We start from the raw sequence: 144,179 nt of genomic DNA on the forward strand, positions 1-144,179 counted from the left end.
CCACCTTCTTACCCCTCTACTCACAGACATCATAAACCTCTTCCTATCCACTGGTATTGTTCCCACCCTATTAAAACAGCCGTCATCACTCCTATCCTCAAAAAACCCTCCCTGGACCTAGCTGTGCTCTCAAACTACTTCCCCATCTCCAACCTTCTTTTCCTCTCCAAGGTCCTGGAATGAGTTGTTGCTTCCCAGCTTCACTCCTTCCTCTCCCGCCACTCCCTTCACGAGCCCCTCCAATCAGGTTTCCCTGCCGCCCACAGCACAGAAACAACCCTGATCAAAGTGACAAATGACATTCTGTCCATCTGCGACCAGGGCTCCCTCTGCTCCTTATCCTCACTGCTGTCTTTGACACCATTGACCACTCTATCCTCATCCGCCACCTCTCCTCTCCTCTCCTCTCAACCTTCGCGGCTCTGTCCTTGACTGGATCAGATCGTACTTCTCACACCGCCTCCACTTCATTTCCACAAACGGTTTCTCCTCTAGCTCCCGCAATGTCTAGTGTGGCGTTCCTCAGGGCTCTGTCCTTGGTCCTCTCCTCTTCAACATCTATACGCTCCCTCTTGGTGACATCATCTGCAGTCATGGGCTCAACTTCCACATGTATCGGATGACACCCAACTCTACCTCTCTACCTCCACCCTTGACTCCAGGACCACTGCTGTGCTGACAGAATGTCTGTCAGACATGAAGTCCTGGATGAGAGCTAACTTTCTTCAGTTGAATGTCAACAAGACTGAGGTGCTCCTGATTGGCTCCGACAGCGCCTCCACACATCAGGCCCTGACAGCATCACCATCCATGGATGCACACTCCACCTTGCTAAGCCAGTCTGGAACCTTGGTGTCTTGTTTGACCCTCAACTATTCTTTCTACCCCACATCTGTCCATGGCCTGCTCTGCCTTCCATCACCTCCACAACATCGCTTGACTCCACCAGTCTCACACCTCAAGCCGTCGAAACCCTCATACGTTACATCGAGGCTCGACTATGCAAACTCCTTGCTTGTTGGCCTCCCCAACTCTTTCCTCCATAGGCTGCAGGTCATCCAGAACTCTGCAGCCCGTGTCCTCTCCTGCACCAGGCTCCGCGACCCTATCAACCCCATCCTCGCCCAACTCCATTGGCTTCCCATCACGCAGAGGATACAGTTCAAGATCCTGGTCCTCACCTTCAAAGCTCTCCATGGTTTTGCTCCCCCCTACCTCTGCGACCTCCTAACCCCCAACCATCATGCCCACTCCCTTCGCTCAACAGATCGATTCACTGTATTCTCTGGATCAAACTTATATGTGATCAGAATCTCTTCTTCTGTGTTCTAACTCCCTCCAGCAATCGATTAAGCGATTCAAGGAATAACATGCAGATTAGACAATTAAAAAATCTGTTTAATGCAGGTCCATAGAATGGAACATAAGTATGTAAGTCATTGGCACCTCGATTATCTGTCTCCAAGTATCTACTTGCCAATTGTACCCTAATGCCATTCCCCAGGGATATCGTTGTTAATTTAGGGCATTATGATGTGGATGGAAATTACACACCAGGTGCAGCAATATTACCCATTGCAGGGAATCATGAAAATCAAGGTTGAAAATCTTAAATAAATCTAAATAAAAATGACCACAGTTCAACTGGATGCCTTTTATCAAATCTTCGCAGGTGACTTTTCTGCAATGACTTGCATTTATCTATAGCGCCTTCCAAGTAAAAATAAATGTTTTAAAACACTTTATGGAATGAAATTGATTAGAGATCAAATGAATGACTCGGCATCAAACTATGCCACTGTCCAGTGCTCAGAGATGTTATCCTATGCGAGGGTGTTGTATAATCATAATAATTCTTCCATTTGATATAGTGCCTTATCACGTCATTGAGACGTCTCAAAGCGCTTCGCAGAATATACTGTAAAGTGAACTGATTGTGTATTTTGTGGGCGAAACGTGGCGGCCAATTGGGCACAATTGCGTCTCACAAACACTGTGGATTGAGTGTTTGAGTGACCATTTTTTTTATTGGAGGGATTATTACCCGCAGAAAGAGACCCACCAATCGACTAACAACTGGGTTCCTACTTACTAGGTAAACAGCAATGTGTGGAGTAAGGAAACTCGCCTAAGGTTTCGCCCTGCCCGGCGAAACGAACCCAGGTCTTCTCATTAGCAAGGCAAGTCCGCTAACCATTACGCTACAGAACTCCGTAAATGCAAGTTGTTGAATGTTACGCAGGAAAATGTAGCAGCTAAATTCCACTGAGCTACAAAGAGCAATGAGACGATTTGCCAATTCACTTAAATTTTGCGTGAGTGTAAAATTGACAGACAACAATTGATCAGCCATTTCATGGCTGTTTTTCAGGCATTAAACTGCAGGGGGTGGATCAGGGTTAGGGTTTGGGCGAGGAATCGGGTTATCTGGAGTCAACATGTCATCGCTTTGACTTTAAGAATGTTGTGACTTTACACAAAAGCACTGTTTACACCTGTGACAAAAATAACGAAGAAACAGAGGTACTCTCTATGGCAACCAAGTTACTTCCCAGCTGTTTATACTGGAGCTTTGGGACCAACAGTGAAAGGGAAGAGATAATTGGCTTTAACTCTTAAAGTGCTGCTCAATGCATTTATTGTGTTCAACAACAGCAATAACAAGTTGCATTTATATAGCGCCCTTCACGTCCGGAGGATGTCCCGAGACGCTGGACAGTTGAGGGTTTGAGAGGGTTTGGGGCCATGGGGCGTGGGATTCTGTGTGTATGGTGGGGGGGGGAAATGTCCGATAGATGGTCAAAGAGGAAGGTCATGAGATGGTCCTTGAAGGAGGCGAGCGACAGAGCGAAGCAAAGGGACTTTGGGATGGAGTTCCAGAGAGCAGGGGCAGAGAGGCTGAAAGCTTCTCCGCCGATGGTAGGGCAGGCAAGGTGGGGTATGTGAAACAAGCCAGTGCCTGCCGAGCAGAGGGAGAGGGTGGAGCGGTGGGCTTGGAGTGTCTGAAAGTGGCTTGGCACAGTGAAAAGTTCATTCATTTCTTCTGCCCATCTGCGTCTTGAATTGATCATAAAACATCCCAAGGTTGGTGGCCCTGAAAATTGCTCTCCATGATTGAACGGCAGAGAAACAAATCACCCGGTGTCTCCAATCAGGATCATTGTCCCATCACTGTTGAAAAGTGCGTGCATGTGGACATGGAGTGTTAACCTTCAAAGCCCTACACAGTCTTGCTCTAACCTACCTCTGCGACCTATTAAAACATCACCAATCTGTCCGCTCTCACCGCTCTGCAGGCACTGGGCTGCTCCACATCCCATGCCTAGCCTGCTCCACTATCGGCGGTCGGTCCTTCAGCTTTTCTGTCCCCTCCCTCTGGAACTGCATCCCGGAGTCCCTCGGCCTCGCCTCCTCCCTTGTCTCCTTCAAGGCCTATCTCAAGACCTTCCTTTTCAACCATGCCTACTGTTATCTTCCCTCCCCCGTCCTTCCTTGCCCTCCATCCCTCTCTGATCCCAACCCCCTGCTCGGGTGCAAACTCATCATTTTCTAGCACCTTGGGACATCCTCCCGACGTCAAAGGCGCTATGTAAATGCAATTTGTTGCTGTTGGAGCAAGGTGCCATGATGCCTCTCCCATAATTTGATATCTCGTTGACACCCAACAGGCTGAGGTACCAAAGGACTCAAAGCAACAAAACTTTTTATTGTGGCAAAAAAGATTTAAATGCCGAAAGGAAAATTGAGAGGCGTGTATTAATTAATATACAGTAGTGTTGCAGAGTAGCAAAATTCACTGTCGTGTGGAGATTTTTGTTAAAGAAAAAGAAATAAGGTAAGGTTTCATTTTGCAGTGTCGGGATTGCGATAACATGATATTGCAACCCTAGCTGGAAAGGTTTGTATCAAAAAAAGAAGCAGGGAAATGTAGAATTGTTGCTGTCAGTTATTAGAGTTCAAGGCTATAACGTTCCTTTTTAATCTGAAGTTCATGCATTAATAATGAAAATAGATCCCACTGCTGAATAATGTTTTAGACCTTCATAATCAGAGGCAGGAGGACATTGAAACCCTCTGTATTCTGTTTATGTCAATGATTGGCCATCTTATCATCTCCTTTTCATCACCCTTCAATTAAATATTTCAGACCTCCGATTATTTCGGTCACAGTTATATCACCCGCTGCCTCCTTCCTTACCTCCCTCCCTCCCTCCCACACATGCTTCAGTCTTGTTCACATGACCTCCGTTTCTTTGTCTGATTAATAAACATGCAAATGTCGTTCTTCGGTGGCTTTGGCTGAGTATCTGGTCAGCCCTGTGACAATCGGCGTGAAACCTTAGGCAAGTTTCCTTACTCCACACGTCTCTGTTTACCTCGCAGTGAGTAGGAACCCGGTTGTTAGTCGATTGGCGGATCACTTTTCCGGGGGTAATAATCCATTCAAAAAAATAAAACATTAAAGAAATTTGGTCCCTCAATTCTCGACTGTTTGTGGGACTCTGTTGCATGCAATTGGCTGCCGCGTTTCGCCCACAAAATACACAGTCAATCCATTTTACAGTATATTCCGTGAAGTGCTTTGAGACGTCTCGAAGATGCGAGAAGGTGCTATATCAAATGCAAGGATTGTTATTATTAATGTTATTATTATCGAAGTCCAGAAATTTCTCATAGTCTAGGCCTGAAGACCATTCTCGTAACATTGTGGAAAACTCTTAAATTCAGTGTTAATTTGGAAGCCGCTTTTCTGCAGTGTGGAGGTCACTACATGTAGCACTTGGAAAAGGATCACGTCAATTGCAAAATACAACAGCTGGTCCTTCAAAGCCCCTTCTCCATTTGGGATACCAGGAGATATAGAACATCTCTGGAAGCAGGGTGTCTTGTGCTGTGAAAAGCGGTTTTAAGCAGCTTTAAGATATTTAATTTAATATCAATTTAAGATATTGACGCACGCTCAATAGGTGAGCTCGATAAGTAAAGTTAGCAGAACAAGTTGATTCCCATGTCTATCTGTTTCTGCTACCTCTTTCTCTGCCCCAGGCCACTCAGGAATACCGAGAGCCAAAGCACCGAAGGTGGGTATGAGTTTGGGAGAGTCTCAAGGATGGACAATGAACCACTTATCTCAGCTGTTCCTGGGCAGCGACCTTCTGATATTGGCTCTGCCTAAAGTTGACTTCAAAGTGGACCTTTGCAATCTCCTGCAACTTTACCGACTCCGCTCGGTATTATTATAAATAAATAATAATAAATCGGTCACTTCAATCCATGACTGTTTGTGGGTCATTCCTGTGTTGCATTTGGCTGCCATGTTTCCCCCACAAAATATACAGTCAATTCACTTTACAGTATATTCTGTGAAGCACTTTGAGACGTCTCGAAGACGTGATAAGGCGCTATATCAAATGCAAAATTATTATTATTATTGTTATTATTATCGATCCCTTCCCTCAGCCAACTCCAGCCTGCTTCACATCCCCCTGCTCTATCTGCCTCCCATCTCTCCATCCTGGAGACCCTCTGATTCCTCCCCCACACACTTTCAAACCTGCCTTAAGACTTACATCACAAGGAGTAAGCTTAAGTAATCAGCCAGTCTGGGGAGGGAGGAATTTCCCTGAACCTATCAACAGTCTCAGGATTAATTTTCATTCCATTCTATTCTGGGGAATCAGTGACCTGCAATATAAACATTAAACGTTGGTTCCGATCCAACCACAACATTTCTTTGGCAAACTGTATGCTTGCCAGATAAAACTGCTTCATAAATATAATAAACAGGACCATCCATTTGAAGAGGTTGCCCTTAATTTGAGTTTCATAATAATCACAAACATTAAAGAGAGAGATATGCATACACTTATTTTATGGTGCATCTCAGTTTTGCCTTCTTCCTGTGTTTGATGCTATTAAAGGGGACAGGTAAATGCAGAAAGCTTATTTAGTGGCAAATTCACTCACCCATGACATGATGCGTTACCTCAGTACACAACAATCTTAAGAAACACACCCATTATCTCTCAGAAAACACAGTTAATTTTTTGTCCATTAACCCCATTAACATCAACAAATGAAGCAGATAAAAGTGTAATAATCCTTGCATTTGATATACTGCCTTTCACATCAGGAGATCTTTCAAAGTGTTCAAAGTGTACTTTAAAGTGTAATAACTGTATTTTTATAGGCAAACCTAGATGAATGTCAGATGAATATCCGAGGTCTAAAACGTTGATTCAGAATTATGATTGTGCAAACATTTTGGAAAATTCTCAAATTTATCATCTTAAACATCTCAATCAAATTACCTCTCAACCTTCTAAACTTGAAGGAATACAGACCAATACCTCATCCGGGTGCTGTCCAGGGAAATTGGGGATGGATGGTCACCCTATCTTAAGACTGATAATTTCAGGCCTCAGGAAAGGGCAGGAGAGATATTGGTGGTGATGGTCATATAAAACATGGAATGCTATGTATGTCCACCTGATGAAGCCACTCCTGGAACCAACTCCGCTCAATAGGTGAGCTAGATAAGTAAAGTTAGCAGAACAAGTTGATTCCCATGTCTATCTGTTTCTGCTACCTCTTTCTCTGCCCCAGGCCACTCAGGAATACCGAGAGCCAAAGCACCAAAGGTGGGTATGAGTTTGGGAGAGTCTCAAGGATGGACAATGAACCACTTATCTCAGCTGTTCCTGGGCAGCGACCTTCTGATATTGGCTCTGCCTAAAGTTGACTTCAAAGTGGACCTTTGCAATCTCCTGCAACTTTACCGACTCCGCTCGGTATTATTATAAATAAATAATAATAAATCGGTCACTTCAATCCATGACTGTTTGTGGGTCATTCCTGTGTTGCATTTGGCTGCCATGTTTCCCCCACAAAATATACAGTCAATTCACTTTACAGTATATTCTGTGAAGCACTTTGAGACGTCTCGAAGACGTGATAAGGCGCTATATCAAATGCAAAATTATTATTATTATTGTTATTATTATCGATCCCTTCCCTCAGCCAACTCCAGCCTGCTTCACATCCCCCTGCTCTATCTGCCTCCCATCTCTCCATCCTGGAGACCCTCTGATTCCTCCCCCACACACTTTCAAACCTGCCTTAAGACTTACATCACAAGGAGTAAGCTTAAGTAATCAGCCAGTCTGGGGAGGGAGGAATTTCCCTGAACCTATCAACAGTCTCAGGATTAATTTTCATTCCATTCTATTCTGGGGAATCAGTGACCTGCAATATAAACATTAAACGTTGGTTCCGATCCAACCACAACATTTCTTTGGCAAACTGTATGCTTGCCAGATAAAACTGCTTCATAAATATAATAAACAGGACCATCCATTTGAAGAGGTTGCCCTTAATTTGAGTTTCATAATAATCACAAACATTAAAGAGAGAGATATGCATACACTTATTTTATGGTGCATCTCAGTTTTGCCTTTTTCCTGTGTTTGATGCTATTAAAAGGGACAGGTAAATGCAGAAAGCTTATTTAGTGGCAAATTCACTCACCCATGACATGATGCGTTACCTTAGTACACAACAATCTTAAGAAACACACCCATTATCTCTCAGAAAACGCAGTTAATTTTTTGTCCATTAACCCCATTAACATCAACAAATGAAGCAGATAAAAGTGTAATAATCCTTGCATTTGATATACTGCCTTTCACATCAGGAGATCTTTCAAAGTGTTCAAAGTGTACTTTAAAGTGTAATAACTGTATTTTTATAGGCAAACCTAGATGAATGTCAGATGAATATCCGAGGTCTAAAACGTTGATTCAGAATTATGATTGTGCAAACATTTTGGAAAATTCTCAAATTTATCATCTTAAACATCTCAATCAAATTACCTCTCAACCTTCTAAACTTGAAGGAATACAGACCAATACCTCATCCGGGTGCTGTCCAGGGAAATTGGGGATGGATGGTCACCCTATCTTAAGACTGATAATTTCAGGCCTCAGGAAAGGGCAGGAGAGATATTGGTGGTGATGGTCATATAAAACATGGAATGCTATGTATGTCCACCTGATGAAGCCACTCCTGGAACCAACTCCGTAAATTTAATGCCACCATTTGAAGGTTGAGGGGCAACCTGATTATGGACACAAAGATCTTAAAGGGACTAGATAATGTGCACCATGATAAGCTGGTTATCTTGTACTGAACAGTAGAACCAAACAACACCATTGAGGCTTGAAATTGAAGGTGAGGGAAATTCAGAACAAATCTGGGGAAACACTACTTCAGTGATCGGGTAGCAAAAGTATGGAACAGGCTCCCTTGGGAGACGGCGGAAGCAGAAAGTGTTGATTCTTTCAAGAACAAATTAGATAGATTTCTGTTAGGAAATAACATCTTGGGATACAGTATATAGTTTGGGACACAACATGTCGTGCGACTGCCAGGATTGTGGAAGGCGAACTGGATGGACCTTGGTGTTCTTTCGCCGAGCAATTCCTTATGCTCTTATTCAGAGATCTCTTCATATGGAACGCGTGAATCTGCAATATATCAAGCTGAGAAACTGAAAATGAAACAAACTCAACTTGTAAACGATGTGCGTTCTCAGTTTTCTTCCGCTCTGTGCACAAATGGTCAAACAAACAGGTGACATTATTAGAGAACTATGGAACTCTATCTCAGCCCTTCATGGGAGGATGGGGAGAAAACTCTGGGAGAGATAAAGAGACACACATCGATTGATAGCTAGGAACATACAGAGAAGTGAACAGGAAGCTGGATGGGTGAATGACTAGAGAAAATGGGCAATTAGGAGATATACAGATGGAAGAGTCAAGGTCCCAAAACAAGGGTCACCAACATATTGGAAAGATCAGGCGAGAAAAAGAAGTTAAGAAAAGCAGGAATGGCTAGATGATCTAAAGGCTGTGTTTAAAACTCCTGTAGGTACATAACTGATGGAGCCATAACATGGCAACTTCTCTACAAGTGTATGGTGCAATAACCTGTCAAATAGTAATAATAATAATCCTTGCATTTGATGTAGTGCCTTATCATGTCGCTGAGACATCTATGATAAGGCATTTATAATATCAAAATATACTGTAAAGTGGATTGACTGTGTACGTTGTGGGCGAAACATGGAGGTCAATTGCACACAGCAGTGTCTCCCACAAACAGTCGGGGATTGAGTGACTACATTTTTTTTCAGGGAGGGATTATTACGCCCGGAAAGTCGATTGGCAGATCACTTTCCAGAGGTAATAATCCCTTCCAAAAAAAATGTGGTCACTCAATCCACGACTGTTTGTGAGACACTGCTGTGTGCAATTGGCTGCCACGTTTCGCCCACAAAATATATAGTCAATTCACTTTACAGTATATTTTGTGAAACATCTTGAAAACGTGATAAGGCGCTTTATCAAATGCAAAGATAATTATTATTCTTACATATTGTAGAGTGGATTGCTTGTGCATTTTGTGAATGAAACCTAGTAATGATTGCTATTAAAAGAAGCAAAGAAAACAGGTCTAATAAACGGCAGCAGAAATAAAGGAAGCCTTTGCCTTATAAAATATGGAGCAGACTTTCCATGCTGTTTGTGAATCATCTACACGATGTACATTGGATCCTGTAACTGAAGACATGTTCCTTTGATACCTTTTGTTTTCAATGTACCCGTTTGCTGAGAATGTCTCTTTTCTTAACAGACGTGAAGTGGGTCAAATTTCATTGCAAAACTATCCCATCCACCGGTGGGACTAAACTTACCCATGTCCACCTCTGTGGGACTCCAGCATTCTATTCAATGATTTCTCATACGATCAACAGAGGCACAAGAGGATAGAAAGGTTCAAATGTACATACATACACACACACACACAAACACTAACACACACACACACTCACACAAGCAATGGGTAAGGGCAGAATGAGAAGCTAAGATGAAACAGAAGGGTGGGGGAAGGATAAACAGAATAGAAAAAGAAGTAGGGTGGGAACAAAGAAGTACATGCATACATACGTACATACACACACGTTCACGCACACATACAGGGAAAGAGAAAGATGGAACGACAGGCCTGAAAGACAAGGTGAAGAAGGGAATGAAAAGCAATACATTGAAATTGCAGAATCAAAAGTAGGCGGCTGTAAAAGTCAAAGGTATCAGTGAGAGAGATGGAGAGAAACAGCCCGAATGAGAGAGAGAAAGAGAGTGAGAGAGAGAGAGAGAGAGAGAGAGGAAGGAAAAGAGAGAGGGGGAAGGAAAGAAGCAGAGCAAAAAGAAAGAAAAAAAGAGAAACAGAAGATGCAAGACGGAGAGAGAAAGACAGAGAGAAAAAGCTAGAGCAACAGAGGGAGCAAGCGCAATTGGCTGCCACATTTCGATCACAAGATACATAGTCAATCTATTTTACACCCTACTTTGAGATGTCTCAATGACATGATAAGGTGCTCTATCAAATGCAAGGATCATTGTTATATATATATATATAGATATATAAAGATGGAGTGAGAAAGACAGAGCGATAGGGAGTAGAATTAGGGGTGAGATGACAGTGAAGAAAACAGAATGAACCAGAGAACTGAAGAGATCATCTGCCGTAGACAGTGGCATTCTGACCTTCGCATTAATGTTCTGAGCATCTTTATGCCTGTTCCCTATGGCATTGATCAGCAGGCTCAAATAACCAATTCCCTTCTTCTTTTCAACATCATTGATACACACAACCCTCAGTATTCCTGCTGAACAGGAGGAGCTTGACACTTTAACTTCTATTTTATTAACTGTTCTCCCCACTCCCCACCTCAAAAAACGAACAAACAGTGCACAGTTTGTTCTAACAATGAATAAAAAAAAATACTCCACAGATATAGGATACATCATCTCTGCTCTGTGTTCCTCAACACACTCTCAAAGAAAAACGTAGAGCTGGTAGTAAATGCCCCCAAAGACGTTCCAAGCCAGGAATTCTTTTGTAATCTTTGCATTTGGTATAGCGGCTTATTTGGTCAGAAGGACTCAAGGCGCCTCAGAGGATTTACTGTAAAATGGAGTGACCGTGCATCTGTAAGGAAAGGTGGCAGCGCAATTGCTCACATCAACTACCACAAACAAAACAGCCATGAAACACGTTAGGAATTTTATTTTTATTTAGAGAGTTCGTTGGCCAGGACACCGGGAAACTCTTTTCTTTTCGAAGTGGGACTTGAACCCATAACCTTCTGAGTTAGAGGCTGACAAACAACTCACACATTTTTCCGCTTCTCCTCCTTGGATCTTGGCCCTAATCACCAGGGCAACCAAATTGACAGAATGCCCCCCGCTCCCCCACCACCTCGAAACAACAGCAACAACAACAATTTGCAGTTACGTAGGAAAGTGTTTCAAAATACTTTATAGGGACAGAAAGAGAGCCTGAGCGGAGTGAGAAACTGAAGGTAACCACGAGGAAACGGCAGAAGAATGCGAAGGCTACGAAAGGGAAATGTGTTACAAATACAGTAGAAAATTACATTTGTATAGCGCCTCCAGGATGAGGATTTTGAACTCTGTCCTCTGTGTGATGGGAAGCCAGTGGAGCCGGGCGAGGGTGGTGGGGTCACGGGGCCTGGTGCAGGAGAGGACACGAGCTACAGAGTTCTAGATGATCTGCATTTTGTGGAGGGAAGAATCGGGAAGGCCAACGAACAGGGAGTTGGCGTAGTCGAGCCTCGATGTGATGAATGCGTGGATGTGGGTTTCTGCGGCCTAAAGGGTGAGGCAGTGTCGGAGCCGGGCGATGTTGCGGAGATGGGGGAAGGCAGAGCGGATCATGGCACGGATGTGGGGTAGGAAAGACAGTTGAGAGTCAAACAAGACCCCAGGGTTCTGGACTGGCTCAGTGAGGGTGGAGTGAGCAGCCATGGATGGCGATGCTGACAATGTCTAAAGTGTGGAGGCACTGACGGGAGCCCATCAGGAGAGCCTCGGTCTTGTTGACGTTCAACTGTAGAAAGTTGGCTCTCATCCAGAACTTGAAGTCTGGCAAACAATTTTGCAGCTAAATTCATAGCGCTCCACTGCACACTCATAATAATAATAATCCTTGCATTTGATATAGAGCTTTATCATGTCGTCGAGACGTCTAAAAGCCCCCTTTCCCTTATAAACCTCACTTGTAGAAAGGAATTTGCCATTTAAGTTTCAGACCAATTTCAATTGAAGGCCGCAGTTAGCATTGGAAAAAGAATGGAAGAATGGGGGGCATGGTGGGGGGAGTGTTGGGGGGGGGATGGTGGGCAGTCATTACAATTGACCTCAGCTGGGGTTTCATTTCCTCATCACTATTCAATGCTGGAAGGTGCACAAATGTATGTGGACTGGGTTGCAATGCTCCTACCTTCAAGGCTGAATGCTCCTGTCGTGTATTGGTTAGAGCACTCGCCTCGCAAGCGAGAGGACCTGAGTTTGATTCCTGGGCAGGACAAAATCTTAGATAAGTTTCCTTACTCCACGCGCCTCTGTTTATCTACCGGTAAGTAGGAACCCAGTTGTTAGTCGATTGGCGGATCGTTTTCCGGGGGTATTAATCCCTTCCAAAACAATCATAATTTGGTCACTGAATCTACAGCTGTTTGTGGGACCCGCTGTGTGCAATTGGCTGACACGTTTCACCCATAAAATATACAGCCAATTCACTTCACGGTGTATTCTGTGAAGTGCTAATGAGACGTCTCAATGACGTGATAAGGCGCTGTATCAAACGCAAGGATTATTATATTATAAGGAACCTGGTGATGCTTCCTCTTAAAGTGCCCACTCCAAGAGTAGTCACTAGGGGGTGAGAGACAGGAGCTTCGGTCACCATTTTCAGGAGGAACAACAAAAAAGGAACAATAGTGAATTGGCATTATACAACACCTTTCACATCGGAAAATGTCCCCAATTTTGAAGCCAGCAGCCGTCAAACTGGCTCAGATTTTCTCAAAGCCGCAAGAAGACTTTTAAAGAAAAAGGGAGCATTTTTTCCATACAACGGGTAACGGAAATCTGGAACTCTCTCCCTCAAAAGGCTGTGGATGCTGGATCCATTCAAATTTGCAAGACTGAGGTGGATAGGTTTTTGTTAGGTCAGGGTATCGAGGGATATGGGGCAATGGTGGGTAATTGGAGTTGAGGTACAGATCAGCCACAATCTAATAGATTAGCGCAACAGGCTCGAGGGGCTGAATGTCCTACTCCTATTTCTGTATTCCTATAAGACCCTTTTAGACAGCGATCAAAATCACTTTAAGAATTCAGCTATTCCAAAATCTGGACCCCGCCCTCACAATTCCAAATCGCATCATCATCTTATTTCAACGAAAGCCTCAAAAATGCAATCAATATTATTGACCAAATCTCTTCTTAATGTTGCTGGGGCAGCCATCTTCAAGTCATTGGAGGCAGATTGTCAGCAAATTCAGGAGGGAATTGGATAGCTATTTGAAGAGAGATCGATTAAGGTGTGTGAGAGATGGGATAGTGTTATTTTCTTTTATCTAGATAGGGTGCAATGCTCCTTTCCTGTCCAGCAAAACCCTATGCTTTGAAATCTCTAAGCATCTGAGACTATTTTAGCATGCAACTTCTTTATATATCATTAAACTAATTAAACTAATCAAGACTAAATGTCTGTGTGTCTGTTCGCCAGGAACACAATAACCGATTGACGTAGAGCATGATTTATACCTCACCGGAAAGGTCTTGCAAGGGGGAGTGTCATGGGCTTATTTGGGGGGGGGGGGGGATCTTCTATCATTGATGAACTATATTAAAAATGCTTTAATTAAGTCCGCAAAAAGGTATGGATGGCATTCTGCAACAAAGTAGTGACAGAGGAAATCACACACCCTTTTAGAGAGATACATCTATACTAATAAAGATGAAATGTCTGTCTGCCAATAACCGATTGACATAGAGAGATGATTTACACCTCATCGGAAAGGTCTTGACAGGGGAAGTGTCATGGGCATATTCTATTTTGGGGGGGATCTCCTATCGCGACCTAAACAAGCTCATCACACATGTATGGACTCCAACAAGGAGTCCTCCCAACAGGAGTTCTCCCACTGAGGCCTCCCACTAAGTCTTCCCAACTGGAGTCCTCCCACAGGAGTCCTCCCAAAAGGATATGTGTGCAAATATGTGAACAAGGGGTGCCAATGAGTTCAATAGCACATTTTCCTGATCTTAAGGTATAAAGATGCCTCAGAAGCAAAGATGAAGTCATTCAAGGACAAATAAAAATGCCAGACGAAAGAGAGAAAGCCAATTAAATGAAACTGGTTGCAAGCGTAGCTGCAATGGGTACAAATTGTGTTTTATAAATTGAGAAGCCAGATGAAAGGTCAAGGCTTACAGTGCAGGCCTTCATTATAATAATAATCTACGTCTTCTTTGATGTTGGCCTGGCTCAGGTGGTGGCACTCTCGCCTCTGAGTAGCACCACATGTCAGGACATGGAACCCATATCGTCTAAGTTGATGCTCCAATGCAGCGCTGGGAGTGTGTTGCACTGTTGTTAGGTGCCGTCCTTCGTCTGAGGCCCCGTCTGCCTATCCGGGTGACTGGCCAAAAAATCCCCCCCAAAAACTGGGCCCTCAATCCATGGCAGTTTGTGAGATATTGCAGTGTCCAAATTGGCTGCTGCATTCACCCACAAAAAACACACAATTTGCAGATAATTTGCGACTGGGTGTCAAGGCTTCAGCGTGAGCTCCTGCTGATCTGCACTAACACTCGGGTGAATATCCCCAAAGTGCAGTTGCTATTAAAATATTAATAATAATACTAATAATCCTTACATTTGATATAGCGCATTATCACGCCGTTGAGACGTCTCAAAGCGCTTCACAGAATATACTGTCAAGTGAATTGACTGTATTTTGTGGGTGAAAATATTTATCAATTTATCTTACAATTCATGTTCATTCATCTTATATCAGATATCCGACAGTGAGAGAGAGAGAGCTGGCACTTGCCACACACACAGACACACCGTTCTCGGCAGCCGTTTTATTTTTTTTTGGGTGCGGTGGGAGTGCGGAATGCGACACGAAACATTGGAATAAATGTTTAACAGCGGCGAGATGGAGTTTACTGCACCGGACAACAAACCGCGCGGCCTCACGGGGTTTTACTTCGTGGCGGGGGTGGAAATCGGATCCGACAACGGGGCGTGAAGGGGTTAATCCTGCAGATCATGCACTCAGCCTCCTCCGAGCCGCATTGCGATGAGCGGCCGGTTTGCAGGTGTTTTTGCTGCAGTGTGGGGGATGAGGTCATAGGCATCTGTTACTAATGGAACCGTCTCGCTCATAGGGCCCAGCGACACACAGCGGGAGATGAGGTTGCTTTTGTTTTTAAAGGGGAAAAGCACCGTTTACGCGCAAGAAAAAGTTTGGCCGCAGTTTCACTTTCGGAAATATTAACAGCCCATTACGACGTTAAGACGTCTCAAAGTGCTCCGCAGAATATACTGCGAAGTGAACTGATTGTATATTTTAATCATCATTTTTTTTGAAGGGATTATTACCCTCGCAAAAGCCAATTAACTAACGACCGGGTTCCTACTTACTGCTTGGTAAACAGAGGCGTGTGGAGTAAGGAAAGTTGCCTAAGGTTTCGCTCTGCCTGGGAATCGAACTCAAAATCTAACTGAATTGTGAGTTCGCACTAAGCGACTCACGTTGAGAAAAATACCAGTTCAGAGTTGATGGGCAAATGGTCTGTTGAGCAATTTAGTTGCTCAGCACTGCTAAGGTCTTCAAAGGCTCGAAATTCTTCCTAGTCTTAACTCAGGCTGCCGAGACCCTCATACACGCATTCATAACATTCAGGCTCGACTATTCCCTGCTTGTCGGCCTCCCCAAGTTCTCCCTCCACAGGCTACAGATCATCCAGAATTCTGCAGCCCGTGTCCTCTCCCGCACCAGGCTCTGTGATCCTATCACCCCCACCCTCGCCAGATTCCACTGGTTTCCCATCACACAGAGGATACAGTTCAAGATCCTGGTCCTCACCTTCAAAACCCTCCACGGTCTTGCTCCCCCCCTACTTCTGCGACCTTCTAACCCCCTACCAACTTGCCCTATCCCTCCGCTCAGTGGGCTCCGGCCTGCTTCACACCCTCCGCCCAGCCCACCCCGCCATTGGCAGGCAGGCCTTCTGCCACTTTGCCCCGACCCTCTGGAACTCCATCCCACAGTCCCTCCACCTCGCCACCTCCTTTGCCTCCTTCAAGACCTGTCTGAAGACCCCCCTCTTCTACTCTGCCTTCGGTCACCTTCTTTCCCCCCTGTCCTCCACCCTCCCCCACCCCGACCCCCAGCTCGGCTCCGAAACACTGACTGTCCAGCTCTTTGGGACGTCCTCCTGACGTGAAAGGCGCTTATACAAATGTAATTTTGTTGTTGTCATCTTATCGTAACATTTTGTCTTAAGATTTACAATTCTGCAGATTTGGTGGAAAATTCCTCAATTCGGAAGCGCTTTACCGCCAGTTATTAACGTGAACTCGTTTCCGATGGGCGATCCCAAATCTTACAACAAAATGGTCTTTAAAAGGCGACATAAATCCAGGTGGAAAATTGGGGCTTAGAAGTATTAGGGCTTGGGTACCATCTGCTGGGTGACCACTAGCATTGCACTAGCAAATGATGCTGATAGACGCAATAAAATCCTCTCTCTTTCCTCTTCACTGCTGTTCAGTACCTGGTAGCTGTTATGACGCATACGGTTTTTGCTCCAGTACGAAGCCAGGGTTAGGGCATTTACCCAACGGCACCAGTCATTTAGCAACAAAACACTGTCGATTGGCTTAGACTCCAGCAGTCACCCCAACACACACACACACACACACACACACACACACACTCTGGGGTCCCCAAGCCTTCGTTCTCGCCAACTGCGTCTAATACTTTCTGGAATTAAGTGAGCAGGATGTCTCCCTCCAACAACCTATCTCTGAGATTTTCATGTGTGGGCGGGACGCACAGGATTCTCAGCTTGGTTTGGAGACTCTTAAAAGCCTGGCGATGGGTTTCCGCACGTATCCATTTGACACCCGGCTGACCAAAGAAAAAAATTGATCGGGTGGCGGTTGTGTGCTAGAACCGTGGCCTTTGAGGCCTGGGATCAAAACCAACAACAGTGTGCACTTCTAAAGCACCATTCACATGGAATGAATGTCTCGAAACTCTTATCCGACTCACGCTGAAGAAATGGTCGTGGACACAAGGGTCTAAAGTGAGACAAGGGTCTGATCAAGTATTGCCCATGGAATGACAGCATTAAATGGCTAATTGTTTGGCAATAATAATAATAATAATCCTTGCATTTGATATAGCGCTTTTCACGTCAGGAGGATGTCCCAAAGCGCTTCACAGAACACACTGTAAAGTGAATTGACTGTATATTTGTGGGCGAACGCGGCAGCCAATTGCGCACAGCAATGTCCCACAAACAGTCGTAGATTGAAAATGACCAATTTATTATTGTTTTTGGTTTTGGAGGGATTATTATTAGGCTCTGTGTGGAGTAAGGAAACTTGCCCAAGTTTTCGCCCTCTGCCTGGAATTGAACTCAGGTCTCTCGCTTGCAAAGCGAGTGCTCTAACCACTGAGCTACAGGACTCCACATAATAACAATACTACTAATAATTACAAATAATCAGCTGCGGCCGAAGGCGACTTAAAATCGTTCGTTTAAAAAAATAAAATAAAATTCTTGCGCCAAGCTTAAGATTTGAACGAAATGGACTTAAGTCTCAACCCAAGTGGAATTTCAGCGATAGGATAGGAAAATGTGGGGCTTTTCCCTGTTTCCTCCTCCCCCCCCCCCCCACCCCCGTGCTCTGAGATGGGTGGGGATTGGTTGGAGGGTGTGTGTGGGGTGGGGGGGGCAGGGTAAGGGTGATTGAGAAAGAGAGAAAGGAGGAGGCAAAAAAGTTTTCATGTCTTTGGATGGTGGTGGGGGTGGGCATTTGAGCACCATTTACCCAGTCACCTACCCATGGGGGGCGCAGGGGTGGGTGGGATTCTGACCCAAAGCCACTCAGGTATGAATGCCTGTGAGCAATAGAAGATATAAATCGGTGCTATAGGCACTTTTGTTAAGTTAGGGCAGAATAAAGACTTTGCTCTGTCTCTGTGTTACAACTCTTCCCGCCACAAGCTGCAGATTATCCAGAGCTCTGCAGCCCGTGTCCGCTCCCGCACCAGGCTCTGCGACCCTATCACCCACATCCTCGCCCAGCTTCACTGGCTTCCCATTACACAGAGTATCCTCAAAATCCTCATCCTCGCTTTCAAAGACCTCCATGGCTTTGCTGCTCTCTATCTCCGTAACCTGCTGATTCCATATCAGCCTGTCCGTTCCCTCTGCTCCACGACCCCCGCCCGGCCCGACCCACATTTAGTTTCTCCACCCCCACCCTTTGGAACTCCATCCCACAGTCCCTTCGCTTCACTCCCTCCATTGCCCCATCAAGGTCTCCAGGAAGAAACATAAGTGACGTTCGAACACACAAAGTGTTCCATCTCACCCAACCTCAAACCTTCCAATGATGTATCACCTTCCCCTCTCAGGAGTAACGTGCCTGGGAGAGGATTGCACGGAAGAAAGAAAGGGAACTCAGAATTGCTACGGGCGTCCAACTTTAGTGATAACAGCCAAAGCCACCAGATGGTGGTGTAACACCACATTTTCTCCACTTTTCCTGCCAGTCAAGGGCCAATTTATCACTGACTGAGCACCGAAGAGGAAGTCTCGCATTCAGGAACCAATTCAGAATCGTCCTTTTTACTTTCAGCTTTCACGCTCTCTCTATTGCGATTCTTTTCTTTATTGACATCATGGCAATGACTTCACGAAACCTTCCTCTCCTGCTCCCGAGCTCGGAAATAATAAATAATCATCCTGGTGTTCGGTACAGCAACTATCGGGCCGGGAGGACGTTCCCAAAGCGCTTCACGGGATTTACGGTAAAGTGAAGTGACTGTGCGTTTTGAGGGCAAACAGCAGTTTCAAACTTTGGCTGAGTACACACCTCATTCGCAGTAATCCCAACCTGGGCATCAGTAGATGCACACATTCTCCAGGGAGAGAATGCACATTCCATTCCAGACACAGGGACATTGCCACGTGTAGGCGGCGTACATATGTGGAACTTTGCCTGGTTCGGATAATTACAAGCATAACGATGGGTTTCTACCTGCAGGTATCAGACACCAGGCTGGTGCTTATTTAGCTAACACCAGTGTATGGTAGAATCCTGTAGCGAATTGGTTGGAGCGCTCACCTCACAAGCGAGAGGACCCAGGTTCTTTTCCCGGACAGGACGAAACCTTAGGCAAGTTTCCTAACTCTACACGCCTATGCTTACCTTGCAGTAAGTAGGAACTCGGTTGTTAGTCAACTGTCGGATTGCTCTCCAGGGGTAATCATCCCTCCAAAATAAATAAATGTGCTCACTCAATCCACCACTGTTTGTGGGGACACTGCTGTGCATAATTGACTGCCACGTTTCGCCCACAAAACACACAAGTCAATTCACTTTATAATATAATCTGTGAAGCGCTTTGAGACCTCTCATTGTCGTGATAAGGTGCTGTATCAAATGCAAGGATTATGATTATTCCCCAAGCACAGATACAGACACACACACACACACACATTAGAATAAATTGTAAGCCCCATCCACACTGACATCCCAAGAATCAAATGGAGTCCAATGCTTTTATACACATTTATTTTTATTATAAAGGCATTAGTTTGCTTACACAGGCTGGTTCAATGCTGGATGCTGTTTCGATTTGAGAAAAGACATCTCGATTCACCCACAAAACACACAGTCAATCCACTTTACAGTAAATTGTGAGTAAACGCTTTGAGACATCTCGACGACATGATAAGGCGCTGTATCAAATGCAAGGATTATTATTGCCACGCTTTGCCGAGCACACCCATTACATGCTCACAATGCCAAATAATATAGTCTTTTAGACTTTAAAGATCAGCGAGACTGCCTCCAAGCTCAGGACACACTGGGCACCAAATACAATCACTAATAAAATGTTAGGCCATTTCTCATTCTGCACAAAAGCTTTGTGTATGTAATACACCCTGAAACAGAAGGGTACTGTATACAGCATGGTGCAGATTCTGTAATGATCTTGTTCACAAGCTTAAGAAACGAGGTGATCTATGCACATTAGTTACAAAAGTTCATTTTTTTAAAAAAAAACATTTGATCACTCAACCCACGACTGTTTGTGGGACGCTGCTGTGCGCAATTGGCTGCCACGTTTCGCCCACAAAATACACAGTCAATTTACTTTACGGTATATTCTGTGAAGCGCTTCGAGACGTCTCAACGACATGATAAGGCGATATATCAAATGTAACGATTAGATTGTCCCACATCAGGATTTTGAACTTATTCCCTAGGCTGATATTCCAGGGTAGTACTGGGGGAGAGTTGCAATTTAGGAGGCGTCATCTATCGGATGAAAAAATCAAACAGATGTTTAGTCAGGTGAATATTAAAGATCGTATTACTCTGTGCGCAAAAGGAGATGGGAGTTTCTCCTGGTGTCCTGGCCAATAATCCTCCAGATCATTTGATTTATACACATCGTGGTTATTGAATGTGACATTGCTGTGTGCAAAGTGGCTGCATGTTCATATACAAACACAGTCACTACACTTCGAAGCATTTAACGCTTCAACCTCATGAGCGCCACATCAAATATAAGGATCAATATAAGTGGGGGTCTTTTTTTTAAAAAAAAAGCTTTAAATGGACAAACTCTGTAACACTCTCCGGATCAGAGGTGAGACATTTTATGACGACAACAGAAGTGCCAACATATACTTCCACTCACGGACATGATCTGGAGTGAGGCGGGGCGAGGGCGGGGAAAGAAAGATAATAATAGGAAATACAAGTTAATGGAAAAAGTTAACCGTGTTGGGGGAAAAAAATATTTTCTTTCTTTTTGGAGGGATTATTCCCCCAGAAAGCGACTACCAACCGGGTTCCAACTTACTGCTAGGTAAACGGAGTAAGGAAACTTGCCTAAGGTTTCGCCCGATTGGGAATCAAACGTAGGTCCTCTCGCTTGAAAACGTCAAGGGTACCCATTCCTGATCACTGACCGTTGCTCGAGGGAGCACTCGTGCCTGACTGTGAATATTTTGCTCACCGTTGAGACTCACGTACGGATCACTGTGGGGTTTTTTTTTTTTTTTTTTGGCAGAGCATCAACAGTAACCATCCCGTCAGTCAAAGAAACAGAGGTCCGTCAGGGAGACGCAGAAGGAAGAATTGTGAGAAAAGGCCCGTTTGTTTTCAGGCAGGTTCTGAGCCAAGACGATTCCCAAAAAAGTGTACACGTACTTGGATGATGTGATCGAGTGGGTTTCGTATGACATCCAACACCAGGAGTGTAAACAGCAACACCAGTCAATGCAGCCACTCTTTACCTCTATTTCCCCCCCCGTTCCCCCCACCACCACCACCTCGATACTTCCCCCATTGCGCCAACAGGTGTGTATTTCTGTTGCAAGTTTCAGCTGCTATTGATAAATTCACGCAAGATCCATACACGATCTCTATCATTGCCGAACACGGTGGTAGCTATTTGCCTACTCTCCACCCGTGAACGCTTCCACTTCGTTTTGACGTGCTGACGAGTTTTACAAAAATTCAAAAGCAAACACTGCGGAAACCCATCGCTGTGCTTAAATAAATGTATCCAAACTAGATTGTGCGAGCAGCGGAAGATGATTAGCAGTTTCTTTTCACCCTCCCTCCCAACGAAAACCTTACCAAAGAAACCCACCAGCTCCCATGTTTAGTGCGTTCCTTGCGAGGCACGTGTCTAGAAACCTCTCCCTTTACCACTGGCGGTATCTCTCAATAACTTTGGGTTATTTTGTTCTACGTTTCAGAAGCTACTGCTGGGAGCAAACGTTTGAGCAAGACATCCTCTGATCAAAATCCGCCTACAATTTATTATAGACTCCATAACCGTTTCACCTTTATATGTATATTATTTTAAAAAAAAGTAATTTCTTCCCCTTCTCCCACATGAGTCTCTGCATGCAAGGTACCAGAGGACAAGGAAACCCACCCAGCCTGTGATCACTTTCGTCCGGTTACTAGAAAATACTTGCTGCCTGAGGTGGAAGGTTATAAACTTATAACTCATTCTTTGAACTCATCCCAGGCTGACACTCCAGCGCAGTGCTGGGTGTGTGCTACACTGCAGTAGACGCCGTCCGTCAGGTGAGACGTTTTAAAAGCGAGGTCCCATCTGCCTGTTCGGGTGGATGTTAAAACGATCCCGTGGCAGAATTGAGAAGAGAAAGGAGTTTATCCTGGTGTCCTGGCCAATAATCCCCCAGATACAATCGGTCAATCATTTCAAAGCTGCGAAGTATTATTAGATGTCCTCCTGATGTGAAAGGTGCTACATCGAAACCAAGGATTATTATATTTATTATTAATAATAATAGGAGAAAGTCTGTACTGGTTACCACATCTAGACAACCGCACAAAATAGTTGGTTGGTTCAATAGCAAAATTATGGATGCTAGAAATACAAAATGAAGCACAGAGACACTGGCAAGTTACAAGTTATTGAGCATCAGAAAGAGGCCTTGGGTGTGACCCATCGGTATAATCTAAAGCAGAAACCAGTACTTCAATCTTTAATTGATAAGGTATATACAGTAAATGTTTAGTTTCCGTAGCTATAAATATAACAAATATACAGGATGTAAACTGTGAATCATGATTACTGTACACAGGGATTTCTTTCAGTTTTGTTGAATGTGATGGGGAAGAGCAAGGCAGAAACACGAAACACTAGACACCGTCATCAATGGATCTTAAAATCAGAAGGCATATCAAAGTGGCTTTTGTAAATAGGTTGCAGTTCATACCGCCTCTGAGAAGCAGACGGGATATAATGAAAAAAATAATCTTCCAACAGTCTCCAATTCGGAAGTGTGCAAAAAGGAACCTGATTCACACTTATACTGAGACACACACACACACACACTGAATTCAACAAAAGGCCGTTTAGCAAAAGCAGCAAAAACAAGTAACCTCACTCCAATTTGAATCTTGTCGAACTTTTCTCTTTGAGTTGGATTGAAGCTGATTTAGCAATCCTGCCTCATCCTCACATAATCAGATTTCTGGCTTGGAAGCCAAGACAAATTTGCTCAAAATGGCTCTTCCGCATTTGTTATTTAAACAAAAAGCTGTGGCGCTGAACCAGGAAATGGTGTGAAGTTCCTCCAATCACCTCCCCCACAATCCATCCTCCACGACTGTGAACATCTAAAGCAGATGCATATGCGAATTGTCCATATTCTTATGTCCCAGACATGGCATTAGTCCCAAAGCTCCCCACAGACAAACCATCTTATTGATGGTACAAGAAAATCCATCAATCACCTCTCTACTGCAGGATTAGGTACTCATCCTAAACCAGCACCGACTCTCCCCCACTATCCATTTTCAGATTGAACAATTATACCTTATTTAAGGATGAAATATCTCCCATCTTTTCCACCCACTAACCTCATTAATTCAGACTGCTCTCAACTAACACTCAGCTCTGGAAATTTCAGCCCATTTGGAGTTTTCATAGAGACTGAGCTCAGCTGGCGTGCAGTTATTTTTAATCAGGGACATCCTAAACATGTCTGACCAATTAAGATTATCTTCCTCTCTCTCGCTCTCTATTGGTTATAGCACCATTTTATTGCAGAGTCTCTCTCTCCTCCGATTAATAATAATAATCCACCTTATCATGTCATTGTGACTTCTCAAAGCGCTTCACAGAATATATTGTAAAGTGGATTGACTGTGTATTTTGTAGGCAAAAACACGGCAGCCAATTGCTGCCAATTAAGCCCATCATCAGAAAACTATCCCTCCTGGGTGATTTCCACACTGGCTTCGTTGTAGCCAAGTGAAATTATTTTGTTTTGCCCCAACAATGTAGTCAATTCACCTTACAGTATATTCTGCCACTTGATAAGGCACTATATCAAATGCAAGGATTATATTGTAAATGCATCATCAAATTGGTCTTGTGCCACCCTTACTGCAGTGACTATGTGGAATGACTGCTCTGGGAGACAGACATTGGGAGGTGAATAGAGCAACTTCACATCATTTCCTGGTTCAGTGCCATAGTGATTTCCAACAGGATTCTTCAATGAGGCTCTAAGTGGGGACGTTTCCCCCATAACTGACCCAGAGGAACTCTCCTCCAAAAGTAGACCATGTCAGAGCAGAGTTCCTATGGACATGCACAAGAGTGTTGGGCTTTGCACAATGGACTCAAATGATCTCTTCCAGTTCTGCACATTCCTAGATTTTCCCGAAGCTGAACTGAAAACACCCAACTTATTTGACATAGCTTTTATTGGGAACATTTTATTTATTTTTTTTCTGGGCTGAATCGAAACTGAGGAACACATTCAAGTTTCCATTCAGTCCTTGTTGCCCGCAGTGCATAACGGTGAACGATTTACCAGTGTACATTGGCTCGTGTCAGGTTAACTTAAAATGTTAAATCGTTCGGAGAGAACGGAATCCAGAGAAACGGCTCACTTTTGTTCAGCTAAAGAAAATGGGAGTTGTCCTTTTCAAAATCAGTTTTTTTTACACCCAAACTGAAATTATCCCTTCACTTCAAATATTTTGCAAAAAACACAGGATGATGATGATGGACGCTGGGAGCAAGCAGCACACCAAGGTTTGTGGATGCTGTCGTTCCTTTAGAGTCAGGCATTTTGAACGGAGGGGGGGGGGGGGGGGGGGGGGCGGGAGGGTAGGAAACAAAGCTATTTGTGACAAGGTCCGTTCATTTGTCAACATCGAAGGTTTGCAGCTCAAGGCTGTGGCAGATGTTGTTGCGATGGGTCATTTGCGCAAGCGAGGAAAAGTCTCAAACAGTCTGCCGAGATTGCCAGTTTATACTCTCGATTTGCCCGACTTCTGAGAAAACAATGAGCTTCTTTTGGTGAAACCCAAGCACTCGATGCCCAGGGTGGAGTGGCTTCCGGGAAACTTGCTTTTTAAACACACGCCTGAAATACTGATCGCAGTGATTGGCAAAAGCACCAATTATCCAAGTTCAACATAACTCACACATGGATACAGAACACAAACCAAATGCATTTCAGAACTAAAATGTCCTCTTTAGTAACAGTTATACCCTGGGCTTATCACGTGTGATGGGTTCACAGATCAGGTCCCACCTCAGGCTTCTAAGTAAGTGTCACTGTTAGCGACATCTGATGCAAAGTACATGTACAAAACCGGCATCGATTAACTGAGTGGATGCATTCAGTCTATTCAGTCATGTATGTACACAGCGACTTTTTTTGTTGTTGAAAATACTGGGGTGCATCGAACAACAATAATTTAGTCGAACATTAACATTCAATCCGAATACTGCAAGATTTTCACATCAACTTTATATATTTTTTAAAAAAATGTTTAAACACCATTTATACAGGCACTTTCAATACCTGTGCACGACACCACATGAGTTATGACATCACGGTATTCTTAATTGACATCACGTTGCCCTTATTGGCACTCAACCTTCACAGCTCATTTGGATTTGCATTGACCTGTTCCCCAAACTTTCCCCCACTTCCTGCAGATATGAACTTGGGACTGCTATACCATAGACTGCCTCCAATACCTCACCCCAAATGGTCATAGTTGACGCGTGAGCCTCATCCATGAGAGTTGGAAGGCTATTAAGATTGGGGGGGGGGGGCAGTCACCAAAACCCAATCTGTCCTCACATTAAATCCAGCGATTTTTTTTTCGGGGGGGGAAAGGGGGAAAAAAACCCACTGTACATTAGGATTGCAATCCTGTGTGATTTTCACCCTCTCCCTAGCCTTGTTGCGTTGAAGCCAACACTAACAGCCTCACTGCTCTCTCAATCGAGCTAGAGACCTTTGGGATCCTTGGCTTGTGTCTACACTGGCTAGTGCGTTCACCAACCCAAAGTCTTTTCACAATGAAAAAAAATGACATCAATCCCAATTTGTAGGTATAGATGTGTTTCATGCAGATGTATAGTTGTTAGCCAACTTGGGGCTATTGTTCTGCGTCCACTCAAGGTATCCTAAGAAAAGGTGAGCTCACCTCTATTCAGTAGAGAACTACCAACTGCAGCAAGTCTATGGGAAAGTCTAGCTTTCTGAAAAATGCATCCATAACTACCCACAATCCGACACTTTCTCCCTCCCCTCTCATCAGCAATCTCCTGGGGAGAAAAAAATAGTGATGTAACATTAGAAGATTGTAACATTAGAACATTTGTTCTCTACAGTTTGCAGCATAAATGCAGATTGTTGCTTGCAATGCTGATTACTTGCACAACCGCTCCACTGAACGGAGTGGCTCATGTCTAAGACGAGATATACAGTACACAATGAGTCCTGGCAATCACAATGTCAGTTCGAGGTGCAACGACGCCAAGAATCAGGCATGCATTTTAGTTTAGGCAGCACGAGCACAACTAAAGGTACTGAAAACAAAACTCACAAAGCCCAGCTCCACCTTCACACGTGTAAAAGATCCTCCGTTAGCTCCGGTCACTGACAAGAAAAATATTCCAATTGCCAAGACTCCCACGTAATAATCCCTGAACATTCAACCTCTAGAGCACTGAGAGCCGCTGACACAGTTCTGTACTTACATTTCATCTGAATAACCACTGAACCATGGTATTGCCAATTCTTAAGACAATCTAAAGGAAGTATTTATTGACGGCTCTCACAAAATTAGATTATTACATTAAAATTTATATTTTCTTCCATCACTATCTGCATCCAAACTCAGTCCAAGTTTAAAGCCTCCCCATCTCAGGATCCAAGGGCCCCATGTGTAATGAGTGTGAGCTGTCCGCTCAAACATTCTCCCAACGAATGTGCGATCGCACTATAAAACTGTCCTCGTTTTGGCATTGATTGCTATCTCACCGGAGGCTGATGTGCAGAACATTACGGTGCTTCAGTAGGGGTTCAGCCTGTTGGGGGAGAGTAAAGGAAGCCTTGTCCTGCACCTATCTGTGCTACACCTGACCCAAGAGTGCTTGATGCTGATCTTGAATCTCTGAAAAGCAAAAGTGTTCCATTTTCTCAGCACTAACATATCGCTCGCCAGAAGGAAACAAAAATTCCCCTCAGATCACTTCCCCAGCCCTCAAAAAGTTTTGCATCTTCCGAGTTCTTAAGCATGTGTGTATGGGGTGAGAATGTCGCGCTTAGAGCACTCCCATGCACCTTCTGTTGGTTCGGAATAGCACCAATGGAAGCCTGGTAATATGTGTTCTGTCCTTTGACCAGGGCTTATGTACAGTCCTACCCCAGGGTAACAAGGACATGCAGAGGAGATTATACTGACTTGACTGTTGCTTGTATTTTGGTATTCGATGGCAATTCCTAAAGAGAGGTTTTTTTTTTTTGAAATGCGGAAGGTAAAAAAAAATGCAATGGAAGAGGGGGGGTGGGGTAAAAAAAAAAAAGCAGGAATCATCGTAAAAGTTTCTAGAGAAAATAAAGCAATCGGATAGTGACTGTGGCAATCTTATGGCCTGCGGAGACATTCAAAACAGTCTTTGACCCTGACAGCTACAGTACAGCATCAATTACGATTAAATGGTCATCATTTTGTTGGGAGAAGGAAGAATCCAATTTTGCTCTTTTTATAACTGCGTTTATCACAATCAAAGCCACAGAATCCAATCCCACCACAGAAAAAAAAGAGATTCCAATCAATTCCAATCGACTATTGTAACAATGAAAATATACATTTTTATTTTGAAATCACCAGCGAGCATACTAGCTACCCTAAATAAGTCAAACAGGTATAAGTCAGCACATAGTAATAGGCTATTTAAAAAAAAGGTAAGTCTATATAGCAAGATAGGGTGCCTGCAGTATTCCCCCAATAATACAACGTGCTAATTAGAATAATCAAGATCACCACTACCTAGTAATTACTTAACACTATCCTTCAGTTTTAAGCCACAAACACTAGGATTTTTAATATCTGAGTAAGAACCAAAGTCCTAAACAGGTTGTATTCTTCCATACCATGCCACAATAAAAAGGGGATGTAGAACCTGTACGTCCATTTTTATTCACGAGGAGAAAAAACAAAACAAAAAAAAAACATGCAGAGCAAATAATGTGTATAGTTTTCTTCTGCCTAATAACCTTTCGTTGTGCTTCGATTTTACTCAAACTTTTACTGGTTTCCTCTCAACAATAAACTTTTTTTTTTGCCAGTTGAAATCACTGCTCTGCAAAATGGTGCGTTCTTTTTCCTCTCCCTCCGTCTTTTTCCGTTTGGGTTCAACATGTAAGAGTTAGGTAGGTATACCAAGGTTATGTGATAACATGCATTTTGAGCCACACAGCTACAGTGGAATGTGGGATAAGATGCACCTCAGGTTGAGAAATGACCAAGAAATCTAGGGTGATAAAATACCAATGCTATCCATAAAAACCTGGTTTTAGTAATAAAAAAAACTTGCTTTTTTTAAATATGAATATTATAGTCTGCTTTCAATGGTTAGGAAATAATATAGTCTCTCTGAAAGAGGGTGATAAGCTACTATAATTCCATATCCTGAGCCTCATCCTCGGAGAAATCAGACATGGAGCTTTCTGATGAACTTTCACCGGCACCCTCCTCTTGTTCCTTTAGTGCCTCCTCTGTTGCGTATTTCTGGATGTATTCTATGAAGGAGGAAAGGAAAAAAAAAATAGCGGTAAGAATGGAGCAGAGACACCAAGTGAATGCAGAAAGTTCAGGAGTTGGGGAGGGCAGCAGTTTTTAGGAAGGAACATAGGAACAGGAGTAGGCCATTCAGCCCCTCAAACCTGTTTCACCATTCTATTAGACTGTGACTGATCTGTACCTCAACTCCAATACAAAACTCTGCCGCCCGCATTCTTACCCGCACCAAACTCCGCTCCCCGATTACCCCAGTCCTTGCCAGACTGCACTGGCTGTCTGTCCCAGAGAGGATCGACTTCAAGATCCTCACCCTTGTCTTCAAATCCCTCCACTCCTCTGCACCCCCCTACCTCTCTGACCTCCTCTCTCCTCTCTCCTCACAATAGTGCCCGTTGCCTTCGTTCCTCCGGGTCTGACCTCCTCCTCTTCCCCGGAGTCCTCCGCTCCACCCTCAGCAGCCGTGCTTTCAGCCACTATTCCCCGTAGCTCTGGAACTCTCTTCCTCACTCCCTTCGCCTCGCCCCCTCTCTTCCTATTTTCAGGTCTCGGCTGAAGACCTTTCTTTTCGACCGTGCCTTTGGTCACCTTCCTCCCCCTCCCCCGGCTCAGCCCCAGGATCCATCACTGTGAAGCGCTCTGTGATGCCGCCCAGCGTGGAGGACGCTATATAAATCCAAGTTGTTGCTGTTGTTACCCGCCTTTGCCTCATATCCCTTGATGCCCTGACCTAACAATATCTATCCACTTCAGTCTTGAAAATTTTAATGGATCCAGTATCTAGTGTTTTGGGGGAGAGGGTTCCAGATTTCCACTATCTTTTGTCTGTAAAAATTCCTGATTTCACTCCTAAATTTTAAGATGATGCCTCCGTGTTCTGGATTTCTCCCACTAGAGGAAATAGTTTCTCTGTGGCTACCCTATCAAATACCTTATCACTTCATTTTGGACCATCATTACACAACTATTTTGGATAATCATAACTAACGCAGGACATAGTCTATTAATATACATTTGAAATAAACCTCAGTTACACATTGTACATGCACATCAGCCTCCAGCAAAGAACTGAACAGAGCATGAGCTTCATTTGTATTTCTTCTATCAAGTACCAGATGCTTACACATCTTGGAATTCAGATGACAGATAAAAGTATGATCACTTCAATGGAACGTTGACCTATAATGCACTACTAGATTAGAGTTGATTTAATAAAGCTTGTTTCTAGGCTGCATCGTTACTGAAACATGCAAAACACTTTTACAATACAATATTATATTTGTATAGCGCCTTTCACGTCGGGAAGACATCCCAAAGCGCTTTTGGTTCCGTCAAGCACCTTTTATTTTCTGTTTGTATTCCTCTGGTCGATGGAGATACATGGCTGCAGCGTCACCATTCAGGGGGTCGATTGGGTTTGGGTAGGCCAGCAGCTGGGGCAAGAAAGACTCGAATATGTTGGTGAGATCTGCATACAAACACACAAGATTAGCGTTACTCCCACAGTGCAGCCAATACAAGTGAATTCACGCTATGGTGAAACACATAGCGGAGACGCCCTGTATTACTGTGACTTTCTGCAAGCTTTAGATTCTATAACTGGCCCAATGTGAGACTTCTGAAACCCTCAGTTTCTAATTTTATAACTGTCTGAGCTGAACAGGAGATTAAAGGCAAAATCAAAGTGTGCCTTATATTCTGGTTGGTATGTGTTTTAATCAAGTCTCCTATTTCACATAGTAAATTCTGGCAGCCTTGACAAAGCTACACTCAGGGAAAGGTTCGCAATTGATCCTTGTAAATCCAGCGGCTCCCTGGGGCTGTGTTGATTCTACAGGAAAGCAAGACTTGGATGTGAAGCCATCTCCAACACCCTCACAGGCAGACGGTTCCAACTGAACGAGTATTGTACGACAGCGACTTAAAGAGTAAACGTAGACCATTTTTGATTATTGATTTAGAGTCAATAATTGGCCAGGAGTGAATGCCAGGATTAATGAATGCAGGTCTACAGTTCGAACAATAGTGTTTTCCTACAACAGGATTCAGTTCTTTTGACACGACAGGTGTCCTGGATAAGTATAAAACACTTCACTGCATTGGTGTAAGATGATCACCGCAGACTGACAGTTAGACTTGTAATTCAAAGAATGTAGGCAAAGGTCAAAAACTTCGGGAAGTAGTGGTGGATTCCATGTGTTACAAAACTGTTCTGAACAACAGGCCAGCACTGGCAGGTTTCACAGACTTGGCTTCTTATAGTTTGCCGATCAGAACACAAAGCTGCCTTTCTTTAGCAATTTGAAAGGCCTTTTGAAAAGAGGCTCAATTAAAATGCGTTCAGGCCAGTTCCAGCCAGGACCACAGCCCAACCGAGGGATCATCTTCAGAGAAACAGGATTCCTGGGTTACTAAGAACTGCCAAGTGCTTCATGTAGAAGGGCAACTTTTCTGGGTTACCTAGATTAAAGCTAGGGCTATTCCACGTGAGCTGCTCGAGTCATTTTCATGGTTGAAACATCCCTCTCCCTAGAAAACCTCCACCCTATGTTATAAAACACAACATTCAACATCACAAATGATCACTGCGTTAAATTAAGTTATGCTGTTTTTCTGAACTGTATGCAATCCCTACATTTTACAGTAAATCCTCAATCAAACGAGTCTGTCCAGATCTATGATCATCAAAATGCCCTTCATATTGACCACAGTAGTTCAGCATTATCAGGAAATTAAAATTATAATCCATATGAATAGCAATTCTTCTGTTAAAAAGATCGACAGCTCCAATGAGCACAAACTCATCGTCTGTTTTCCTTTGAGAACATTTTAAAGCCCGGATTGAGCCCGAACAATCCATAAAAACGTGCCATAGAAACAAAGACCACAGCCACCGTGTTACACAACGCAAGCGGCATCAGTGAAGATCATTGTGTGAAAACAACAATCGCTTTCTGACACTGAATAATCCCTTCCCGGTTTGCAAGTCGTTTCTCGCCGATATCAGTTGAGGGCTGTACAGTCCTGTCCGTCAGCCATTCCTTTTAGCTTTCCCTTTGTCACACATGGTACCGTAACAGGATAGGACGCACGGGAAGCATTCACTTGACACTGTTGCAGCCCCAGTCATGCTCTGCTCATGCTGTCACGGTATGAATGAGCCAATCTCAATCAACATACAGCCGTGGTTTGTTCCACCCTTGCCTCCTTCAAGGCCCGTCTCAAGACTCTCCTCGTCGACCGCACCTTTGATCACCCTCCAACCCCCACCCTCCCTGCCCTCCACCCCTCGAATCCCAAGCCCCAGCTCGGGTCCAAGCTCCTGACTGTCCAGCAGCTTGGGACGCCCTCCCGACGTGAAATAGCTGTACGAATGTAATTTGTTGTTGGTCCTAAAATGGGTTTGTAGTGGACAGATCTTACCTCCAGGTGTGAAGGAACAAATGTTAACTTGAAAAAGACATAAGAACTCACCGTAAAGAGCTGTCCACGTTTGGTTAATTACATCTAGACACACAGTTCCTGACCTGCAATTAGAAATAAAAATTGGTTACAAAATATAAATTATCTAATATTAATTAGCTACTAATTTAAAGCTAGTTACATAGAACCAGAAAATTTACAGGAAAGAACTAGACTATTTAGCCTTTTAAATGCACTGTGTCTTCAGTGACTTGTAGTAATGAGTTCCACAGTTTAATAACTTTCTAAATAAGAACATTCTAATCTCCCCCTTCTTCTGATGTTAACCTCAATTTCTGAACTCTAGTTACTGATTTGCCGACCAGCAAAATCTTTATTTACTCTATAAAATCCATTCGTAATTTTATAACCTCGATTAGATTCTCTCTCCCCCACCCCACACACTTTTAGAAAAAGGCCCGACTTTTCAAGTCTCCACACAACTACAAAAAAATACATTTGTAAAGTGCCTTTCACGTCGGAAGGACTCCCCAAGGCGCTGAATAATAATGATCCTTGCATTTGATGTAGCGCTTTATCACGGCTTCGAGATATCTCAAAGTGCTTCACAGAATATATTGTAAAGTGAATCGACTGTATATTTTGTGGACGAAACGTGGCAGCCAATCGCGCACAGCAGTGCCCCACAAACAGTCGTGGATTGAAGTGACCAATTCATTATTATTATCACTATGTTGAAACCTCTCACCCTTAGTCTATCTCCGCAGTACCCATTTCAAAGCTGATGTACTTTACAAAAAATGTACAGCAATGTACAGACTGTGGCGCTCCAGTGCTAGACACAAACCCTGCAAGGCAGGCAGCTCTCTCAAACATGTTTTGTGATATGCCTAAGCTAGCCAGATTTCCAATCTTACGCATCCCTTGTATGTAGGAACCCAAATGGTACTGATCATCTCCCCAAAGCTGGATCTGTTTCATCTCGACATGGAGAATCAGACAATATTTGCCTCGCTAGGTTTTATTCCGACTACAGCTTTCATTTCATTCTGGGGTTTAGAAAAACTTTTATGAGACGCGATTGTTTCACGTGGTCTGTTTGCCAATAGAAAACATTGCAGAAAATATTCTTGCCTTGGCTAATCTTTGCTTACAAAAAAGGGACTGGGTGTCGTGAGCAGATAGATAACCGGTTCTGTGGTCAACATGACACACTGAGAACGCAGCCACCGTGTTACGTAATAGAAGCAGCATCAGTGAAGATCATCGTGTGAAAACGACAAATCATGTTATAATAATGTTATACAAAAGAGTCCACAGCAGGCAGACAGAACTGCAACCTTCAATGTCGTCAACTACTGTAATCACTATAATGACTGTAATCATAGAATCATACAGCACAGAAGGAAGCCATTCGGCCCATCGTGCCTGTGCCAGCTCTTTGAAAGAGATATCCAACTAGTCCAACTCCCCTGTTCATACCCCATAGTTCTGCAATTTTTTCCTTTTCAAGTACTTATCCGGTTCCCTTTTGAAACCTACTAGCGAATCTGCTTCCACCACCCTTTCAGGCGGTGCATTCCAGATGGTAACAACTCCCTGGGTTTTAAAAGAAAATTCTCCTCGTCCCCTCTCTGATTCTTTTGCCAATTATCTTAAATCTGTGTCCTCTGGTTACCGGCTCTCCCGCCAGAGGAAACAAGTTCCTCCTTATTTACTCTATCAAATTCCCTCATAGGTGTGAAAGGACAGATTACAAAATTAAAAAAAATACCCATTTCTTGTTATTTTTGTTCCTATTTTATGATCCTATTAGGCAATTGCCATTTTGCCTCATCTGTGCTACACTAACCAGCTGCTCGAAGTTATGAGGCAAATTGCTGTCTCTCCGTCTCAAGCTGTGCTCCGAGTCTCACCTTCCTACCCGAACAACCCAATGCCAAGATTCTGAACTTTCCATGTAGGAAAACACTGACTAGACCTCCAGTCACCGACAGAACCCACCCTTGTGCAGCAAACTAAACTAGCAGGTGCCATCTGGCTCCTCATCCCAGTGTTTAAGAATTGGCATTAAAAGCCAATCGCTTTGTCTTATCAGACACAGCATTTTGAAGCATGTTTTGCTAACACAATGGAAAAGAAAGAAATTTACCTCCCCCTTTTCCTATATCCATGCATTTAGCCCTTTAGATATTGGCCTAGTTCCTTTTTTGAAACCTAGTCAGGATTCTGCCGAAACAACCACTCCCGACAAACATTCCATATCCCTCTGTCCGTGAAAAAAAAATCTCTTTTAACCACCCCATTTGCTTGTTTGCTAACTATCTTAAATTGATGCCCTCTTGTGACTGACTCACCAGCTAGTAGAAACAAATTGTCCCTATTGACTATCAAAACCCCTCATAAACTGAATCGATCTTCATTCCATTAGGACATTCAGTCCATTAAAATTGTTCAAAAAAAACCACCAGTTTATTAAGCATTGGCACTTTTTTTTAAAATCCCATTGCCCTGTTATTGTGCGATACCCATCAGAATTAAAATAATAATCCTTGCATTTGATATAGTGCCTTATTACGTCTTTAATACATGTCAAAGTGCTTCACGGAATGTACTGTAAAGTGAATTGACTATATATAGTGCTGCAAATGGGATCTAGCTAGTACACTGAGTCCACTATAACACTGTCACCTCAGGAGACCTGCAGGCTGGTGAACTGCCTTCATAAGCTCAGAATTACATTTGCGTTTCAATAAATTATTTTTGTCAAACTGAAATCCAAGCTGAGTACTGATCTCTGCAGTACTGCCAATTACCTTCCCCGCCCTCACTGAATGCATCCTATCATGGATATTTCTGCCGATGTCTTTATGCAGTCCAATATTCTATTCTGTGGCTTTTATTTTTCTTCAAATCCTCAAGACGTGCTGTTATGATAATCCTTGTGTTTGATATGGCGCCTTATCACGTCGTTGAGACATCCCAAAGCACTTCACAGAATATATTGTAAAAAGTGGATTGATTGCGTGTATTGTGGGCAAAATTTGTATTTTTTTTAATTAAATTTTGTTTTCTTAGAATGACGTACAAAATATTTTCCCCGTAGGTTTGTGGTTCGGTTGTGTTGGGGAGATTAAGTAATAAACTGTGTTTAGGTCTTATCAGCTACCTTATCCAGTTACAGGATGCACTGGTAATATAATACCAACTTCAATCTACGTATCAATGTTGCTTCACCAAGATCTCTTCCGATGTATGAATTACGTCACTCACTCAACAGGTTTCCTAATCAGGTATAGAGAGCTTTTCTGCTTCCTAACCTAGTGCGATAGAAACAAATCATTACTTACGCTTCATCAATATTCGGATGGAAAATTTTATTCATGAATCCTGAAAAACAAAATAGCAGCCACATTAAATCTTTCACAAAGAAACAGCAACATCGAAAAGGTTGAAAGTCACTTAGAAGCAGAAATTGTTAACACAGAATGAGGTGGACATTTGACCCACCAAGTCTGTGTTATTGGTATCTATGGTACAAAATAATCTAGTTATTAATCCCATTTTCCAGCTCTTTCTCATTATCAACTAGTTTACTGTTTGTCCAGTTAATTTCTGAATGATTTCATTCAGGCTTTTAACTTCTGTTCTTTCGAATGAGAGATGATCAAGCACATTCCACAAGATAAAATCATCCCTAGTTACTGTGCAGCTTCACCACTACACCTGTGTCCACACATAGTCTAATAGTATTGGTTACTGTTAAATTCTCATAAGGAAGCCAAATTTGAAAGTAAATATTAGTCAGATTTTTTTGTACTAGACGACAATCTGACTTAGTTGACCTTTGTCTTCAAGGCATACCCATACACCTCCACAGGTGCCAAGATAGACATGCACACACAGAGATACACAACTATTCTTTCTTGTATATATGTAGGCCTGTCTTGGATCTCTTGGGAGTCTCCTGGGTTTCTTACACACTGCAATAAAACTAATGGCTGCACTCCTACTTACCTGCTGCATGGAAACACTCAAGCCCACAAGTCTTTGTCACATGTCAAATGTTTTAAACGTCAACAAAAAAGATTAGGAATTCAATTATTATTTTCAAACCTATAATATAATACGATAAGAATAAGTTGGTGGTTAAAGCTATTATTCATGTCAAGTTCTTCAGCTGTCATTTCCCGAATCAAGTTCAAGTAGTGTACGTACATGAGCAAAACCTCGGGACTGAATTAAAGCCATAAACTCCCTGCCAGCTGTTCATTAATCTGCAAAGTTGCACTGAGGGAGGAATCTGTTCTGAGGCAGGTGGCAGTGCTGTAATCGTGCAACGAGGCAAAATAATGCAGGCACAAGGGGCAAAAGCAGATCAGGATCCAGATGAAAGCACAGCACACGGCGTCATTTGACACATAATACAGTGCAATAGGCCCATTTGGATGATTTCCAGTTAAGAAACCATTAAAGACATTTTCAAAGAACATTTTTGTACACTTAAAAACATTAACATTCCTTTCTCTTTGGAAGTAGAATTCATGTGGTCAAGGGCCTTGATGAAAACCAGATTTCTCACACCGCATGCTCCATCCTTTTAACACCCTGATCCAGTCAACGTTTGCATTCTGTTTGTTAGCTTAAAAAAAATCTTTCGCGTCATGATCAAGAAGCAAATTCACTTAAAATTTTGTAATAATAATAATCATTGCATTTGATATAGTGCCTTATCACATCATTGAGACGTTTCAAAGTGCTTCACAGAATATATTGTAAAGTGGATTGACTGGGTATTTTGTGGTTAGTTAGCACTCAACTAACTAGTGACAATCCTCTGGGGTGGTGGGGGAGAGAGAAATAACCAGGCTGTCCTTGGAGCTGAGCTGGTTCTGAGGTGACGTGCTTGATAATAGAATACTTGATTGAAGCTAACTCGTTGCAATGAGTCTTGGCAATCCATTATTTGAGCCAGACGGGTCCACAGTACTTCAGGCCCAGCCCAGCCACACAGGCCCATTCGTAGCACTTGAAAGGGGCTGCAAATTCTTCCCGCTCCCATTAACCCTGCAAGCCAAAACTTTAATGGGTAGTTATCCTGGCGGGACATGCAGTGGGAGGCTTGCCAGACAGTAATTGGGTTCCACTGCGCAGATTACAACCCGTGCAAAACATTTGGCCAAATGACAGGCCAGTATGGCAAAGCTAAAACTGGCGAAATAATGAGTTTTCAAACTTTTTAAAAGCAGTTCTATAAGACACTGCGCATTTACAGACAAATCCTATCGCGACTGACATTACATTTGTACTCCGCAGCATCTGACTGATCGTCATCAGTTCACTTGACAAGCCAATAAATTGTGATGAAGGAGACTAACTATTGCTGCTTTTATACTGGGCTACTGGTTACACCAGGAGCGATGCTCAATACCACTGGAGTGATGATACTCACAAAATGCCTCAGCCTTTATACTCAAAACTCTTCAGCCTTTTAGTCAGTGCATGCAGACACATGAATTTTGGATTTGTAAGTAATTTCACATTATTTTGAACACTTCTAAATAATTATGTTAGGACACTGCAGACATATTTTAGGTTTATGCAGATAATGTGTTTTTCCTTAGAATCTCAGTGAAATTTCCAAACTGGGCTCCAGTGGGCTTTCAATATCCTGTTTCAGAATGGGGGAGGAGGTTACAAGATCAGAGAGATTTGGATCAAGGAGGTATTTTGTCTCAAGGCTCATTTGATCTCATCCTATGCTTGGATCACAGATTTAAGCAGTTTTCCTTTATATAGATTCAGTATCTGGGTCTCAAGCTCCTTTCTTTACAACTCATTTTAACTCATCTTATATGGTTTGGCCAAGCTAAGCATCGATAAAGTGGCCCTTTTCCACTTCATGGTTCTCCCCCCACTACCCCTAGTTTCTCTTTCAACTTCCCCAATATTTACCACATGGCACGTAAATGAAAAATGCAAATGAATGTCAAGTCTTGTACATCTGACAATGAATGAGGATAATATAGTAGTCTTGCTTTTCAATTTGGTGACTATTCATACCGCCTTCCTGATTATCCATCATAATTGAAGTAAATATAGAAAATTAAATGGTTAGGTAGTTTCCAAAATCCAAATGCGGCAAAATTTGAATCGATTTGCATTCAGTTAAACCGTTCAATCTCTATTTCAATGTAGAGCATACAATTCTTGATCTATATCACACAAAGTCGATCGGCTCATTTGTGAAGTAGTCCTCCCCAAATGCTTACAAGTACAAACTCTCAAACCCCAAATGTGCCTTGTGATGGGACTATTTAGTTCATTGCAGCTGAAGCTAAAGCCAGTTAGACCACCCTGATCTAGACTAACTGGGTAGGGCTGGAAATGAATTCAGATGAAGGAGAATTGAGTTTGATAACATGTTGGTGTTCTGTTTATTCTTTCGTAGAATTAAGGAATCAAAATGTTAATTATATTCATAACTCAAATAAGATACACAAGAAGACCAGAAGAGGTTTGCAAATTCAGGAGTTAATGCAATGGTCCTTTTGGGAGAGAAGAGCAATGTCTCAGCTGCAAACCATGTTACGTTTCTCAGTAAACCCCATTTGGAAATAAAACAATAGTGTTCACATCTTGCAGGGTTTGTTGAGTCACAATTCAGAACATTCGACCAATTGGCTGCCGCGTTTCGTCCACAAATATAAAGTCAATTCACTTTAGCGTGTTCTGTGAAGAGCTTTGAGACGTCTTGAAGATGTGAAAAGGACTATATCAAATGCAAGGATTATTATTATATATATTTTATTCCTGGCCAACAAATCCCCCAAATAAAATTGGTCACTCACTCCATGGCTGTTTATGGGACAATGCTATTTGCAAATTGGCTGCAGCGTGTTGCTCACAAAATATAGTCACTAAACTTTACAGTATATCCTGTGAAGCACTTTGTGAAGTCTCGATGATGTGGTAATGGACCATATCAAATGCAAGGATTATTAATCAAACTGGACATTACATTTGCAGAAGGTCACAGCCACTAGCCATTTGGATATACCAATGCACAAGATAATGAAAATAAGCAGAACCAACCTATGGAAGGAGATTTGAATGGGTATTTGTCTGGAAGGTCCACTCTAACTTTCCACACACCACCTTCGTAAGGAGCTAGAGAGAGAAAAAAAAGTGAAATTAGCATTTGAATTAATGTTGACATGTGCAGACTGGTTTTATTTCAGCAGATCATCTCCAAAACACAAGAGTTTACTCACCAACTAAGAGAACCAGTAAAGGATGTTAAGTTCCAAGTAGTTCAGAACCAATCTGCCTATTCTCAGTTCCCTGATGCAGTGCAAGCAGATGCATTCTTGTTATTTGAGAACCGATTGAGAAGGTCNTTTTTACTTTCAATCCTCAACTTCCACCTGCTGGCGGTGCAGTTGAGTCACAGTTCACTCTTTAGTGAGGCGGTGGCACATCTTGCACAGATCATGAAATGCGACCCAAGACTTAGCTGGGATAAAATAACCTTAGATCACATTGCATTTCTCCCAGAAGACCTGAATGGGATCACTTGCATGGTATCCTCTAATCTGCGTTGCTGCTGCAATAAGAGCTTGTCGCGCTCAGTTGTGTACGTGAACCGATTTTGTGCACTCACAAAGAGGTGAAGAGGCTGAACAAATCAAAATGCCATAGATTTAGAGTTTGCATGGAAGTAATTGCTGAGGCAACACACTACTGAAACAACAACTTGCATTTATACAGCGGCCTTCACGAGGGGTGGCGCCTGAGCGCTTAACAGTGGCGGAAGCCCAACGCCGAACCGGTGGGGATGGGGGAACAGAGGAGGTGACCATAAGCACAGTCGAAGAGGAAGGTCTTCAGTTGTGATCTAAAAGAGGGGAAGGAGAGGGGGCATGGTGGAGGGAGAGAGTTCCAAAGCTTTGAGGCGTAGTGGCTGAAATCGCATTAGCATCAGATGATGTCCCAAGATTATTCCCAATCATCTTAAACCTCGTCTCCCACTTTCAATGAATACATTTTGGGCTTCTTCGCAACACATCATTCAAGGCCATGCATTTTTAAGAGCAACGTTTACATTTCATCCGTAATATTTAAGAGAAGGCATTGGGCCACTTTCTAAACAACAACAGTACATTTGTACAGCTCCTTTCATGTCGGGAGGACGTCCCAACTAGACCTACTGGTCCAACAAGGACTCACGGGTCAGGGACGTTTCTGCACCTTTAGTATAGCAAACAATACCTGCAATCTACAAAAGCACTTTTGGGGACACGCTTCATCTTTTATTTCCACACTAGTTGTTCATGCTGCTCATGGGGGTGAACAGAACAGTGGGAAATGGCCTACTATGTAATCTACAGCATCTTAAAATTGGAACGGAACTTGCCTACTTTAGATCTACAACATCCAGACAGTTAAATATATTTGATTCTGATTTGATTCTTTGGATAGGCATATCTAAATTGAGTAGACTTTTAATAGAGTCCTATTAAAGGGCGCTATATAAATGAAAGTTGCTGTTGTTGTAGCCCTGGTGCTGGACGCAGGGAGATCACATTACACGGCAACACAAATCGTTTCTGCACTCAGGCTCGTCAACCCAAATTGAAATTAGTCGAGTCTGCTTAATACTATACACTGTTGGACTAGACTAATTTTTACTAACAACAGAGGATCTACCCTAATACACTTGCAAACACTTGTTCTGAATTTCTTTACAATTTCAAGGATAAGAAAAAAACGTAAGAAGTTAAATATTTTACTTTAATTTCACTGAAAAGTTTTTTTAAAAAAAAAATACATTTTTTTTAATGTTTTCTCTTCAAAATTGAATTACAAAAATAGTCACTATATCTCTCGATTCCAGATTTCAGCGCAACACCACTGGGTATAACAATATTCAATCATTGGGACCACATATTTACATACTATTAGACAAATTATAACATTATAAGGCTATAACAATACACAAATTTAAAATTTGTACAAAACATACCAAGCAGGGCCAGGACTGGCTGCCAGTAGTATAACATTATGCAGATTCTAACAATAGGCGACTGCAAACTCGACTAACTTCCTATTTTCCACGCCTGGCAAAGTTAAACCTCTCACTTTACAAGTCAGGCCCAAACTAGTCATCATTGAATCATTCAATTAATTTCTTCTCATTGGATATTTCTTTGGAACAAAGCAGATCAGATTAGAAACAGTAGGAAAGTTAGTGCAAAAATAGTTTGTTGCTAATCCAGGAAGGATCTACAAAGAATTTCCAATTCTCATTGGAGCTTGGAAGCCTGATATTTAAATTAAATGTCAGAAGCTTAAATAAGCTACAATTTAGTGATACCGTGTTAAGTTAAAATAAACTCAAAAATAATTGATCCCTAAATTTCCAATGCCACAATTTAGAATCAGGTCGTCAGTTTATCCCAGGCTGTATTAGCGCACATTATTAACCCCTGTTATTAAAGAAAAATATGAAATTGCTGAAAATGCTAAAGGTGAGATTGCAGGAAAAATTTCAATCATAAAACTCTGTTAAAAGTAATCCTGGGGAGATTGCATATCGCTTAGTCACTGGGTACAGGGAATCATCTTACTCAGCTCCTGTTAACCCTGCAAGCCAAAGCTCTAACGGGTAGGGTGGATCCAGCTGGACAAGCAGTGGGAAAGTTTGGCAGGGAGTGATATCAATGGCAAGCTATGGTGTTTTAGCTGGTTAGACGCCAGCAGTTACCCCAACACACACACACACACTCTGGGATCCCTAAGCATCAGCTCTTGCCAACCTGCACCTAATACTTTCGGAATTGGATGCGTCCCTCCAGGGAGAGAGTTCGCATTCCATTCCAGCAATCAATCTCTGGGATTTCCATGTGTAGGTGGGATGCATACAATTCTCAGCTTGTTTTGGACATTCTTAAGCACGGTCATAGGTTTCCACATGTGTTAAGACATCCGACTGACTAAAAACAAAAACGCAGCAAATGACTTCCTTCCTCTTTTCAGTGTTGCCCCATTTTACAGAGGACTTTGAGAATAGCCCATTGAAATCATTAAAGTAAGCAGTGCTGGACAGAGTTGTACTCAATAATAAAATAGCAGTAACCCAGCCAGGACAAACAAGCTCAGTGAAAAACCCAGAACAACCGTAGGCTTGGGCTATATGATCACTAAGTGATTCTTGCGGGAACCCATCAAGACTTTGAGGAGGAAGGTGCCTTTGCCAGTCATTGATTTGCCCTAAATGTAGCCGTTAGCGAATCACTATAACTTCTGCTCGTAAACAGTACTCAAAGTGTATTTAGGTAAACCGATAGATTAGAACTTTTAAGAGACTATTTAAACACTATGTTTGGGGGTGTCTCCTCACATCCGCTTTAGTTGCGCTTGCGCAGACTTGCTTCAGCTCCTGGGAGAGAGAGAGAAAAAACATGAATTCGGCTTTGAATTGCCCGACTTCTAGAAACACTACGACTCAGATCATCACTTTGGGCTACTTTTCCAGGTTTGACCTTCTGTTGCCGATTCCCATGACCCTCTTTTTTTTAAGAATCTTTCTTCCATTACGTCAGTCAGGTGCCTGCAGCTACATACAGCACTGCACTCGACAGCAATACCACTGGCGTATGAGCAAACGGCACACAAGTTACCCATGTCCTTTTATGCTCCAATTTCACATCTGTCCAGTAGTGTCAACTTGGGAGCAGATGCAGCACATTTTAAAAACAATCTCGTCAGTGCCCTACTATCGTGGAAGCAGTTCAAAAATAGCTGGTGTCGTCACAGGAAAAAAAAACCTAATTAGTTTCAATTCAATCCAACTTCTCTTTGTCAGATAACATGGCAAGGAACAGCAGTCTGCTGTTTAATAGAAGCTTAATTACAATAATCTCCAGTTAGAGCATCAGACAAGGATTTAAGATTCCAAAGCAAAACTGTGACGTGTTCTCAAAGATGAAGTTAGTTTGATGTGCACCACAAAGAAGCCTTGCATCCATTTCACATCTTCTGGCCTCAAATGGAGTGATTTTTATGGTGCTTTACTGCTGCATCATTTTCCAGCTTCAGGAAAAAAAAGTGAACGCAAGTAAGGACTTCAATCACGATCAAACATCTGGAATTCCATGCACGATTTCTTGAGTGTCAATTTGTGGTTGCAAGATAGATAACAAAAGTCACGTTGCTATTCACAACCGTGAACTGAAACCAGGCAAACCAGTATCATTTCACAACAAAACATTACCCCATGTTAAGTCGTGGCCAACTTCCCTTACAATAATCTAATCAAAACACAGACAAAGGATTTGGGAATAAGGTCATTTTAGTAGACATTTGGTACACATTTATTTTCAAATCAAAAGGAATGTCAAAATTATACGTTTAAGATTAGTTTCCTTCCGAGGACTGTGGACACCAGAGAACAACACAGCATCAATAGTATAGAAAGTTTTTTAAAAAAAAGTTTATCTACTTACTGCCTTGTGGTCCGTAAAACTTCACTACGAATTCATTAAGCCCCCCCAATATGGTAACTTCATGTTTGCTTTCGATACTGGAAGAGGGGTCAAGGAAAGCAATGCAATATATAGTTTTTTTTTAAAATAACATTGACAGTTAGTTGTCCAAGGCCTGCAAATGAACTCTTTAAAAATACAACATGATATATTAAATTTCAAATAGTTATCCAGATTAATGAATAGCACAGAATAAATGCAACGCAAGTGTTGAAAGAGCTCTTTAACACAACACAGCGAAGGAAATGCCTGAAAGTCTACCAATTACTGAAAAAGAAAGCAATGTTATGGTTTCAGGCGTGTGAACCTACAACCGGAAAATAAATTCAGTGCATGCTCTTTTAAAAATAGGTACGTCGTAACCCATGTAGTAATGAAACTAAATGGCAGCACAGAAGCCACAGGTGAACAGGGAGAAACTATTTCCACTAGTAGAGGAGTTAATGACTAGGAAACAGATTTAAGATAGCCACAAGAAAAGCTTAGGAGATTTTTTTCCCCCACAGAGCTGCTGGGATGTGGAATGGCCAGGCAAGTAAAGAGTTAGAGGCAAAATCCATTGTGGGGTTTAAGAGGCAAGTAGATGGGTTTATAAAAGTTAGAGGCTTAAAAGGGTATAGGGATAAGGCAGACAGTGGGATTGAAAGTGGATCTTGCTCTGAGAGCTGGTGCAGAATTGATAGGCCGAATGGCCTCCTCCTGCGCTGTAAATTTCTATGATTTATGAAGAGGCCACAGTGACAATTGTATCATCGCCTTCTCCTATTATGACAATTGGGATTTGCCAAAGAAGTCCATTAGGAAAAGTCTAAATCAGACAAAATACATGCAAAGGAAGGGTATAGAGGACAGAGGGAAAGAGCAAGGAATTGGATCTAACAAACATTGACCCAAAAGAAAGGACTGCATTTCCCATGTTGTACATTCCAATGTTCTATGTTTGTGCTGTTCAAGTCAATTTGGGGGAAACAAATGTCACATTTCATTGGCTGAGGTCAATAGGACTACTCAGTCAGCCTGACAAGAGGTAAACTGAAACAGTACCTGAAATCTCACAAACTAGTTATAATTGACCAAAATTACCTGTAACGTGCAAGTGAATCTTGCGGCTCAGTGAATTGTAGGCAGTGTGTTAGGCCATGTCATTTTCAATGTAAAGGGTGATCAAAAAGGCTTATATGTTTTTTTCAGATAGTAGGGTAGATAAAAAAATATCATCATTTATTTAAAACTTCATTAAGTTTTAAAGAAATTGAGATCATAATGGTATCACGACTTTTTGGTCACCCTGTATTTTGAGAACTACAATCACCAAGAATAATCTTCACAAAAGAGATGATGAATTTCAAACCAATTCTCAACAAGACTGTTAGCCTCGTGGTTAACTGCCCGTTGAGCATTTCTGTCCAGTGCATTCAAGGTCACCACAAAAAAACAGAGCTCTAAATATTCACAGAATAGTTTAAATAAGCATCAGAACTTTAAGTATAAAAATAACTGGCTGGCACGCATCTGTGTGCAAACCACAAGCCCGCTTTACAAACGCTTTTTTCCCCCCAACCACCAACTAGTAGAAAAGGCCTTGAAGACAGGAACGTCTTTTGTGTCCTAGTTTAATGCTTTCAGAACTACAGTTTGCACAGAAACAAATCAATGTGCCAACATTCCAATATAAAATCATGCCACTCATGCCGTGGTCACAACTACAGGAATTTAATTTAACCCAATGCCAACAGAGCATCTCCTGGTACATAGGAATAAAATGTGTACACAGTGCAATTTTTCCTTCCCTGTTTGGCTCTCCTTCCCCCCCCATCCCTTAAGAAAGAAGATGTATATTAATATGCAGAACTCAACGAAAACTTCTGAGATCTTATCTGAATCAACACTAAACTGAACAATTCAACACTTTTTCCTGCCTTGAGAGTTTAATTGTAATAATGACCCTTGCATTTGGAATAGCGCCTTTCACGTCGGAAGGACATCCCAAAGTGCTTTAAGGGATTTACCATAAAGTGGAGTGACTATTTGTGGGTGAATGCGGCAGTCAATTTTCACACAGCAATGTCCCAAGAAAAGCAATGAAGTGACTGACCAATTTTCTCTACCGTGGTCACTAATACAGGAATTAAATCTCATCCACAAACAGCATGAAGTGACTGACCAATTTTATCCGGTGGTGTGTTGGCGAGGTCACTGGGAGAAACTCCCTTCTCTTTTCCAATAGTGCCATGGGATCTTTAACATCCACCTGAACAGGCGGGGCTTGACATCACAACCTTTTGATTCAGAGGCGAGAGTACTACCACCAAGCCAGACTGACTCACTAATTTCCTTGGTTTTAATAAACTACCATTTACTATCACAGACATGCCACAAGACCATCGTACAAAAGTCTACAAACATCTTTTGCAGTAACACAGAAGCCAAACATTTATTTTTATTCGTGATAATAATAATAATAATAATAATCCTTGCATTTGATATAGCGCTTTTCACGTCGGGAGGACGTCCCAAAGCGCTTCACAGAACACACTGTAAAGTGAATTGACTGAATATTTGTTGTGATACTTTTTAATGTGGGTCCCAAGCACAGCAACGCAACAGAACTTGCTGTATTGCCTTGATCTTGGAGAACCACTTCCTTTATGGTTCACCAATTCTGCCCGCATCTCTCACTGCTGCATAAAAAGGCGCCCTTTAAATTGCAGGGTGGTTTCTGCAACAGATGAATGCACTATTCACGTGGATACTCGTCACGTACAAAGCAGCTGCATGTGTGCACATTTGAAGTCCCAGAATAACTATTTTGCTGGAGTCTGTGCCTTTATCAATGACTAGGGAAGGGTATAAAGGCCAGTGAATAGTACTTTAGTGGCCACTACAGAAGTGGTAAATAAATAAATCTCAAAACTCTCATCTATTTTCGAATTCGGACACAGGCTGCAGAGTTCTGGATGATCTGCAGCTTGTGGACGGAAGAGTTGGGGAGGCCAACAAACAGGGAGTTGACGTAGTCGAGCCTCAATGTGATGAATGCGTGGATGAGGGTTTCAGTAGCCTGAGGGGTGAGGCAGTGGCAGAGCCGGGCAATGTTGCAGGGGTGGGGAAGGCAGAGCGAGTCACGGCACAGGTGTGGGGTAGAAAGGACAGTTGAGGGTAAAACCAGACGCCAAGGTTCCGGACTGCCTTCGTGCACCCGAACAAAATGACAGGACCTGGATTTAGTCTCATCCGAAGGACGGCAACTCTGACAATCTGACATCTAAGAGGAGAGCAGTTTCCAGATTCACAAACTGCTTTCAGAAGTAGAGCTGATACGTTTGAAGTAACAATCCAGGTCCTCTCGCTTGCGAGGCGAGTGCTCTAACCACTGAGCTGCAGAACCACACGAAAGTGAAACGCTTCCATTTCATGTTCAACACTTTTCAAGAGCGGGAAAACTTGAACCACTGAAATCCAAAGACACAGTGTAGTTTATCTTTCTATCAAATTACCTGTACCAGAAAAAAAACTAGCCAGTTACATCAAGATTGCAACAGAAGCTTTCTATTTTCACAGTGAAAGAAATGTTAAGACACTAGTAATGGGCTACACGCTCCACCCTCTTTTACAACGTCTTCAAATCTATAAACCTAAAAGTTATGTTGTGCAAGTTCATAAAATCTTAGCATTCCAACAATAACTACCACAAGTCAGCAGGAAGTTGCTCACTTTGGTGGATTATAGATTCTCAGCAATTCAATTCTCAAGATTAGGGATTCGGTGGAGTCCTGTAGAGTTTTGGTTAGAGCACTCGCTGGCGAACAAGAGGACCCAGGTTGAATCCTGGGAGGGCGAAACCTTAGGCCTGTTTTCTGACTCCACTCACCTCTGCTTACCTAGCAGTAATTGGGAACCCGGTTGTTAATCAATTGGGGGATTGCTTTCTGGTAATAATCCTTTTTAAAAAATTGGTTATCCGATCCACGACTGTTTGTGGGACACTCCTGTGCAATTGGCTACTGCGTTTCACCCACAAAATAGTCAATTTACTTTACAGTTTATTCTGTGAAGCGCTTTGGAATGTCTCAATGACGTGATAAGGCGCTATATTAAATGCAAGGATCATTATTATGAACGTGAACACTTTGGAACATTCAGAACATTTTTATGGCGTGAAAGGCGCCGTAAAAATGCAATTTGCTATTGTTTAGTGGAATGTTTGAAGTGTAGTTATCCTAATATAAACATAATAAAAAATTACAATAATAATGCAAGCACGAACTTAGTAATTAGTTCAAAATATCACAGAGACCTCAGCTTGCTTCTTTAGTATTCTCCAATTTGAATTTATATTTGCACATCCCTAATCATCTGGACTGAAGGTACTGCCCCAGATGACATAACCCATTCGGCTGCCCATTCAGGTCACGTTCCACCTAAAATGCAAGTTACAAGGCATAATTTCCACTGCACAGGAACCAGCGGAGTATTTGATCACAGTCTACACTTTCCAACAGATATTTATCCAGCTCCTTTTCAAAAGAATTAATCAACTGCTTTTCCTCAAGAGTGCATTCCACATATCCACCACTCTAGGGGTAATTTTTTCTAATCTCTACTCACTCGAGGCTAGTTAATTTCAGAGCAATATCTTCCAGTTCTGCGCTTAGGTGGTTTACATCTGCAGATTAATTTCTGCTTTTACATCTGCAGCATTTTTGCTCTTGACATTTTCAGGATCAGAGTTATGGCTCGGGTTTTCTCCAATTAAAGTGGAGTCCTGGAGCTCATTGGTTGGGAGCGCTCGCTTCGTAAGCGGGAAACCTGGACTTGATTCCCGGCAGGGTGAAACGTTGGGCAAGTTTCCCTACTCCACACACTGGTTTACCTCGCAGTAAGTTTGAACCCGGTTGTTAGTAGACTGGCCGATCGCTTTTCTGGGGGGAATAATTCCTTCAAAAACAAATTGTCTACTCAATCCACGACTGGTTGTGGGACGCTGCTGTGCATAATTGGCTGCCGCGTTTCGTCCACAAAATATACAGTCAATTCACTTTACAGTGTATTCCGTGAAGCGCTTAGCGGCGTCTCGAAGACGTGATAAGGCAATGTATCAAACGTACTATTATTAAAGTAAATTCGGCTCTACTAGCCTCTCACCATGTAACTTGCTTACAAAGGAAGACCTCTTCTCCAAACTCTCTCTAACATATCACATAGTGAACTTTGAAAGATTCTTGCTAAGGAATGGTGAAGATGGCGAGATCAATTTCATTGATCACTTGCCTGGCCATTTTTATGCAGTGTGGACTTAAAAAAAAAAGGCATAAACAGTTAACTGTAGTCGCCTCAGATCATACATCTTAACGCTGGCCTCAATGAGGCAGCAGGAATGCTAATGTAAATTGTTAATATATGCAAGATGGTGAGTGGTAGAATTGCAATATTAAGCATTCTAAAATCTTCAATTTAGGTAATCACGTATTTAAACTCAACCATAATTCAACCTAAAAGCCTGTGCTTTGTTTCTCTATTATTCACCCTTCAGAGCATTATTAATGATGATGATCCTTGTATATTTTATATAGCAATTTCACATCAGGAGGACATCGCAAAGTGCTTTTCTATTGATTTCTCATTTTCACTCATGAAAGAAATTAGTGAGCATCTTTAATGAATGCCCCTCTCACGCTATTGTACACAAACCAACAATATATCCTGCCAAATAATTCTGCATTTGATGGAACTTCAATTCCTCTTCGCTGCTATCAGTAACTGAGCCCATGTGGCATCATCTCTTAATACACTCTACAATTTACACCACAACCAGACACCTCACATCAGCAGAATAGATTCCATCCAAATATACACATCCTTCTCGATCAGGCTGGGGAATGACCAAATATTATGTTGGTGACTTGTGGCAAACTGTGTGTAATCCCCTAGGGCAGTTAGCCACTTCCCCAAGAGCTTAAAGAGCATCAGCTCTAACACCGCATACCCACAAGCAAGCTCTCGTTGCTATCCAGCGCGAGTCCAGATTCTGACAAATCTGCAGGGATCTCAATGAGATTGAATAACTTTACAAAAAAGGCTGAGGGAAGACTACAACACGTGACAAAAGAAACTCCACCAAAGCCTTCACAAATGTGGATAAGTAATTCTAAATCCCCCATAAAGAATAGATGCTATGAAATAAGAAAATGGTTGTTGTGCTTTAACCCGTGTTCAGATATTTCAGAACATTATAGGTTATACAAAGCACTACCACAACTATAACTTGAACTTCATTGTCTTTTACATAATGATAATAACATTTGATATAGCACCTTATCACAACATTGAGAAGTCTCAAAGCACATCACAGAATATACAGTATTGTAGAGTAGGAGGGAGGTGCGTGGGGAGGAGAGGGGGAGAAAGGGGAAAAAAAAGAAAATCAATACTACACAATAATAATCCTTGCATTTGATACAGCACCTTATCACATCTTTGAGGCGTCTCAAAGCACTTCACAGAAACATACTGCAAAGTGAATTGACTGTATATTTTGTTGGCAAAAGGTGGGCAATTATCTTTATGTTATGCCTTTTACATCAGGGGGACGTCTCAAAGCAGATAGGACACCTGCTCCCAATAACTGCACAGTGATCCCTTATGCCTATATATGTGGATGTCAGTCAAGATAAGGATCAGGTTTTGCAGCTCACTGCCCACCCCCCACCCCAACACCAATTTAACCTAGACTCGTATGTCATACAAAGACCACACTATTTACTGGAAGTACTAGAGAGTGTTAGGCACACAAACTCCAAATGAAAGTCAACATCATCCCGAGGAAGAAGCGGAAAAAAGATTGGAATAAAGCGATTTTTTAAAAAAACAATAAAAGCTATCATGATAATTTGGTACTCAATCCACGACTGTTTGCGGGGACTCTGCTGTGCGCAATTGGCTGCTGCGTTTCGCCCACAAAACGTACAGTCGATTCGCTTTACAGAATATTCGGTGAAGTGCTTTGAGACGTCTCGAAGGTCTGATAAGGCGCCATATCAAATCCAAACAATATGAATATCACCATTCCATTCCGTGCTATTTAAGCGTCATGACTTAATACTCCTCATCTCCAGTTTGCACGGTGAAGGCAGGCACACGAGTCAGGTGGCTAACCTGTGCTTAGCAACCACCCAGTACAGACACACTGGTAACTCAAGTGTGCAGGGAATTCCAGAAGCAGTTCCTTGACCTGCCACGGTACGGCACTGCATTCTAATTGACGACCCATCGCTTGCCAAGGCAAGTCACACGCGACGTTTCTGTGGAGCAACAGAATAATATGCAGCTGTTCTGTTCCTGCGACAAAGAGCACCTACTGAAACACTGCGTGCGGGTTGTTCCGATTTCAACAAAGGGCAATGCCGATGACACCCCAGGGCATTACTCGCAGAAGAAAAAGTACGCAAGCAAAAAAGGAATGTTGAATCAACATTACACTTTTTTGCAGTTCAAATACAGGATAACACCATTGTAGCTTCGTTAGAAAGATATGGAGGTCAGTTTTCATGAATATTGTATTATATAGCACCTCTGGAGGCAGCACGGAGAGTGACAGGAAGAGACCTGGAGCGGGTGGGTGGGGGATCCACAGGGTGAGAGTGGTATTATTCGAGGTGCTGTCTTTGCTTTGGTTGACAAACTTTTAAAAAAAAACACTAGATCCTGTCTGCCTGTTCAGGTGAGCATTAAAGGTCCCAGGGCGCTATTCGAAAAGAGAAGGGAGTTTCTCTCTCGGTGTTTTGGCCAACAATCTCCAATAAAATTGATGATTCACTTCATGGCTGTTTGTGGGACATTGTTTTTACACAAATGGACTGCCACATTCACCTACAAATATAGTGGCTACAATTTACAGTACACCTTGTGCAGCATTTTGAGACGTCCCCTGACGCGAAGGCACTATATCAAATGCAAGAATTATTTTGGACGGTAAAATGAAAGAGACGGTTAATATTCATTTCACTTCGAGCTTTGCCTTCAGAATGCAGCACTGAGTTCAGGGAGAGCGCTGTAAAATAAATTAAGGCAGTGCTGGAAGTGATTCCAAACACCCAATGAGCTAACTCTTCACCCCACCCTCAGAGGTATCTCTGGCAAAATAGGGGTATGGTCGTCATAGGTTACAAAGGCTGTACAGCACGGAAACAAGCCACTTGGCCTAACCAGGCCGCGCCAGTGTTTATACTCCACATGAGATGTGTCACATTTTAACCGGGACAGATGGGACTGAAGTCATTTCTCACCTTAACCAGCTAACAACGTTGGCATTTCTGGCTTTCCAGACCTGCCTTAGACAATGAGAGTTCAGAGCTGCAGCTGCCTCCGGTTACCCGAGAAATCGTTCTATTTGAACAGATTAAGTAGTTTAGATGCGAGGCATATGGTTTCAAATTGTTGAGTCAATATTTACCGGGGGAGGGAAGTGTTCAAGGAGTTAAAAAGCTATTCCTGAAACTTCCGTTCAAACTGGCTGGAGCGGTCTAGTAAACTAAAGATAGAAAGATGAGCATCAGAGGAGTGAAAGGAGTGAGCCACTGGAGTTCTGTAGCATAGTGGTTAGAGCACTCACCTCGCAAGCGAAAAACCACAAGAATTAGTTTGGTAGCACTCTCGCCTCTGATTACCAACTCAAGAACATGTTGGATTTGAGTCTCACTTCATGGCTGTTTGGGGGACATTGCTACGCGTACATTAGCTGCCACGTTTGCCTACAAAACAGTCACTACACTTTACAGCAAAATCCTGTGTGAAGTGCTTCGAGATGGCCTCCTGATGTGAAAGGCACTTATCAAACGCAATAATTATTATGCGATCGTGGTCTTTGTTGACACTGTGGAACACGACTGGGGGAGCACTGCATTGCGTGGTTGTCATCCTTCAGACAAGATATTAAACTGAGGTACCATCTGTCTGTTCAGATGGATAAATAAAGATGCCACAACACTATACAGATAGTGTTTCTACTGGTGTCCTCGCTAACAATCTTCAAGATAAATTGGTAGTTCACTTCATGGCTGCTTGTACCCAAAACTGACAACCAAATTTGCTTAAATACACACTCTATGCTTGATATCAATTAATTATGAAGCATTTTCAGACACTGATAAAACAGGAACGATTCACCTGGCTGACCAAAATAAGATTCAGTAAAACAATTTTATTAGGATCTAGCTTGTTTCCTTGATTTTGAAGTTCACAAATAAATCTTAATTTTTAAAGAGTTTACTTTTTTTTCAAAAAAGCGTAAAATTTCCTCCTCCCCTGATTTTCTCATGTTTAACACCAAAAATAGATCCCTAAAAAGTCCAGGTTTTTATTCTGTGGATACAAAATAAATCTTTACACACGATTCTGGTTACCATTAAGCTTCACAGCAGAACCGTGATAGACAAGAATGAAATTGATCAGGCAACCCAATTAAGTTCCCATAAGTAGAAGGAAAGTTAAATGGCAAAGACATTAAGTGGTTAAGTGGTCATCCCAGGTCAGTCTGGCACAGCCCCAATGTTTGGTTTAATAAGTGCTATTCAGAGATGTGTGAATACTTTACCTGTCTGCCCTCTCAGATAAGAAAATGTGAGCAGGACCAGGGGCAGAAAAAGTTTTTTTTTAAATAAAGTCATAAACAGATCAAAACCCATCATAGTCATTCATAGTCTTTGTGAATGCTCCCAATCCCAAAAAGTTTGGGGTAGGCATCAAGCTATAACAACTTGCATTTATACAGCACCTTTCGCAGTATAATGTATAGAATCCTCATCCTCATCCTCACCTATAAGGCCATTCACGGCCTTGCTCCCTCCTACCTCTCCGACCTACTATCCCCCTACCTACCTGCCCGTACCCTCCGTTCCTCTGGCTCCGGTCTGCTCCACGTCCCCCGCCCCAACCGCCCTACCATCGGTGGTCGGGCCTTCAGCCTCTCAGCCCCGAGGCTCTGGAACTCCATCCCCCAGTGCCTTCGCCGCCTCCTCCCTTTCCTCCTTCAAGGCCGGTCTCAAAGCCTTTCTCTTTGACCGTGCCTTCAGCTCCCCTCTCGACTCTCTTCCCCCTCCTCGCTCCCTCCCTTCCCTCCCCTCACCCTGACCATTTCCCCCCTCCTCTCTCCCTCCCTTCCCTCCCCTCACCCTGACCATTTCCCCCCCAATGCTCGGGTCATGACCCAACTGTGCAGCGCCTTGGGACGTCCTCCTGACGTGAAAGGCGCTTTATAAATGGAATCTTGTTGTTGTTGTTGTAGAAGATGAACTAGGAGGTATAGTGAATAGTGAGAGGAAGACGGGAGACTACATGAGGGTTAGTACAATGGGCAGGTAGATCAGAGGCAGCTGAAGTTTAATAATATGAAATATGAGATTCATTTAGGCAAAGAAAATCGAGGGAGGAGTATAAATATATAGAAAGTGGTAGTATCTTGCAAGGAGCAGAGAGAGTGCAAGTCTACAAGTCCTTGAAAGTGCCAGGGCAAGTGGAAAATCCCACCTTAAAATCTATCAGTTCAACTGCGCATATTGTCACCTCAATCTCTCTCTCTTGTAGATCCACCCCGGTCACTGCAAACACTGAGATGTTATCCTATGTGAAGATGATTATATAAATGTACATTGATTTACCAACAACAACAAATTACTTTTGTATAGCGCCTTTCACATCAGGAGGATGTCCCACAAATAATCTTTTTAAAAAGTTACTAAATGTATAAAAAGCTTACTTAAGATACATTTCACAACAGAGGTTTATATCCATAGGTTTTCCAACATAGTTAAAAAAGGTAAGGAATCCTATGAGTTAATTGAAGACTTTCAGCTAATTACTCCAGCGATTTGACAATGACCTTCATTTAAATATACCACTTGTGAAACCCCTTCAAAAAGAACTTACTGTTATTCTAAGGGGAATACGCACAGCTCAAAGAAAATTTAATACAAATATCCTGAAACACTCAACTCCCTCGATGGTTCAGGGATGAATGCATCATCGAGCCATACTAATACTAAGTCCCAGGTTTAAGCTCAGTTCTGTGATGAGTTAGCTGATCTCTCTGCAATTGGTCTCAATATCTTCCGGCAAAGTAGAGAAATGAGGATAACAGTACCAGCAAGCATTCTTGTTCTTAATACCAATTCAGTCACTCTTCGTCTTAGTTGGCTTGTAGATGTCAATTAAGAACATTATCCAGCTCAGTGTTTTTCCTTCCACTCTCCGACCAGATCAAACACCTCGTCAGTATTGTTATTACTCAGACAACAATGCCCTTTTAACCCAGGGTTGCTGGACAAAGCAATGGCAGCTAACATTAATAAGCATCATCTTCAGGAGAGATGGGATAACAGAATTAAGTTCAACTCTGATCTGTGTGGCCTAGGGTGCACTTGCTTACTTATGCCTTTACCAACAGGAAGTTGGCTCGTTTTTTTTTTAAAAAATGAGACGAGAAAAATAAGTTATTTGGAGGGGAAATGACAGATGGTGGATTAACTGCAACAACTTTCATTTCTATACTTAAAAAAATGATCATTCAATCCATGACTGTTTTGGGGCAGTTGGCTGCCATGTTTCACCCACAAAAATTGTAGTCAATTCACTTTGCAGTATATTCTGTGAAGCGCTTTACGACATTGAGACGTGATAAGGCCCTATATCAATGTAAGGACTATTAGTATTATATCGCACCTTTCATGAAACAGAATCTTTCAAATATATATCGTGGAGCACAAAGAGCCGGGAAATGGCAGATTTAAGAATATTAACCAAAAGCATGACTGAAAGTTCTTTATAAAGAGTTTTTTATATAAAAGGCAGAGGGGCAGAGAGAGAGAGAGAGACTAATGAAGTTGTATGCTTGCTAGTGATCAGTTCCACTATACATTTGGGAATTAAGGTAATTGGATCAGCACTCCACAGAACATCTTCAGGTTCTTGGCTGCCACAGCCTTTTGACACCACTGCCCCATTGGTGAATAGCAACACTGCTGATAGTTGGGTGAAGTTACCACTTCTTTGAGTAAACTGAGTAAAATGCCTTTCCTGAAACTGCAGTTTTGTCGACAGTTCTAAGCTTTGGCAGTGGAAGTTCCCTCTGGGGAGTTATGAAAGCCAAGATCGTCAACAAGCCAAAGCGAGGAGATCAGAATCAAAAGGGTAAAGATCTCATTTTCCTAATCACAAGTACATCCTGGCAGATTGACTGTTTTGGGGCAGTTGGCTGCCATGTATCTGGAAAGCAGCACTGAATGTTCCCCCTCCACCTGGTTAAGTACATTGTACAGTACGCACAATGATAAGAGGTGCATACGAAAAGGGTCAGGTCAACCCAATCACTAGCGATGTCACTACAAAAGTAGGTGCATAACACATCTTTGTCCAATCATTAAACATAAACGTTGATCAATATCCAAGCAGAATTCTAATTTTAAAAAGTGTAAATTAGATCTTCTGAAATAGGAGATTCTCCCTCACCTCAAGAAGGCATGTGAAAGTAGAGTAACGCTAATTCAAAAGGGACTGGAAAGTGCTGAAATTGGCAGAGACAGATCAGAGATAAGAATGATCAGTGGTACAATAAAAAAAAAGGTAGAAAGGCAAACAACAAACTACATTTACAAATGAAAATGAAACCCACTGGATGACGTTTGTGAAATCAATAGAACAGACATACATTCGTCATAACTATTTGTCCAGGGCCAAGATAAACATGTACTTTTGCATCCATAGTGGAAGTCCATACGTAGAAGTTTCAAAACGCTTCACAGAATATACTGTAAAGTGATTAAATAGCTGGTATCCTTTTTGTGGGCGAAACGCGGCAGTCAATTGTGCTCACAAACTGTCATGGATTGGGTGAGCATCAATAATAAAAAAAAGTTTTGAAAGGTTTAGCCCCGGAGAGCAACCCGCCAATCAACTACAAAACGGGTTGCTACTTACTGCTTGGTAAAAAGAGGTGTGTGTCGTAAAGAAACTTGCCTAGGGTTTTGGCCTGCTCAATCCAGAGTCCTTGATACGAGTGCTCCAACCAATATGCTACAGGACTCCACGTGATTAATTTAATCTGAAATTAATCAGGATACTGGCATTGCAGCACAGAGCAGAATTCAGGATAATTTTAATTCTAAAACCATACAGAATATCAGGCTGGTCGTGCCAGGAGACTTCTGACACCCACGCAACTGTACTGCAGTACAAGTGATGAGACGCATTGCAACGTAATTAGCAAATATCTCGTAGATGGAAAGCAACAAGTAATGGTGCATGCACATCATTCTGTTGGGAGCCAACTCAGTGAATCGTAGTGTGCCACAGGGATTGGTATCGTAGATGGTAATATTGTTTTTAATAAATGATTTGGAAACTGGCAGCACATCAAAGAGAAAATGGCTCCCAATGAATGTACTTTAATTTAAATTTACTGAAGTAAAGCAACAACAGATCTGGCTCAAGTTAACCCTGAACTGAAGCTAAACAAATTTCAGTGTAACTGCTCTAGAAACGAGGAGCACTTGAGGAAGTAAAAATGCAATAAATAATAATAATAATCCTTGCATTTGATATAGCGCCTTATCAAATCTTCGCTTCACAGGATATAATGCAAAGTGAATCGACTGCATGTTTTGTGGGTGAAACATGGCAGCCAATTGCGCACAGCAGTGTCCCACAAACAGTCGTGGATTGAGTGATCAAATTATTTTTTGGAAAAATTATTACCCCCGAAAAAGCGACTAACAACCTGGTTCCTACTTACTGCTGCTAGGTAAATAGAGGTGTGTGGAATAAGGAAATTGCTCAACGTTTAACCCTGACCGCGAATCAAACCCAGGTATTCTCGCTTGTGCTCTAACCACTGAGCTACAGGACTCCACAATAAAGCAGATTGCAAACTGCAGCGGGGGGGGGGGGGGGTAAACAATTTTTGAGCTATGGATATTAATACACTGCACATTTCAGATCAGACAGATGCTTCAAGTTTAAGCTGGAAAGCAATAATATAAATCAAACGAGGAAAAACACATTAGCTTTTAGTTAGAGCTGGATTTAGACTTGACCTGAGGCTTGATCTGTGAATAGTCATTCTCCCCAGAGCCTTCAGAACCAGATAATCAGTATGAAGCAACACAAATAATTAAATGTCTACAAGGCAAACAGGTCAGACGGGATGGGATACAGCCCAAGATCTTCAAAGATCTCAGTGAGGCTCTAGCTATGTTTTTTTTTTAAAAAATCCTTTTTATTTCATGAATTCACGAGCATAACATAAAAAATTGGCAGATGAAAGAAGACCAAAGTCTATCCAGTTCGCTTTCCACCAGCCTGGCAGTCGCATGACACATCATGTCCAAAACTATCCATTGTATGCTGAGATATTATTTCCTAACATAAATCTATCTAATTTGTTCTTGAAAGAATCAACACTTTCTGTTTCCATTGCCTCTCTAGCGAGCCTGTTCCATACATTTACTTCTCGCTCACGAACAGTGCAGTTTTCCCAAAGGCAGTTAGTTGAGACTAAGTTGCTCTACTGGGAAATACTAAAACTTTGATTCAGTCAATTTGATATAGTCTTATCAATAATCATCAGGAATGATCTGAGATTTCTGTAAAAGATAGTTCTGAAAAATATTCACCTGAAAATGGTTTTAAAAAAAATTAGAAATTAGTGGGGTTGTTTTTTAAAAAAAGAGCAAAGTCCTCAAGTCTTTCCCCCAAATTAAAAGCAAAATCCTACAAGCCCCAACTGTAAAGGATTCAACTAAATACATTGCCACAAAGCGAAGATCATTCTCAGCAAAAGTAAATTTATCCACCAACATCATATCAAAAAACATCTACACCTCCAAAAATACCCTTATATAACCTGCAGCGTGGCGCGCACACACTTTACGACTTGTATTCATTATTATGTGCACTTTGCCCCTGGCCCACCAAACACCCGCCCACCCTCAGCTCAGGTTCCCAGTCAGTTGTGTGAAGTGCTCGGAGATGTCTGCCTGAAGTGAAAGTGCCTATAATAAATGTAAATCGTTAAAAATTCTATATGGCTCTCAAAATAATCTTGCAAGCCAGCTCACCTGTTGAACTTGCTTAACCATCATGGCCGAAGTGCCTCAGTGTTTAGCAAGATTTAATAGTTAATGTTAATATTTTAAGATCTTAATTATTATTATTAATAATAGTAATATAAAAGCAACATTATATTCTGTCACTACAATACTAGAGGTTTGGCACCTCCCACAAAACTCTTGTGTGGAAAAATCTCGGTCTCAATTTAGGCTCAGGAGTAGGTTTTACAGAAAGGATAGTTTTAATCACAGGTTATCCAAGAAGATAAAAAGAAAATGCTTAACCATCTGTATGCGAGTATGTTATTTCTAGGTTCCATTTTAAAGAGCCAAAAATCAGGCAAGAAGAATATCCTCAATGAAGGTAACCAATTAGTTCCAACTGAATCTGAATCCGCAAAGTGTCAGGCGCTGTATCAAGCTTTCCTTTTGTAATAAAACATTTCCATTAACAGGCAGACACAATGGAATTTTCAAACAGCAAATAAATGACGCTTTCTGTTACAGTGCATTTATATTGCAGAACATCACGAAGCTGATTGCCCTCCACTACCTCTTCCAAGAGGCCGGAATTTATCGTGTTAGCCCAGGTAATAATAATCCTAGCATTTGATATAGCACCTTATCAAGTCTTCGAGACGTCTCGACGCACTTCACAGAAGATACTGAAAAGTGAATTGACTGGATATTTTGTGGACAAAACACGCGCACAGCAGTGTCCCACAAATAATCGTGAATTGATCAATTTTTTTGAAGGAATTATTACCCCCCGAAAAAGTGATCTGCCAATCGACTAACAACCGGGTTCCTACTTACTGCTAGGTAAACAGAGGCGTGTGGAGTAAGGAAATTTGGCCAACATTTCACCCTGCTGGGAATCAAACCCAGGTCTCTCGCTTGCGAGGCAAGTGCTCTAACCACTGAGCTACAGGCCTACAAGTAGCAAGTTTTTGGCAGGCGACTGAATGGGGAGGCCACAGAGTCAGATCCTGTCCTTACCCATGGTCTAGACATAAGTCCCTTCCAGCTATGACAAACAGAAATGCTGGCAAAGGTCAATTGTATCCCAAATGCCAAGACCAACTGCCAGTACAGACCTTGGCTTGAACTTGTGATTTCCTGGTCTGCGTGGCCTTCTCCTACCCTCAGTGTCTATATCCCGAGTACTTGGTGGTAAGGTCACCTCCTCTAGGTAGATGTTATCACAGATGCCGCTCTGATGTGTTTCGAGATACCCAAATCCCCATCCACACAACAAGAGTTGCTGGATAAGTTCTATTTCCTGCACAGTGCCCAGAATGTTTCAAGTAAAACATGGGGTGTCCTTCTGCTAGGCATATAAGGCGAGGTAAGTGTAGAAGTCCTGCCATGGCAGGAACATCTCTATCAGTTGGTTATGGAGGCGCTGGTGGAGTATTTTGGCAACCCATTAGCAACAAAGGCACAAATCCAAGTCACCCAAAGAAATTCTGTAAAACAAGTTCAGCATTTGCTGGAGATGCTTTGTAGCATTTTATAGAACTAAAACAACAACTTCCATTTATATAGCGCTCCTCACACGTTGAAAACGAGTCTGAGGATCTTGAAATCAATCAGTTTGGCGATAGGGAGCCAGTGGAGCCTGGCTGGAGCTGGTGTGATGCTGGTGTGTCTTTAGTGCGGGTGAGTATACGGGTGGCGGAGTTTAGGATCAGCCGGATCCTGTGTATGGTGGAGCTGGGAGACCGGTAAAGGCGGCATTTGAAAAGTCGAGCCGGCAGGTGATGAGCGCATGGACAAGTGTTTTGGCTGCGCCTGGGGTAAGGTATGGTCGGCAGCAGGCAATGTGGCAAAACACTCCAGATTCCGCTTTCAAGTGTCAAGCAGGAAGATCGGAGTGTAATTTTGCTCTGGGCTCCAACCTTGGTCACCCTCCAGAAAGAAACATTTCCTAACTCAGTCCAGTCCAGAGCAAAGCCTGAACTAGGCCAGGCTTGAATGCCAATGCTAGCATTATTCCCCAGAAGTGCCAACGATAGGCTTCCTGACCTTTCTGAATGTCACACATCATTTATTTCTCTCCAATATTTAACCAGGATAATCCTCAAATATATAACTATGTTTACAAAGGGCCTCCATAGCAACAGCACAACTGGTTTGTTTAGTGCAGTGCATCATGCACAAGGGACAGTGGGTTTTTAAATTGCTTCAGCAGAAAATCTCAGCAGTGTGACGTTTAACAAGTCTACCTCAGATGGGTCTAGATTGAGAATGTTTCAGCACAGAAACAGGCTATTTGCCAACTATATCTATGCTGGTGTTAACTACCATTTGAGCCACCTAATCCTTTTTCACTCTCCTGCTCACTCCCAATATCTTTTAATATTCCTCCTTTGTAACCATCCTTCTAATCCTCTTTAAAATGAATTTATGGACCTTGCATCAACTACGGGTGACAGCTGAGAACTCCATGTTCCAACTACCCTGTGTGTAAAGAAATGTTTTCCAACCGCTCTGCCTTTTATTCTATTAATAATGAATTTATGTTTACAGCTTCACCAGTGAAAATAATCTATTACTACAGACACTCACCTTTCATAATTTTGAAGGCCTCCACTGTGGAGTCCTGTAGCTTAGTGGTTAGAGCACTCGCCTCGCAAGCGAGAGGAACTGGGTTCGATTCCCAGGCAAGTTTCCTTACTCCACACGCCTCTGTTTACCTAGCAGTAATGCAGGAACTCGGTTGTTAGTTGCGATTGGCGGATTGCTTTTCCGGGAGTAATAATCGATTCAAAAAGAAAAAAATGGTCACTCAATCCACGACTGTTTGTGGGACACTGCTGTGCACAATTAGCTGCCAGTTTTCGCCCACAAAATATACAGTCAATCGATTTTACAGAATATTCTGTGATGGGCTTTGAGACGTCTTGAAGATAGGGAGCTATATCAAATGCAAGGATTATTATCACATGCAAGGATTAATATCTAAGAGATTACACAAAGTAAAATACTGATAGAATTTGAGGGCAATAAAAATAGATAGAAGCAAATCCACCCTCCAGGGACGATTTCAACCTCCCCACCTGACCCAAGATTCCAATCCAAACTCAGCTGCAAATACAATGATCTTATCCCTTTCAAAGGCAGAGACAGTATATGTCAATTAGTTGATGCGAGTTAACAATCCTAAAGTCCAGTGTCGCTCAGGAAAGTGAGAGGTTTCATAGGCGAGAGCCTGAAAAGAACCAAGCATCACCCACCTGAGCCTGGGCTAAGGATATTAGAGCATGTTTTTGTAAACTGCTGGAAAAACTAAATCAGCAACACAGAGTCGGTTAATCTCTCATTTTACACAGTTTGTAGCATCACGATAAGACATAGCAGCCTCGATGGGAAGTGATAAAGCACAGCTGAAGCTAGCAAATTGCAAACAGGAGTCAGCCACCTGACACAAAACAGACACTTCAAGACAACTCACTGCCCACAAAAACACCTTGTTTTTGCTCTGTGTAGTAGATTTATTCAGCAGATGCACTCTGGAACCTCTGTGCTCCACCCCTCACCTATTATGAGGAACATTTTTTTTCCAGTTTGTTTTTCCAAAACCTGCCCTATTTTACAATAAACCATGGCTTTAGTTAAGCATCCGGCTTGAAACCAGCTGGCATAAACCTTGCTTTTGTTTGATCCAAATATATATTTGGTAGTTTAGAAAACCATTTGTAAAAGGCCATCTTAATTATCTTAATAGGTATATGAGGGGGAAAAAAAGAGCAAGAATTTTACACAATTAGTGCTCGGTTAACCCCAACACTAATTTATGAAACGGCCATCTGTCTGTGACAATTTACCTGGTTAAAGATGTGTATCTTTAAATGTCACTTTTTCATCTAAATTGAAATTCAATACTTGTAGAATTGAGTTAATTGTAGAGGATTATCAGGTGTTCGTGCACAGTATATTCTGCAAAGAGACATCTAGAAAACGTGATAAGGCGCTATATCAAATGCAAGGATTATTATTATCTTTATGACGTGAAAAGCACTGTATAAATATAAACTGCATTTTTAGTAAAACTTTTAGAGCGCTTGCTCTTTAAAGTCAAAATGAAGGAGACATGGCATCCTCATAGTAGGTGAGGGGTAGAGCAGAGGTTCCAGAGCGCATCTGCTGAATAAATCTTACTGCACGGAGGAAGTATGAACTGGACCAACTTAGCCCGAAGTGGCAAATTTTGTGAAGACAGAAAGCTACTGTGCAATTTACTCAGCACAAAATGCTTACCATCCCTATTCTATAGTAAATCAGAGGGGGTAAGGTGTTCCATTACAACAACAACAACAAGATTCCATTTATTGAGCGCCTTTCACGTCGGGAGGACATCCCAATGCGCTGTACAGTTGGGTCAGGACCCGAGCAAACCTGGGGGGAAACCTGGCTCACCCCAGGCGACACCCTCCCCCTCACGGAGGCCACACCACCCGGCTACACCTCCCACCACATTCCCTCGCCCCAACCGCCGTGGCGGTGGTGTTGCCCTTATCTCAAGGACACCACTTGCCCTATCCCCCTACTCCTCTGGCTCTTTCCCCTCTTTTGAGCACCTCACCCTCTCCCACCCCTCCTTCCTCTCACTTAAAATCCTCCTCCTCTACCGGCCCCCTAAAACCTCTCCCACCTTCATCTCTGATATCTCAACACTGCTCACATCTCTCTGCCTCTGCTCTGATCGCCTCATCATCCTGGGCGACTTTAACCTGCACTTCACCCCCTCCTGCTCCATCTCCACAGACTTCTCTTCCCTGCTCTCCTCGCTCAACCTCTCCCTCCACATCAACTCCCCCACTCACAGTCACGGCCACCCACTCGACTTGGTGATCACCCGGGGCCTCAGTGTCTCGGATGTCACCATCACCGATAAGGCCATCTCCGACCACCACTTCATCTCCTTCACCACCTCCACCAGACCCACCACCATCTTCTACCGCCCCTGGAAGAAGTTACCCCCTCAATCCCTAACCGCTGCCTTGGAGTCCTCTGAACTCCTCTCCCTCTGGCCTTCAACCCTCACCGACCCCTCTTCTGCTCTCACCCTCCTCCACAACACCCTCTCCTCCACACTTGACACTCTTGCCCCATCACCTCCCGTACTGTCTCCTACTCTCGCTCCTCCCCCTGGTTCACCACCCACCTCCGCTCACTGAAGAGCCAGGTGCGGGCCGCTGAACGCACCTGGGTCAAATCTGGCCTAACGGTCCACCGACAAATCTGGCTGGACCTCCTCAAAATCTACCGCTCCACTCTAGCCTCGGCCAAATCGTCCTTCTACTCCAGGATAATCCTGGAGGCGAAGGACAACCCCAGGCTACTGTTCTCTACCACATCCCAACTCCTCCGTCCCCCCGCCACCCCGCGCAGGTCATCTCCTCCAACCTTCACTGCGAGGAGATGCTGGATTTCCTTGAATCCAAGATCAAGGGAATCCGCTCCGCGGTCACTTCCCCTCCAACATCCACCCACCCCCACCCCTTCCCTCCCACACTCCGACTCCTACCCATCCTCCCCTACACACCTTCGTACCCGTTTCCCCACCCTCTGTCACCAAACTCATCCTCTCCCTGAAACCACCACCTGCTCCCTTGACCCCATCCCCACTCCACTCCTTATCTCCCAGCTCCACCTCCTTGCCCCACATATCACAGACATCGTCAACCTGTCCCTCTCCTCTGGCTCTATTCCCATTCCCTTAAAAACTGCCACCATCACTCCCACCTTAAAAAAACCCTCCCTTGATGCGTCGCAGCTATCAAGCTACCGGCCCATCTCCAACCTCCCCTTCCTATCCAAGGTCCTGGAACGAGTTGTCGCCTCCCAGCTGCGCTCTTTCCTCTCCAACCATTCACTATTCGAACCCCTTCAATCGGGTTTCCGTGCTGCCCATAGCACAGAAACTGCCCTGGTCAAGGTCACCAATGACATCCTGACCATCTGTGACCAGGGCTCCCTCTGCCTCCTCGTCCTCCTCGACCTATCGGCAGCATTCGATACGGTCGACCACGCTATCCTCCTCCACCGCTTGTCCTCCCACCTAAACCTTCAAGGCCCTGTCCTTGAGTGGTTTAGGTCGTACCTCTCCCACCGTCTTCACTTTGTCTCCACAAATGGTTTTTCCTCCGGCCCCCGCACTGTCTCGTGCGGTGTCCCTCAAGGCTCTGTCCTCGGTCCCCTCCTCTTCACCCTCTATATGCTCCCCCTTGGTGACATCATCCGCAGACATGGGGTTAACTTCCACATGTATGCGGATGACACCCAACTCTACCTTTCCTCCTCTACCCTCAACTCCACGACCACCGATGTCCTGACAGCTGCCTGTCCGACATCGAGTCCTGGACGAGAGATAACTTTCTTCAGCTCAACGTGCGCAAAACTGAGGCCCTCCTGATTGGCTCACGTCAGCGCCTCCGCACCTCAGGCGCTGACAGCATCAGCATCCAAGGCTGCACTCTCCACCTCTCAAAGCCAGTCAGGAACCTTGGGGTTCTGTTCGACCCTGAGCTGTCCTTTCTCCCTCATATCCGCACCACAACTGGCACCGCCTTCCATCACCTCCGGAATGTCGCCAGACTACGGCACTACCTCACCCCTCACGCTGCTGAAACTCTGGTCCACGCCTTTATCACCTCAAGGCTGGACTATGGGAACTCTCTCCTCGCCGGCCTTCCCGGCCCTCCCTCCACAAGCTGCAGGTCATTCAGAACTCTGCAGCTCGTGTACTGTCCCGCACCAGGCACCGCGACCACATCACTCCCACCCTCGCTCGCCTCCACTGGCTCCCCATCCCCCAGAGGATCGAATTCAAGATCCTCATCCTCACCTACAAGGCCATTCACGGCCTTGCTCCCCCCTACCTCTCCGACCTACTATCCCCCTACCTACCTGCCCGTACCCTCCGTTCCTCTGGCTCCGGTCTGCTCCACATCCCCCGCCCCAACCGCCCTACCATCGGTGGCCGGGCCTTCAGCCTCTCAGCCCCGAGGCTCTGGAACTCTATCCCCCAGTGCCTTCGCCGCTTCCTCCCTTTCCTCCTTCAAGGCCGGTCTCAAGACCTTTCTCTTTGACCGAGCCTTCAGCTCCCCTCTCGACTCTCTACTCCCTCCTCGCTCCCTCCCTTCCCTCCCCTCACCCTGACCATTTCCCCCCAGGAAATTTAAGTTCATATTTAAGGCATGATATCAAATGCAAGGATTATTATTATTGTAGCTGAGTGTATCCAGCAAGCACTGAAATCTGAAGGTGGGGGAAAGAGCTAAAAAGCTGAAAGAAAATACTTAATTTGAATCTCACCAGCTCCTCCTGACACGAATGCAGCAGAAAGCTCACTATTCATAACTGTGCAGATCCACTTTGAAATGGTTGATGTTTTACATTTGTCCAAACAGACTGGTCTCAACTATAGTACCTACCACGTGGCTGGGGAAGGTCCATGTAGGCTATAAGGTTCATAAACCTATATTACTGGTGTGTAGGGAAAGATTCAATAATAAGGGAGTGATTTAATCCAGCCCACCTGCAGGTTAAAAAAAATCACAGCTACCTCAGACTTCAAAAGCAAGTTACTTCTTTTATTTATATGGTTATAGGAGGCTGGTTGAAATTATCTTTTAGTACTGTGCGCTGCTTTCGGCGGTTATATTGCTGGTTTGTGCTGATGCCACAGGTAGTAAAAATACAGTTCATTTTAAGACAAGTATTAAATGCTATTAATCAGTCTTTGATCATCTTGTTGTGTGTGAATCAGTCAAATCTGCCCCCTCAGTTCCAGTAACAAAACAGAAAACTCTCAAACGTACACAGCTGCACGAGATTGGAACAGAAAAACACACCACAATGATATTTGCCTCATTCTGAATGCTTTAAGGCATCCACTAGAATTCAATTGAAGGGGCTCAGATGAGATCATGGGCCAGGAGAACAAAGCTCAAGTGGTTTGCAGACTAAAATTGAACAGTTGAATGCCGACAGCTAAATATAGGACCAAAAAGACAATGAACACAAACTTGTGGTGGTCTTACTGCTAACTACACAACATTTTTCAATCAGCTGAGTATCTGAGAAACGCAGAAACTCGTCATTTTGCTCGAGTATTCAAACCAGAAATTCGCATATGTATGCCACCTACATATAGAAATCTCTTGGTTTGGAATGCACACTCTCCCTGGTGTGTAGGATGGAGGGCCCCATCCTACTTTATATTATTAATATTATTATTAATTACTTTCACAATTCTGGAGAACATTAGACTCAAGGTTATATTATTATTGTAGCAGAGCCAGATTATAGTGATATTATTATAGTATAAGATAATATTATTGATAGTATCATATATTTATTAATTACTTTTGGAATTCTGGAGAGTATTAGGCACAGGTCGGCAAGACAAGATTTGGGGAACCCAGAGCATGCTTTCAGGTACTGCTGGAGGGGTTTGTTCAGGTACAACCATTTAGCTTGCCATTTTTAAGTACCACCTGACAAGCTTCCCACTGCTTTGGGACGCCTTGGGACGTCCTCCCGACGTGAAAGGCGCTCTATAAATGGAATCTTGTTGTTTTTGCTTATCCATATAGGACCACCCTAGCTGTTAGCACTTTGGCTTGCTGCATTGACTGGAATCAAATGGGAAAAATCCCTGCTCCCAGTGACTAGTCTGCCCTCCGAGTTCTGCTGTTTTGTTATGTCATCAACAGTGCCCTGGAGTACTGTGAACACTCGTGGCTCAGAAGCCAGACTGCAAAGACCACCACAAACGATCATGCGACTCACAGCCATGATAGTGCTGGCCAGGCGCTATGTCAAAGGTAACTATTACAATATTAAAAACTTTCCTTCTTCCTGTTTTATTAATACAGTAACTCCACTTTAGTGTATTATGTAAAGCGCGTTTGAGATGTCTCAACAATGTTATAAGGCACTATATCAAATACAAGGATTTATTATTAATTATAGTTGGACATAGCCTTTTGTACAGTTCTATAGAAAATAATGAATACCGAAAGGGATTGCAAGGCATCAGCATAAAATTGATGCTCACGACAGTTTAACCATCTGGACCCTAAGAAATTGCTGACTTATCACTACAAGCTATGCTATGTCGTTTTCTGTACAGTGGTATTTGAGTGGCCGTGTGAGTGCTTCCAGTTTTTACAGGTGTCAAAGGAGGTGGGTGGACTGTGCCTTTGACACCACTGCTGTGCAATGCCCAGACTGAAGAGTTAAGGTATATCAAATGGGAGCTTCCAGTTATGACCGGGAATCACCATATTAGAATTTAAAAGAATTATTGTTTAGGAGTGGGGTGAATTCAGACACTTTCCAGTAATTAGCTAAATGAAATATGAACAGGTTGCTTTCTACATGTACGACAACAACGACAAATTACATTTGTATAGCTTCTTTCACATCGGGAGGACATCCCAAGGCGTTGGACAGTCAGGGATTTGGACCCGAGCAGGTTGGGATTAGGAGAGGTGGAGAGCAGGGAAGGTTTGGGTAGGAGGTGATCGAAGGCTGTAGTCAACAACATCCCTTGATGTAGCGCCCCTCACGTACAGTAGTATCCCAGAGCACTTGGAGCGCATGTAGCACAAATTATTGAAATACGATTGCTGAAGCAGTCATTTGCTGAACGTTTTACTTTATTGGACTGTAGAGAATGATCTAGCACTCGCTCTGGTACTGTGCACCTGTCAAACCATAAAAGCAAATACAAACCAAAAAGGTTTGCCCACGTGGCACTTTTTAAAATTCAGAAAATGCACTCCAACCAACCTTTTATTGCTACCCTAGCCAGCTGAGCAGCAGGATTCCAGCCCTCTCCCTCTTCCAACAATGAACGCTTAGGCTACTAGCCTTTTCTACTAGTTTATACTGAGTTTTTGTCATGCCCATTTTGCGGAGATTTACGATGAAAGCTTTGCCACTACTTTCTACCAGGTCACCCTGTCCACCTGTAATTCCGCCTCTCCATGCGCTTCCAGCACTCATTTCACTGTCAAAGAACAGCCACCATCAGCGTTCTGCACAGTGGGAAAAAAAGCTATAAAAATAACCCTTTTTAAAAAAAAGCACAATCGACATAACTTACGTTTACACTAAAATAACTCACTGAGTCAGGTCTGAGGCATCAGTTCTCTATATTTCAGTTAATCCACTTTACAGTATAATCTGTGAAGCGCTTTGAAACATCTCGACGACGTGATAAGGCGCTATATCAAATGCAAAGATTATTATAATTATTATGATTATACATCAGGGAGTTTGGAGAAGCAGTTTCATTCAGTCTTTTTTTTTTGACAGATCAGACAAGACGGGGAAATCAATGTAAAAGTTCTAATGCCTTAATAAAATGATTAATGATACAGATTCCAATAAATCAGCCAATTACACAGAAATGTCAACACATTACAACCGTTCAGCCAAAAATCGGTCAATCCACTTTACAACATATGCTTCGAGATGTCTTCGAGATGTCTTCCTGACTTGAAAGGTGTCATATCAAATGTAAGAACTATTACAAACCAGTTTGTAATATTCAAACGAGTTACCAAAGATAATTGGACAATGGGGTCCAATCGCTTTTGGAGTAAAACCCTGGGTTAAAGAGTTTCATTAAAAAGCTCACAGATTTTCTCTTCCCATTCTCCAGCACCACCCCCAGAAGGGTAGAGGAAATGACACAATGTCCAGGAAATGTTCTACGGATGTGTAACTTCCTAATATTATTCTTGACCTACAGCAAAGCTTGAAGAGACTAAAATTATTTAAAAGACATCGCAAGGATCCAGTTCATGTTACATCACCTCACTGTGCAGATTCCATGTAACATTTCCCATCACCCGTTACTTGTGCAACCCACGTATAAATATCACCATTCAGACCATCAAGTAAATCCTCTACTTCTACACCAGCAACTTGCATTTACACAGCGCCCCTAACGCAGGGTAGCGTCCCAGAGCTCTTGACAGTCCTGGAGCATGACTCTGAGCCAGGTGGAGAGGGAGCTGACCATGGTCGAACATGAGGAAGGAGGGGGCAAAGCGGTGGGATAGGTGTAGATTTCCAGCGTTTCGTGGCGTAGTGCCCGACGATGGTGGAACGAAGGGCACCAGGGACAAGCATGACGCCAGAGCCAGTCAAGCGAAGGTAGCGTATAGTGGGCTAAGGAGTAAACAGGTAGGAGAGGTAGGAAAGTGCCAGGGCATGAAGGGATTTGAAGACGAGCTTGAGGATCCCGAAATCTTCTAGCGGCTAGGAAACATCGACTTCCCCCACACCATTAAAAAAACATTTTTGAATATCTATCGCATCTTACACCTTGTAATCTTACAGATTATTCAGAACTCATCTTAATATTCTGACTTTGTAAAACACAAGTGTGGTGCAAACTCTTCAAAGCTCTCCACAATCACAATCGAAAGGCTAAGAATGTAATGGGGAGACTTAGATAATCGCTTCGAAATTCTACAGTTTAATGCACACTGGCAATTGTCAACTGAACATATTCCATTGTATATGCGAGGACATTACAAAGATCCACAATAATTCTTTTGCAAACAGTCAGTGCAATCGTAACAAATCTAATTTGAGCTACAACGATAAAATCTTCCATTCATACATATAATATATTATATTAATACAGTTCTTTCAACTTGACCATAATACTGCAATTGAATGAATTTGTGGGTGCTGAACTTTGCAACACACACACACACACACACACACACAGTTCAGCATGGAGAAGAGAGCACTCAATGTCAAGTTAATATTTAAATACAGCACCCTTTCAAAAAAAGTTGGAGTTACCCCAAAACAAGCAGCAGATTGAATCACCACCCCAGAATAAGTTGAAGGTTGAAACCTGATCTGCAGGTTCGGACAGACATTCACAAGCCACTCAAGCTCAACACTCCTGGTTAAAAATTGAAGCACGTTTATCAGCAGCCTGCATTCACAGTCAGCAATTGTTTTAAAACCGCTTCAATTTGGGGAATCTGAACTCGACAATGAACAGTTATTGCTCTCAAGCTGTGCAAGACCATTTCATTCCATGCACATTGGCATTTGGGCTAATTCCAGCCCAGTCACTCCCCACCTGCATTCATTTATGTCGTTAAAGAACACTACTGACGCATGCCAATTCCAATTGGAGTTCAATTGTGCACCCTCGGATGAAGATCAATGGTACACATTTGCATGTCTCACTACTATTAGGAGGGATAGGGAGAAAAAAGATTTGTCATTATAGAAATCCTATCTTGGCTGAACCCACAGAGAAGATCAAATGGTAGAAAAGGGAAATATGTTTTATATAATAATCCTTCCATTTGGTATATGCCTTATCACATCGTTGAGACTTCTCAAAGTGCTTCATGGAATAAACTGTAAAGTGAAATGACTATATTTTGTGGGCGAAATGTAGGAGCCAATTGTGCACAGCAGTGTCCCACAAATAGTCGTGGATTGAGTGACTAAATTGTTTTTTAAAAAAATGATCATTGCCATTGGAAAGTAATCTGCAAATCCACTAACAACCAGCTTCCTACTTGCCCAAGGTTTTGCTCTGCTCGGGAATCGAACCTGTGTCCTCTCGCTTGAGAGACAAGTGTTCTAACCACTACAGGATTCTACTTTTTAAGACACTTAATTAGCTCAATGCAGTTTTAATTTATATTCTCTTCCCTTTCACTGAGTTTCTAAGATTCATCTCTTCTCCACCCCCCACCTTTTTAAAAAAATTGTGAGTGAAGAAAAGCAGTGCATCATTACGTAGCAGAAATTCACTCGCATTGAAAAGCCGTAGAACTTGCCAAAGCCGAAAAGAGACTATTTATGTCAGAAGCGTTCACATAATTTATGATTGCTTTTTGAAGTCCAATCCCCTGATGACAAATTCCCAACTTGGAAATAAAGGCACCAGCTCAAAGCCTTGGATTAACGCCTGCAAAGTCTACCAGAAACACTATTTTAAGATTTATTTGAATGCTAGTCTTGGCCTATCTTTCCTGGGATCAAGTAGTTAATGCTGCAGTTGATTAGAAGAATTTCCATATCAGTTCAGTTGTGTAGCAGTTGTGTAGTCTAAAGCAAGCGATGAGGGGGTTGTCGAGGTCAGTCACTTTCAACTGGGGACAAATCGAGTGGCTGAAGGACATGGCCACAGGTTCAGTGAGCAAGGCAAGCTGACACCCCAATGATCATGCACTCATTTTACAAACCGCAGATTCAAAGTCACAACAACAAATTACATTTAATTAGCATCTTTCACGTCAGGAGGTCATCCCAAGGCGCTAGACAGTCAGGGGTTTGGACCTGAGCTTGGGGTTGGGATCAGGAGGGGCGGAGGGCAGGGAGGGTAAGGGTAGGAGAGTGACCGAAGGCGCGGTCGAAGAGAGGCTCTTGAGACAACCTGGAATACAGAGCAACAGTAAGACAGGAANTTTTACTGCACTGAAGTTTTCACTGAATAATGTGAATTACTTGATTTGAACACTCTACAAAGCATAGTACAAAGCGCTCTGAGATGCTACTCATGTGAAGAGCACTACATAATATGTAAGCTGTTATATTATAAACAGTGCTCTTTCTTTCAACTTTTTTCACAGCAGACAATGCATCCCTTTAGACTCCCAATAAAACATTTTCTCAGAAACTTTCCAGATCAGGTAAAAAAAAAGAGATTTTACGACAAATTCCATGTGTTAATTCACATCCATTGCAGTTTTTTCATCTAAATAAGGTTCATTTTCATTTGAAATGTCTTCGCTACAGACCCACTAACTATCAAACAAATCTCATTTCATAATTGAAACACTGTAGATTAGCAACCAGAAAAAAACAATTTATCATTCTTCGTTAGATAATAGACATAAATCTAGTGGTTTTGCTTCCACTATGATTTACACTTTCGGAAAGTCTCCAAGGATACAATGCAAGTTCTCAACTGCAATGTGCTATTTTCTTTTATGAGTAATAATGTGAGTTGATAAAAGTCCCTCAGAAATTAATTGTAGAATTCCACTCGGTATACCTATTCAATAATTTGGCCACTCAATCCACAACTATTTGTGGAACTCTGATGTGTGTAATTGGCTACCACATTTTGCCCACAAAATATACAGTCAATTGACTTTACATTATATTCCGTGAAGCCCTTTGAGAAGTCTCAATGGTGTAATAATGCGCTATATAAAATGCAAGTATTATTATGCCTCAGACAGTGGTTCTCAATAACATTTTTTGGGTGGCCACAGTGTGCAGCCACCAAAATTTATTGGTGGCCGCAATGCTAGTTTTCCCTAAAAAATACTTAAATCATATGAAAAATAAAACAAGACATATGCACATCTCAAATGTTTTACATTTATTCCTCTACATTTATATTTGACAAGCCACATTTGAGAAAAAACGTTTTTTCACAAAGCCTTGGCACAGACAGCAACAAGAACAGCACAATGCATGAAAAACATTTTGAGATGTGCGGTAAAAAAAATATTAGGGACCAGAATTGTCAGTACAGTTGCAATCGGCTTAGCAGTTAAGAGCGATTATACGAACGAAACTGTGACTTTTAATGAAATCAGGCGACATTCTGGTGACTTTCTGTAATCTGCGTAACTTCTCCCTTCCTCCCCCACCCCCTTTTTGAGCCAGAACTGCCATTCAGTGAAAGTTAGCAGATGGACCTTGAAAAGTCAAGGCCAAAAAAAAATTGCTAAACTCCAGCGAAAGCCAGTATAATCAGAGCGTAGAAGGGGGAGGAAGAGTGCGAGAGAGAGCGTGCGAGAGAGAGCACCTGCCTGAAACAGACTCCCCACGCCCCCTAATAACTCAAAAATAGAGAAAGGAGTTGGCTGCTGCATTTCGCTTAAAAATGCAGTCACTACACTTCACAACAAAAGTCAGAAGACCTTGATGTGTAAGGCACTATAATCAAATGGAAGGATTATTGTTCAAAAGTGATGACACATGTTCTCTCGAATGACACCCATCTCCATAAAGTCTCAAACATATAGGGCAACAGCAATGAATTGTACGGCAACAAATTAATGTGCACTATTAAAGGCCGTGGGGTCCCAGTATCGCAGTCCTTCAACAACAACAACTTGCACTTATATAGCACCCTTCACGCAGGGTAGCGTCTCAGAGCGCTTAACAGTGGCAAAGCCTGACTCCGGGGGAGTCAAAGAGGATGGTTTTCAGGCGGGGCTTGAAAGGGGGGCAAGGTGGAAGGATTGAGGGAGAGCGTTCCAGAGTTTTGGGGCGTGGTGGTTGAAAACGCGACCACCAATGGTGGGGAAGAGGGTGCGAGGGACGAGTAGGAGGCCCGTTCCAATCGAGCGGAGGCGCTGGGGCGTGGATTGGGAGTGAGGAGGTCGGAGAGGAAGGGAGGTGCCAGAGAGTGAAGGGATTTGAACACAAGTGTGAGGATCTTGAAGTCGATCCGTTCGGTGATGAGGAGCCAGTGGAGCCTGGGCCAGAACTGGTGAGATGTGGGTACGGAGTTTGGTCCAGGTCAGTATGCGGGCGGCAGAGTTTTGAATGAGCTGGATCTTTTGAATGGTGGAGCTGGGGAGACCGGCGAGGCGTGTGTTGGGAGTAATTCAAGCGGGAGGTGACAAACCCACGCACGAGGTTTCGATTGCATTTGGTGTAAGGCAAGGTCGGAAGTGCCTAAGACTAACAACCAATAGCATGGACCATTATTAAGACAAGTCACTGTAAATTTTGTCCTAAAGTACATTCTGTTACAAATCCAAAATAGTTTCTTCTGAATTGCACAAAACAGCCCTTCATTACCTGGACCATGGAACTATTATTACTGGTTAACAGTACTTATCTGATGTTGAATTGGCCAAACTCGCAAACAGCAGCAGCTAACATTTGTATAGCACCTCTCGGGTGAGGAGGACATCCCAAGGCGTTGGACAGTCAAGGATTTGCATCTGATCTGGGCGTTGGAATCAGTAGGGGTGGAGGGAGGGGAGGATAGGGGTAGGAGGATGACTGAAAGCGCAGTTGAAGAGACGGGTCTTGGAGGAAGCAAGAGAGGGGACGAGACTGTGAGATGGAGTTCCAAAGGGTGGGGGCAGAAGTGTTGAAGGCCTGACTGCTCAAGGTGGGGTAGGCGGTGGCAGGCCAGAGCCTGCTGAGCGAAGGGAGCAAACAAACCAATACGTTCATTTTGGATGCACGTTTTGGTAATGTGTTTTCAGACTTCGTTAAAAATTTTTCGGAGTCAGTCTTAGATAACCTCTCACATGCCACCTGCTCAAATAATCCATTTATATTCAGAGATCAACCATCAGTCTCTCAGCGACTGTAACTGGAATGAAAACAAATGAATTACACATCTGTTAAAACTACCCAAAGCACCAAGCATGAGATTGGTCAGCAGGTTTGAGTTCATCATTTTACAGCTTCGTCACTGAAATACTGATCTTGTTGAAAGCCCTCGTGAAATACAAAAGGGTTAGAACTGATGTAATCCAGGTCGATTATTCAAGTTCAAGGTCACTGGTTTAGCCCTCCTAGAGGACTGACCCAAGATCCCCAAATACACTCATTCGATACTCTCATATAGTCCTCCAAATATGTACTCTTTTTCCTGTTTTCCTCTTTTTTATATGAATACTTAGTTACACAACCTTCCCTCTTGTCTGTTCCTCGTCAGATTAACTTGCAGGATTCATTTACTAAGTGATCATCTGGTAAACGCATTACCTGCCTCAACTAATACAAACAAACTCCATTAGTGTTCTGCAGTTAAATGGGTTCAGGAGTGAATTAAAAGCTTAGGGACATATTGCATTCTCAGCTTCTTTGGATTGTGAACCCAATGTGAAAGTGTACTTTGTACCGTGCAGATTTTGAGCCAATGCTGGCTGAGCTAGAATGAGCACAGAGATTCAGGGGACAAAGAGTTATAGCAGCTTAGCTAAAGGCAACATTTCTGTTGGTTTATCAGTATCCATAGCACTTTACGGACCAAGGTAGCACACAGATTTACAGCAAGACATAACAGGAGTATCTCTCTCTTCTAGTGCATTGTCGGTAGCTAGAAACAGGATTCATTACAAAATTGTTGTAAACACCGCACCTCCCCCCCCCCACACATACACACACAGTTATTTCAATCTTACTCATGCTAGAATTCCTACAAGTTTCTTTATTCGCTCAGAATTCATTCAGGCAAAAAAAAAAATTGGCCTTGATAGTTTACAAAGGGATCAAAATGTGCTAAAATGCTTCTGTATGTGAAAGGTGCTACATCAATGCAAGTTGTATATTAGAGTAAACCATGCGTCAATAAAGGTGTATTAGGCATCACATAAAAAAGGGAAATAAAGTGACCTTCGTTATGTAGTTTATGAGCAATGAAGATTTATTACATTAATGGTTAATTACATATTTAAGAACACTTGCACTTCCTTCCGTATACATGGTTTGCACGTGGTACAGAGACTTCAAAGTGAAGTTTGTTCAATTTACAATTTGTATTCAAGCAATTATAGGTGACGGTAATGTTAAAGGAGCACCAAGACATCAGAAACCTTCTCAACAGTGACTTCAAGATTTTTTTTGGGGGGTGGAGGGGAGGGTGGGGGATAAAAAAGGATGTTCATTTCAGATAGTCAATAAGTCAGATGAGACCTTCGGGGTAGCAAAAAGAAGCGACATTTCATATAATGGAATCGTGTAGCTTAGTGATTAGAGCACTCGCCTCGCAAGCAAGACTGCATTTGATTCCTGGAAAGGGGGAAACGTTGGGCAAGTTTCCTTACTCCGCATGCCACTGACTCGCCCCCTCCCTTGCCTTCTTCAAAACACGTCTCAAGACCCTCCTCTTCAGCCGTGCCTTTGGTCATCCTCCTTTCCCACCCACTGCCATCTACCCTCCCCAACCTCCAGCTCAGGTCAGAAACACTGACTGTCCAGCGCCTTAGGTGGTCCTCCCAATGTGAAAGGCGCTATACAAATGTAATTTTGTTATTGTTGTTGTTTATCTAGCAGTAAGTAGGAACCTGGTTGTTAGTCGATTGACAGATCGATTTCTGGGAGTATTAATCCCTTTGGCCTATTAATCCCTTTGCCTATATGGTTGTGTCAGTGAGAACAGTGAGCAAACGTTTGGGGTTGAAAATTGCTCTGGTTTTAGAATCTTTAAATATAGACTATTTGACACAACATTGAGGATAATCGATGGCAAGCTATTGAATACATATTTACCCTTGAATCCGGTTGCTTCCTGGCTATGTGCAACAAATGAGTTCAATGGCTTACCATTCTGAGAATTTTGTTAATGCTCAGTTTTTAAAGATTATTTCACTAGATTAATTTGTGTTTGGGTCAGCCGAGTATCTGACACATATGGAAACCCATCACCATGCTTAAGAGTGTCCAAACCAAACTGAGATCTATGCATGCCACTTACACAAGGAAATTTCCAAATATGGATTGCGCACTTTGTCCCTGACATATCCTCGTCACCTAATTCTCTAATGAGAGCTAGGGCTTGGGGACTCTAAAATGTGTGTTGGGATCCTGCCGGAGTCTAACCAGTTTCCCTAGCAGTGAGTAGGAACCCGGTTGTTAGTCGATTGGTGGATCGCTTTCCAGGGGTTATAAAAAAAAATTGGCCGCTCAATCCACAACTGTTTGTGGGACACTGCTGTGCCCAATTGGCTACCGCGTTTTGTCCACAAAATATACAATCAATTCACCTTACAGTATATTGTGCGAAGTGCTTCGAGACGTCTCAATGACGTGATATGGCGCTATATCAAATGCAAGGATTATTATTATACATTCCCTATTCAGAATCATTTTTAAATTGTTATTAAGAAGCTCCTGATTAGGGTATATCGGCTGAAAGAAAGCTAAGGAAAATTTACTTATACAACTTATAAGGCACTGTCCAAGTGAAATGTGGTAACATGACCAGTGTTCACTTGAAAGAAGAAATCAAGTCTCCCTTGATCAACCAGTGAGTAAAGTGCAAGGAAATTTGAGGTCACTTAACGGTCTACCTCAGGCCTCACCAACCAAGGCAGTGATGAAAAGCATTTGGATGGATAATTTTAAGTTAACCAGGCACATTAACATTTAATATTAATGGGGGAAACTGACTATAAATCCATTTTTAACTCATGATTGAGCAAAGGGTCAGGACATGCTAACTTTCAAGCAAAAATAGACAACTTCTCCTGATCAGGCTATAAACAGTAAACTGCATTAAAGATAATACTGGCAGATATTCACACTCCACAAGGAGCATGACAAGTCCCTGCTGGACTTCAGATTCCATCCAACAACATGTACTTATATAGTGTCCCTCACGCAGTGTAGCGTCCCAGAGCGCTTGACAGTGGCAGTGTACAACGCTGAGCCGGGGGGGGAGGTGACCATAGGCACGGTCGAAGAGGAAGGTCTTTCAAGCACGATCTGAAGATATGGAAGGAAAGGGTAAGACGAAGGGATAGAGGAAGAGTGCTCGAGAGTTTTGGGGTGTAGTGGCTGAAATCGCGTTTCAATGAAATTCATTTTTGTTCTGGGGCTGTATGGAGGAGTCAAATAAAAATAATAATCCTTGTGTTTGATAAAGCATCTCATAACGTTGTCGAAATGTCTCGAAGCAATTCACAGGATTAACTGGAAAGTCTAATGACTTATTTGTACGTGAATGAATAAACCATAAGAATAAACCGAAAAAAAACAATAAAGCTATTTGGAATATAAAGTCGCTGGTATTCACCATTGCAGAAACTTCTTCACAGTCACCTTCAATAATGGATTTGTTCAGAAATCCACCTGTTCTCAACAGAAATACTGCCTACCGATGCCAGCCAGCAAACCGTACAAAACAAAAAGAATAAAATCCTGCATTTCTCTGCTTACTGAAGTTCTATATTAAATTATCCTGGCCATATGCCTCCACCATGTTCAGAGTTACTGTTACCAAGCAATCCTCTCTGATCAGAATGGTGAGCAGTCAGTTGATTTCTTAACAGCTTATTTCCTAACTCTACATTTTGGATTGCCCAGGGGAATTCAGTGAATTGATTGGATTTCTATGGGCTGTTATCACTGAAGGACAAGTCCAGTGTCCTTCCCAACACACACACACAACCATATTCTCAGGTGCTGCACAGTTAAAAATAATCATCCTTGTTCTTGATTTTAAAATATCTACAAAGAATGTACAACAAGGAAACAGGCCATTGAGGCCAACCAGTCCGTGCTGGTGTTTATACCACACGTGATACAACGCCTTATATTAAAATGTCTCAAGCACTTTAGAGTTTCTGTAAAGTGTAATGACTATTTGTGGGTGGATGTGGCAGGCAATCTGCATACAGCAATGTCCCACACACATCTACAAAGTGAATGACCAAGGTTTTTTTCCTTGGGACTATTGACCGAAACACCAGGAGAAACTCCCTTCCTTTGTCAAATAGAGCCATGGGATCTTTAAACTCCAACTGAAGAGGCAGGGACAGAATTAATTTGACATTTTCTAGTAAAAAAAACAATCTTGAGCTCACCATTAAAATTTAGTGTGGTGGGTGGAGCCCTTTCCTTTAAATTTACATTAATGGGAATCACAGGTTTGATTCTGTATCTCAGTTAATAACAATAAGCCTTGCGTTTGATGTAGCACCTAATCACATTGTTGAGACGTTCCAACGCACTTCATAAAATATACTGTAAAGTGGATTGACTAATGTTATTCCTTAAATAAGGAGAAACCAAACAATCCATGAATGAAGTCAGGATTGAGTTGCATAGGTTTCCTTGCATATCAGAGACATTTTGAAATTGATCCAAACATAATGCCATGCAACAGAACGATTCAAGGAATTGCAGATAAACCCAGAACAAATTAGTATCAACTTTCAGAGTAACGGGACCAGATAATTGAAATAACCACTGCAGTATTCACCGTGGCAATGAACCCTGGCCACCATTGCTGCAACTGTCATGCTAAATTGCCGATATACGCAGAATCATCACTATGGACATGCCAGCATTTGATCTTCCAGAAACTATGATTTCATTATAGCTGTGCATTAAGTAGCTAAGTAAACAATGAGTCTGACTGAGCAAAACCATCCGTAAGCCTGCAAAAGTCTTCTGGTTTTAAAATCTGGGTTAAGTTGGTCTTATCCTCAGTCTATTGATCATGAATAGCATAGAAGATTCATGTGTTGTGACTATACGTCTGTGGTCAATATCCCCATTTATTAGAAGTTGTACAGTTGGTAGGGAGACAATTACAACACGCGAGTTGTACCTTCTTTCCCCCCTTGTTGCTTGTATTCATATCCTTATTTATTAAATATACTACAGTAACGGCTATTGAGTTTCTCATCTTTCTCCCCCACCCCAACTCAGAACTTGCATAATCAGCAAATCAGCTCAGCGGCAATTAACCACACACTCCAGTCAGTCTTAAAAGATGCACAATTAGGCACTCACGCTGAGCTCAAACCAGCCCCACAGACAATCCCATTGTATTCAGGTACTGATGCAGCTCGGTTCAATTTCATCACCCAGAGCAAGACAAATGAGACAGTTCTGCACAGACTTTAACCTGTGCTGCAATTATCTCTAAGCTGCCACCTGAATGCTTTTGCCTGAAATTGCATTTACCCAGTTTGCTCACACAGGGCTTTTTGGGTGTCAGGCAAGGTATGCTGCAAGGAAGAAAAATAAAACAGGTACACAATCTCCATAAAGGAACTTTCACTGGTCAAAACGACTGGTTGAAAGAACACATCAAGTCAATGCTAGGCTCTTCGATAAAAAGGGGACCACCCCATCCCCCTTCCCGGATACTAATTATCTCCTAGCAGATGGTTCCGCAGCGACATATAAACAATATAAACAGGTCCAAGAGATTGCCCAGTCTAACAGTGAACAACATCAGTCACTGACATACAAAAGATTTTACCAGAATAGTGTAAGTTGGGTTCTATTTACCAGACATTGCGTCAGACACAATCCTGATATTGGATCAATATGAACCGACACACAATTGTGTTCTTAAAGGCCCCAGGGCCATTTGGAAACATTTGAACCTTTAAAACGCAAGCCACAAATTAATTCCAGCTTCAAACCTCTAAATTAATAATAATAATCCTTGCATTTGATATAGCACCTTATCACGTCGTTGAGACATCTCAAAGCGCTTCGCAGAATAGACTGTAAAGTGAATTGACTGTGTATTTTATATACTGACTATGTGACTAGTGTGGAACCCTGTTGTAAAGTGTTTCATAAGAATGAAAGTTCACTTATACAGCTGGGATTTGGATCTCACTTCATCACATGCACGCAGAAACAGAAAACTCTGTGCAAGAATTGATATCGGCACTAATCCAATGGCCCAAAAGTTGGTCATAGTTATTACTGTCTAAATTCACTTTAATAATAATACTTGCATTTGATATAGCGCCTTATCATGTCTTTGAGACGTCTCAAAGCGTTTACAGAATATACTGTAAAGTGAATTAACTGTATTTTGTAGGCGAAACTGCCTGAAAAGGTGGTGGAAACAGAGTCATTAACAACTTTCAAAAGGGAATTAGATAGGTACTTGAAAAGGAAAAAAATGCAAGAATATGAGGAAAGAGCAGGGGAGTTGGACTGATTGGGTAGCTCTTCCAAAGAGCCAGCACAGTTACGATGGGTCGAATGGTTTCCTTCTGTGCTGTAATATTCTATGATTCTATTTTGGTTTTCTCCAGGTCAGACGTTTTTAATATTGACTGGACCAAAGATTCGGGTGGGGGGGTGGGGTGAGAGAGAGAAAGAAAGATGAGAAACTTGATATCCGTTACTGTAGAATATTTAATAAACAGGGATATGAATGGCCTCAATTTGTACAATGAATGCAAAAACACTGACCAGAAGTTGCACCCTCGTTAAAAGATGTCGGCCCTGTAGACTTAAGTTAATACTTTCTCGTATTAGTACAATTTGTATTAGTTAACGTCACTAACCCTCATTCCAATTAAATTGGCACAGTTGTCATTTTATGAGATTCATTCGTTATTTATTATTGAACAGGAAAAAATCCCCCCAAAACATAAAAGATTTCAAACTTCAATTCACTCAAGTACATTTCTCCTTTCCTTCCTCACCAATTTCCCCGACAGGCCCTCCTCACAAACCAGGGTATTGAGAGGTACACATACATGGCAAGAGGTAGCCAGCAATAACATCATACGTCTGCCCATTCTCACCATTCCTTAATGGAGAAAATGTATACAGTGCAAATCCCTTGATCTACATCCATGTACAAAACACTAAATGTTATAGTTAAAATACTAATCCAATTGACAAGTGGAACAGAGTGTGGCACAGATACCACTCTTTCTGGCAGTTACACCAAAGGTGCTTCCCTGTAGAACCCTCAAAATTATTTCCCTAAAAACCTATCCTGAAAAATTGAAAAAAAGTTTAAAAAGACCTTAAACCTTTTAAACTGTTCGCAAGTCCAGATCCCTGACTATCCAGGGCCTTGGGACGTCCTCTCGGTGTGAAAGGTGCTATACAAATGTTATTTGTTGTTGAACTGAAAGTTAAGGGACAAATAGTGAATTACAAAAAGCTTCCATGACTGTTTCAAACACCACTGACCCAGACAGATCCTTCTGTAATAGATCCAGCTTGGGAGATGGGCTCAAATGTCAGTCTGAAGTGTTGCCTTAAAATAAATATTATTAACTGTTTATTACATACTGCTTATTTTCTGCAGGAGAGGAAGTGTCCACACAGAACTTTTTTTTTAAAAAAACAATATTACAATTGAACTTGCCCTACTCTGGTCACCCCTTCACACACAATAAAGCTGGCAATACTTCAATCCAGGGGAAAACCCCCCAAAATAATCAACAAAATGGGTCTGAATTCTCAAGAGTTAAACTCCCTCAAGCCACTTAAGCAGAAAATATAATTAAAATATAGTTCCTGGAACTTCTGACGCCATCGTTCTCCGGATTCTCACAAACATATGTGAAAGTGTGAATAGATTTAGCTGATTTGCTGAAAGACACTTCGTATTATTTCAAGATATGTAGTGGGTTCACTAAACTATGGCGATGGGGGTGTGGAAGAGGAGGGAAAAAGTAATTCACCAACAACTATCCCTTGGCTTTTTGTGGGATATCGCTATGTGAATAATGGCTGTTACGTTCACCTACACAATACAAATATTACACTTTACAGTATATTCTGCAAAGCGCTTTGGGTTGTCCTCCCAACAGGAAAGGCACTAGACCAAATCTACCCACTCTTCTTATAAAAGTGCCCCTTTATCAAACGACACAAAACTCCTCTCACCCAAACAGACCCTCAACCACATCTTCTGGTTAACCAAAAGTGGTTCATTCTCTTTAATCCCTGAACATTCTATACATCAGAAGAAACAGCATATTAACGCATTATGAAAAAGCTACATTCTTCAGGAAGATTAATGAATAATTGATCTATTAATCTATTCAGCTACAATTGAAGCTGAACTATATCCAAGGTGACATGCTTGGCAACAGAATGTTGGAATAGAGTCAATCTTCTCTGGCATTCTCGCTAGTCCAGTTCCTATTCCAGGGCACTGCTGATGATAGATCAGCCAGCCTTGGCTCATCGGTAGGACTTGGAAGAGCAGTCTAGTCATTGGAGGCAGGGATTCTTCTAACTCAGCTTTGGTTAATCCTGCAAGCCAAAAACCCTGACAGCTAGCACGGTATCAGCTGGACAAGCAGCATGAAACTTGCTCCCCTCGATGGCAAGCTATGTAGTTCTAGCTGTTTAGACTTCAGCAGTACTCCAATACACATTTTAGGGTCCCCAAGCCCTAGCTCTCGCCAACCTGCACCAAATACTCTCCGGAAACAGGAAGCAGGAAGCAGGATACGTTCAATATTTGGAAATTTCCATGTGTAAGTGGCATGTATAGAGCATGCATAGAACTCAGTTTGGTTTGGATACTCTTAAGCATGGTGATGGGTTTCCACATTTGTCAGATACCAGGCTGACCCAAACTAAAATTAATCTAGCAAAATAATCTTAAAAACTGAGCATAAACAAAATTCTCAGAATGGTAAGCCGTTGAACTCATTTATTACAAATGAGCCAGGAAGCAACCGGATTCAAGGGTAAATTTGTATTCAATAGCTTGCCATCGAGTATCCTCAATGTTGTCTCAAATAGTCTATACTTAAAGATTATAAAGCCCGAGTAATTTTTAACCCTAAACAACAACAAAATTACATTTGTATAGCCCTTTCACGTCGGGGGGATGGCACTGGACAGTCAACCTTTTGGAATCAAGCTGGGGGAGAGTGGAGAATCAGGGTGATCGAAAGCACAGTCGAAGGAGGGTCTTGAGATGGGTCTTGAAGGAGGCAAGGGAGGGAGCAAGGCGGAGGGACCGCGGGATAGAGTTCTAGAGTGTAGGGGCAGAATGGTAGAAGGTCCACCTGCCAATCATGGTGCATGCGAGGCGGGGGATGTAAAGCAGGTTGGAGCCCGCTGAGCGGAGGGAGCGGACAGGATGGTAGGGGGTTAGGAGATCGCAGATGTAGGGGGCAGCAAAGGGATTAATACCCCTAGAAAGCAATCAGTCAATCGACTAACAACCAGGTCCCTACTTACTGCTAGGTAAACCGAGGCACGTGGAGTAAGGAAACTTGCCTAAGGTTTCGCCCTGCCCGGGAATCGAACCCTGGTCCTCTCGCTTGCGAGGCGAGTGCTCTAACCAATACACTCTGGAATATTCAGAGGGTGTGTTTACTTCCAGATTAGGGATAGAAGTATGAGAAGAAATCAAATTGAGGCACATACATGTTTAATATTGTCAGCAAACTCCGGCTACTATATTTCACTCATACAATAAGGTCACTCATATATTCCACATGTCAGACAGGATGCACCACTCATCTCTAAGAGTGGGGAAATAAAACTGCAAAACAATTCAACCAAACACTGTTGAAGCTACACCAGGTATCGTGACATCACACCACATGCATGTTACAGCTGAAAATACTCACTTAACCCCCCAAAATGCTACAGCTTACTAAATATTATCCATTGCCTTTTAATTACTAACAACTACATTACAGGGTCCATTTTTTTAAAAATAATTTATGACCTAAACAGATTTCGTCCACAAAATACACAGTCAATTCACTTTTCTGTGAAGTGCGTTGAGGCGTCTCGAAGCCGTGATAAGTCGCTACGTCAAATGCAAGGATTACCATTATTATTGTAATATCTGGAACATTTCTCAAATGCTGATTACAAGGCAGACCGACGTGTACAAACCCATTATTTTAAACTGCTCTTATTTTTGGAACAAAGAGCAAACGTATTAGATTTTCCAGCCATGTCAGCCATGGTGCCGAAAGAGTTAATTTTGAGTAATGCACACTCCTTTGTGGCAGCAAGCTCCACTGCTCCAGGTTTGAAATGTTAAATACAGGATACAGAAGCCTATTTGCACTGGGCCTCTCAAAGGAAACCAAACCCCAACTCGTCTCTCGCCTTTCACCAATATTTACCAATGAAGGAAAAAAATTAAACTATAACCGTATGATTTTCAGACCAAGTCATCTTGACAGCACTAGATAATGCAATTACTTTCAGTAAATGAGGACTGTTTATCCAACAGATTAAGGGTGAACGCATACAAAACAATGTCAATCGCTGAATATGGTTTCATATTTTATATAAATCAAATAAAGCGGGCTGGGATGATACCCTGTGTGAGGCGCGCTGCATAAATGGGCCCTTCGTGCAAGGTAGGCAATAGGAAGTTATTGTTCTATTTTATAGTCCAGAGATTGCAATTTCACACTAATACACTGAATACAGTGAGACATTACAGAGAGTCCCATGGTCTGATCAATCTGATAAAATTGGATGTTTATATAATACCATATCACCAAATTTAGAGTCTCTAGAACTTAATTTAAAAGTGCAATTGAATACCCAGTTCCATCCCTCTCCTACAATGATTATTAATTACAATTCTAGTTATTTCCTGTTGGATATCACTTTACTATTTCTTCTATCATTGTTTTGTGAAATCGCCAAACCTGGCTCAGCAGCAAAGGAGAATCACTTACAGGGGGAGGGGGTTGGAGGGAGAAATGTTTTTATTATTACTAATTTTTCTCCTCTCCTGCAGGGAATCTGGGTCTGTGTGGTTTCACAGGCACTGGGCATGTAACTCACTTAAGTGACCATTATTGGTGCGAGCAAGTCTGCAGAGTTGGCAGGCTGTTTGATGGCAGGGCTTCACAGCTGAGCCTCCAAGCACCTGTCAACAGAGTTCTCTGGACAACGAGCAGAAACCCTGGCTGGTTTTTCTCTCCGTAATCCAAGGACTCTTACATTGACTGCTACCCTGGCTGAGATTACCCATTTCAGTAAAGGCTGCAACCAACTTATATGTATGGTCTGGCTTCAAATTCTGTCAACGTTTTCTGTAGATAATAATAATAATCCTTGCATTTGAAATAGCACCTTATCAAGTCTTCTCGAAGTCTCAAAGCGCTTCACAGACTATAATGTAAAGTGAATTGACTGTATATTTGTGGTCGAAATGCATGTATATAACAGTAACTGAATTATCCTTGCCCACCACCTCAGCCATATATTCAAAACTTTCCAGGCAGGTTCCCTTTCTTCAAGCCATGTGTACAGTCACTAACAAGTTATGCTCCTGCAATGTGTGCTATTCTAAGCGTTGACCAACTGGATCTCAAAGTTGTTTGAAAAATGTTGTGTAAAACTATTCCGGTCCTCAGTGTCAAGGAATGGCCTTTGACCCTTCTAAAGAAGACCCTTGGTAACTTTTCATCTTAAGGAGCATCTCCAAAATTTAGCAAACCAACAGAAATATTAAAACAGCCCTGTTTTAGTTAACTCATTGGTGCTGCTTTTCTCAGACAGTTGCTTTGTATAATAAAATCGCTTGTACTCATACAATCAAGCTCTTCCTCCAGGAAATCTGGATTTCTGACTTGGGCAACCTTTCTCTCCGCCCTGTGCTTCAATAAAGATTGATGCAAAGTAACTATTTAATAACTATTTCCTGTGCCGCAAATTTGAAGTGCTTTCAGTGGATCAATACTTTCTTTCACCTAGGTTTCAAAAACCTCCATTACCACTGGATATGATAGACAATCTTACATTCAGTTGATTCTTCTGGTGTCTCAGATTATCGTCTTTGCGCTCCCTCTCATTTTAATTTTCCTTCACGATTACGAGATTCTTTGGATGTCCAACAAAAACTTAGTATATCCCTGCACAGTCACTACATTTACAGTACATCCTGCAAAGAGCTTTGAGAGTTTGATGACCCGAGTTTGAAAGTGCTACATTAAGTGCAAGGATTTTTATTTATTATTGTCAGTAATACATTTAACTGTAGCACCTATGTTGTCCCTTAATTGTCTTATTTGATTATTAAAAGCAGTTATGATAAACACCTAGCTAAGAACAAACCTGGAGGTTATAGTAATGTAATAATCCTTGCACTTGATATATATTGAGCCTTATCACATCGTTGGGACATCAGAGCGCTTCACAGAATACACTGCAAGATATATTTTATGGCCGAAACGCGGCAGCCAATTACGCACAGCAGGGTCCCACAAACTGTTGTGTACTGAGTGACCAATCCCTTTTTTGTGAGGGATTATTAGCCCCAACAAACAACCGGGTTTCTACTTACTGCTAGGTAAACAGGCGTGTGGAGTAAGGAAACTTGTCTAAGGTATCGCCCTACCCAGGAATCGAACCCGGGTCCTCTCGCTAGTGAGGCGAGCACACTAACTAACCACTACACTACGGGACTCTACATCCCAATACGGAGGAAGTAATTTAATTGGGAAATTAACCTATATTCTGGTTTTGGTTATTCTGTAGCTGGGTTAATCCCTCATGTGAAAATACAATCCCTCTAAACCAACCGCTTAATATTGGGACAAACTGTCAAATATCCTCCCATGTCACTTAACCTCCCAAGAGCCAGTAAGGTCATGCATGGGGCCTGATGTTACAAATAGAAGAGACACTAAATTCATCTTTTTTTTAGGCATTAGTGTCACTATGTTTCTCAAGTCTTTTGGGTCAGCCTTGAGTTGGCTGATTGCACAGCCAAAGAATGTGATTAAAGGGCAACAGCGTAGAAAACTAAATGGTGAAATCTAATGCAAACAAGGAGAGTAAATTGGTACCTACAGCTAAGCAAGTCATGTGCATATACGTCAAGACCAAGAAACTCTAATCTGCTCCGGTTTCCGTAAAATGGAAGAGAATTACTCTAGTTTCCAGCAGATTACTAGTTTTGCATGTTGAGGTATGATACCACAAGAATTGCGGCTTGCAGTGGTAACAAAGGCTAGAATTGTTCTGAGTTACCTTAATAGTATGTCGCAATCTTCCTTACGTCAATATTGTTAGTAGTAGGCCAAATCTACTCTTTTTAAAAAAATGTGCAATGTGCTTTGGATATTTTAGACTATATAGTTACTATAACCGGTTAAGGTGGCAGAAACTTTCCTTTAGAACTAAACTGTATCAAGAGTGAAAAATAGCAGCAAACAATTCATCAACTAAAATGTCGGATTAGAAGCACTGAGTTTAATCACGGGGCTCATCAGTCTAGGATGCCCCTTACTTTAGGGTTTGGCTCAAAGGGTTAAAGACATTGAAGTCTCCTTGAAAGCCAGCAGGTTGGTTAACTATCAACAATTGTTGCCTGTTTCAGGAATGCATTCCACCCAAGACTGCTGTGTACAATTGGCTGCCGTGTGTGGCCCACAAAATACAGTCACTCCACTTTACAATATATTATGTGAAGCACTTTGAGACGTCTCAACAGCCTGACAAGACACTATATCAAATGCATGGATTATTATTAATAAGACACCCCATTGTCAACCATCACCCAAATCGCCACAAGAAAATTAATACACACAGCTCTCATCTCATACAAGTTGTCATGTTGGAAGGTAAGTGGACCCAAATGACCTCAAAAACTTCAAACTTTTCGTTTGGAAAAATTCAATCAGCAAAGAGTTGAACCTGGGGTCTTAATTTGGTTTCCATTAAAGAAGGAACAGACAGAGGAAAGGAAATCCTCAACTGGGCAACCTTAAATCCCTTCCCTACACAAACTGCAGATTATCCAGAACTGTGGGGCCGGTCGGTGTCCTTTCCTGCACTACTCTCCGCAAGCCACTGACTCTCGTCCTCACCTTCAAATCTCTCCATGGTCTTGCTGACCTCCTTTATCCGTACCAACCTGACCACTCCCTTTGCTCAGCAGACAAGGCCTCATCACTCCCTAACCATACCATTTCAGTCTATCTGCCCCCACTCTCTGGAACTCCATCACAGAATCCCTCTGACTCACCACATCCCTCCTCTTTTGCAGTCCATCTCAAGTCCCTCCTCTTTGACTGAGCCTTTGGTTATCTTTCCTTCCCCACAACCCATATGCCCCACCCCCAGCTCAGGTAGAAAGCCAGGACTGTCAAGTGCCTTGGGACCCCCTCGATATGAAAAGCATTGTATAAATGTAAATTCACTGCTGTGGCCAATGGATTCACACAGAATGCTTAGAGCACTGAACTAATCTTAACCTTTGTACAGGGGGAACAAAAAGTTGTGAAACCATTAACAATGTCTAATAAGTCTCAAATGATTTTTTTAGATAAAAGGGTAACTGAAAAAAACTGTAGATGAGTAGAATACAGTTGACTAGTTGGTTCCTCAGCAGGTAAATAGTGTGGAAATAATCAGATTGATTTTAAACACCTCCATCATTCTGTCTTCTGTGAAAGATTCTATTTCATATCCTCTTTCGACCAGAAAGGCAAGTCTAGGTTGCAAATCTTAAAACACCATCAATGGTGCTTCTTGACCAGTCAACAAGAGTTGTACATAATACAGCCAAATAAAACAGTTACACATCTCTCCAGAGAGCAGTTCTTGACAGTATCTGACTGAACAATTGAAAAAAAACTTGGCCCGTGAAAGGAATCGTTAGATTTCTGCTTAAAGCACTATTTCAAAGTGACGCTGCAACCCCCCATGTGAATACTCAGGAACCACCTACATAGAAGTGAATTTCTCAACCGTGCTATATTGCTGGAAAAGGAAATTAGGTGAACATGCAAAACCCAATCATGACATGAACACAAATTAAAACTCATGTACCTCTCTCTAATAGGGAAGGGAGAGAAGAGAAGACAAAAAGTTCCTTCGAGTGCGCACTCTAAATATTATAATACTACGTGCATTTGATATAGCGCCTTATCATGTCGTTGAGAATCTAAAGTACTTTACAGAATATACTGTAAAGTTGACTTGACTGTATATTTTGTGGCAGCAAATTGCATACAGCAGTGTACCACAAACAGTCATGGATTGAATGACCAAATTATTATTTTTTTGAGGGATTATTATCCTCAGAAAGCGATCAGCCAACCAACTAACAATTGGGTTCCTACTTACTGCTAGGTAAACAGAGGCATGTGGAGTAAGAAAACTTGCCTTGGGTTTCTCGATCATGATAACATCTGTAATAATCAAGCAGGAAGAATGCCCCTTGCTCAAGATACTCCTCAATCTTTTTCAAGCTGTGACCCAAAGAGGAGTGCTAGTTCCATGTAAACCGAACAGTGTTAGGTATTTAGGACAAAGGTTTTTAATCTGAATACAATACAACTACAAGTCAATGTTTAGTTAATAGTTAACCCTTTGGGCAGCCAGCTGATGTAGAAAACTTCCAGTTTTTAATAGGACAATCAGTTTGAGATTTTCAGACAATAATTTACATTTATGCAGTTAGGGCGCTTCATGTAGGGTAATGTCTTGGATACTTAATAAAGATGGGGTAGAACACTGAGCAAGAGAGGGAAGGAGAGGCGGCCATAGGTGCGGTCAAAGAGGTAGGTTTTAAGGCAAGACGTAGGGAGGGGGTGGAGCAGAGGAAGAGAGCCCAGAGCTTAGGTTGTAGAATCTCAAACACAGTGAAACAAACAGTAATAAAAACTATTTCATTGTCAGTCGGTAAGTTTTATTACTGTACTATTAGTCCCAATCGACACAAGCAACACTGAAAATCATTACTTTTAATAAGCTTTTATTCCACTTTATTCCTTTTCCTCACTCCTCCCATTCACGAGCGAAATTTTTTTGTTTACCCAACCAATCCAATCTATTCTCTTTTACCTCTAAATTATGATTAACAACCTATTATCTTCCTGGCTCCCAAACCTAAAATGTGAAGATAGGAACAACTTTCAATCAATAGTTTTCAGGGGCTTTAAAACCTCCAGGCCAGTTACCAGCCTACCATAACAACAACAACAAGATTCCATTTATAGAGCGCCTTTCACGTCCGGAGGAAGTCCCAAGGTGCTGGACAGTTGGGTCAGGACCCGAGCATTGGGGGGAAATGGTCAGGGTGAGGGGAGGGAAGGGAGGGAGCGAGCGAGGAGTTAGAGAGTCGAGCTGAAGGCACGGTCAAAGAGAAGGTCAGACATTGACATTGTTGCATCACAGATACAATCAAGTCACTTTTACCAGGACAGCAATTGACAAGCAAGCGAGAAACAAACTCCTCCTTGAACGCTTAAAATTTATGTCAGGGGTTCCCTTTGTCCATCCTGCATTAAGTAGCTTAAATTTCAAAAATAAATGCAGCGTATTCAATAAATTAGTTACTTGACATAGTGATGATAAGCGAACTAGTACCTGATGTTTCGATTTCTAAAGCCAATGCCCAAAGCAAACCTATGCCTTTTAAGGGCCCAAAAGATCCCAGGTGCTATTCACAGCCTGGTGGTATATATTAGCTTGTCTCAATCGAATCGGACATACAATTGGCCCCAGTGTTAAGAAGGGAAAATACTGCATCAGCCAGGGCTCCAATAACTAACCAGTGACCAGTAATCAGAAGGTGCACCTGTGGATAAGGACAGTATTGGTCTCACCTGTCCATCCTTCACTGTTCAGGCTCACCCGTGAGGGACAGACAGTTGGGTGAAGTATTGGGGGGGGGGGGCAGGCACCTGTAGAACCTTACTTGAGTTAGTACCTCTGCATGAGTTAATACCGTTTAAAAAGGGGGGAGAATATTGCAAGGCAAAAACAGCTAAAGAATGCAATCAAGTGTTTCCGATGACACCATCCATCCAACATGCAAAACTTGGGACTATTTATAGAATCACACAGACCCATAGATAGTATTGAACCCTACCTCTAGAAAAACTTTCTTGTTAAATGAACTGAAACACATAGGGTATTTTGCATTCACCAATGGCAAACTGTGCTACACAACTTTGTATCACTTTACAAGGAAACAGTACTTGATCTTCTCAAATCAACATCCTACTTGTTCTTCCTGCTCTCAGAGTTGCAATCCAGACTACAGAGTACAAGATGGCAAGGAGACTTAACCTTGACATCACTTACCCATGAAACTTTTAGCAGCTCAAATGCTTAATATTTTGAACCACTCAACCACACGCAGCACAAGGCACTACCAAACTCATGGAAAAAGTGGCAAGTCATCATGCTTCCACGCTACGCCAACTTCAGTCAGCAATCTTCATAAACCACTGGTCTTAATTATAGATGTCATGGGCGCCAAAATATCTTTACTGCTGGAAATGATTGATGATTCCAAAACTTTGATCAGTCACTGTAGAGTTCCTAGTCCAAAACCCATAGAACTGATAGAATAACTGGACTTGAACATAGATTGACGAACAACAACTTGCATTTATACAGCACCTTTCACGTGTCTCGGAGGGCTTAACGGTGGCCGAGTCTGATGCCAAGTTGTGGAGACCATAAGCACAGCCGAAGAAGAAAGTCTTCAGTCATAAGGGGAAGGAGGGGACAAGGCGCTGTAGCTCTTGTGGAGTCCTGTAGCTCAGTGGTTAGAGCACTCGCTTTGCAAGTGAGAGACCTGAGTTCAATTCCAGGCAGAGGGCGAAACCTTGGGCAAGTTTCCTTACTCCACACAGAGCCTAATAATAATCCCTCCAAAACCAAAAACAATAATAAATGAATCATTTTCAATCTACGACTGTTTGTGGGACATTGCTGTGCGCAATTGGCTGCCGCGTTTGCCCACAAATATACAGTCAATTCACTTTACAGTGTGTTCTGTGAAGCGCTTTGGGACGTCCTCCTGACGTGAAAAGCGCTATATCAAATGCAAGGATTATTATTATTATTATTAAGGCGGAGAGATTGGGGGAGAGTTCCAAAGCTTCAGGGCCTAGTAGCTGAAAGTATGGCCATCGATGGTGGAACGGAGGGGACGAGGGCCAAGCAGGAGGCCAGTGCCAGCCTAACACTCAGAAGGTCAAAGGAGAACAGAATTGACTTGCTCCGGCAACATGCAAGCAAAACAACTGCTAATTCCTCCCCATCTGATCACATCCAGTTAAAATCTGACACAGTTTCAAAGGTGTACTGCTTCAGGGATAACGTGTTCTCTGAACGCTGGAGAAGATTAACTGAATTAATTAATCACAACTTGATTCAATCTTCCCATTTGGCCTGCATACAAGACAACATACCTAGCAATTCATGCAAATTGCCTGTGTGGAGGTAAGGAAGCTAGCGGGGACAAACATACATTCCATAGGAACGAAGCAAGCTGCCAACTAACCCACAAGATACTGCTGCAGTCTTGTAACCACTCAAAGGCATTTATTACTTGCAATACACTGTGGATTTCAAGCGATTTTACAATGTCTTAAATCCTTTTTGCTGCTGATGTCTACGAATGCAAACCCTACCGGGCAGAGTGCTTTGACACGAATATATGATGAACACACCCAAAAGATTAATATTTATAATACAAAACAGAAGCAAAGATAGTTATTTTCACACCTTTTCACGAGGATGAGTCACGTCGGGGTACACTTCCACAGGGGCTGGAAGCTCTCCAATATCTGTTCAAGTAATCATCTTCATGTGCGAGCTGAAGTTGTGATTGTCAGCAAACTATTCAACCGTGAGGATGACACACCAATGGCTGATCCCGTCCTCAATCATCACACGCCATATTTTCCAGCAGTGAGGGAAATCAGAGGACAGAGACCAGGTTTAGAACACTAGCTAATTCTTTCCACCTCCCCCACCTCCACCCCCCCCACAAACCCCTCCTTGCCTGAACGTGGTAAACTAAACACAGCACAATGCACAAACTGAACTCAGGGGTGTTCCAATTTGTATGCCACAGCTCAAAGCATATTCAAATAGTCTAAACTGTGAAACTCTGCGTGATGCTGAGACCAGCATATATCTGAAAAATATCTGCGCGCAATTGGCTGCCACTTGTCGCCCACGAAATATACAGTCAATTCACTTTAGAATATATCCTGTGCTTTGAGATGTGATAAGGCGCTATATCACATGCAAGGAGTATTATTAATATAGTTATAGCTCATAAGACATTACTGAACCTTTTAACCAGACTGGAGTATAGACAACTCTAATTCTGTACGCACTCCACCACCATAGCTGAGCAAAGTAAAACAGCAGAGTTGTCATTCTTCCAAACACAGAAATATGTCGGTAATAAACTCAAAAGTGGCAAGGCAAAGTTTAAAACAATGCAATCACCTATTCAAAAAGTACTCGAGAGCGAAGACGAAACGTAGGTAAACTTTCAATTATACTATTCCTCTGAAATCAATTAAATTTGTAGGGAGAAACACAGAAAAGTAAGCCTCCGACTGCTACAATCCTAGAGGACTGAATTAATTGCCTTCCGAATACAGTGCACGCCATTGGGATGCTACCCTTGAAAACATATCCCATCATTTCATTTCAATTTAAATTCATTTCGACATTTTTATTGTGGGGGGGAATGGGGGTGGGGGAAGAATTATTCTAAGAAAAAAAGTGATGCCCAGCTCAATTAAGGGAAGCTCGATTCAGGGAAGTTCATTCACTGATGTGTGTGTGTGTACCCTCTCACCCTCAACTAGAGATCTAAACGTGTGTGTGTGTGTGTGTGTATGTACCCTCTCACCCCCAACTAGAGATCCAGACGTGTGTGTGTGTACCCTCTCACCCTCAACTAGAGATCCAGACGTGTGTGTGTGTGTATGTGTGTGTGTGTACCCTCTCACCCTCAACAAGAGATCCAGACGTGTGTGTGTGTGTGTGTGTATGTGTATGTACCCTCTCACCCTCAACTAGAGATCCAGACGTGTGTGTGTGTGTGTGTGTATGTGTACCCTCTCACCCTCAACGAGAGATCCAGATGTGTGTGTGTGTATGTATGTGTGTGTGTGTATGTGTACCCTCTCACCCTCAACGAGAGATCCAGACGTGTGTGTGTGTGTGTGTACCCTCTCACCCTCAACAAGAGATCCAGACGTGTGTGTGTGTGTACCCTCTCACCCTCAACTAGAGATCCAGACGTGTGTGTGTATGTGTGTGTGTGTACCCTCTCACCCCCAACTAGAGATCCAGACGTTTTGTGTGTGTGTGTGTACCCTCTCACCCTCAACTAGAGATCCAGACGTGTGTGTGTGTGTATGTACCCTCTCACCCTCAACTAGAGATCCAGACGTGTTGTGTGTGTGTGTGTGTATGTACCTTCTCACCCTCAACTAGAGATCCAGACGTGTTGTGTGTGTGTGTGTGTACCCTCTCACCCCCAACTAGAGATCCAGACGTGTGTGTGTGTGTGTGTACCCTCTCACCCTCAACTAGAGATCCAGACGTGTTGTGTGTGTGTGTGTGTACCCTCTCACCCCCAACTAGAGATCCAGACGTGTTGTGTGAGTGTGTACCCTCTCACCCCCAACTAGAGATCCAGACGTGTTGTGTGTGTGTGTGTGTGTGTACCCTCTCACCCCCAACTAGAGATCCAGACGTGTGTGTGTGTGTGTGTGTGTGTGTGTGTACCCTCTCACCCCCAACTAGAGATCCAGACGTGTTGTGTGTGTGTGTGTGTGTGTGTGTAGGCTTTCCTTTGTGGTGTCAGCTGGTTTCTGTGTATGTGTGTCAGTAAGCTCCACCTCAGCCCAATTCCGGCTGGTAACAACACAGCCAATCGCAATCCTACAGTTTTCTTTAGGACCAACAGTTGCTGTCCAACGAGTTCCAGCAGGTAGCAGAAAAACAAGTCAAGAATGGGTGAGGGGGGTGAAAAAAAATACATGCAGTATTTTGCAATCCACTCTCTCTCTCTCTCTCTCTATATATATATATATATATCCCAATCTGATCCCCCCCCCCCCTCCCACCATACAAAAAAATATGCAACACACACACACACACACACACACACAACGAACACCCTTTACAATCTGACACTTGTGTGTAAAGTAAAATCCTCCCCCAGTGTGATCTCCACCCCCAAAAGAAAAATGTCGAATTAAAATCGAAAAGGACACACACACACACACACACACACAGAGAATCAATTTCCGTTCAAATCAAAAACCTTCAGCCACAAACAAAGTCATTGGGACCTGACAACAGAAAGCAGTCCATTAAAATGTCACCCAATTAAAAGACTTGAATGGACATCGACCCTCAAATTCCTTCAGTTCTTGTTCCTCCCACCCCCCCACCCCCCGACATAACTGAGAGGCATCAACAGGCCTGTAAAAAAACACCAGTGAAAAGGTTATAGAACAGGACCAGAAAAAAAACCATAAATACCCTGCCTCCTTACACCTCACATTTCAGAAAGATTTTCCTAACAAGGTTTGATGAGATTGTGTCTCTGGTTGGAAACGTTGGGTCTGAAACAACATACAACAAATTATATACAACCACCAACCACCACCACCAAAAAAAAACATACACACACACAGACACACACATACAAAGGTTTCTCCACCACCCCCACTCCAAAAAAAACTAGATAGAGGCCTTAAAAACACACACACACACACAATCAGGGCAGCAAAAACTCTGAACGACTAAGAAACCATCCGAATCAAATCCAGAAAGGATTTGGAGATGCCAAAGGTGTTTATTTTTCTCCCCCCAACCAAACAACAAAAAGGCCTGACAATATCCACAGAGCAACTAAATTGTACAAATAATCCCGGATACAGTCAACTCATCAACTCTTTCAATCCCACCCCCGTATATATTAACATATAGACTGTATGTATAATCCCTTTAAACAGGGTATTTATCAAAATGTGTTATTAAAATAAACCATTTGCAACGTCCACATCATGTACAAAAAACAAGCCAAATAACACTGAAACATCTCAAAAAGGGTAAAACGATCCAGTCGATTATCACTGGTTGTTGGTCTATTAAAAGACCAAAAATAAAAGCTTATCTACTTATTAAGTATGTGTGTGTGGGGGGGGTTTCCTCCCCCCCAAAAATAACAATAATAATTAAATGTCCCTTTTCTTTTTTTAAAAAAAAGACTCACCGTCCAGGCAAAACCTCTTCTTTCTTTTGAAGACCCCCACACCCACCACCAACCCCACACCCCAAATAAATGAAAAGGTAAAATTAAAAAGACAAAGAGAGAAGAGAGGCCTGGCTGATGTCGAGATCTCTCTCAGACACACACACAGAGAGACAGACACATACACACAGAGACAGACACAGACACACACAGAGACAGACACACACAGAGACAGAGACACACAGAGAGACAGACACAGACACACACACAGAGACAGACACATAGACACACACACACACACAGAGACAGACAGTCCAACATACACACAGGGAGACACACACACATATAGAGGGACACACACACACAGAGACACACAGACACACACACACACACATCTAGTGGGACACACACATAGAGACACACACAGAGACAGACACACACCCACACGTACAGACAGACAAGAGAGTTGTTTTCTTTTTTTGTCTGAAGGATACAGTTTCACCACATCGGTGTCCATTCGCCTTTTCCCTGGACTTGGAGAGGACATGTTGAGGCTGTGACTGAGAGCTGCTGTTTGTTGGCTGGAGAGGCTTTCAGCCGCTTGTCTGTCTGTCTGTGTCTGTCTGGGTATCTGTCTGCCTCTCTCTCCCTCTCTCTCTCTGGGTGTCTGTGTCTCTCTCCCTCTCTCTGGGTGGGTGGGTGGGTGGGTGGGTGTCGAGGCCCTGTGGATGCTCACACACTCTCCCTTCTCCGTTGCCCCCCACAACAGACCGTTGGTGTGTCTGCTGCTCAATATGGAGGAGGAGGAGGAGGAGGAGGGGTTTTTGTGTGTGTGTGTGTGTGTGGGGGGGTGGGGGGGTGGGGGGGAGGGATGAAGGTGGTAAATAGCGATGTCAACAAAAGGAGAAAACAGTCTTGAGGACAAGTCGCTCTCTCTCTCTCTCTCTTCCTCTCTCACACTCTCTCTCTCTCTCTCTCTCCCCCCCTCCTCTATCACTCTCTCTCTCTCCCCCCCTCCTCTCTCACTCACTCTCTCTCTCCCTCTCTTCCTCTCACACTCTCTCTCTCTCTCTCTCACTCAGGCGACGCCACTTTGTCGTCGTCGTCTTCTTCTTCTTCTTCTTCTCGTCGAGATTAATCTCTCTCTCTCTGTGTGTGTGTGTGTGTCTTTCCCTTTGAGGGGAATTTACCCCTTTTTTTTCTCTCTCTCTCTCTCTCTCCTTCCCCTCTTCTCTTTCGACACCTACAAATACAATCAACGTCTTTCTTCTTTTTCTCTCTCTCTTCTTTTTTCTCTCTCTCTCTCTCTCTCTCTGTGTTTTCTTGGCACAGTGCTGTCCCTCCTTCTTTCTCTCCTTCTCCCAATCTCTCTCTCTCTCTCCTCCTTCTCCACTCACACACTCACTCTCTCTCTCTCTCTGACTCGCCGCTTATCTTGAACCTTCTCTTCAACCCCCCCCCCCCACCAGTGACGTCGCGGCAGCCTCAGTGACGTCGCGCGTGCTCACGTCATCACGCCAGCACGCCCGCCCGCCCTAAGCGCGCATGCGCCTCCCTCCCAGCCTCGCACTGGCTGACCGCCCCGGTGCATTCTGGGATCTGTAGTTTATTTTCTCCCCCTTTTCTTATTCCCCCTCCCCCCACCTGTTTTGTTTTTGATAATAATAATTTTTTGTTTTTTTTGTTTTGTTTTTTGTTTGAAACCCTTACATTTTTTTTTTAAAAAAATTTTTTTTCTTCTAAAGGGAACCGTACAGTCGAGTAGACGGCCAAGCGAACACCGTCGATGTGTCCGCAACGTGACCAAAAGCATCAGTTCTCTCTCAACTCCATAATTCCTTCAAAACTAATGATAGTGATAATAATAATAATAACAACAATAATAATAACAGTAAATTGGTCACTTCGATCCAATCGTGGGAGGCTGCTGCCCGCAATTGGCCGCTGCGTTTCGCCCACAAAATATACAGTCAATTCACTTTACAGTATATTCTGTGAACAACAACAACAACAAGATTTCATGTATAGAGCGCCTCTCACGTCGGGAGGACGTCCCAAGGCGCCGGACAGTTGGGTCGGGACCCGAGCATTGGGGGGGAAATGGTGAGGGGAGGGAAGGGAGGGAGCGAGGAGGGGGTAGAGAGTCGAGAGGGGAGCTGAAGGCACAGTCAAAGAGAAAGGTCTTGAGACCGGCCTTGAAGGAGGAAAGGGAGGAGGCGGCGAAGGCACTGGGGGATGGAGGTCCAGAGCCTCAGGGCTGAGAGGCTGAAGGCCCGACCACCGATGGTAGGGCGGTTGGGGCGGGGGGTGTGGAGCAGACCGGAGCCAGAGGAACGGAGGGTACGGGCAGGTAGGTAGGGGGATAGTAGGTCGGAGAGGTAGGAGGGAGCGAGGCCGTGAATGGCCTTGTAGGTGAGGATGAGGATCTTGAATTCGATCCTCTGGGGATGGGGAGCCAGTGGAGGTGAGCGAGGGTGGGAGTGATGTGGTCCCGAAGCCTGGTGCGGGACAGTACACGAGCTGCAGAGTTCTGAATGACCTGCAGTGTGGAGGGAGGTGCCGGGAAGGCCGACGAGGAGAGAGTTCCCATAGTCCAGCCTTGAGGGGATAGAGGCGTGGACCAGAGTTTCAGCCGCGTGAGGGGTGAGGTAATGCCGTAGTCTGGCGATGTTCCGGAGGTGATGGAAGGCGGTGCCAGTTGTGGCGCAGATATGAAGCGCTTTGAGACGGCTCAAAAAGACGTGAAATCAAATGCAAGAATTATCATTATTATTATAATTATTATTATTATCCTCCACTGTTGTTTCTTAAAGCCGACTCCCAAGGAACCCATGATGTCATATGAGGCTGACGTACCGATCGTCTAGTCCGCCATCCGTCTGCATGAATGTGAATCACCGGAAGACAATGTGGTAGATGTAGTTCCCCCCCCCCACCCTCCCCCCGGCTCAGAAGAGAACCTTCAGGTACCATGAATACTGCAAAATATTGTATTTGCCCAGTGGAGTGACCTGAGGCACTGCAGTCAGGAAAGAAGGAGACATGGATTTTTTTCTGGATTTTGTTTTTTAACCCAAAAGAATCAACAAGGTTATATTTTATTAAAAACTTGTGGCGCAAGGATTTCCTTTTTTTTGGCAATGGCAGGTGAAGAACATTGGAATTAAATATATAATAATAATTAACCTTGCATTTGATATAGCACCTTATCGCGTCATTGAGATGTCTCAAAACGCTTCACAGAATATATTGTAAAGTGGATTGACTGTATTTAAACACCGTAGGAGAAACAGCAAAAGTAATTTGCATTTATAGCGCCCTTCACGCGGGGTAGAGTCTGGAGCATGGAAATGGGATTAGAATAATACTAATCATCCCTTTATTTGATATAGCACTTTATCACATTGTTGAGATGTCTTAAAGCACTTCACAGGATACCTTTCCTGGGCTAATGAAATATGCTTGCATTTGATGTATTGCCTATAATGTTGAAACAACAACAACAATACCTGTGCTGAGTTTACTAATTTCAACTGGGGCGGCACTGGATAATTATAGGAAAATTCAACAATGAGGGCTCCTTCTACTAATTGCTGGAAAATGTGCATATGAAGAGATTGGGTGCGGACAGGAACAGGTTCAATCGCTCACAATACTCAAAAGGCTTATTGTCACTTGTTATCTATGCCCTGAGATGAAATCTGGTTACTCTCCTCTGTGGAGGGCTGGTAGTATCAGTGGCAAAGAAGTTAGGAAGCTTCACCAATTTAGGGAGAGAAGGGGAAAACTGAAGGGGAAGAGCCTAACAGAAGAGATGCAAATAAGAAAGGAAATGACAATGCTGCATTCTTCTGTATTAATTTATTGTGGAATTCATTTGTATATATATTTATATCTCTCTCATCTCATATAGTTTCACCCTGTTCCCTGCCCAACATAACAATGGATCAAGTCCCACTCCCTTCCCAGAGAATAGTCAGGCAATCTGATTCCAGGGTGTTAGTGGGTGTGTGACATCCATCCAGATTAACTCACTGGCTGGCTTTCTCGCTCACTCGCGGGAAGCACCACGTCTCACGGTGTGAAAGGTTAGAACAAGGAGTCTTCCGCAGAGGATGCAGTGCAACTGGAGCTATTTAAAATCCACGCACAAACACTTGGCAGCAGTTGCCAGAATCAATTGGCAGTTGGCAGAGAGCAAAGGTTGATTTATTTGTTTAAAAGAGGATTTTTAAAAGATTTCTTTGCACCTATAGAGTGAGAAAAAAATCTCATTCAGGCAGCTGTGTTCCCACTTCCACCAGCTCAATACGAGACACGTTTACCAGTGCTATAATTCAGAAATAGTATTTACACTATTAAATAATAATAATCCTTGTATTTGATATAGCACTTTTCACGTCGGGAGGACGTCCCAAAGCGCTTCACAGAACACACTGTAAAGTGAATTGACTGTATATTTGTGGGCGAACGCGGCAGCCAATTGCGCACAGCAATGTCCCACAAACAGTCGTAGATTGAAAATGACCAATTAATTATTGTTTTGGGTTTTTGGAGGGATTATTATTAGGCTCTTTGTGGAGTAAGGAAACTTGCCCAAGGTTTCACCCTCTGCCTGGAATTGAACTCAGGTCTCTCGCTTGCAAAGCGAGTGCTCTAACCACTGAGCTACAGGACTCCACATTAAAGTGTCAGCCTTACAAACAACCAAGGGGGTTAATGACCAATTTAACTGGATTGTGGGCAGGATATTGGGAGAAACTCCCTTCTCTTTTTGAATCATGTTATATGTCATATATTCTGTTATATATTTGCCCACAAAATACAGTCAGTCCAGTTTACAGGACATCCTGTGAAGCACTTTGGGACGTCCTGGACAACGCTATATCAAATGCAAGGATTATTCTTATTATGTTCTTTACAGTCCACCTGAATAGGCAGACAAAACCTCGTTTTAATATCTCAACTGAAGGACGGCACCTCTTACAACATAACACTTAGCCCAACACTGGCCTGGAGAATGAGCTGATAATGCACTCCACAACACCTCACTGGAGTTGAGGCATATCAGCCCCCAAAATTTTCAGTATCACTGCCTTGGACCACTAGGATCACCCAGAGGATCAAACATTATTACTTGTTGAGAGATTAACAGAAATATTTTTGAAGAGAATTAAGGGAAAATTCTCTGAAAGAGAGTGATTACAAACTTATATCATCATAATTGGAGTTGAGGTACAGAGATCTAATAAATTGGTGGAACAGGCTCGAGGGGCTGAATGGCCTATTCCTGTTCCTATAAGAATTTGCTGGCGAAAGAAGACCAAGGTCTACCTCGTTCGCCTTCCACCATCCTGGCAGTCGCTTGACATGTCATGATGTTATTTTCTAGCAGAAATCTACCTAATTTGTTCTTGAAACATTTCTGCTTCCACTGTCCGCCTTGGGAGCCTATTCCTACAAAATAATCCTTGCATTTGACATAGCGACTTATCATGTCATTGAGACGTCTCAAAGCGCTTCACAGAATATATTGTAAAGTGGATTGACTGTGTATTTTCTGGGAGAAACGCGGCAGCCAATTGTGCGCAGCAGCGTCCCACAAACAAAGCGAGACATCACAGGTTTGATTCCCGGGTGGGGCAAAACCTTAGACAAATTTCCTTAGTCCACGCACATTTAGTAGCAGTAAGTAGGAACGTGGTCATTAGTTGATTGGCGGATCGCTTTCTGGGGGTAACAATTTTTTAAAAAATATTTTAAAGTTTGAGATTGAGAGCGCTTTGAGATGCCTCAATGACATGATAAGGGACTATATCAAATGCGAGGATTATTATTAATATTATTATCTGTCGATACCTTTAAGAAAGGAGGGAAGATAAATAGAGAGAAGGTGAATAAAGCCCAGTAAAAGGGAGTTATCCCCTCCACGCACCTCGTTTTCAAACCCCTTCACGCCCTCGCACCTCCCAACCTATCCGACTTGTTCACCCCCCACTCTACCACCCAATGCTTCCAATCGGCCGGCTCCGGCCTCGCCTTCGTCCCTCGCCCCCTCTGTTCCACCGTCAGCGACCGTGCTTTCAGCCCTGAAGCTCTGGAACTCCTTTCCTCAATCCCCCCACCTTGCCCCCTCCCTCCCAACTTTCCCACCCATAGACCTTCATATTTGATCATGCTTAGGGTCACCTCCCCCCATCCCCTCAACCTGGCTCGGGGTCAGACTTCCGAGGTGAAAGGCGCTATACAAATGTAATTTTGTCGTTGTTGTTGAAATTCTATAGGAATATGGAGCCTGTTTCAATCTGGGATGCAGCACGCAACCTCAGCAGTACTTTCATAGTTGTCACTATGACTTACTGCTTATGAAAGCTGAATTTAATTGCAACGATTCGCTGGGGACTCAGTGCTTCTGGAGGGATGGTGAAATGCACAGGGCAGCAGCCTGATTTTCCTCAACCTTCTTTTCTCCAATGCAAATTTAATTTGACGGGGTAAGAGTGCGTGAAAAATTCATGATTCCGAGCATTGATTTCCCAACTAGGTAACAGCAGTAGAAACCGTGCCTAAATTCATCAGGTCTCGCATTATCATTAAGCCTGTCAGTTGAATGAATTCACAAATAAAAACAGTAGGTTTACACCGAGCTGCTCAATGTAAAGAAGGAACGTATTTTCAACAACAACAAATTACATTTGTACAGCGCCTTTCACTTCGGGAGGACATCCCAAAGCTCCGGACAGTGTACCCGTGCTGGGAGTCGGGATTAGTGAGGGTGGAGGGCAGGTGGGATGGGGGTGGGAGGGTAATCGAAGGCGTGGTCGAGGAGGAAAGTCTTGGGACAGGTATTGAAGGAGCCAAGGAAGGGGGCTGGATGGAGGGAATGTGGATTGGAGTCCTAAAGGGTGGGGGCAGAGAGGCTGTAGGACTGATTGCCGAGGGTTTAATAAAGCGGTTTATCAAAGTCTGTTGTTAAAAGTACTGCCCAGAGTTGAACGCAGTCATTACAGGACACAAAGTTCCCAGATTTTATTGTCTGCTCTGCGCTGAGTTAGATAGTCGCCTTCAGCGAGGCACCAAATTTCGCCTGAGGGCTACAATCGACCTCAAGGCCCCTGGGCTGAGCTGAGCAGAAAAATCAGTCACAGGTCACACGCTGCTGGTCACAATGGAGAGACCTTGCTGGAAAGCGCACGTTTGCAGAGGTTGGATGAGGACAGTATTGGGCCTCCAGTTCACATTGACTTTGTGCACTCGCTGTCCAACCAATCACACAAATGGCTACTTGGAGTAGAATCCCGTGGTGCAGTGGTTAGCACACTCGCCTCGCAAGCAAGAGGACCTGGGTTCGATTCCCAGTGGGGTGAAACCTGAGGCAAGTTTCCTTACACCACATGCCTCTGTTTACCTAAGAAGTAGGAACCTGGTTGTTAGTCAATTGGTGGAGCCCTTTCCGGGGGTAATAATCCTTTAAAATAAACACAAATTGGTCATTCAATCCACAACTGTTTCTAGTCTTCCTATAGATCTACATGCCACCTTGAGCCACCACCCTCCCCCCACCACCACCAATCTATTCTGGAGAGAGGAATATGTTGAAGTTAAAGATCCACAAACATGAGCAGCTTTTCAACTAAGTATCCATTCTTCACAAGAGTACTTAGGCAGTGATCGCCAGCAGGGTATTCATCCATGTAGGATATTCAACTATCAGGGCTTCACAGTCGAACATAGCTCTCAGTACAGCAGTGAAACTATATGAAGTATTTGTATTCATGTCAGGCAAGTGTACTAAATCTCTGTCAGACACACAGTTCTGTTCTTATCAGTACAGACATTGACAAACATTGGAAAATAGCAATGAATACCGCAACAAAGAGGTCAGATGTGAGCTATTCAAGTCGGCCTCAGTTTCAGTCAGTGTTAATTGTAAGGATACAGTTTATGGATGAAATGTCAAGTCAAGAGCCTTGTCAGCTTTAATGTGACAATACCTCATTTCAGGATGCAGGTAACAATATTTTGTACTGAAGAATGAACAGGGCAAACTGACTTTGTTCATCACCCTTCAAGGATGAATGTAAAAAAAACAGAATTAGAATAACAGACACTTTAGGCTGAATGATTACCTTCAGCACAGAAAACGTTTGTGGTTCTATTAACATTCAGACAGAAAGTGGATAAGCAACTGTGCAATAATAATAATCCTTGCATTTGATAAAGCGCCTTATCATGTCATTGAGACGTCTCAAAGGGCTTCACAGAATATACTGTAAAATGGATTGACTGTCTATTTTGTGGACAATACCGGGGGATACAGGGAAAACACCGGCATGTGGAATTGATATTAACGGATTACTATACAGGTGTCTACGGCATATATTCTGTGAGCTAAATGGCCTCCTACTATCCTGAAAATGTGTTATGTTTCTTGGATACTCTAGGAAGTGAGACACACCACTCAATAACAAAATCCCACAATAGATAGAGGAAGAAGATGGAACAGAGAGTGATACTAATAACAATGATGATAACAAAACTACATTTATATGGTGTATTTCACATCGTAAAGAAGTCCCAAGGCCCTGGACAATTAAGAGTTTGCACCCGAGCTGGGGGTTGAAATCAAAAACCATGGTCTGAATTAGGGAACTGAACAGTTCCATAATAATAGTCATTCTTGCATTTGGTGTCGGGCCTTTCACATCAGGAGGAAGTCCCAACAGTGTGTTGTATTGTGTTGACAGTAGTTTGATGGTTAACATGGAACAACATTTACTTGCTCGCTTGATATTTATCACATCAAACGGACCAAAGATAGAACCTCCCTCATCCCCTCCTGCTCTGACACTGTTTTCAGTGGTAACGTTGGAGAAGCCAATAGATCTGTAGTGTTAGGCATTGGGGTTCCCATGCTGGGTGGCAGGATAATGGCCTTTTATAAATGAAACAAAAAGTGGGTAAACTGTTAACCAGTAATTCGAAGGCCAGAATCCATTAGCTGAACACAGCTGCACTGACTTCAACAGTGCAAATTGGCTGCTGGGTTCACCTGCAAAATATTCAGCAACTGCACTTTACAGTAACTCCTGTGAAGCACTTTGAGACATTTCAACGATGTGATTAAGTGTTATCAAGTGCAGGGAGTATTATATTATAAGTATGTTTCCCGCAGGCTTCCCTTCTCCTTGCAATCTACAAATCCCTAAATTAGGCATCACTTGACCACAACTTGTTGATTTATCTCATCATCTCCCCAACTCTTTTCAACCCTGGTGGAGCCCTTGCTACTTCATTCAGGTTCTCAACCACACCACAAAGAATCATTCTCGGTGAGGGCAATAAGGAAAAACAAATAATAATAATCCTTGCATTTGATATAATGCCTTATCACGTGGTTGAGACGTCTCAAAGCGCTTCGCGGAATAAACTACAAAGTTTGTATTTTGTGGACGAAACGTGTCAGCCAGTTGCGCACAGCAATGTCTCACAAACAGTTGTGGATTGAGTGACCACATTTTTTTTGGGGGGAGGGATTATTATCCCTAGAAAGTGATCCGCTAATCGACTAACAACCGGGTTCCTAATTACTGCTGCATAAACAGAAGTGTGTGGAGTAAGGAAACTTGCCTAATATTTCCCCCTGCCCGGGAATCGAACCCACATCCTCTCGCTTGTGAGGCGAGCGCGCTAACCATTACGATACGGGACTCCACAAGTCCTGTAGCATAAATAATTGTGTGAAAACAGTCAGACCGAAGCATTGAATGCTATTCGAGAGTCGAGAGGAGATAGGTGTCTGTGGCTGCAGTGGGCGTGGGTGACTTGAAAGCCAGATGGCTCTGCGGCTCTGTGATATACAATCAGCTGTGTTGGGGAGATTATGCTTCAGTTCAACATATTAGGGCAAAAAAAGGCAATCTATTAGCTATTGCAGGGAAACAATTCTCAGAACGACTCTTCACATTTCCGTGGGCTCACCTCTTGTCAGCCTTCACACCCTGGCACCTCCCTACCTTTCTGACCTCCTTTCTCCCCACTGCATTACCCACCGTCTCCACTCGGCTGGCTCTGTTTGTCCCTCGTCCCCTCTGCTCCACCATCGGCGGCCGCGCGTTCAGCCACTACACCCCCGCAGCTTTGGAACTCTCTCCCTCAATCCCTCCGCCTTGCACCCTCCTTCCCCTCTATTGGATCACGACTGAAGATCTTCCTCTTCAATTGTTCTTATGGTCACCTCCTCCTTCCCTAGGGCTCAGTGTCAGGCTCCATCATTGTTAAGCTCTCTGAGACCTTGCCCCATGTGAAGGACGCTATATAAATGCAAGTTGTTGTTGTTGTACCTCTTCAGTAGCTCTCGGAGCCGTACTTGGAAATCAGCAGCACCCATTACAGGGCCATAGCCTGAGGACATATGTGATGTAGCTTATCTCAGCACAGATAACACCTTGTTTACTTTCCACTCTGCAGGCCTCAATACCACAGGATGCAGTGGATCTAGCCACATATTTCCCAAAGGGAAGCTTTTCCCTATCAATGATTTGAAGATTTTAGAGAATTTACAGTCGACAATCTGTCATTTTTATTTGCAGAGTATTTTATTTATTTTACTTCTTCATTTCCTGCCTTCAATTTTTCCTACATTACACGTCTCTCTGCGCGTTTGATTGAGAAAGGAAGCAAAGCCCTTTCTCCTTAAAATTTATGCTCGTACTCAATCACCCAAATAAAAAGCAGCAGATTTAAGGCAGCCTAGATAGTGTATAGGTAAGCTGACCACTCTAATTTCTTCATCTTCCTCTACAAAGGCAGGGTGACCACAGGTCCCTGATTCCCGGGGACAGTCCCTGGGTGAGGTACTGTGTCCCTGGGGCCAAATTTGCCCTGTCTTCAATTCAGAAACAAAATGTGCAATAGCAATAAATTGTCAGTTTTAGTTGGTTAAAATCCAGCAGTTCCCCAATGGACACTCCAGGGAACCCAAGCCTTGGCTCTTGCCAATCTGCGCCTTATAATTTCGAAGAGCCAGCACAGACAAGATTTGGCCGATTGCTATAATTTGTTATGGCTCTACGGTTTTATGGAATTAGGTTAGTAGGGTGCGTCCCTCTGGAGAGAGAGTGCACATTCCATTCCAGGTCCAGGGAAAGTTCCACGGGAAGATGGTGGGCATACGTGTAACTGAACAATTACGAGAGGTGATAGTGGCGCAAAACAAAAGGGGGGGGGGTGGTGGTGGGTTGAAACAAAACTGGGGAGAAGAGGTGTTAATAGTGCAGAACAGGCAACACACCAGAGAGAGACAAAGAATGTCTGGGATGATGATTGTAATAAACCATCTTTTGTTTTACGCCGCTATCACCTCTTTAACTCATTAACTAACACATTCTCTCCTTTGTCTTCTTTTTGTCTTTTTTGTCCTGCCTCCAACATGTCCTTAAAAACCTCTCCCTCCCAACACGCCCCAATTCTGACGAAGGGTCGTGGACCCGAAACGTTGACTCACTTTCCTTTCTCCATAGATGCTGCCTGACCTGCTGAGTTTTTCCAGCTCTCTCTGTTTTTGTTTCAGATTTCCAGCATCTGCAGCATTTTGTGTTTTGTGCTAAACTCTTTTTTTTTCCACCCTCCCCGATCCCGACCCCCAGTTCGGGTCCGAAACACTGACTGTCCATCGCTTTGGGACGTCCTCCTGACGTGAAGGGCACTATACAAATGTAATTTTGTTGTTGTTTTTCTCTTTCCCCAAATCCTTTCATATCTTGAGTGAAGTCCTGTAGCATATCGGTTAGAGCACTTGGCTGACGAGCGAGAGGACCTGGGTTCGATTCCCGGGCGGGGGAAAGTTAGGCAAGTTTCATTACCCCACACACCTCTGTTTCCGTAGCAGTAATTAAGAACCAAGTTGTTAGTTGTTTGGTGGATTGCTTTCTTGGGGGGGGGGGTTTTTTAAAAATGATTTGGTTACTCAATCCATGACTGTTTGTGGGATTTTGCTGTGCTTTTTCTGCTGCGTTTTGCCCACATAAATGCACAGTAAATCTGCTTTGAACTTTTCTGCGTTCATTTTAGAGAACGGGACCAACTATTTTTTTAAAGTAATTTTCTTGGCTTAATTGCAGCCTGATCAACTGGTTCTACAACTTGCCACAGAGGTGGGGGTGGAAAAAGGATTGGAAATTAGGATGATAGGGTTGCTTCAGAATGGTGATCCAACAATCTCTCACCAGGTTTTTATAAGGAGGGAATTGGGTGGAAACTTACGTGGGTGGCGCTCTAATAATAATAATCTTGGGATTTGATAGCGCGCCTTATTACATCTTCGAGAAGTCTCAAAGTGCTTCACAGGATATACTGTAAAGTGAATTGACTGTATATTTTGTGGGCAAAACGCGGCAGCCAATTGCGCACAGCAGCGTCCCAAAATCAGTCGTGAATTGAGTGGCCAAATGATTATTATTTTAAAGGGATTATTACTACGAGAAAGCGATCCGCCAATCGACTAACAAGCAGGTTCCTACTTACTGCTCGGTAAACAGAGGAGCGTGGAGTAAGGAAACTTGCGTAAGGTTTCGCCCTGCCCGGGAATCAAACCCAGGCCCTCTCGCTTGCGAGGCGAGTGCTGTAACCAGCGAGCTACAGGACTCCACAACCACTTGTACATCCAAGGGATTATTTTTCTGTTCTGATTCACCCCACAGTTTAAATGGGAGTGGGGTAGAGAGGGCTTTGCACAGCACAAGTCCTCAGGTAATACTACAAAACCATCTCTCGAAGCCAGGTTTTACAACAGAAATAATCCATTAAGGAATTCTTCTGTTTGTTAGGACCCCATGAGGCAACAGAGGGATCTATAAATAGAGAGCATGTGACGAATGCACACTGAGCGCTGGTTTATGTTTCACCCCTGAGACCAGCCTCATGACCGAGTTATGTAACTGATCTTCCCTATTGAAACACACTACCCTGCCCATTAGGGCTTGGCTTGCAGGATTGAGGATACACTGAGTGAGTAACGTGGACAATTTACCGTGAATTACAAGGCACTAATCCGATTTACGGGTTTCTCAGACAACACTATAAAACTAGTTTACAAAGCTTTCGCGCACTCAGTTGAATTATTACTCCAAATGAACTTTGTGGAGTCAGCTATCAATGGCAGTGAACACACAAGTTATTTCATGTTTAAAGTAGGTTTCTTATCATCTTTAGCACTTTTAACAAGGATATTCTTAATTTGTGCCATGACTCTTTCTGCCTTCCCCACCTCCTCCTTGACTCCGCCACTAACTCTCCCCCTCAGGCTGCCGAAACCCTCATCCACATCGTCATTACATCCGGGCTCGACTACGCCAACTCCCTGCTTACCAAACTTCCCAACTCTTTTCTCCACCAGCTGCAGATTATTCCGAACTCTGCAGCTCGTGTCCTCTCCTGCACTAAACTCCGTGAACCGATCACCCACACTTTGCCCGGCTTCACTGGCTCCCCATCCCCCAGAGGATTGAGTTCAAGATCCTTGTCCTCACACTTAAAGCCCTCCAAGGCCTCGCTCCTCCCTACTTCTGTGACCTATTAAAACTTCACCAACCTGTCTGTTCCCTCCGCTCGGTGGGCACTTGCCTGCTCCATCCACGCCCCCTGCCCTCTCAGCTCCACCTTTCTGCCTTCAGCCCCCATCCTCTGGAACTCCATCCCACAATCCCTTCGCCTCGCCCCCTTCAAGGTCCTGTTCAAGACCTTCCTCTTCGATCACACCTTCGGTCGTCCTCCTATCCCTCTTTCTCTCCTCTCCTCTTGATTCCAAACCCCAGCTCGGGTGCAAATCCTAAACTGTTCAGCTCCTTGGGATGTCCTCCGGACATGAAAGTTGCTACAGAAATGCAATTTGTTGTTGTTGTTGGATTGCTTCCTTTGTAGAAGTGCAGCATGTGGAGCAGCCACACAGCTATAGTGGACATGGTAGTTTCTTCCGTCCTTCCGATTTTCTCGCTTGCTTCATAGCACAAAGCACACAGCTGAGCCACATACATTAGCGCACGGCAAACGTTTAGAAACTTGGGCAGAGGGAAGGGGTGACCACCCTTTTGTTCAGGAAATAGTTAATGATTTTAAGACAATAAATAAAGTAACTGTGCACTCCAGTACTTGTCCAGCTAGGACCACCCTGCCCATTAGGGCTTGGCTTGCAGGATTGAGGATACATCTTACATCACCAAGATTGCCAAGTCAGACCTGCGTATGTGTTAGGTATGTCTCATTACAGGTGGTTTCGCCCCTGCGGAGGTGTCACTTACCTGCTCTCGGAGGATACCCAACTCAACTAATACCCGACTTAGGTGCAGGTTAACAAAAGACGAGCTTGGTGGCCCCACAGTGTGCATTGGGGGGAGAGATACTGCTGGTGTTTAAGCAGCTAAAACCGTGCAGCTTGTCACTGCTAATTGACTGACAAGCTACTTGTTTAGCTAAGATACCTTACCAGTTAGGGCTTCAGTTTGCAATGAGTGAATCAGATCCGAGTGGGAGTTACGTGAATAATTCTTGCATTTAATATCGCGCTGTCTCCATGTTGTCGAGACGTCTCAAAGCGCTTCACAGGATATACTGCAAAGTGGTGACTGTATTTTTTGGTGAATTTCAGCAGCCAATTTGTGCACAGCAATGTCCCGCAAATAGCCATGGAGTGAGTGATCAATCTTATTTTGGGGGATTGTTGGCCAGGACACTGGGATCAACACACTTCTTCCCCCAGTGACTGACCTGCTCCTCCAAATTCTGCCGACAGGCTATGCTGGCTCATCAACAGTGCTTTGGATTACTGCAGACCTGTCTTGTTGCCAGGACCCCACAGAGAATAATGGAGTAAATGTAACTCTAAAGAGACTTTGCGTTCCTAAGACAATCAAATGAACTCAATGGGATGCTACAGTAATAATAATCCTTGCATGTGATATAGTGCCTTTAATGGAGTAAATGTAGCTCTAAAGAGACTTTGCGTTCCTAAGACAATCAAATGAACTCAATGGGATGCTACAGTAATAATAATAATCCTTGCATGTGATATAGCGCCTTATCACGTCTTCGAGACGTTCCAAAGCACTTCACAGGATATACAGTAAAGTGAATTGACTGTGTATTTTGTGGGTGAAATGCGGCAGCCAATTGCGCGCAGCAGCGTCCCACAAACTGTCGTGGACTGAATGACCGCATTTTTTTTAAAGGGATTATTATCCCTGGAAAAGCGATCCATCAATCGACCAACAATGAACGACAGGGATAGAAAATACATTGAATCACAGCATCTGACTATATGCATGTGATCACTACAATATCAGAGAGCAACAGTCATTGCTTAATGCAGCACAAGTAGGTCTTATGATGAGACTCTCCCTGTCCGCTATCCCAGTAGAAAAGGAATGATTTAATTCTGGGACACAGGCCACTTGAGTCTATCAGCAGCTAAATCATCCACATTGTCTGAATCATGATCACAATTACATCTTATAAAACTTAATGAAATAACAGGTCTGAAGGGCCAATAATGGACTTGGGAGTGAGAACTCGTTTTGTATCATGAACTGAACACACAGACTGAACGCTCGAGGTTGGCAGAAAGCCTGCTAGATGAAATCACACCAGAAATGTTGGACATCAATAAGCTACCAAGCAGAACCCTTGCCACTCTTCCATGTGGCCTTGCAGTATGTCTGTGCTCATCATAGGCTGTACTGACTGTACGCTAACTGTGAATTTCATCTAATCTCCACTGATGACTCATGGTGAGTGTACATGCGTACCAAGTCACCCTCTAATTCTCACCATCAAGCATCATGGAGTGCGAGCATCATCAGGCTATTCAAAGAGGTAGAACGTTAATAATAATCCCTTCCCTTCGGTATAGTCTTCCACATCAGGAGGATGTCTCAAACCGTTTCAAAGGACGTAAAGTGGACTGACTGTGTATTTTGTAGGCAAACACTGCAGCCCATTTGCGTACATCAATGTCCTGCAAACAGCCATGAAGTGAATGATGAATTTTATCAGTGGGATTGTTGCCAGGACCCGGAGGAAGTCCCTTCTCTTTTCGAATAGTGCCATGGGATCTTTAGTGTCCACCTGAATAGGCAGACAGGACTTTGGTTTAAGATTTTATGCAAAGGACGGCACCTCCAACACAGCTCACTCTCAGCTCTGCATTGCAGTGTCAGCTTGGACTGTATGAATTTCCAAGTCCCAACCTGGGACTTGAGCTCACAACCAACCTTCTGACGCAGAGGCGAGAATGCTACCAACTGAGCCAGGCTGACACATAGCCTCGACTTAAATGCTCCTGCTTTTACATGTTCCAGCAAGGTTTTGGCGGAAAGCAATCAAAAGCAACTCTGATTGAATCATCACTCGCACTCTCTAAAGCTGATCATAGCTCTGCCTCCATTCTCAGCATTGATAGTGTCCCGCGGGCCAGCATATCAAGACGGCCTCCTGACTTGAAAAGTGTTATACTGTATAAATGCAAGTTGTTTTGTATTGTATTCTCATCATGTGCTGAATCCGTTTAGGCTTTGCTAAGACCGCATGAGGGAGCGAGGTAGGCTATGTGTCAGCCTGGCTGAGTTGGTAGCACTCTCGCCTCGGAAATGCATCTCCCCTATTAGTGGGGTAGAGGACATTAAGCAGGCCAGAGCTGGAGGAGTGCCTCAAGGCATTGCAGAGGTATCGATGCGCACATGGATGGGAGGCAATTGAAGGTGAGGATGAGGATTTTCAATTTGACACACGAGGGGATAGGAAGCCAGCAGAGCTGGGCAAGGATGAAATGGTGGGAGCCAGATGTGGGAGAGGATATCGACTGTAAAGTTCTTGCAGTCTCTGCCTTGCACACTTAGTCCACAATCTTCCAGTGAGCTTAGTTTTAAAAACATTTATTTAATTTTACAAAAAGCAGCAACCATCATGTGTGTAACCTAAAACGAATTTCAATCTTCTCCAATAAAATCGCAGTCGTCCTTTTGTAAATTGCCTGCAATCCGATCCAAATGGCACCAATACCGTCTTAAAAGGGACGGCTTGAACTAAGAGGAACATGTGACTTGCCACTGTCGAAATATTCGGAAGACCTTCCTGGATTTTTCTGAAAGAGACTGTTGACAGCAAAATAGAAGTAAATAGAAGCTCGAAGACAGATGGCAGAAACCCCCCTTTTTTTTGCTGTGTAACAGAGAAAACCCTACTAAAGGCAGACAAGGACAGATTGCCTGCCGCTTGGTCGAACACACAAGGTCCTGGGGCACAACATACACTTTCTTTATACATTATAACTGACTAACATTAGAATGGAATATTATTGACATTCCCAGCACAGTGTTACAGTCGTATCAGAATTGTGTCTGTGATTCTCGTTCTGAATCCCCAATGGGGACTATTCAGGGAATGCAAAACAAAGGCTTGTTGATTCTCTCCCACTTTCCATCTTACGTTTAAGAGTCTAAAGGGCAATTAATGTCTAAATTACACCACACAGAGAGGACCAAAATGTGTTCAAACTGAGCAGTTTGTCAATAGAATAAATATAAAAGTTGGGTGGGTCTGATACAATACGTGTTCCTATAGGGCCTTTAAATGTCAGCAGGACATCTCAAAAGGTTTGACAAAGCTGAATGGGGGTGGGAGCTGGGGATGGGGACAAAAATAACCAAAAGTGCAGTCCAGAGATACGTTTTGAGACGTGGCTCGAAGGAGGAGAGGAGAGGGAGGGTGTTGGAAGAAATGCGGGGTGGAGTTCCAGATCGGGGTGATGTCATGTCACAAGATGTAATCTGTGTAATTGAATAAATATGGGTTTCCTAATCCTGAAGGCACTGATTCATGCCAGGGTTTCACTCTGTGAGACAGCAACATTTAAATACCCATATTTTTCATGTATGAGCCTAAATGCTTAGGGTCAGCAGATTTTACACCTGTAGGGAGTCATCAAAGTAGAACCAGGTCCTGACTATGCTTCTTGCTCCTCGTCCCCCAAAATACACAGCTACTGAACACATTGATTATTTACTGAGAGCTTAATATTAGTAAATATTGCTGCTTTCCAAATTTGAATTCTGGTCTGTGCTTAGTTAACGGATTTCAGTGAGGGGATGACAATTGTCCTGTAATTTAGTGGTAAGAACACTCGCCTCGCAAGTGAGAGGACCCAGGTTTGATTCCTGGGCAGAACAAAACCTTAGGCAACTTTACTTACTCCAAACTCCTCTGTTTATCTAGCATTAAGTAGGAACCTGGTTGTTAGTGGATTGGAGGATAATTTCAATCCACAACTGTTTGTGGGACACTGCTGTGCGCAATTGGCTGCTGTGTTTCACCCACAAATATATACAGTCAATTCATTTTACAGTATATTCTGTAAAGCGCTTTGAGACGTCTCAACGATATGATGAGGCAGTATTTCGAATCAAGCTTTATTATTATTATCATTGGTTTCAGTGTCCCTGGGTTAGGGAGTTAAAGAGGGATTATTTTTTTTAGCTCAGGAGCCTATCATTGTTCAGGCACCCCCAGCCTGTATTACACAAGAAAAAGATCAGTCATGGTCACGATAGCACCTGTAATATTCAAGCAGAAAGAATGGCCCTCGTACAAGGTATGAGAAGGTGTGTTGACTGCCTGTATAAATGCAAGTTGTTGTTGCCTACATGTTCCTTAACTTACAGACTTCATATGGGAAAAAATGTAAATGAAAAAGCACGAGAACAACCTAACAAATTAACCCATCAAATTGTTTACTCACAAAGGAATCAGATTCCTCATCTGGGCTCCTGGATGGTTGTAGTGACAGAAGGACTTGCAGAACTGTCCTCCAGCCCAGCTCTCTTCTTTCTAATGTATCAGGCACTGCGCCCACCTCTCCTTGCTCAGGATCCTCTGACCTGTCTGGCTCCCCGTCCCTTGTTATCCAGGGGCACCAGTCTCTGTGCTGAAACACTGGGTCAAAATAGCTCTTAGGGCTATCCTATAGTTTTAAAAGAAAAAAAGGCTTATTAGAAATCTGAAATAAAAAAACAGAAAAGGCTGGAATTGCACAACTTTATCAGTATCTGAAAGAAAAAAAATCGGTTAATATTTTGGATGTGAGCCAGAGTTGACTAAAGGTAACATCTGAATTGTTAAATAGTGAACGCATGATTCATTTTCACAATTTCCATCTGGTCTTTTACTGATAAATATGATGCATCAGGCGAGGTGAAGTGTCTGAAAGGCATTACAAAAGACAAACCAGGAATATCTACAATTTACAACTTAATATAATGGTTCCTTTTAATGAGACTCAATGTGCCGATCCAATAAGACAAATTAGCAGCTGGTGTCAGAGGTGGTAGCTACTAATACAAATCCCTTTTATTTAAAAAAAATCCCAGGGAAAAATGTACTAACAGCCCATACCACAGATGGATCTAACAGCTTTCTTCTGCCAACCCTTGGTTCGTCCTTGACTCGGCTTCTAGGACTAAGATTGGTCAGTAAAATGTAAGGTACTAAAGTACCTTCACAAAAGGAAAATGTATGAACAATGAAGGCAGTTCGGCTGCATGAGGAACAGTGACAATGGTGCACTGATACATGAAGGAGAAACACAGGTGTTCACATTTGCCTATAAAATTCCCAGCTACTATAATAATCCTTGCATTATCACGTCTTCGAGACGTCTCAAAGCGCTTCACAGAATATACTGTAAAGTGAATTGACTGTATATTTGGTGGGCGAAACGCGGCAGCCAATTGCGCACAGCAGCGTCCTACAAACAGTTATGGATCGAATGACATTATTATTATTTTTTTTGGAAGGGATTATTACCCCTAGAAAACAATCCGCCAATCATCTAACAACCGGGTTCCTACTTACTGCTAGGTAAACAGAGGTGGAAGAGTAAGGAAACTTGCCTAGAGTTTCGCTCTGCCCGGGAATCAAACCCGGGTTTTCTTGTTGCCAGTCGAGCGCTCTAACCACTGAGCTACAGGACCCACATAGTGTACTCTACAGTAAAATCCTGTGAAGTTCTTGTGAGACATTTCAACACGCGATAATGCTATATCAAATGCAGACATTATTATATTCACTGATAAACTCCAGCTTACAGTAATCACACCAATTATTTCAGTTCCCGCCAACGTATATTGAAGACCCGCAAATTTGTGCTAAATTCACCGGCTGCGATTTATTTCGGAAAACCAACTCATTTTCACAGCATCGTCATGCGCGCTCCATTACTTACGGAGCTGGTGGATGAAGACAAGCGTAGACGCTTGGGTTTCCTCTGTGGGCTGGATGGCACTTCTCCTTGGCCCTTGCTTCGGGTTGCGGGTCTCTTGCCTCGTAGCCCCGGGCTGACGGAATCGGACTCGCTTCGGTCGACCGGAGTGGGACTGTGTGTATCTCGACTCCGTGTTCGTGGTGTAATAGGAGAAGAGCTCAATTCCTGCTGAAAAATCAAAACCGGTGGCAATCAGAGAAAAGTACTTTTATTAATTAGTTAGAAAACTGAATCTGTGCGACTATCCCCCAAATAAAATTGGATGACACACTCCATAACTACTTGTGGCACATTGCTGTGTGCAAATCGCTGCTGCGTTTCGCCCACAAAATACAGTCAATTCACTTTACAGTATATTCTGTGAAGGGCTTTGAGACGTCTCAATCACATGATAAGGTACTATATCAAATGCAAGGATTATTATTATTATAAATCTCCCGCGAACTTCCTTCCGGATTTTCCTCCCTCTTTCCCCGCTGTTCCACAAGCAAAAAACGAAATGGACACTCATGAGTGCATCAAGTTTCAGAAGGTTATTCTTCCCTGGAAAAGCATGGTAGTCAGGTCTGATGCTATAACCACACAATGCTATACCTATCCACTGAAGAGGAACTTACTGGTGATCAGTAGCAGGACCCTGGCTGAAGTTTCCCATCACTAGCCGAGGGATATTTAATCTACTTACACCTGGGTCTTCAGTGGTGAAGAACTGGCAGATGGAATTTTAAGGGGGATAAATGTAGGATATTGGGACAAAACAGAAAATATGCCCAATATGCACATGGAATGAATGAATACAATAACCCTTATACATAATCCTTGCATTTGACTTAGCACCTCTAATGTCAGAACGTCTTAAAACATATCAAATGGCATCGCTGTCAAGTGTAGTGACTGTATATTTGTGGGAAGACCATAGAAATGCCATCTCCACAGTATTGTAAGAACTTTAGAATAATTATTATATTAGCCAAAGTGCCCGGTTCACATTTATGTGCCTTATACGGCAAAATATCACGATGCTCTTTGCAGAAATTGTAGCCAATTAGAATGATTTTTTTAAACAAAAACGGAGAGAGCTGGAAAAACTCAGCAGGTCAGGCAGCATCTATGGAGAAAGGAAAGTGAGTCAACTTTTCGGGTCCACGTGACCCTTCGTCAGAACGCGTTCTGAAACTTGACGCAACGAGTTCTGACGAAGGGTCGTGGACCCCAAACGTTGACTCGCTTTCCTTTCTCCATAGATGCTGCCTGACCTGCTGAGTTTTCCCAGCTCCTTCCGTTTTTGTTTCGGATTCCAGCATCTGCAGCATTTGTGTGTTTTGAGAATGATCCTTTTTTTTTTGTTGGCCAAAACTGCAGAATGGACCCGATAATCCTGTAGTTTAGAAAAATCGCTTCAAAAGTCTGGAATAAAATTCAGCATTTTGAAAATTTGTGGAGGTGATTACTCATCACCCTCGGAACGGTAAGACTTGGCTAGTCCACGACCAGACACGGTTTGAGGAACGAACCTGCTCGAAGGGCCGAACATCCTTTTTGTATCCTACTGTTCCACGGGGAAAGTTACGATCTGGCAATGAACCACAGGCTGCACCCACTCACCACCTAGTGGTCAGCCCAAGAGTGACGCTGGCAAAGATTTGGGAGAATATCACACACTCACTATCTTTTGGGAGATAGTTCTCGAATAGATACCATTTCAAGTCCATATATAAGCAAGCAACTCCCTAGAAACATATGGATCCCAACATTTGTACTATTCATCCATAACCTCCTTCCCCCAAGACAACATTCCTTTCCCCGCTCCCCTGGCCCCAGCAGCCGGAAACCATTGTGTCCTATGGTGCGTGATCAGGGGTTACCTGATGAAACACAGCATTTTTTTTAAAAAAGGAGCATAAGGGCAACAATGTGCAGAATCACAGAATTAAATGCAGCTTTTCATTCAGATACCGATCTAAGCCACATTACCGTAGAGAGGCCAGCAAACTGGCAGGGGATTGCTCACTGGAGCAATGTTGCATGCAGCTTAGTTGCTGACCTACAATTGCATTGTTGGTGGGAATACTGCAGAGATTCACTGGGACGTCAATTTTGCCTCTGGCAGTTTTCCCCTGCCCCCATCCTCCACTCTTCTGACTTGGTCCATTGCTCATTATTCACTCTCTCCGTCCCACCTTTGGAGGTTGAGTCTTTAGGCTGCTACCTGGAACTATGCCAGAATCTCTATATCTTGTGCCTTCTCTCCCTGCAATGAATATCCTCTTAAAAACATATCCCATTAAAGGTGCTTCTTATCACCTCAAACTCTCTCCCCTTTGCTCCACAGCGTTGTCAGTCTGGCTCAATTGCTGGCACTCTCGACTCCAAGTCAGAAGTTCAAGCCCCGTATTGGGATTTTGAACTCAATAGTCTAGGCTGACACTCCAGTGGAATGCTAGGGAAGTGCTGCCTTGTCAGAGGCGTCTTCCTTTGAATGAGACATTAAACCGAGGTCCCGACTGCTTGCTCTGTGGATGTTAAAGATCCTTCGGCACTATTCGGTACTCCACACGCCTCTGTTTACCTAGCAGTAAGGAGGAACCCGGACGTTAGTCGATTGGCGGATCACTTCTCCGGGGGTAATAATCTCTCAAGAAAAATCTGGTCACTCAATTAACAACTGTTTGTGGGACACTATATATATTACAGTATATTCTGTGAAACTCTTTGAGACATCTCAAGGCCGTCATAATAAGGCACTATATCAAATGCAAGGATTATTATTATTATTATAAGTGCACAGAGTTTTTATCTTTACCTGTTCCCCGGGCAGAGACTGGGCGGCGTCCTGACTGCGAGTGACCATTCTGTGGGGAGATATTGTCAGTGAAGTCGGGGTCGATCTCCCCGCCTTGTTCTCCTGGGGGGAGATGGGAGTATTGCAAAGACTGATGGGAAGGTCGATTTCACTGCCTCCGCCCAGCGTCTCGATCTGCTGAAAACTCCACAAACCCACTTTACGCATGCAGTAGGAACACATGATGATCGGAAGTTGAAGGGAATCTGAAGGTCTATTCAAAGAAATGGGGGGGGGGGGGGGAAAGAGTCAGACAAGTCTCGCATTCAGTGCACGATTGCTTTAACTATAAGAAAAATTACCAAACAAAGGCGATGCCTGATGTAACAATGAACATCAGAAGGAATTCACATTTTCTGTGCTGAGAAACATAATTAGTGGAAACCCATTTGTTGGATCGCTTTCCAGGGGTAATAATCCCTCAAAAAAAAAATCTGGTCACTCAATTGACGACTGTTTGTGGGACACTGTATGCATAACAGTATATTCTGTGAAGCGCTTTGAGACGTCTCAACAACATGATCAGGCACTATATCAAACGCAAAGAGTATTGTTATTATGAGTGCGCAGGATTTTTGTTGTAACATGTTCCTCATGCTGAGACAAAGCACATTATGTTCTGATGACATCCAGTTCGCCTTCGACCATCCTGGAATGCGCACATCATGTCCCAAACTATATACTGTATCGCAAGATATTATTAAGAACATAAGATCTTATGGGATACTACAATTGGGATAAGTGCTCCAGGTTAGGAAGCTGAAAAGTCAGTCAGGTCTCCTCCCTCTTGATCATTTTCCAGTGATTCTTGTCAGCAAGTGGACATGTGTGTGCATGTCAAGCGAGGGCAGAAATGATCTCAACTGTGCTGGGCATCTTGTACTGACTGTCTCTGCTTGCACTTGGAAAATCACCTCTTTGGGGAAAGTACCAGACGGGTTGTCAAGCAGTTGTGGAATTGTACTTCCAACAAGACTTCAGGTGAGTAGGAAAGGAGAAAATTTGCAAATTTATCTTTTTTTTAACAGTAGTTAAACAGTGGACAGGTGGCATATAGCAGTAGAGCATTGACAATGTTATCTCACAGTGGTTTATTTCCTCTGCTCTTTGGAATTCCCAATCTGAGGAACATCCTGAAGAACCAGTATGTGGAAGGTGGGTACATGTGGCACAGGGTACCTTCGTGCTAGTGATTCCAAGTGCAATCGGCAGGGATCTGAGAACGCACTGTGTAGCCTCTGGCTGTGACCAGTGATAAAACTGGGGAAACCATTAATCTACTTCAGATTCTCACCCGGCAGCCCAGCCAGCCAGAGCGAGAATGCAGGCAGCGACATGGGTAGAAAGGATATCTGTAGTGTTCTTGAGGCCTGAACTTTCATTTGCAGCACTCCCCTTTACCTCATCTTCTATTAACTGCAACAGGAAGCTGATGGTATCCTCTGTAAGAGTCTGTTCAAAGAAGAGGGGAAAATGTATAGCATTTATTGTATGCAATCCACGACTGTTTGTGGGACACTGCAGTACTGTGCACAATTGGTTGCTGCCTTTCGCTCACAAAATATACAGTCAATTCACTTTTATAGTATATTCTGTTAAGCGCTTTGAGACGTCTCAACGACTTGGCACGGACTGGTTACGCCAAGTGGTCCGTTTCCATGCGGTACTTTCTTTGTGAATCTTTGTAAACTCACCATGTCTTTGAGGTCATCGTGCTTCAGAGTTGGTAACTGGAATTCTAGCTGACATAAACCCCTGAACCGCTCTGTCAGACCACTCAAAAGAACTGAAGGTTCTTTAAAAGGCAGAGCCCAGAAACGACCTGCCAGACAAGAATAAAAGAAAGCATCTCCGTGACTGAAATTTGATCTCTGGATTGAGCTGGGTAAGCCGACTTCAGCTGGAACAGCCGAGAGTGAGGCTGAGCCAGGCTGGGATACAATTAGGCCGGGCATCCCTCGCATTGAGAGAGGAAACTCGGTTAGGATTTCTGCTCCCGAGTGCTGGAAAATGCACCCAAGTGGCACTGAAGCGAAGACATGATTTAGCTCAGTTGCGATGGGGATCAAATTTGTAGGATCTATCTCCCAGGAAAATAAAATATTGCAGTGCCTAACTATTACCCGCAGGTGGCGAGATTCACAAAACAAAATTACTGAATGCGATATCCCCCCCTCTCGCCTGAAAACCAAGTACGAAGGCTCCAGTCAATCGCTCAAATCACCAAAGATACTGCGATTGGCTGCCATGTTTTGCCCACAAAATATACAGTTAATTCACTTTACAACATATTCTGTGAAGCGCTTTGAGACGTCTCAATAATGTGGTAAAGCGCTACATCGAATGCAAGGATTATTATTAATGTTGTTGGCACATTCATCGCTGCTTTACGTTAAGAAAACGCCTCCTTATATGCGGAGTAAAAGGATATTCTGCGCATTTCCATCATCTCACCTGGACAGGGACTGTCGGGCCAGTAGCAGAACTTCTCGTGTGCTGTTTTCAAGGCTTTATGCAATTCTGTGACTCTCTCTTTATCTTCCGAAAGAAACATGATTTACAAGTAAATTACATGCATTACATTTGACATGTGGCTAAATTTGAAATGAAAAAAAAAGCTCAATAGCCACAATATAGCCCGTCCTGTCTGACGACAGTCAACATCTTCAAGCCCTCTCATCATATCCCTCAATCATTTCTTTCCAGAAATGTATTTATCCATCTCTTGAACTCATGTATTATTGTCTGTAAGATCCTATTCGATTCCGTATCCCTCCTTTTCAACAGATCGAGGAGCATGTGTACTTGATGTTTCTAATGTTATCTAATGCATAGTGGTCTAATTTTACCAAGCCATAGTGTACAGTGTTGAGATTCGGACCAAATTACTGTATCACCCACATGTCTTGGATTCTTCATTTCCGGGCCCATATCAACGGTCTTCAGTTTATTGGTACCCACTTTCCATTCTTTTGCCCTCTCCCCCAGACACACTTACATTTGGTGGAGTCCTGTGTTGGCTGCAGTGATAAGCAGAGCAATGCTTGGCAGCTGGAACACTTCAGCATATCGCAGTCCACGTTGACCCAGCCATACTTGGCGCAGTATAAAGGTGAGAACTCGAAGGACATGCCAGCCCATTTCAAAGAGTTTCTTGCTAAGGATAAATACTCAATGTCAAAGACAATTAACTACATACCATTTATTTATTAATGAAGGTGAACCCCTTCCCCTGTAAGGCAGATTTTCATATTCCGAGCATCAACCTACTAGTTTCCCCATAAAATATACAGTCAATTCACTTTGCAGTATATTCTGTGAAGCGCTTTGAGAAGTCTCGAAAATGTGTTGAGACGCTATATCAAAATGCAAGGATTATATATTATTATTATTATTACTTGGCCTCCATTTAAAGGGTCCACTTGACCATTGTTATTTCAAAGAAATGTAGTTTTCTCATCTCTGTTAATCTGATTTATATTCCTTTCTGAACGAGATGTAACCCCAAATTCAAATTAATTGGTTACTTATTTTGTTGTTTATTGACATTTTTGATACAGATTAGCTGCCACATTTGCCTCACACGTAATTTCTAACTTTATTTCATAAAGTGCTTTGAGATGTTTATTTTATGTGAGAGGCACTATATAAATGGAAGTTATTATTATTACAAGAAAACAGAAACTTTTCATGAGGCCTTAGGGGCCATGAGATGCTCTTCTGCCGTGAAAGGCGCTATATGAATGTAATTTTTGGTTGTTGTTGAGGGGAATAAATGGCATGTACAAGACCATGATCTATCATTGTATGGGAAATGAGTTACAGTGCTCAATGACTGAAAACAAACACTATGAAACCCCACGCATGCGCACACCGATCTGAATCTGTATTTCAGAATATAAAGGATATTGTGAAAGTTTCAACACGCAAGAAGAAGGCTTCCTTATTGGCTGAATCACAGGGAGGTATTGACTCTTCAAGACTGGCATTGGGAGATTCGGAAATAGAATTTGTCTGATCCCTGGGAAAGAAGAAAAAAAAGACAATAAGATAAATACATATATAAACAAACAAATTTCCCTTCTCTCCCTAAAGCACTGACTTGATATTACTCCCCTGGTGCATTGCACAAGTGTTCATTCTTCACATGCGAGTCAAACAGTGAGCGCAGCTACTAAAATGTGTGTGTGTGGGTTGGTGGGGGGTGTCATGACAGCCAAAAGCTGTTCGAAACCAAATGTTTCCCCAGGTGTTAGCTGACCAAAACAAAATGTCAACAGCACATAATATGTGCTCTGGGTTCAATAATAATAATAATGTGTTCTGGGTTCAATAATAATATAATAATAATATTTGTTCTGGGTTCAATAATAATATAATAATGTGTTGTGGGTTCAACAATAATATAATAATAATATTTGTTCTGGGTTCAATAATAATATAATAATAATGTGTTGCGGGTTCAACAATATAATAATAATGTGTTGTGGGTTCAATAGTAATATAATAATAATGTGTTGTGGGTTCAATAATAATAATCTAATAATAATAATGTGTTGTGGGTTTAATAATAATATAATAATAATGTATTGTGGGTTCAATAATAATAAAATAATGTGTTGTGGGTTCAACAATAATATAATAATGTGTTGTGAGTTCAATAATAATAATATAATAATAATGTGTTGTGGGTTCAATAATAATAATATAATAATAATGTGTTGTGGGTTCAATAATAATAATATAATAATAATGTGTTGTGGGTTCAACAATAATATAATAATGTGTTGTGAGTTCAATAATAATAATATAATAATAATGTGTTGTGGGTTCAATAATAATAATAATAATGTGTTGTGGGTTCAACAGTGATGAGAGCAACGCGATGAAGCCGAGGGTCGGGTGACGGGCAGTGAACTTGGAAGCCGCCGCTGTCACTGAGACTGGAGCGGAGGTTCATTCATTCCCGGGTACCCGGACCCGGCGCGGCCCCGCGGCCGCTCAGCCTCCCGCCCGCAGTGAGCGAGCGAGTGAGTGACGGCGGAGGCCCTCTGTAAATAAACCCGCGCACTGCGGCCACTCACGTTGGCGCGACGCTGTCCGACAGCAGCTCCCGCACTTTCTGCGGCGTCCGAGCCGCATCTTTCCCGCTTTTCGTCTCGGCGTTTTCTTCGCCCCCTTCCGTCGCCATCTTGGTCCCGCACCGATTGCTCTCCCCCCCCCCACTTCCTCCCCCCCCCCCGCTTCCTCCCCCCGCCGCCGCCGGTCCCCCCCACTCCCCCGCTCCGACTGCTCCGCCCGCCCGGAGAAACGTTCCGGATGACAAACTGTCCGAAGTCACCTGCCTCAGCAGAGCTTTTTGATGGAGAAGAATAATAATGATGATGATAATAATAATAATAATAATAATAGTCCTGTGGCTCAGTGGTTAGAGCACTCGCTTTGCAAGCGAGAGACCTGAGTTCAATTCCAGGCAGAGGGCGAAACCTCGGGCAAGTTTCCTTACTCCACACAGAGCCTAATAATAATCCCTCCAAAACAAAAAACAATAATAAATTTGGTCATTTTCAATCCACGACTGTTTGTGGGACATTGTTGTGCGCAATTGGCTGCCGCGTTCGCCCACAAATATACAGTCAATTCACTTTACAGTGTGTTCTGTGAAGCGCTTTGGGAACGTCCTCCCGACGTGAAAAGCGCTATATCAAATGCATTTGAATACAGCGCCTGATCACATCTTCCAGGCGTCTCAAAGCCGATGATTCGGATCTGTCGTTTTAACGGAACGTTGTATTGCACTTTAGAAAATAAAAGCCGTCCTTTTCGCGTGTTTGGAATATTTTGATTTATTCATCTCTAAAGGAATAAATCACTTCGCCAATGAAATATACACAGTCAATTCACTTTACAGTAATAATCTGTGAAGCGCTTTGAGACGTCTCGAAGACGTGATAACGTCCTATATCAAATGCAAGGATTATTATTATTATTATTATTATTATTATATCACCCTGGCTATGTGTGATTCACTTCCAACATCACACATGTTTCAATACCGTATTTGATTCAGATCTGTCATTTTGACGTAACGGCGGATCTGTTGTAATAAAAGTTAACAACCCGAATCCTCGCGTTTGACACAGCGCCTCGTCACGTCTTCGAGACGTCTCGAAGCGCTTCACAGAACACCCTGCAAAGTGAAGCGACCGTGTACTTCGTGGGCAAAAACGCTGGCAGCCAATTGCCCACGGCAGCGTCCCAGCGAACAGTGGCGTGGACTGAAGTGACCGATTTATTTTAATTTCAATAAATAAAGTGAATCGACTGTATATTTTTTTTTGGGGGGGGGTGTGTGGAAGCGAAACACGATGCCATTGTGCACGATGCCATTGTTTCCTTGCGCTTTGTGAAACAAAAGCCATCTTCTTCCAGGCGTGTGAAGCATTCGTTGCAGATTTTGCAGTGAGAGTTACCGTTTTGAGAATGTAAACCTAAAAATAAAAGGGAAAGGAATATAACCACAATCCCTGCATTCGATACAGCGCTTTTCACGTCTTCATGACATCCCAAAAGCGCTTCACGGAACGGACTGTAAAGTGAATTGACTGTGTATTTGCGGGCGGAACGCGGGCGGCGGCCAATCGCGCGCGGCCGCAGCGTCCCCACGTGGATCGAAAATGACCAATTTACTATTGTGTTTTTGGTTTCGGAGGGATTGTCGCTGTTAGGCGCGTGGAGCAAGAACTGAACCCGGGTCGATCGCTTGCAAAGCCAGTGCTCTAACCACTTTGCTGTGGTTCTACACCCCCCCCCAGCCCCCTACACCCCCCCCCCCAGCCCCCTACACCCCCCCCAGCCCCCTACACCCCCACCCCCCTACACCCCCCCCCCCCGCCCCCTACACCCCCCCCCAGCCCCCTACACCCCCACCCCCCCTACACCCCCCCCAGCCCCCTACACCCCCCCCAGCCCCCTACACCCCCACCCCCCTACACCCCCCCCCCAGCCCCCTACACCCCCTACACCCCCCAAGCCCCCTCCAGCCCCCCAGCCCCCTACACCCCAACCCCCTCCACCCCCCAGCCCCTACACCCCCACCCCCCTACACCCCCTACACCCCCCAGCCCCCTACACCCCCACCCCCTACACCCCCACCCCCCTACACCCCCCCAGCCCCCTACACACCCCCCCCAGCCCCCTACACCCCCTTTGACTGCTGGAAGCTGAAACCAGATCGATCGATCGCATCGGTTCTCGACCGAACCCCCTTCTGCTCCTCGGAACGGGACGCGCTCCGCGATCGATTAGCGCGCCGCTGGGGACCCGGCGGTTGGGCCGCCCACCCGCCAGTAAGGCGGCAGGCGATTGGCCGAGGGGGGGGCGGGGGAGGGGAACGGGAGGCGCTGATTGGCGGAGGTCGCGAGCGGGTGGTTGGCGCGCGGGGCCCCGCGGCTGCCGCAGGAGGAGGAGAGGAGGAGGAGAGAGAGAGAGAGAGAAGAAGAAGAAGACGACCGCAGACGGACGGCGGGAAGGAGTCCATTTGCGTTTAAACTCCGGGCTTTTATCTAAACGTCTATACGTCTCCATCTGTGTATTACAAACGGTTGTTTGGTGCTCGTCGCAAGGGAAGGGGAAGAGGAGGAGTGAGGGAGGGAAGAGAAGAGAAGAGAGAGAGTGAGAGAGAGGGAGAGCCGCCATTGTTGTTGTTGTTGTTGCTCATTCGTTGCGGGAGGAGGGGTTGGGGGGGGGGGTGGAGGGGGGGGGGAATGCTGGAGCCGGTGGATCCTCCTCCTCCTCCGAGGTCGACGCCGCCGCCGACGCCGCCGCCATCTCCGCCTCCCCCTCTCCTCAGTCAGTTCGTCAAGTTGACGGGGAGGCCTCCGCCCGGCCCTCCAGGTCAGTACCGCCGCCCGCCCGCCCGCCCGCCCGCGGCTCGGGGTCCCTCCCCCCCCCGTCCGTCCGTCCGTCTCGATGGCCTCCTGTTCCGACTGCCGTGGCTGCCTCTCGGTTGATGCGCGTGACCCGACCGTGAGTGAGTGAGTGAGTGAGTGAGGCCCCCGCCCTCCCTTTCCTTCGTTCAGCCTTGTGCGAGCCCCCACCGCCGACAGTTAGTCACGGTCGGGCAGCCCGCCCTCACAGCCGTGAGATTGTTGCTCTCGCCGTTGGCAAACGCTGCAGCAGTACAACTCTCTCTCTCTCTCTCTCTCTCACTCACACTCTCTCACTCTCTCCATCTCTCACTCACTCACTCTCTCTCACTCACACTCATTCACTCTCTCACTCACTCACACTCTCTCTATCTCTCACTCTCTCTCACTCACACTCCCTCTATCACCCACTCACTCTCTCATTCACTCACTCACACTCTCTATCTCTCACTCACACTCTCTATCTCTCACTCACACACTCTCACTCACTCACACACTCTCACTCACTCGCACTCTCTATCTCTCACTCACACTCTCTATCTCTCACTCACACTCTCTATCTCTCACTCACACACTCTCACTCACTCACACACTCTCACTCACTCGCACACTCTATCTCTCACTCACTCTCTCACTCACTCACTGACTCGCTCGATCTGTATAAATCGTACAAACTGCTACATACAGTCGATTCACTTTACAGTACATTCTGTGAAGGGCTTTGAGAGACGTCTCGAAGACGGCGTGATAAGGCGCTCTCTCAAACGCAAGGGTTGCTCTAACCCCCCCCCCTCTTAAATTTAGACTCTTGCCCAAGTCCCGCTCGAGTGTGACGTAACTCATACTTTGGACAAGTCATACTAAATGTCCCAACTGATATACTTGTGTGAGGTTTACTGTAGTTGTAAAGCGTTGCGTAGTCGCGGTCATATTTTGCATAACAACGGCAAGTATAAATTGCAATTTGTGTGTGTGTATATATAGTGCCTTTCATGTCAGGAATGTAAGAAATAATGTAAGAGTGCTACCAATGCGCATTACCCTGCAATTGTTTACATAATGTGGTTGGTTACAAGTCATCCTTCAGCCCCAGGGGTCTGAGATTGTTGCTTGTTGCTAACACTCCATGTTTGAGATACAAGTATTGTCCAGTAAAACTCACACAAATCTGATTTGTATAAATCCTATAATTACCTAAGTCATACATCTGCCTAAATCCCTTTCAGGTGTTTATATTCTATACAAGTTTGACATAACTCATACTTTGCATAAGGCATATTAAATGTATGGGTACCAACTGATGTGACTTATGCAAGGTTTGGAGTAGTTGTAAAGCTTTGTGTAGCACTGGTTGTTCATGATCGTACTTTGCATAACAACAACAGCGACAACAACAAATTGCATTTATATAGTGCTTTTTGCTTCTAGAATGTAAGAAATATAAGTCTAGAATACTACCAATGTGCATTATCCTGCAATTGTTTACATAATTTGGTTACAATTCCTACTGAAATGATGAACTTAACCATGAAGTCTACACTTGTTTTATAGTGCACTTTTGTATATTATATGGGCAGTATATGAACCTATATAAAATACTATATAAAATTGTAATTGGGTAGAACATGAATAAGCATTTAGTTACAACTTTGTGTTGAAACCTTACTGTTGTTGTCTGATAGGCTTTCTGATGGGCTTTTTTTGTCAAAATTGCTTGAAATTGAAACAAAAATAGCTGTTATTATTTAAGAGTGCTGTTCATTAAATGGGTCACATTTCTATGCCAAAAAGAATCAGTACACTTCCAATGAGTGATTTTGCCAACCTGAGCTAATCTGAACATTTACTTTAAATGCTTTGTTTTGTAGCTGTTGGTTGAATGGTAATCCATAGGTGACCTTTCCATAACAATTAAATTGTACACAAAGAATATCTGTCTGCTTTTCTAAATCAGAAGAAGCTTTAAAATGAATTCATTTCAAAGAGCAGTCAGCATCAAGGGAATGTTAAATCACGTGCCCATTTAGATAGGCCTTTACATAAATACATGTACTGTACTATGTGCTTTTCAAGATAAATTATATCATTTGTTGATGTTATGTTAGTCTATAAAACAGTTGTTCTGTAGTTAGAGCCAGATCTACCTAGACCATCCTATTTACAGTTGTTTTTGTTTGGAGTAAAGTAGAACTTTGTATCACTCATTGCCAAGTATTTTGTGTGTGCGTAACATTTCTCTTGCGTGTAAGATGGATGTTTTGATGCTGTGGACTTACCGCAGCATAAATTTGGGGATATGCTTTAACAAGATTGTGAGAACAGCAGAATCAGCAATATTTGCACATTCATTTAAGTTCCAGGAAAATACCTTTTTTGAGATAACGCTTATATTTTCAGATAATGGTTCGCGGTAATTGGAATGAATTTATAGTGTATGTGTATATTTTCATAAGAGCTTCCTTTGTAAAAGCAACAGTGTATGTTCAGGATTGTAGGGAGAGATCTGTGGAATTTAAAATGAAAAGTCATTCCCAAGTAAGTTATTCAGATGCTGTAGGTGTATGTTGTATAAATTAATAGTAGGTGAAGACTGCATAATATTCAATACATTAACCATAAGAGTTCAATCAATCCTGCAAATCAGTGTTCTAGTTTCTTTTATTTATCAGCTGATCCCTGGTGTCCATTCACAATCATTAGCATGTAGTAACAACACTGCTGGCCAATCTTTCTCTCCATTCCTTTCTGACTTTATCCCCCTCTTTGAGTGTCAAGTGTATCTGTCTGTCTTATAAAAGTAGATATATGACCAATCAGTTACAATGCCTGAACTGGCGTTTACTGCCATTTTTTGGCACTGAAAAAAGCCAGCGCCGGAAAAACGTTGGTACCAGCATTGTATTTACACTTATTCCAACCCACCGGACCAAGTCTTATTTAATCTGCAGTAGATTATCAGGAAGTAATTTATATAACACAACAAAAATGATTTTTCTTCTTTCTTTACTAGGTGTGTTTTATATTTTAAAAGCATACTCCATCCAGTTAATGCAAAACTCAGTAGTCAGCTACTGACAGATCTAATGCAAATTCACAATGTATCACACTGTTGGGATGGAAAGTGGCTGCCATCCGCGTACCTTTTACCTGCTGTTTTGTACCCAAGAGTTCTGACTGTTTCGATTGTTCCAAACATAGGTGTCATGTGAAGAGGGGCTTCTTAATTCTCATTCTCTTGAGTTGTGCAATTGAACTTTGGGGGCAGCGTTGATTCTGGTTGTCAGTGTGAAAGTTTGTAAACAAATGATTATCTTATTATGACATTATTATATAATAATGGGCTTTGGGTCCACAAAACATACAGTCAATTCATTTTACAGTATATTCTGTGAAGCGCTTTGAGACGTCTTGAAGACGTGATAAGGCGCTGTATTAAATGCAAGAATAATTATTTTTATTAGTGGTATCAGTAAAGCTGGCAACAATCGGACGGACATGCTTCTGCTCCTTGTAAAATCTTTTCAAACTACTTGCTGAATTTGGGCTGGATCTCTTGCTGAGTTGGGGCTGATGAAGCCTACAGTGTCTGTGTTGCTCAGTGCATTTTCTCCACGTAGGTAGATGTGATAAGGCGCTATATCAAATGCAAGTATTATTGTTATTAACTGTTGTTTTAAAGTACTACTTCCAGCACCTACAATTGTTTTACAGAATTAAAACTTGAAACTTATTACCCGAGAAATGTAGGTTTATATCAGATCATTTTGCTTTATTGCAAGTTGAGCCGAAAAAGATGATGGGGAGGGAGAACCTCTTGAGTAGAGTTGCTATATAGAACCACATTTTTAAAATATATGATAGGATTCTCCTCATAGCTCAGATGATAAAAGAAAAGCCACTCATTTTGACAACTGTTTATATGAAAACTGAGCTGTACAGGTCCAGATTTGAATGTCAGTCTGTAGTTCAGTTTCCACACTAGAGCATAGGAGCTTCCGTCTGTGTGTTTAAATATATTCTGACACATGGTGACTGCTTAGCAGCAGTTATCTTTTGAAGTTTAATCTGTTAGGCTAGCAGAAAGGAATGGGGAGAGGTTGATTCTCTGAATGATGGTATATTATTATTGGCAGACACGGCGCATCTTATGCACTCGTCTGTAAAGCTGCCAACAATCGGACGGACATGCCTCTCTCCCACTGTCTTTTTTTTGCTTTTTGTGTTTTTAAACCGTTTGTTTTGGCTGCCCGTGTGACTGACTCATTGCTGGTAATTGTGGTGACAGGCTCTAAGAAGAAAGTCAGATGGTTCCTCGTTAGGAGACTCTTCTTCGCCCAGCCTTGTCCCAGTCTCAGGATCCCTTACAGGTTTTTAAACAAAGGTGGGTGGTGCTGCCAGATGCTGCAGATGTTGTAGCTGGTTGAGACAATCGTCTGTCAAACTTTTCTTTTCCCTTACTTTCTCACTCTGCATGATGTGTAGTAATGTTCTCCCCTTCCCCCTTTTTGTCTACATTTTAAACCTACTTGGGTGCTTCAGTTGGTGGCCATGTTCAATATTAGCCATCTTTAGGACCCAGGTAGGAATCTGATCAGAATGGAGGTAAATCCCTCTGGTTCTGAAGCATCTTAATACCGTCCCTCCATCAAGACTCTTATTGGTTTAAAGTTAACATTGAGTGCCGTCAACGAATGGCTTTAACTTACTGTCATCTAAACAAAGGAACTCGATTAATATGCACAATGCCAAAGATTACAAAAAGCGTCGGTGATACCAGTGCTATTTTAATTTAAATATTCTTCCTGAAAAAGGGTCTTGATGGTGACAGTCTCTAAAGTATCGGTGATATTGTTGTCCTTTCCTTTGTGGGGAAAAGTGGATTTGAATCATGGGAATTACATTCTTTCACTATTTAATATTTAATTTTTAATAGTAGTAAGCCTTCCATTTACCACTACTGCTTATTATTATTATGCATGATTAATAATTATTAATTAGAATAAATAATATAAATAATTAATATCATGTTGCTATATATTAATAGTATATCATTATTATATTATTAATTATTATTAATAGTGAATCCAAAACTGGAACATTCAATAGAATGGAACCTTTACGGAAGTTTGACTTTTTATTGTTTTGAACACCTTCAGTTATCCTAACACTATGGGTGAAGTTGTGCTGTTATTGTCTCCCGATGATTTAAAATGGAAGAGAATTCTGCTCTAAATGCAAACTGCCCTCAAATTGAGTGCATACTTCTTGGAACCCATTGAAACAATCTTTTCATCACTTACAAGTTAGTTAATTGAGGATTTTGGTAAAATACTGGCTGCATCCTGCTTATAATAACTGATGCATCTGCTGGGTCCATCACAATGTTCAACTAATAAGTAGGAAAGTTTAAAGATAAACTTGTTCAGTTGGATTTCCCATTTGCTCTAACGACTGATATAGGAGAGAAGAGTGCCCTAGATTGCCATTCCTCTTTTTAAAAAAAAATCTTTAAAAATATGGTACATCCTTCTCTAATATGGTGAACAATTTTGCAAGAAAGTTTAATGAGTTTTCACCAATCTGGTTTTGTAGTGGAGGTGGATCCCCAATGTAGGATGCGATTTAAGAGTATTGGTCCAATAGAGCATGAGCTTTTTGTTATGCTGTATCAGACTTTTCCCTTACCTGACCTTACAAGTGTGCTTCTATTCTGCATGGAATGTGGATGGAAAATGGTGTCATATCCTCCTGAGAATCCACTCTTCTCTGTTGGCACAAAATCGAACGATAGGTAATGAGTATCAGAGTTTTCCCCCCAACCATCTCTACTATTCATGTTGAGCAGATACACTCACGATTTTGTTTCAGGATTTGTGACCCTCTTGAGTTTTCTCCCGTACTCCTGTAATGCTTGCTGCCACAGTTGAGTCGGTTGGAGTTTTGCTTGCAGGCCTGTTTGTGTTGCCACCCAGAGAAATGGGAAAGTTTTAAGTGATGAGATACTGCAGTATGAATTCATTCTCAGCCTTGGGTTTATCTTCATCTTGAATCCGCTGAGCTCTTCTGGTTTGGTTTGGACAGCTAACTAGGCTTGAATTGGAGCCTCCATCTGAGCGGTTAGTGCATATGTTAGAGGAAGAGCTGTATTGTGTGTGCTGTTGACTGCTGTGTTTCTCCCACAAAATATACAGTCAATTCACTTTATAGTATATTCTGTGAAGCACTTTGAGATGTCTTGAAGACGTGATCAGGCGCTATATCAAATGCAAGCATTATTATTGTTGGTGGAACAGTCAGAGCTCATGCTGTGACCATAGTTACCTCTGAGTAAATTATCTTGGAATATTTGAGCCATTATCATGACCAATTTAAGATCGCCATATATTCTTTTGAGGAAATCCTTATTGCAAACAAAGCTGGGAGGAATTAAATCTCGTAGGCCAGAGTCCCATTCTGGAGTGCAATCGGATTCCTGACCAGCTCTTGTGTTTTTGTAGATTAGTTGTCACTAGTTCCACTTTCTGGAATCAGATCAGGGTTATTCTGAGTACACCTATTTTGTATCTACCAGGATCATAAGAGATCCTAGTGTTGGGATTTCTTTGGATCATAATGCTATTGCCAACAAATGGGACTTGTGTCTGAGTGCCAAAGATTCATATCACAAGTGCCAAGACGTTGCAGTCAAGTACTTGCCAAGTCTTCATATTTTACACCACTAATATATGCAGAAACCTCCCTCTGCTCCTTTGTTTCAACTCCTCTGTCTGTCTGAGTCCTGGCTTAAATGTGGCTTAAAGCGACCTCTTTGACTGTGCCTATGGTCACTTCCCCGCTCCCCTGCTTGGCGTCTGGCCCGTCTCTGTAAAGCGCTCAAATATTCTACGTGATGGGCGCTATATAAATGCAAATTGCTCTTATTACTCTTGTTATAGCTTTATGTAATTTTAGATGGATTGGGGAACAGTCAGATAATTGAAATTCTAATCGTGCTTTGTAGCTTTGTTATTGCTCATGTAGATTTGATGATCAATTTAGAACAATTAAATGACTTCCAAGGTCAATTACTTGCTTAATGGGTTGTCACTGCTTATTTCTGCTGACAAATATGAGGTGCTTTATAATCGATTAATTATAAACAGATTATAAACTGCTTGTGTGTTGCTGAGTTGTAAAGAAACCTGTCAGCATTGCATTTTAAAATTAGTGATGAATAAATGATGGGTGTCATTAATTATAATAATCGTTGCATTTGATATAGTGCCTTTCATGTCGGGAGGACATTTCAAAGTGTTTTATAGGATATAGTGTAAAGTGTGGTGACTATATTTTATAAGCAAACACATAGAGTGGTTATGGTGATAACATTATCGATTTTATATGTAGCCCAAACAGTAGTACATTTAATGTAAATTAAAATCATTAGTAGTAGTAATAATAATAATCCTTGCATTTAATATAGCGCCTTATCAAGTCTTTGAGACGTCTCAAAACGCTTCACAGAATATACTGTAAAGTGAATTGATTGTATCTTTGTTGGGAGAAACAGTACAGGTAGAGTTGTATTATTTATATTAAATTGCTCGGTTTTACATGAAGAATGGAGACAAGACCATAGCAGATTCTTGCAGCGTTTAGTGGAGGCTAAGGCACAATTTCCAGAGATATGCAGAGAACACATCACATTAATTCATTAGGAAATTACCACAAACTGTAAGATTGCACAACATTGATGGATACTAATTATGCAATTAGCTGTATGTGTAGGTGGGAAGTGGGGAGAGGATTATGACATTTTTCTAGATGCTGCCTCTCAATGCTTGAAATAACATTTTAAAAGGAAGTATTGGATTCAAATTGTGTGCATGTGTTGCAAGTCATGTAGGTAGGTTATTACTATTTTTAACTGTAGTTTAGTGGTTAGAGCACTTGTCTTGCAAGTGAGAGGACGCAGGTTCGATTCCCGGGCAGAGCGAAACACTGGGCAAGTTTCCTTACTCCACACGCCTCTGTTTATCTAGCAGTAAGTAGGAACCTGGTTGTTAGTTAATTGGCAGATCAATTTTCTGGTGGCAGTAATCCCTTCAGAATTTGTTTTAAAAATGATAATAATTTGGTCACTCCATCCACGAGCAATTGGCTGCTGTGTTTCGCCCACAAAATGTAGTCCGTTCACTTTACAGTATATTCTGTGAAGCACTTTGAGATGTCTCGAAGTGTGATAAGGTGCTATATGAAATGCAAAGATTATTATTGATAAAAAAAATTGTTATACACTCTTTGTTTTTCTCTACATCTGTCCTAGAGAGTAATTTTAGCATTTTAAATTTAGCATAGAGCGCATTGTAAGTATAGTTTCACAAATCTTAAAGTGGGCTTATCTGTCACCACAGGTGACGTGAACAAAAAAAATTTTTTTTAAATTCAGCTTCTTTGCCTGTAATGCTGTGTCCACGGTACATTAAACAATGCTGGTGTTCAATGATTTGTGAGAAGCTGCCAAATTTAAATTTAATCAGTGGGTTTCTTAAGTGTCGTCACAGGCGACTGAGGCTAATGGACTTGGTACGTGTTTGTGGTTTTATGGACTACAAGTGGTGGCTTTATCAGAATCTGACCATCGCAAATGTATGCTTTGAGCAGTCCGAAGGTACATAATAATGAAATGCAGCTTAGCATTCCTTCTGTTACTCCATTAAGCAATTTTGAAGAAAAAGGTTTAATATTGATCAGTTAGCCTTAAGGCTAATTTCTAAGGTCTCATTTTCTATCCTAACGGCGCATACGTCCTTGCTATCTTTCCTAAATAGGCTGGTTTGTTTTCAGTAGGTACATTTCCTTTGTACCCTCCATTTTCTGAAGAATTATGATGTTTTTGTCTGTTGTGGCAGTAGATTTTTCTTTGAATTGCAGTGCATTAAGAGTAGCTTGCTGCAGCATTTATACAGCTCAAAATAGGTAACTATGAGGCCTGAGGGGGATGCAAGATTCATTTTGTCTACATTTTTGACCTTGCCTGTCTTTGGGGATACAATTCGCACTTTAGACAAAGATAGAAAGTGTGACCGCTGCAGTGCAAAACATCTGTTTCTAGTGAAGTGGAGCCATGGAAGAAGAAAAAAAAAACGATTTAGGATAATAACAAAACATTTGAAATCAAGCGTATTGCAGTTGATGGTTGGCAATAGGATTGTAGGGTCGTGTGCAAAATGTATTCCCAATTTTCCCGTATGATTTGGTCTGCACTGTTAAAATCCACAGGTCTATCGATAGGTGAAGGGTGATGCAAGGCATGTATTCCGTGAACTTTATCGGCTGTTAAATCTGAACGTTTTCTCCTGTATCCTTCCAGCTTTTGCTCTTTTGAATTCCCTGTGCTCTTCACCTAAGAAGAGTAGAAGTTGAAATGTCTGCAAGTTTATTGTTGGTTGGATTGGGGTAACAGAACGGGTTTACTTTATCCAGACTGCTTATAAGGTTTTGTGTGTTTTTTAAAAAAAATAATGTGGCAGCTTAGAATTCCTGTTACCATTTCTGCAAATTAAAATGTGCGCAGTGTTTGCTCACCAAAGTACATTGTGTTTTTCTCACTACAACCAACACTGGTTGGCACTGTAGCCTTAGTCTTAAAACACATCTTATGATTTAAAAATGCACTAAGCTGCTAAATTAAGATGACTTTCTATTGATTTAAGAGATTTTACTGAACGCTTAATTGTGGTCGCTGATTTAAGGAGCTATCTGCCCCTGCCTACTTCAAATCATAACTATGATATTTTGTGGAGTCCTGTTGCGTTTTGGTTAGAGCAGTCGCCTCGCAAGCGAGAGGACCCGGGTTCGATTCCCGGACAGGGCGAAATCTTCCACACGTTTCCTTACTCCACACACCTCTCCACGCTCATCTCCAAACGCACGTTTCTTTACTCCACATGTCTAGCAGTAAGTAGGAGCCAGGTTGTTAGTCGATTGGCAGATTGCTTTCTGGGGATAATAATCCCTTCAAAAATATAATAAATAATAATTTGTTCACTCAATCCACTGTTTGTGGGACACTGCATTGTGTAATTGGCTGCTGCTTTTTACCCACAAAATATACAGTCAATTCACTTTACAATATATTCTGTGAAGCTCTGAGACGTCTCACCAATGTGATAAGGCCCTTTATCAGATGCAAGGTTTATTATTATTATGACTATTATTAGAAGATGGCTAGTATAGATTACATTTTTCTTTCCTTTCCTCTTCAAGGTCACATAGTTCCACCTGCACGAAGTGGTCATCGGTGCGTTGCAGATAATGCGAATCTCTATGTATTTGGAGGCTATAATCCTGACTATGAGGAGTCAGGAGGACCCGAGAATGAAGATTACCCACTTTTCCGTGAGCTCTGGCAGTATCATTTTGCCTCTGGTACATGGCAACAGATGGGGACAGAAGGCTTCATGCCCAGGGAGCTAGCATCCATGTCAGGTAACATTTGACTATAATCCTTGAAGGGTTTTGTTGTTGATAAAAAAAATTTAGAGCAATATTTAATTTAGTGGCAATAGCTGGTTAGACTCCAATGCATACTCCGGGATCCCCCAAGCCTTGGCTCTTGCCAACCTGCGCTTTCTGGAATTTGGTCAGCAGGATGCATCCCTCCAGGGAGAGAGCGCACATTCCGTTCCAGCAATCTATCTCTGGGATTTCCACGTGTAGGTGGGATGCATGGAATTCTCAGTTTGGTTTGGAGACTCTTAAGCACGGTGATGGGTTTCTGCTGTGTGTCAAGACACCCAGCTGACCCTCCAAAAAGCGCAGTACTGAGTGAATAATCCTTTGTTGGGTGCGAGACCTTGAACTGAGATCCTGGATAATTTGTTGTTTCAGGTGAGTATTTGTTACCATGGCACACTTTTGAAGGGCAGAGAACTCTCCCTTATCTAAATTCAGCAAGAAAAACATTCAATAGATTAACGGTTCATTTGTTTTCTTGCTATTTATAGAAGTTTGCTGGTGTAGATTAGCTGTCGCATTTGTCTATATATCCACTTCATGGTAGAATTACCCATTGTGTGAAGTGCTTAGAGGTGTTTCCACACAAGATGTCAAATACAATTTTTTTTATAAAGAACATCAAATTGTGACTAATGTTGTTAGTGAAGTATTAACTACTGGAGCGATATTCGGAGTCGAGCAATAGGTTACCGCACGAACATTTTTCATCTAGGTAATTATCTAACCCAGACAGATATATGTATTATATATACTGGAGCAGGCTATTCAGCTGCTTGAGCTTGTGCCACCATTCTGTAAGATCAAAACTGACCTGTACCTCAACTCCAATTACCCACCTTGCCCCACACTTCTTGATTCCTTTACCTAACAGAAAACGTTACCCTCACCTCTGTCATTCGGAGCTTGCCTGAATTTTATTTAGATTGCTACAACAATTGAACGTTAAGAATTAAGACAATTCCCTTGTCTTACAGTTGTTTTGCATGGTAATAACTTGCTGGTGTTTGGTGGAACCGGAGTTCCCTTTGGTGAGAGCAGTGGGAACGATGTCCATGTGTGCAATGTTAAATACAAGCGATGGGCTCTGCTCAACTGTCGAGGGAAGAAACCAAACCGCATATATGGACAGGTCAGTCATGCTCAATGCCCAGTGGATGAATTCTTATCAACGAAAGCTGAATGGATTTTTTTTTTTGGATGGGTTTTCCGATGTACAGCAACGATTTGCATTTATAGGGTACGCAGGGTAACGTTTCAGAGCGCTTCACAGTGGCGGAGTCTGACAACGAGCCAAGGGGAAGAGGGAGGGGGGGCAGGTGACTGTAAGCAGTCAACAAGAAAGGTCTTTAAGCGGGGTTTGAAAGTGGGGAGGGAGCGGATAAGGCGGAGGGATTGAGGAAGAGTGTTTCAAATGTATTGCTCATTTTGACTGTAGGCACTTGCCACAGTTACATTTGGTTATAGTTTTTTTTAGTGGTTCTTCTTAGTAGAGAGTGATATAGAGGCAGATTGAACAATATCCAGTAATTTGCTTACCTGCATGTGTGGATATCTGGTTAGGCAGGACACGGCTTGTTTATAATGTCCCTTCTCCTCCTCTCCTGCAATTGAATAATCTACCTGCATTTGCTGTCAAGAAGAATGGCCATTAACCATGGTCCAGTAGGGCATTCTGTTTACATGGAGCCTTGCACTTAGTTGAAGGAAAGAGTTGAGCTTTGCCTTCAGGTGAGGAGGGAAGAAAATCGGCAATGTTACAATCCTTCATCTGTGAAAATGTTTATTTTAATTGATGCAGGCTATGGTGATTATAAACGGCTACCTGTACATATTTGGCGGGACGACTGGTTATGTTTACAACACCGACTTGCACCGATTAGACCTTACGGCGCGTGAATGGATACAACTCAAACCAAATAATCCTCCTAACGATTTGCCAGAAGAAAGGTGAGCGATAATCGATACAAGCTTAGCTTTTGATCCATTAGCTTTGGACATGTTTGCCTTGTCTTTACCTGTACTTAAAGTCAAATGAATTTTAATGTTGATTATTTTTGGAGCAGAAAATCATCTCTACACTAGTGTCCACATTATCTCTTTTGGCCCGAGGTGAGTTGTTGGAGTTGTTGCCCATTGTTCAGTAGTCTACTGGAAGTCACTAGGTTTGTGAATATGAATGGTTACTTGAGAGAGGTGGTAGGATTCTGTAGAATCGTATCCCAGCATGAGTTTACAGCTTTATGAGACAGATTTAAAATAAAAACCACTCGCAACCTCAATTCAGTAGGATTTATGTAAACAATTTTATCAGTTGTGTGGAGGTAGGACAAGGGCAATTTATCTCATTCTTCTGATAGACTCTGAACCATGCGTTACACCAGGTGAAAGTCCACGCCGATTCAGCCTGTGGCTTGTTTTGTCTGTTGCTTTTGTAGTTTTCATAAATAATTACTTGGCCTTCGAATATGAGTAGATAATTTCAATTGCTTATGCTGGATTTGGAAGGAAGAAGAGAGTAGTCACATTCTATCTGCTGTTACATTCTGTTTGGAGAATCCTTAAATGGATCCTGGAATGTACTGTACTGCAGATATGTAACGTCAATGAAGTGCAGGCCAAAAGGATAATTTCCAATGGGGTTTTCTTGTGCTTTCAGGTATCGACATGAAATAGCTCACGATGGACAGAGGATATACATATTAGGAGGTGGAACGTCCTGGAGAGCTTATCCATTAGATAAGGTGGGGACCACCTATAAATGTATTAAATAATTATACAGTTAGCTTGTAAACATAAGCTAGTGGAATGACTTCCATGTGGATCCCAAGTAAAAAGTCGCAGCATTACATGGAGCGTTCCTTTGAAGACCTGCTTAAGAATGTGACTGGAATTCTTCAGGTTGTAGTGCGCTATAATGTTGTGCAGGTGGGGAGAGGAATTAGAGTGTAAAGTTAACATTCTTTTTAAAGATTCAAAACCCAAGCTTGTTGTTTGTTTTTCCAGATACATGTATTACTTAGAGACAAATACATGGGAGGAAATACAAACCAAACCACATGAGAGAAAAGGTAAGGCTGGGGCTCAGAACTTTCAGCTTCAGCTCAAAATCTAAGAGGAAGAGAAACGATGCTATTCTGCCTTCAACATGTAATCAAGGTTTTGTTTGTTAAAAGTAATAATGGCTACAAACGCAGGAGGGTGAGGAACCACCTGCAGAGTAATTTAAGCACACTGGCTACGGGGGAAATCTGTTATTCAATGCAGATGTTTATTATGTATGATCTGTAATCTTTCATGTGTTAATTACATAGTTTTCTAAAAAAAATTTTACACATGGTATTTACACAACTCTTATAATAGTCCCATTTACGCCCACAAATATACAGTCAATTCAATTGACAATACATTCTGTGAAGCACTTTGAGATGTATCAATGGGTTGATAAGGCGTTGTATTAAATGAAATAATTATTATTATTATTTTGTGTATTTGTGCATACAATGGGTTTACTGCACTTTCAATGCTGGACAGAGAGTCACTGTGCTAAACGTACCACTACACAACCGTGTTTGTTTCTAAAGGCTATCCAAATATATACACAAAACAATACAATCTACCTTACATAGCGCCTTACACATCCAGAGGATGTTGCAAAGTGCTTAAAAATATAGCATTCTCAATGCTTTGAGATTAAAAGCTAGATGTTAACTAAATCAAGTTTGGTTTCCCCCGCAAAAAAAATTCATTTTCCTCACAAGTTATGTAATCACCCCCCCCCCCCCAATATCCTTACATCTTTCACAGTTAAAGGAATCTAATTGCTCTTGTTATAATAATAATCCTCGCATTTGACATAGCGCTTTTCACGTCGGGAGGACGTCCCAAAGCGCTTCACAGAACACACTGTAAAGTGAATTGACTGTATATTTGTGGGCGAACACGACAGCCAATTGCGCGCAGCAGTGTCCCACAAACAGTCGTAGATTGAAAATGACCAATTTATTATTGTTTTGGTTTTGGAGGGATTATTTTTAGGCTCTGTGTGGAGTAAGGAAACTTGCCCGAGGTTTCGCCCTCTGCCTGGAATTGAACTCAGGTCTCTCACTTGCAAAGCGAGTGCTCTAACCGCTGAGCTACAGGACTCCACAAATTTGGGGATTGTTATTTGGGGATCTTTTGTAAAGAAGCAGGAGAAGAAAACGTATTGCACCTTACAACATAACGTGAGAGAATTTCTTTTTTCTCTCCTTAACTTTAAACCCATTTGATTTTTTAGCACACTTAATGTTGTACGTACAAGGACATTCTGAATGAAAATCATTTTGTTTTAATTGTGAACCTGGGTGAATATTAATGCCCATAGTGGTATTCTTTAAGAAGAGAAACTCGGATTAATTATTAGTTTGCCAGTTAGCAATTTTATTTTTCCAAGATATGTTTCCCTTTTTTTTTAACTGTTTAAATGTTGGGTGCTATTTATTGCATTGAGTGTGTTCAATATATTGTATTCAACAGCATTGTGAATTTCAATACAGATTATTTCTTGATTCTTTAAAATGAGTGTAGAAGTAGCAAGCATGTGTGATTAATCCATGACTGTTTGTGGGACACTGCTGTGCGCAATTGGCTACCGCGTTTTGTTCATAAAATATAGTCAATCCACTTTACAATATGTTCTATGAAGCGCTTTGAGATGTCTCAATGACGTGATTAGGTGCTATATCAAATATAAGTGTTATTGTTATTATTCTATTCTCGCTTGCCAAAAATACCAGTTGAGAATCTAATCTAATGTTTCTCTATATTCACTTGTTGTGGTCTGTTTTGTTTTACTATAGGCTTTCCAGCAGCCAGGAGATGCCATAGCTGTGTACAAATAGGACATGGTATGTACAAGTTATTGGCAAGATTGTTTAGCTGGCAATTGTAAATGAGGTGTCCATGTATACATGTTCATGTTGCTGATTTAGGCATAACTTTTGTTACAAATGGAATGTGCCTCCGTGTCCACGCTATCTGTTGATTCCACATTGGGACCTTGGCAAAGCTCTAGCATAGGCTGACAGTTGCAATTGGTAAGATTTTATATTGTTTATTTCTACAGCACAGAACTCTGTGATCACAGAAAGGCCAGTATGAGAAATAGAAATGTACTGTTGTTACCATCTGAAGTGAGGATTGATCATGGTACATTGTTGGGATGGAGGAGGGTGGCTTTATTCAGCTTTGGTTTCTGTATGTATTGTTGAAGA

The 144,179-nt window shown here is 42.7% G+C and overlaps 3 protein-coding genes across 4 annotated transcripts in view; 1 reads left to right on the forward strand and 2 right to left on the reverse strand.

The window, feature by feature from the left end:
* Positions 1-25,492: 25,492 nt before the first annotated feature.
* On the reverse strand, positions 25,493-98,176 carry ube2h (ubiquitin-conjugating enzyme E2H (UBC8 homolog, yeast)). The gene is made up of 7 exons (XM_007890851.2): positions 97,844-98,176; positions 43,737-43,813; positions 39,325-39,399; positions 35,580-35,619; positions 32,281-32,333; positions 30,146-30,274; positions 25,493-28,808 (listed from the first exon to the last, which is right to left on the reverse strand). The coding sequence occupies exons 1-7, from the start codon at positions 97,894-97,896 to the stop codon at positions 28,684-28,686; spliced, it is 552 nt and encodes a 183-aa protein (XP_007889042.1). The 5' UTR covers positions 97,897-98,176; the 3' UTR covers positions 25,493-28,683.
* A 16,082-nt stretch (positions 98,177-114,258) lies between these two features.
* On the reverse strand, positions 114,259-125,729 carry zc3hc1 (zinc finger, C3HC-type containing 1). 2 transcript variants are annotated; one of them, XM_042335285.1, is made up of 10 exons: positions 125,584-125,729; positions 124,409-124,520; positions 123,498-123,648; positions 122,954-123,037; positions 122,194-122,321; positions 121,794-121,951; positions 120,461-120,713; positions 117,619-117,822; positions 116,137-116,358; positions 114,259-114,493 (listed from the first exon to the last, which is right to left on the reverse strand). In XM_042335285.1, exons 1-10 carry the CDS (start codon positions 125,688-125,690, stop codon positions 114,425-114,427), a joined length of 1,488 nt encoding a protein of 495 aa, XP_042191219.1. In that variant the 5' UTR covers positions 125,691-125,729; the 3' UTR covers positions 114,259-114,424. The 2 variants fall into 2 exon arrangements, with proteins under 2 accessions (XP_042191219.1, XP_042191218.1); XM_042335284.1 differs by having other exon boundaries at positions 117,619-117,825.
* Positions 125,730-132,220: 6,491 nt separating this feature from the next.
* Positions 132,221-144,179, forward strand: part of LOC121849212 (kelch domain-containing protein 10-like) — a 13,654-nt gene continuing 1,695 nt past the window's right edge. The window contains exons 1-8 of the mRNA XM_042335457.1: positions 132,221-132,245; positions 132,713-132,808; positions 138,676-138,897; positions 139,902-140,056; positions 140,726-140,874; positions 141,584-141,668; positions 141,911-141,995; positions 143,766-143,813. Of these exons, the coding sequence (XP_042191391.1) occupies positions 132,221-132,245; positions 132,713-132,808; positions 138,676-138,897; positions 139,902-140,056; positions 140,726-140,874; positions 141,584-141,668; positions 141,911-141,995; positions 143,766-143,813 (865 nt within the window). The remainder of the gene's footprint in view (positions 132,246-132,712; positions 132,809-138,675; positions 138,898-139,901; positions 140,057-140,725; positions 140,875-141,583; positions 141,669-141,910; positions 141,996-143,765; positions 143,814-144,179) is intronic.

This window comes from Callorhinchus milii, unplaced genomic scaffold, assembly GCF_018977255.1.
Source record: "Callorhinchus milii isolate IMCB2004 unplaced genomic scaffold, IMCB_Cmil_1.0 Scaffold5, whole genome shotgun sequence".
Classification (NCBI taxonomy): domain Eukaryota; kingdom Metazoa; phylum Chordata; class Chondrichthyes; order Chimaeriformes; family Callorhinchidae; genus Callorhinchus; species Callorhinchus milii.

What these genes read in the sequence shown, in the direction of transcription:
- ube2h (XM_007890851.2), bottom strand. Translation starts at nt 97,896, where the DNA reads ATGTCCTCTCCAAGTCCAGGGAAAAGGCGAATGGACACCGATGTGGTG. An exon ending in GACACCGATGTGGTGAAACT is followed by an intron (nt 43,814 to 97,843) that starts GTATCCTTCAGA and finishes CCCCTCTTCCAG; the next exon opens with TATCGAAAGCAAACATGAAG. An exon ending in GTTTTACGGACCACAAGGCA is followed by an intron (nt 39,400 to 43,736) that starts GTAAGTAGATAA and finishes TTCTCTCTCTAG; the next exon opens with CTCCTTACGAAGGTGGTGTG.
- zc3hc1 (XM_042335284.1), bottom strand. Translation starts at nt 125,690, where the DNA reads ATGGCGACGGAAGGGGGCGAAGAAAACGCCGAGACGAAAAGCGGGAAA. An exon ending in TGCGTGTTGAAACTTTCACA is followed by an intron (nt 123,649 to 124,408) that starts ATATCCTTTATA and finishes TTAGCAAGAAAC; the next exon opens with TCTTTGAAATGGGCTGGCAT. An exon ending in ATGAGGAATCTGATTCCTTT is followed by an intron (nt 114,494 to 116,136) that starts GTGAGTAAACAA and finishes TGCTGTCAACAG; the next exon opens with TCTCTTTCAGAAAAATCCAG.